Source organism: Sus scrofa, chromosome X (genome assembly GCF_054392235.1).
Source record: "Sus scrofa isolate SSC_HxYL_T2T_F1_AM1 chromosome X, Sscrofa_HxYL_maternal_Yorkshire_Landrace_v2.0, whole genome shotgun sequence".
Lineage (NCBI taxonomy): Eukaryota > Metazoa > Chordata > Mammalia > Artiodactyla > Suidae > Sus > Sus scrofa.
The window spans coordinates 134624151-134727224 of record NC_139401.1 but is presented as its reverse complement, the minus strand read 5'-3'; the positions used below and the strand labels follow the sequence as shown (position 1 = coordinate 134727224).

The 103074-nt window shown below is 60.9% G+C and overlaps 5 protein-coding genes, 3 long non-coding RNA genes and 1 other non-coding gene across 26 annotated transcripts in view; 4 read left to right on the top strand and 5 right to left on the bottom strand.

Annotated features, from left to right (window-relative positions):
* Positions 1-326: 326 nt before the first annotated feature.
* Positions 327-16838, bottom strand: ABCD1 (ATP binding cassette subfamily D member 1). Of its 3 annotated transcripts, none has more exons than XM_003135473.6 (10): positions 15533-16838; positions 12763-12943; positions 6907-7049; positions 6653-6821; positions 6152-6246; positions 3961-4106; positions 3662-3807; positions 1883-1967; positions 1531-1656; positions 327-1408 (listed from the first exon to the last, which is right to left on the bottom strand). In XM_003135473.6, exons 1-10 carry the CDS (start codon positions 16430-16432, stop codon positions 1201-1203), a joined length of 2199 nt encoding a protein of 732 aa, XP_003135521.4. In that variant the 5' UTR covers positions 16433-16838; the 3' UTR covers positions 327-1200. The 3 variants fall into 3 exon arrangements, 2 of the variants coding, with proteins under 2 accessions (XP_003135521.4, XP_084863620.1); XM_085007494.1 differs by lacking the exon at positions 15533-16838 and adding an exon at positions 14634-15224; XR_014835195.1 differs by lacking the exon at positions 3961-4106.
* A 428-nt stretch (positions 16839-17266) lies between these two features.
* BCAP31 (B cell receptor associated protein 31) lies at positions 17267-45120 on the top strand. Of its 4 annotated transcripts, none has more exons than XM_005674003.3 (8): positions 17267-17313; positions 18179-18314; positions 19957-20057; positions 24478-24625; positions 41879-42014; positions 42849-42972; positions 43632-43732; positions 44777-45120. In XM_005674003.3, the coding sequence occupies exons 2-8, from the start codon at positions 18223-18225 to the stop codon at positions 44813-44815; spliced, it is 741 nt and encodes a 246-aa protein (XP_005674060.1). In that variant the 5' UTR covers positions 17267-17313; positions 18179-18222; the 3' UTR covers positions 44816-45120. The 4 variants fall into 4 exon arrangements, with proteins under 4 accessions (XP_005674060.1, XP_005674061.1, XP_084863621.1 ...); XM_005674004.3 differs by having other exon boundaries at positions 17267-17435; XM_085007495.1 differs by lacking the exon at positions 17267-17313 and adding an exon at positions 17472-17518.
* LOC146394833 (U6 spliceosomal RNA) lies at positions 23089-23195 on the top strand. The gene has a single exon (XR_014835917.1). It is a non-coding gene; the product is annotated as a U6 spliceosomal RNA (small nuclear RNA).
* On the bottom strand, positions 31635-40433 carry LOC146394832 (uncharacterized). Of its 2 annotated transcripts, XR_014835197.1 has the most exons (3): positions 37955-40433; positions 33069-35152; positions 31635-32678 (listed from the first exon to the last, which is right to left on the bottom strand). It is a non-coding gene; the product is annotated as an uncharacterized LOC146394832 (long non-coding RNA). The 2 variants fall into 2 exon arrangements; XR_014835196.1 differs by lacking the exon at positions 33069-35152.
* A 4828-nt stretch (positions 45121-49948) lies between the features above and the next one.
* Positions 49949-66893, bottom strand: SLC6A8 (solute carrier family 6 member 8; the record flags this gene model as incomplete). Its single annotated transcript, NM_001177327.1, is given in 14 exon segments — positions 49949-50291; positions 50551-50721; positions 50811-50911; positions 51003-51105; positions 51185-51322; positions 51443-51555; positions 52151-52275; positions 52380-52483; positions 52571-52705; positions 53671-53803; positions 54185-54434; positions 55427-55558; positions 56928-57224; positions 66877-66893. Coding segments are annotated over 13 exon segments (1908 nt in total). The 3' UTR covers positions 49949-50150.
* Positions 66894-72181: 5288 nt separating this feature from the next.
* PNCK (pregnancy up-regulated nonubiquitous CaM kinase) lies at positions 72182-76359 on the top strand. Of its 8 annotated transcripts, none has more exon segments than NM_001195366.1 (12): positions 72182-72242; positions 73537-73606; positions 73810-73941; positions 74142-74216; positions 74304-74442; positions 74544-74667; positions 74844-74919; positions 75015-75127; positions 75217-75295; positions 75388-75475; positions 75622-75766; positions 76034-76359. In NM_001195366.1, coding segments are annotated over 10 exon segments (1032 nt in total). In that variant the 5' UTR covers positions 72182-72242; positions 73537-73538; the 3' UTR covers positions 75760-75766; positions 76034-76359.
* Positions 76360-87976: 11617 nt separating this feature from the next.
* DUSP9 (dual specificity phosphatase 9) lies at positions 87977-97384 on the bottom strand. 5 transcript variants are annotated; one of them, XM_085007428.1, is made up of 5 exons: positions 97205-97384; positions 91752-92159; positions 89492-89941; positions 89028-89344; positions 87977-88950 (listed from the first exon to the last, which is right to left on the bottom strand). In XM_085007428.1, exons 2-5 carry the CDS (start codon positions 92122-92124, stop codon positions 88744-88746), a joined length of 1347 nt encoding a protein of 448 aa, XP_084863554.1. In that variant the 5' UTR covers positions 92125-92159; positions 97205-97384; the 3' UTR covers positions 87977-88743. The 5 variants fall into 5 exon arrangements, with proteins under 5 accessions (XP_084863554.1, XP_084863553.1, XP_020935330.1 ...); XM_085007427.1 differs by lacking the exon at positions 97205-97384 and adding an exon at positions 92712-92884; XM_021079671.2 differs by having other exon boundaries at positions 88760-89344; positions 97205-97340.
* LOC146394830 (uncharacterized) overlaps positions 96387-103074 on the top strand; it is a 7093-nt gene continuing 405 nt past the window's right edge. The window contains exons 1-2 of the long non-coding RNA XR_014835180.1: positions 96387-96871; positions 98939-103074. The exon at positions 98939-103074 is cut by the window's right edge and continues 405 nt beyond it. This is a non-coding gene — a long non-coding RNA (uncharacterized LOC146394830). The remainder of the gene's footprint in view (positions 96872-98938) is intronic.
* Positions 97629-102519, bottom strand: LOC146394831 (uncharacterized). Its single transcript, XR_014835181.1, has 4 exons — positions 102384-102519; positions 101621-102295; positions 100520-100779; positions 97629-98277 (listed from the first exon to the last, which is right to left on the bottom strand). It is a non-coding gene; the product is annotated as an uncharacterized LOC146394831 (long non-coding RNA).

Genomic DNA, 103074 nt, shown 5'->3' with positions numbered 1-103074 from the left:
CCCTCCTCCCAGCAGGCCTAGAACCACCTGGCGCTGCTGCCCCTCGCCTGGCCAGCTCAGGACTCTTCCTGTCCGTAGCCCCCGACCAGCCCACTCGGCAGCTCCCCATGCAGGGACCAGACACCTGTCTCCGCTCCCCGCCCCAGCACTGTGTCAGGCTGGGTCCAGAGTCCTATTTGTGCTCAGATATGATGTTTGTGAGTCGTGCGGATCCCGTCGCATCTCTGGCCCAGGGCGGGGCTTGGGGTCCCCCTCCGCCAGGCAGATGGCTGCCCCTCCTGCCTCTCCCCCAGGCCCTGGCAGAGAAAGAGGCTGGGAGGCGGACCGCATGTTCCACGGAAGGCTTTTACTGAGGGACTGAGGGAGGCCCCCGACCCGAGCGAGGCCTGAGGGCCCGAAAGGCACAGCTGCGGGGTCTCTCTCTTGGGTGGGGGCTGGCTCTGCAGAGACAGCTCCCTTGCCGACCCCTCTTTGGCACTGAACTGGGCACAGTGGCGCCCGCACGCCCGGCAGCCCTGGCGTCCATCTCCCCCCTTGGCTGGCACGCCCCCACCCACCCCGTGTGGTTGGCAGTGTAGGTTGGTGGGGTGGCCAGGGGCTGACCGAGAGGTGGGCCCCCCGTTGAAGGACCACGGCCCAGGCCGCCTCCCCCGCTGGCAGGGTGCCCACATTGGCGATGGAGGTGGCTACAAACAGGAATCCAATAAATTAGCTTGTAGGAGAGAAGGCTAGGGACCCACAGGGTCAGGGGTTACATTCCTACCATCGCTCGCTGGAAAGTGCCCTCCAGAGGGCTCTTTGGGATGACAGGTGGGGAGCGGGGGCACAGACGAGGGGCCCCGTCTCATTGAGGGTCCCACCCGGCCAGTTTTATGGCAGGAAGGGCGCCCCATGGGACAGAAGCCTCGGTGGGCCACCTGGACAATGGCAGCGGAGGGACACACCGGCCCGTGATGTCTCCCAGGGACTGAAGGGGGAGTAAAGGGCCCTCAGCCGCAGGAGGGCACTGGCCCAGACCCATGGTGTGACCTGGGGTTCGCCTCTGATCCCGCTCCCCTCCCTGAGGAACAGGAAGGGGGGCAGGGCGCGCGTGCAGGGCGCGGGGGGGGGGGGCTGGGTGCGCAGGGGCGCCACTTCCTTCATGTGATCCGAGGGCTCGCGGTGGGGCGGGGGCCAAGGGCGAAGAGCCAAGGCCTTGGGTCAGGTGGCGGCACCGTGGGGGACACCCGGGCCTTGGCCCAGGATCTGGCAGAGCTCCTGGAGGCGCCGCTGCATCTTGGGGATGCCCGCCAGCTGCTGCTCCAGCCGCTGCTTCTCCTCGGTCAGGCTCAGGCGGGCGGCCGAGTCCAGCTTCTCGAACTTCCAGCCACCCTCCCCGTCGAACTGGAGCAAGTGTGTGTGGTACTTCCTGTGTCGGGAGAGGGGCCGGGAGGATGTTGGCCAGGAGACGCTCACCAGGCCGCCAGGACCCTCTGCCCCCTCCCCAGCGGCAAAGTCACGGGCGTGCGGGCAGGGAGGGAGGGCACCTACCACAGGGAGGGGCGGTGGGTGATGGAAAGCAGGGCGATGCCTGCATCCTTGGCCGCCTGGAAGATCTTGCCCTCCACATCGATGCTCACGGCGCTGGTACATTCATCCAGGAGGGCATACTTGGGCCTTGGGGGTGGGGGCCCAGCGGGCGAGGCTGTGAACCTTCCGTGGCCGATACCCCAGCCCGCGCCCAGCACGCACCCCGTGCGGAAGCCTGATGCCCGCGCTCAGCCCGTTCCTGGTGGCCCCGTCCCCGCTGCGCCCTGGGGCAGGGGAGAGCCGCCCAGTGGAGCTGCCCCCCGCGATCCCAGGGGACGCACATGCCGAGCAGGCACCGGGACCGCGCGCTCACCTGTGGTAGAACATCCGGGCCATGCCGACTCTCTGCTTCTCGCCCCCCGACAGCACGTCCTTCCAGTCACACACGGCCTCCCAACCTGGCAGGGGACGGGCTCTGGGTGTGGCTGTGGCACAGGTTCCAGCCCAGGCCAAGGAACTTCTGCCTGCTGTGCACTCGGCCCAAGTGTGCGCGTATGTGTGTGTCATGAAAAAAAAGGACCACATCCCCTGGCTCGCCTCGAGGTGAGGTTTAACCTGAATTAAGACTGAATTCCAGCCAACAGGACATAAGTGTGAGCGTTGCACCCCCAGCATATGGAAGTTCCCAGGCCAGGGATCAAATCCGAGCTGCATCTGTGACCTATGCCACAGCGACGGCAATGCCACATCCTTAATCCACTGTGCTGGGCTGGGGATTGAACCGGCCATGCCACAGAGACGAGCTGGATTGCTAACCCAGTGAGCCATGGCGGGAATTCCAGCTTTTGGAACTTTCTTTTTTTTTTTTTGGTCTTTTTGTCTTTTCTTGGGCCACACCCGCGGCATATGGAGGTTCCCAGGCTAGGGCTCTAATCGGAGCTGTAGCTGCCAAGCCTATGCCAGAGCCACAGCAATGCGGGATCCGAGCCACGTCTGCGACCTGCACCACAGCTCAGGGCAACGCAGATCCTTAACCCACCGAGCAAGGCCAGGGATCGAACCCACAACCTCGTGGTTCTTAGTCAGATTCATTAACCACTGCGCCACAACGGGAACTCCTGGAACTTTGTTTAAAAGATGGCATTCACGCTTTGTCGCCTCCGCCCCACTTCTTCCATCCTGTGGCCTGGGATGTGATACGAGGCCAGAGCAGCCACCTTGGACCTTGGGAACGGAGGCCACATACAGCCGAGTGGCCTGCCTACCTCAGGACTCCTTTCTCAGAGGAAGCTAAACTTGTACATGATTGGAGCCCCTGCTGGGGGTGCTTGTTTGGCACAGCCGACCTCAATGCTAACGGGACGCGTGGAGGCCAGGAGGAGGGGACGGTCCAGGGGGAAGCTCTCGTGTGTCACACCGGTGCTTAGCCTGAGGCTGGCCCCTGGCCCCTTCTGCAGGTGGAGGGGGAGGTCTTGCTCAAGGTCAGGCTGCCCCTCCGGGCAGAGGAGGAAGCGGAGCTCTGCTAGGAAAATCCCAACACGGCCCGTAGGGCTTCCTCGGGGCAATAAGGCCGCCCTCCCCTCTGCCCCTCTGGGCGCTGCGGACATTGAAAGTGCAAAGAAGCCCCAGGGCAACGCGTCCCCTGGCCACCGGCCTGTCCTCCCCTCCTGAGCCTCTTCCCAGGGGACACCCCCACCCCAGGCTCAAGCCGGACATGAGGGCAGGCGTCCCCTCCAGGCTGCCCTGTCACACCCGTGGTCTATTCTCTGTCTGAAATGTGTATCTGACCTGCCGTTTCCCTGCCTAAGGCCTTCCTGGGGCTTCCCTCCCTGCCAGGGAGACCCCAGCTCCCAGCCTGCAGCCTGGCCAGGGTACCCGGCCGGACGGCCCTGGCGGGCCTGGCTCCTTTCCCGCGTGTGCTCAGGCCACCTGGGGCCACCTGCCTCTATCAGTCCTCCAGGGGAGGCAGGGCTCTCCAGGGCGCACACACTTTGGACTCCTGAACGTTGGCTGGGGCGACCTTTACCTGCCGGGGGCCAAGAGGGCCACAGGGCGGGGGCGGCGGCAGGTTCCCCCGCTGAGCCTTGGGACAAAGGATGACGGATGGGCGGCTTGCTCCTGGCACAGACAGGTGACATGGCCCTTCCCCTACCTCCTTCCCTCTGCAGGATGTGGTTTAGGTGCACGATGTCCAGAATGGCTTCCAGGTGCTGCTCCGAGTAGCCCTTCCTTCGCATGTCCTCCACCGAGTCCGGGTAGATCACCTGGTCGCGCAAGGAGCCCACGGGCATGTAGGGCCTGTGGGGAGAGCTGCGTGTCCGCCGAGGGGAGGGAGGCCCGGCTGCCCTGCCGACGGTCGCGCCTGTCGCTCAGCCTGCACACAGGCACGCACACGCTCGGACGAGCGCGCCCCAGCGGCCGCCAAGTGGCCAGCGGCTCGCGGCCCCTCACCTCTGCGGGATGTAGAACATGCGCTCAGGCGGGGGCTTGTAGAGCACGCCGCCGTACGTGGGCCACAGGCCGCCCAGGATGCGGAACAGGGAGCTCTTGCCGCAGCCGTTGGGGCCCGTGATGAGCAGGTGCATGCCCTCCTCGACCTGCGGAGGCAGCCGCTGTGGGACCCGGGCCGGGGCCCTCCCCTCCCCCGTGGCCTCTCCTGCTCCGGGGGAGCTCCCTGCACCCCGGCAGCTCTCCGTGTGGAGGGGCACGTGCCGGCGGGGTGAGCTCCGCCATCCAGAGCCCTTGCCACAGGCCCGTTTCAGGCCCGGCTTGTCCCCGAGGGCCCCAGCACGCGCCGGAGGGCAGGGGGCAGCAGGGGGAGCGCCGGCCCTGCCACAGCTCGGGGAATGGGCACGTGGCCTGAAGGCCAAGGCCGCCTGCTGCCCAGCCGCCCCTCTTCAGCGGAAGCCCAGCACCAAGGGCCTCGGGACCCCCGCGGGGATGGGCTGCCGTGGGAGACGGCGGTCCTGAGCTGGCGGAGGGCAGGAGATCCAGCTGACCCGCTTCCCACCGCCACACGCGACCCAACAGCAACGCCAAGGGTCTTCCCGCCTGCGCTGGAGGCGCTGGAAGAGCCGAGAGCGTGGCTGATGCGAATGTCAGTGGCAGGGGTGGAACTGTGTCCCCTCAAAGTCACACGCCGGAGTCCTAACCCCCAGGACCTCAGAATGTGACCTTATTTGGAAAGACTCTTTGCAGATGTGATTACGTAAATCCAGATAAGCAGTGGGGCGGGCCCATACTCCAGCGTGGCTGGTGTCCTTATAAAACAGGGGCCATCTGGACACAGAGACACGCCCACAGGGGAAGCACCAGGTGAAGGGGAAGGAGAGACAGAGTGTCAGCAAAAGCCCAGGAGCTGGGAGAGGCCTGATCTGGCCTTCTGTTATTGGAGCCCCTCGCCCCACGGTCCTTCGCGAGACTATAAACCCTCCAGGCCGGGCCTGGGCCTCCCCCCGCCCCCTGAGAGCTGCCCAGCTCCGGCCCGCACCCTGGCCACCTGGCTGCTCCCCCTCGCCAATGTCTCCCAGCCCAGAACCAGCTCCACCCCTTCCTCGCCTCACTGTGCTCTCGCACCAGCCGCGCCCTTGTTCACCAGGTCCTCTGGTCTCTGCCTTCTGCCTTCCCCTAGGCCAGCCTGGAAACCATTCACCTTGGATGACCTGGCCATCAGCGGCACCCCCACCCCCCACCCCAAGGGTGACGGTCTATTTCCAGGGGTGATGTGGGGATGGAACCACGGGCCAGAGTCCAGCCTCCGGCTGGCTCTCAAGTCCCCTCTGAGCAGATCAAGCAAAGGAGCTCTAGGCACCGGCCCTTCCCGCTTACTGCCTGTCTGGCCGTGGCTCCCGCCACCCGGGCACCCCAGCCAGGCGCACAGGGCCCCTGCAGAGCCGGGCCCCGGCTCCTTGTCCCCGCCCTCTTCTTCTCCGTGCTGCCCACCTGCCCGCCCGCAGGCTCCTGGCTGAAGGTTCCCGTGACCTCTTTTCCCCCCAAGGACAGTGACCACCCTTCCCGTGGCCCTTGCTGGACCCCAGGCGGCCATCTAACTGGGGACCTTTGTAACCGTCTAGAACCCCCAGTTTACCTCTGGTTTACAGGGCCCAGCCTGGAGCTCGGGGAATACTGGTTGAACGAATCAATGACTCCTGCCCCCAGGTCTCCCCTTCCCTCCAAAGCCCTGGCAGGGGACAGGGGACACAGGACACAGGTGACTGGTCCATGTCAGCCCCCAGGGTGTCCTCTCCACAGACGCCCTGTGGCTCAGCGCTCTCCTGGGGGGCCGGGCCATGCCGGGCACACACCTGCCCCGGGGGCCTCTTGAAGCAGCGGGATGGGACCTCAGGCCCAGGCTGGTGACAGACAATCTCTTCCATCACAGGTGGAGTTGGACCAGAGTCCCTAGGGCCTAGGCTTGTCAGGGACAGGGGCGGGGCGCGCGCGGGCTGCTGGGTGACTCTTGTCCAATCGTGGTAACCGCCAGTCCCTTTCATCAGCTCTGACTCCAGTGCCCCAGACCCGACAGTCAGAGACACGCCGACCTTTCCCCTGGAGCTGAGTCCACCTGCCACGGGGACCTGGGGTCAACGGCTCGCGACAGCGGAGGCCCCGGCAGTGCTGGCGCTGGCCCCGCGGGACCTACCCGGATGTTGAGGCTGGCCACCACCACCTCCCCCGCGGGCGTGATGATGGGGATGTTCTCGCAGACGATCCCGTGCTCCACGTCCACCACTTGGCCTGGAGGGAGAGGCCGGGGGGACACAGGAGGCGCGGTCAGGGTGTGGCCAGGGGCTCCCCCCGCGCCAACGGCGCCCCCTGCGGGGCTCTGGGCCCGGAGGGGACATCCTCTGCCCTCTAGGAGCCGAGCGCGGAGCCCGCACCTACGGCCAGGACAGCACCGTCTGAAAGGCGGCTCTGATGTGTGCGCCCCCTCCAGCGCACCTCGGTGCCCGGGGGGCTCTGAGCTTGCTCGTGCGGTGCACACGGGGGGTGAGGGGCCCCTCTGCTCAGGGACCACGCCCCCCTTCTACAAAGAGACATCCTGGCCAGGAGCCACCGCTCTGGGAAGGAAGACTGCGGGAGCCCCAGCATGGCCCGGAAGCGCCCCCGCAGCCCCCCCGGGGGCATCGGCAGGCTCCCTTACCTCGGATCTGCAGCGGGCCCTCCACACGGACACCTGACCTCACCACGGCCCCCGAGCCTGCCTGAGCGTCCTCCGGCTCCCCGGGCCTCTTGAACCGGCAGTGCTGGACGTCCTCAAATACCTGGAACATCTCATGGACCCGGGCCGTGTAGCCGGCCAGCTCGGTCACCTGCAGGGAGGGTGACCCTGGCTGAGCCCCGGCAGCCGGGGGGCGGAGGGCGGCAGCTTGGGGGGGCGCGGCGGGCAGGGGTTACCTCCTTGTAGGACGACATGATGCGCTCGATGGCATCGGCGGCCGCCGTGAGCAGGTTGCGGGCGATGGTGAAGGCCTCCGTGCGCTCGCTCACCAGCTCTTCCTCCCGCATCTCCAAGGCCGCCTTCTTCGCCACCTCTGAGTCTGCAGAGCGCAGGCGAGGGGACAGGTGGGGACAGTGGAAGACCAGACCTGACCCACTAGGGGAGAGAGGAGTCTCTCCAGCAAATGGGGCTCGGACAACTGGGTATCGACACGCAAAACAGTGACCCCATGTCACACCACACACGAAAGCGAACACACAGCGGAGCCTGGGCCTGCACGGGAGAGCCAAGGCCGCACACCTCTCAGGAGAATGCAGGGGATAAGGTGTGGCTCCTTAAGCACCAGTAACAAAAGAAAAAACTCCGAGTTCCCACTGTGGCACGGGGGGTTAACAATCCGGCTTGTCTCTGTGGACGCACCGGATTCAATCCCTGGCCCGGGAACTTCCACATGCGGTGGGGGCGGCCAAAAAAGAAAAAAAAAGTAACCCCCCCCTTTTTTTGGTCTTTTTAGGGCTACACCCGCGGCACATGGAGGTTCCCAGGCTAGGGGTCGAATCAGAGCCGTAGCTGCCAGCCTACACCACGGCCGCAGTCACGCAGGATCCGAGCCACATCTGTGACCTACACCTCAGCTCACGGCCATGCTGGATCCTTCACCCACTGAGCGAGGCCAGAGATCGAATCTGGGCCCTCATGAATTCTAGTCAGATTTGTTCCCTCTGAGCCATGACAGGAACTCCCAAAAAAAGTGAAAACTTTTGAGCACCAAAGGAAATCATCCGGAAAGTGAAAGAAAGTCAACCTACAGACTGGCAGAAAATATCTGCAAATTATACAGACTACATAAAGAACTGTTTCAGTTCAATTATAAAGAGACAAAGAATCCAATTAAACAAAGGATCTGAATAAGCATTTCTCTTGTAAGACATGCAAATGGCCAATAAACACACGAAAAGATGATGATTAGTCATCAGGGGACCATAAAATCAAAACTGCAATGAGATCCCACCTTATACCCACTGGGATGACTATAATTAAAAAATTAGCAAAATGAGGAGCTCCCGTCGTGGCTCAGTGGAAACGAAGCCGACTAGCATCCCTGAGGACGCAGGATCGATCCCTGGCCTCGCTCAGTGGGTGAAGGATCCGGCGTTGCCTTGAGCTGTGGTGTAGGCCGCAGACGCGGCTCGGATCTGATGTTGCTGTGGCTGTGGTGTAGAGCAGCAGCCCTAGCCTGGGAACCTCCATATGCTGCAAGTATGGCCCTAAAAAGAGAAATAGAGATAAAAAAAAATTAAAGGAGTTCCCGTCGTGGCGCAGTGGTGAACGAATCCGACTAGGAACCATGAGGTTGCGGGTTCAGTCCCTGCCATTCCTCAGTGGGTGAACGATCCGGCGTTGCCGTGAGCTGTGGTGTAGGCTGCAGATGCGGCTCGGATCCCGAGTTGCTGTGGCTGTGGCGTAGGCCGGTGGCTACAGCTCCGATTTGACCCCTAGCCTGGGAACCTCCATATGCCACGGGAGCGGCCCAAGAAATGGCAAAAAGACAAAAAAAAAAAAAAGAAACAGTAACAAGTGGCGATGAGCACGTGCAGAGGTCGGAGCCCGGGCTGCTGCTGGTGTGGGGACAGACAGCGGTCCGCCGCTGTGGGAGACGGCATGGCAGTTCCTCCAAATGCCACCCAGAGAGTTACCGAGAGACCCAGCAATTCCACTCCTAGGTGGACATACATCCAAGAGAAGTGAACAGAGAGGTCCGGACCAAAAAAATGGTACGTGTGTGTCGCAGCGTCATTCATCAGTCAAAAGGTGCAAACGACCAAACGTCTACTGACGGATGGATGGACGGACCCCAAGTGGCGGGTCAGTACGCAAGATGGAACAGTACTCCGTGGAAGGAGCAATACAGCACGGGTCCTACAGGGTGGCGCGGCCTCAAAGACCCGACCCCCCCCCCCCCCCGCTGGGCAAACAACATTCTGGACGACTCTGCGACTACTGAAAACAGCTGAACGGAACCTGTTACAAGGCTGAACTGTACGTGGTGTGTGTCTGGCACCCCAATGGCAGCCCCTCCCAAGCCTCTCAAACACCAATATCCCCTTTCGGGCCTTCACTCTTTTTTTTTTTTTTTTTTTTTTTTTTTGTCTTTTTAGGGCCGCACCTGTGGCATGCAGTTGCCGGCCTACACCACAGCCCACGGCAAGGCAGGATCCTTAATCTACCGAGCGAGCCAGGGATCGAACCTGCAACCTCGTGGTTCCCAGTCAGATTTGCTAACCACTGAGCCATGACGGGAACTCCCGGGCCTGCAGTCTACCCCATTTTGCCCTCACCTCTCCCCTTAATGCCGTATTCTGTGCCATCCCCAAAGCCACTATCTCCCCCTAGGAGCCTCCTCCCGTCCTGACTTGCTTTGCAGTCAGTCCAGACCTGGTGGTCGCTCACTGCAATCCTCTCTTGTCAAGGCCTTGACTCCCTTGACCCTGGGATCCCCTGGAGGGGCAAGGCTTTCAAACAAGGAATGTTCTAGAAATGGTGATGGGAAGCAAAGGGGAGGCCTGACTATCCAGGGGCATATCTGGACCCGAGATCAGAGCCTCGGGGATATGATGGCGAGGGTGGGGTGGGAAGGGGCAGGAAGGCAGGGCAGGTGCCGTGCAGCGTGGACGGGGCCTGGGGGGCCGGAGCGCCAGAAATCCTGGGAACCGGGTGGGGCAGGGGAGTGGTGATTCAGACCTCTAGGGTCCTAGACCTTCCTTCCCACCGTGCCCCCCAGGCAGGGATGGTGGGAGCATGCGAATCCTCCTCTGGAGAGCTGGCAAGTGACCGCGCGCAAAGGGGCAGGGTCTGGGGGACCCTGGCAACAGCCAGCACCTCCCTGGAGACAGAATGGCCCTCTGCAGTTTTCCTGCGGAGGAACCCGAACCCTAAGGCAGAGCAGGACACACGACAGCAGTTTCCAGCCAAGCGCCCCTCCCCCAGCCCACAGGCCAGAAGGGCAAAGGCATCTCCATCTTCCCCCATTGCTAGGTGCCCCCCCACCTTCCCAGCAGTCTCAGCTTCCAGCTCCTGGGGACACAGCGGGGACAAAACAGACAAACGTCTGCCCTCCTTGAATTTAAAGTGGCAGAGCAGCAGCTGTTTCCGGCTTGGAAGAGCAGCAGGAAAGGGGAAGAGCAAAGGCTGGAGGGCACCTGTGAGCTGGAGCTCGGATGGAGGGAGGAGGGGGAGCCACGGGTGGCCAATGAAAGAGCGCTCCTGGCAGAGTGAGGAGGAGCAAAGGCCCTGAGGCAGAGCCTCAGTTTGGGGAAGGCCAGTAAGAGAAGTGGGGGCGCTTCACGTGCTCACAGGTAACACAGCCAAGGCCAGGAGGCTGGGGACAGGAGCTCGTGACCCTGAATCACCCACAAAGCCCAACACAGCAGAGGCTCCAAAAAGCCCGAGGCCTTGAGAGGAGGGAGAGGCCTTGGGGACTAGACTGGTTGCAGGCGCTTCCTCATAGAAACTGCAGGTTGGTTTCCTCATGGGCCCGTTTCCACCCAGGCCAGATGTGCTGACTGAGTCTGGCCTAAGTCAAGGCCTCCCTTTGCGTAGGGGCCCATTGGTGGAAAGCAACTGCTTCCTCTCATGAGATGCTTCCTCTTGGGGGTCACCCAGAGACGGACAGACAGCTGAGGGCACAGAAGCCCCAAGGCAGAAACACCAATAGGGAGAGAATCAGGCCCTCTTACTACTAAGTTGCAGAAAATATATAACACCTTTTAAATCGGAGGTCTGCTTGCAGCGAAACAAGGGACAGTGCCAGCAGCAAGAGGAGAAACAGCAGCCAGGTGCACCTGCGACATCCCCAGAGACAGAGAACACAGGGCAGCCTCTTTCACGTACTCAGGGCTCCAGGTGCAAGGAACCAAAGGTCTCCTCTGAGAAGGTGTAATTGTGTGTCTGAGACACAAATCAATGCTTTGAGTACTACCAAGAAACACTACCTCCCCGCCAAGGGGAGGCGTTAACGCGAAAAGGGCCTCCAACTGATGAGCGGCCTAAGCAAAAGCAAAGGCGAGCCGGGAATCAGGGCCTCCAGCCCGCCTCCTCGGGGTTCCAGCGGAAGTCTGGCAGCAAAACGCTCAAGGACCGTGAGCCACCGACCGACTGCACGGCCGGTAGTGGAAGATAAACCTGGCTTAGACCTCGATTTGGACGAGATCGGGCGCGTTCCGGGTGGTGGGGCCGCAGACTAGACCCTCGATTCGGACAACAGAAGAGCTGGATAGAGACCGTGGAATAAGCATGGTTAAAATGGTAGCCAGCAGAAGAGGAACAGGCAAAAAGCTGAGAAAATCAGACACTTACAAACACAGCTCGAGATTCCTATTTGAAAGAGAAAATTTCACTTTCGAATTTCTATCTCAAAGACAATCAAATAGAACTTTACACTGGAGCTCCCATCATGGCTCGGCAGTAACAAACCAGACCAATATCTGTGAAGATGCGGGTTCCATCCCTGGCCTCGCTCAGTGGGTTGAGGATCCAGAGTTCCTGTGAGCTGTGGTGTAGGTCGCAGATGCGGCTTGGATCTGGTATTGCTGTGGCTGTGGTGTAGGCCCGCAGCTGCAGCTCCAATTCCACCCCTAGCTGGGAACCTTCATATGCCCCGGGTACGGCCCTAAAAAGACACATACAAAAACAAAACAAAACAAAAAAGAGAGACTGTAGTCTTTGAAACTTTTTAAAAAATTCAAATTAGATGCAGCCAAAGACAAAACGAGCATGAGTTAGCAGGAAGACCCGAGGAAACCTCCCAGAATGCAGCACAAAGAGAGCCGAAGCACGCGCCTAGCGGGAGTTCCCGAAGGAAAGAGTAAAAAGAATGAGAAAGGCAATATTTGAAAAGATAGTGAAAAAAAGAGAAAAGATTGCAGCTGAAGACTGAACCCTCTAAACATTCAAAGGCTATACAACAAGCCTCAACCAGGATCAACAGAAACGCACAACACGCCGCCTGTGAAACCGCCCAATGCCAAAGACAAAGAAAAAGGCTGAAAATAACCAGGGAGGAGTTCCCACGGTGGCACAGCGGGATTGGCGACACTCTGCAGCACTGGGATGCAGGTTCAATCCCTGGCCCGACACAGTGGATTAAGGGTCTGGCATTGCCACAACTGTGGCTCGGATCTGATCTCTGGCCTGGGGACTCCATAAGCCATGGGGCGGCCGAAAAAGAAAACCATCAACCATCCATCGAAGGGACCAGGGGCTCCATGCAGACGCTGAGGGCAACGACGGCCATCGGCAGGCGGAAGGAGAAGGGCCGGCCGCCCCGATGCCTCGCCCACTAACCTTCGGCTGCGGGCGGAGTAAGAACCTCTGGAGGGTGTCTGTCTGAGAGGGTGGCAGCGGGCAGTGCGGAAGGGCTGGTGGGCAAAGAAAGCGGAAGCTCACAGCGTCTCAACACGCATCGCCCCCAGGAAGGAAAACCGCGGCAAAGCCAACTTGACCTCAGTGCCTCAGGCCGGCAATCCTGCAGGCAGAGGGTCCCAAGGGCCTGGAGGTGCCCCGGCCTCCCACCTCCCGGCTGCGCTCGGGCCGAGGGCAGGGCCCCCTGGGCCAGGGTGCGGGCGCCTGGTGAAGGGACGCCGGCTGTTCCCGAGCTGCAGGCCCGGGTTTGGCGGAGCGGGGCCGAAAAGCAGGAGATGCTGTCGAGGGACCTGGGCGGGGGCGGCGAGGGGCTCCGGCTGAGCCCTGGGCCCTCCCAAGCCTGCAGCCCTGGGCGCCCAGGTGGACGGCCCCGGCCCTGCAGCGGCTCTCACCTGACTCCGAGTAGCCCGTGGCGGTGATGATGGGCACGGCCACCATGAGCAGGCCCGAGGCGCTCCACACGTATTTCATGAGGAACTGCTCCAGCATGACGTACCACAGGCGCTCCAGCAGAATGAGGTTGATTTGCGAAGCCAGGTCCTGGTAGGAGTGCTGCAGCAGGGCCAGCTCCACCTGCGGAGGCGGGGGACAGAGGCCCCAGGCCTGCTGGTCAGCACCGGCCAGGTGAGAGCAAGCGTCCCCAAGCGCTGCGCACGCGTGCCATCTGATGGCTGCGACAACGATGAGAGCTGGGGGTCGCGACTGGGCTATGTCTATGGGGCACAGGTCTCAACCTGGGGGAGGGAGGGGCTTGACATCACAGCACTGGGGTACGGCGGCCCCACCTCCCTCGGCCTACTCTCGTCCCCTTTCCTCTAGCTTTGTCGTGGGGACGCTTGCCTCGCCCCTGTCTTTGCCCTGGACAGCTCCTCGCCACGGGCTGAGGGCAGCCACCCTGCCTGTTTCTTTGGGCAATAGCTGGGGCGGGGGGGTCCACCCTGAACCAAGCAAAAGGTAATCCTTGCCCACGGTTCCTCTGGTGAGAAACTTGCCCCGCATTCTCCCACAGGAACCACTCCCGCGCCAGCTCCTGCAGGCAGTGCCCTCCCCACCGGAGACAGCCCACCACCCAAGCCAGCTAGAGTCCTTGGGAAAGGGAGCGGGAGAGAGAGGGTTTCCCGTGGTGGCAGCAGCAGTTAGACAGGCGGGGACTGGAGTGCTTAGGAAGCATGGGTCTCTCGGTGCAGCCGGGGCAGCGCGCCCCAGCCCTGCCTTCCCTCGCCTGACTAATAGCTGCCCAGCCTGGCACGTCTCCTTTGCCACGTGGTTTCACAGCCAGCTCTCCATGTGATTCTCACCATGTCCCATCACCTGTGTGTTCTCATGTCCATTGTACGTGACTCGGAAGCCCAGACAGGCCAAGTGACCTGCCCCAGCTCACACAGCCTGGAAGTGGCAAGAGGCACGGAATTTGGACCACAGCGGCTGAGTCGTTAGGAGAATCAAGTTTTTGTAAATGATGCTTTGACTCGTTAAGAAAGGTTTACCTATTCTCAAGTCAATAAGAGGTTGCGCGCGCGTGCGCGCATGTGTGTGTACATGTGGCTAGGTAACAGCAGAAGAGCCGGCTGTCCACCCTAGCCTGTTGATCTGAGCCTGGGCCGGTGTCCACGGGGACATTAGCCAATAGGACTGCGGTGGGCCACGTGCCTGCAGAGTAGGGCCAACCAACCCACGCGCGAAGGCTGGGCACTCCACACTGCTTTCGGCCCTGGGGCAGAAGCCTAAACAGAAAGGCCGTGGACGTGTACCAGGCCCCTCCTGCCCTGGCCAGCGCCTCCTCCCTGTGAAACTGGCCCAGAGGAAGGCCTTCAGGGAGCCAGGGATCTCTTTTCTGCCCCTCCATCCAGGTCTGTGGCACAGCTCAGCTTTGCCTCAAGCCAATCTCCCGTTCCTCAAGTGAGCGCGCCTCCTCTGAGCACCCAGGCGGTCGGGGCTCATGCTGGGAGCTGGCAGGAGTGCCGGCTGGGGCTGACAATGTAGCTGCAGGGAACATGCCAAGTGCCTCGCCCAAGGCCACGGCTGCCTGCCAAGGCCCTGCAGCCTGGAGGACAGGAGAGGAGGAGAGGGGGTTGCGGCTGCAGACCAAGCGCATTTTCTCCTAATCTGGAGCCCAGCCCACGCGTGGGATGCCCCCGTCTGCTCGGGGATGAGCCTTTCTGAAAAATCAGGGCCAAACCCGCCTCTCTGCCGGATGCCATGCACAGCCAATGAGATTAGGTCTGGGGGCACAGGGTGCCTGACCCAAGGAGGACACACAGACCTTCTGGACGTGGATGCCGTTGCGCCCCTCCCCCAAGAAGCACTCGGAACCGAAACCAGAGTCTCAGAGAGCCTAGCCGGAGGCAGCCGCAACCCAGGCACGAGGAAGGGGAGGGGCAGAGGCGAGATAAAGGGAGCACTGGCCTGGAGTAACCTTTCCCAGGCCTGGGCTCCTGGCTCCCCCTGGCGGGTCCTGGCCCCGGCCCCAGCCCCAGCCTCAGCCTGGCTGCAAGGGGCTGGGACCTGGGCGGAAGGGCGGCCACACGGGGGGCAGGGTGGCTGCCGGCAAGCAGGAAGTGCGTCCTGCCGCGGTGGCCGCCTGGGCCCGGCATCCCTGGCCAGGGCTCTGGGGAGGCAGCCAGGCCCACAGCCAGGCGGGCCCTCGGGCTCAGGAGGGGGAAGCCTTGACCCGGGGCGCCGAGCTCCGCCACTGCTGCGGCCACCACGCTGGGTGCTGCTCGTTAACCTCCCGCTTGGGCTGAGTCATGCCCACAACGCCTGCCTGCCCGGCCAGCTCGGCCAGACGCTGGCCTTCAAAGGGCCTAGGGGCCCAGGAGGGGCCAGGCAGCAGGCCGCCTCCTACCAACCCTGCTCCCAGACGGCAGGAGCCTCCTCTCTGTTGGCTGCAGGCATGGGGCAAGCAGGGAGCGCTCAGTCTCAAACTGCTAAGGTCCACAGTCCCAGGGCCAGGACAAGCGAGCAGGAGAGGAAGCAGAAGTGGCCCGGGTCAGTCCCCACCCGGCCTTCCTGCTTCTCCAAGACTGCGCCGACCCGGGTTGCCCAAGACCCTGTCAGACCCCAGCCTCCGCTCCCTTGGCCCACCCACACCTCCAGCAGCGGGCTTTCCCGCCTCGGACCCCCAGCCACGCGCTTTCCAGTGCCCCGACCGACCGGCCCCACCTCGTGGCCCCCATAGAAGGCAATCTCCTCCGAGTTGGCCACCACTCGCGAGTGCATGTAGCGCAGCTCCCCCTTCCGCCGCGCCTCCTCTGCCACCAGCTCCCCAAACTTGGGTGAGAAGGCTCGGAGCACGTTGGCTGTGAGGAACACCACGAGGCCAGCGATGGCCGAGGGCCAGGCCGTGCCGGCCCCGCGGGAGCGGGCTGCTCGAAGCAGGGTGTAGGCGGTCACGGCCACGTCCAGGAGTGGCTTGGTCAGGTTGGAGTAGAGGTGGGCCACGGAGGCAGCGAAGGCCACCACGTCCTCCGTCAGGGACTGGTCCGGGTTGCGAAGGCGCCCGTCCATGTTGCTGACACGGTAGTAGGTCTGCTGGGAGAAGTAGAGGCTGTAGGCATGGGCCACCAGACGGCTGCGGAACGCCAGGGCCAGCTGGCCCTCCAGGTAGCGGATGGCACTGTTGACGAAGGTGGCAGGGAGTGCGATGAAGAGCCACTGCAGGAGCTGCCAGCCAAAGGCCCGGGGGTCCTTTCGCACGATGCAGCGGGCCAGCCGGCCGTCCAGGCGGGCCACATACACCGACAAGAAAGTCCGGCTCACCAAGGCGGCCGAGTGCAGCGCCAGCAGCCCCGTCTCCCGGCACAGGATCCTGGGGAAGAGCAGCCGCAGAAGCCACAAGAGTCGCTGCAGGAACACCCGGTTGACGCCGGCCTTGGCCGCTGTGGCCCCAGGGACCTCCTGCGCCGACTCCCGGACCGGCCCCTGGGGGCCCCTGGCCGGAGCCAGGCACTGCCGCACCAGGGGGTAGATTTTGTGGGCTCCGTAGGCCGTGAGGGCCAGGACCACAGCTGTGCGCTTCAGCGTGGTCACCCGCGAGGGCCGGGGAGTAGACAGCACCGTCATGTCACCTGGGCTGGGGCAGGGGCTGATGCCTGAGGCAGCAGAGGAAGCAGGTAGCTGGAAGGGTGGTGGCTCTGACCCCGGGCTCGTGGTCTAGGCAACAGGAAAGCTTGCAGTGGTCCCTGAGACTGTCGCTTTAGGCCACCCGGGTGGTGCTGGGGCCCCTGGTGCAGTGGGTTCAGGGCCCTCCAGGGTCGCGGCCTCTTCAGACAGCCGAGGTGGAGGAATTTGGCAGTCCCCTAGCCCCTGGGGTCAGAGCCTCCAGAGGTCTCAGGCAGAGAGGGCGTCTCTTCCTCTCCACCTCCTCCTCCTCCTCCCCCGGTGGCGCCCCTCCCCGGGGCACCAGACGCGTCCGTCCTCTCCACAGCCTGGCTGAGGCTACTGCGACTTCGCCACCCGTCCGGAATCCCCACCTACCCACCCACCCCTCCCCAGGGGCGAGCCGGGGGAAGGGGAGGAGGCCGAGGAGGGGCGGGAGGCGGAGCCCCGGCGCGGGGCGCCCCACCCCGTTCTCGCCCCACGGCTGGGCCCCGCCCCCGCCCCGGACCACAGAGACGTGGGACGACCGCGCGGGCTAGAGAAGCAACGCCGCGCCTTCCCGCCCAGGCCCCGCCCTGTTTCCCGACGCGCCCGAGGCGCCGCTTCTTCCCCAGTCCTGGGCGTCGGAGCCCAGGCTCGGGGGCGGGGCGGAAAGCGCCCGTGGGCGGGGCCACAGGCGCCTCGCGGCGTTTGGGGGGCGGGGCCAAGGCGCCTCGCGGCGTTTGGGGGCGGGGCGGGACCCGCAGGGCGCTTCCGGTTCCGGCTGCGGGGGAAGGGGCGGGGCCGGCGTGGTGGTGGGAGAGTTTGGGGGCGACGAGGCGTGCGTGGTGGCTGTGGAGAACTCGGTGAGGCGGCTTGCGCGCCCGGTCGGCTTCCGGGGCCGCTGCGGTCCCCCGTCTTCTCTGCGAGGGCGAGCGGCGGGCCGCGCGGCGAGGCCTCGGCTGCGGGGCCGAGGGCTGAGCCAGGAGTGCGGGGGCAGGGCCGGGGCGGCAGCGGGTGGAGCCGGGGGCGGGGGGCGACGGCCGAGTGCCGTCCGGAGGAGCCGCGGAGGTGGGGCTCGGGAGGGCGTGCCCGCTCGGGGCCCCGTCGGGGGTTGTCCGGAGCCGGCTGGGCGCCGGGGCTGCCGGGGGAGGCCCCTGTGGTTTCTGAGGAGATAGTTTTTCGAGAACTTTCTCCGGCAGGGGCTGTGAGATGCTTGGTGGAGAGCTGCCCTCGCTTTTGGCCCCGGCTCGCGTCCTCTAGGAGTCGCTCTTGCGGCCTTTCTGAGGCGCCCGGAGACCTTCCGCCCCTCGGAGGCCGGCGCGGTGGTCTCTCTCCCGCCCCGGAAGGTGCTGCCGCTTCTGTCGGCTCCGTGGCGAGGGCTGCGGACGGAAGGGCCTCCTGGGCTCCCCGGGGGCGGGGGCGCCTCGCCGCAGAGCTCCCCCCGGCGGGCCTTGCCGCCTGTCTGCTCGAGCTTCTCCTCAAAGCGCCTTCCCACTTGGACTGGCGCAAGGAGGCTCCTGGCTTCCACGGGGAAAGGGGGCAAGGAATCGTCCAGAAGGGGGGCCTGGCTGGCTCAGCGCGCTGGACTGCCGGGCCTCGGAGCAGCCCTGGCTGCGCGTCCTGCGGCCGAGCCGGGGCTTTAAAAGCTCGGGGGTGCTTCCAGGCGGGGTCTGGGCTGCAGTCGGCCCAGCTCTCACGCCGCCGCCTGTTTCTCCTGTGCTTTCTCAGGAAACCGGCGCGCCTCTCCCTGTTGGAAGGCTTCTAGCACCAGGATGAGTCTGCAGTGGACTGCAGTTGCCACCTTCCTCTATGCGGAGGTCTTCGCTGTGCTGCTTCTCTGCATTCCCTTCATTTCTCCCAAAAGGTACGGCCTGTTCCCGGCCAGCAAGTGGCAGGGGCCGACTGGGGCAGAGCTCCGAGCTTCGCGTGTGCAGAGCTCTCGGACCCTAGAACTGGGCCAGACGGGAACAGGTAAAACCTGTCTGCGGTGGGGGTGGCAGGGCTGTGTTCGTCACCAGCCTTCCCCACAGTCCTGTGCTCGCACATCCTACCCAGTTCCTTTCCTCTGCACCCTGCCATCTTTCTGGCCTTCAGAATGGTTGAGAGGGGAGAAGACCTACTTAGGCTTCTGGGTCTGACCCTCTTGCCGCCCCTTGGGTCCCCCCGGGTACAGGGGATGGCCCTGTGGGACCCGCAAGACTTTCGCACCCCGGGTCACGTTGCTGATGATTTGCTGACTTTTGTCCCCCTAACCACTCTCGCTGGCGTTGCCTGGTGGCCTCAGGGGCATTACTCAGCCCGTGAAGGCCGAAGCCATGTTTATTTTCAGCCAGCGTGGGACCTGTGAGACGTTAATTGAAGATTAACTTGAGTTCTATATACTATGGAAACACATTTGGGCTTAAGTTGGAAGGTTATGGGTATGGCTGAGTTTTCAGGCCTTTTTTTTTAAAAGCTGGTTTTTTTTGATGAAAAAAAAAGATACCCCTGAGGTGATAGAACGCAAACGGCAGTGCCTGAGGCATATTCTTGACAAAAGCCCGATCTGAATCACCTCTTAAAGTTCACAGGGAATGCGGTGGCCGAGGGAGGCCCCCTTGAAGTTGCGACCTGGGAAGCCCTGTAGGATAGACAGCCTGGTTTCTGCAGCAGTAGATTGGGAAAGAACAAAAGAGGGCGAGGGAAGGGGAGCTTATAGATGAGGGGAGATCTAAGATATTCATCGAGAGAACGCAGCATCAGGACCTTGTCCAGATTCAAACTAACCGGCAGTTAAAAGTAACTAGGACACTCGGACTTAAGGGTCCTGGCTCTGCAAGAGGGAGAGTCTTGTTGATTTTCTTGAGGTCTGGTGGCGGCGTTATGGTTAGTTATTGGTTTCAAAAGGCTCTTCTGTGATAAAGCGGTAGCTTGAAGTACTTGTGGACGGAAGTGAAGGGAGGAGGGGGCCTAGATGAATCAGGTTGGTCACGTGGGAAACAATTTAAAGAAATAATGTGTATGTGACGAGCGTTTTGATACTATGAAGGGGGAAGTTAAGTTTCCTTCCCCAGAGCTTATGGTGTTTAAGAGTGGATCTTGAGGAGTTCCCTCGTGGCTCAGTGGTTGATGAATCCAACTAGGAACCACGAGGTTGCGGATTCAATCCCTGGCCTCGCTCAGTGAGTCAAGGATCTGGCGTTGCCGTGAGCTGTGGCTGTGGCGTGGGTCGCAGACGCAGCTCGGATCCTGCGTTGCTGTGGCTCTGGCGTAGGCTGGCGGCTGCAGCTCTGATTGAACTCCTAGCCTGGGAACCTCCATATGCCGCGGGTGTGGCCCCAAAAAGACCCCAAAAAAAAGAGTGGATTTCGTGAAATGTCTGTACGTGGACGTGCTTTTTTTTTTTCCCCTCCTTTCCTTTTTTAACGCTCTTGGGTGCAAAACTGAGTTTTGCTTCTCTGGGCCCTGGCTCCCAAGTGTGTGTTTTTTCTCTTCAGGCCTTGTTAGCCTTTTTGTCTTCTTCACAGATGGCAGAAGATTTTCAAGTCCCGCCTTGTGGAGTTGGTAGTGACCTATGGCAACACCTTCTTTGTGGTTCTCATCGTCATCCTCGTGCTGCTGGTCATTGGTGAGTGAACTGTGGCCGAGGGCGGCTACCTGACCTAGACCCTTTGTTGGGGCCTCTGCCACAAAGCCCCGTGCCATGTCCCATGAATCGTGTACAGCTTTGGCTTCTCAGACAGCCCACTTAAGTGCCCCTGTCTTTTTTTTGGGGGACGAGGCTCCCTTCATCCATGAAGATACTGCTGGAAGGGCCTTCACTTTGACCAGCAGCCCTTGTGCACCCTGTGATGACCACCTCATGGCTTGGGCAGATCCGGGTCCTTCCAGAGCTGAAACCAAGAGAAGTTAACTGGCCTGAGCCGACCTTGGTCTAAGTAGCACTGCTATCCAGGCACTTAGCAGCATCTGTCTCTCTCTCAGTGCCCGAAACAGGTCTCGAATAGGGGGCCGAGTGACAAAGTGGACAGGGAGCCTAGCTGGGAAGGAAGCTGCTGTGCCCTGTGTAGGGGGAACCAAGAGGTCTGGTAGCAAATCTGGGGGGCAAACCTCAGACATCTTTGGATCTGGGTCAGACCCGAGGTTTTTTCCCAAGTCCTTCCAGCTTGGAAGTTCTATAAACTCTGCACTGAGGTACACACCGGCAGGGGCTTGAAAGATACATGGGGATGGGCCTGGGGCCAGGTGGTGGCATGATTGTTTAGAGACCGGAGGAACCGATGCAGTTGTCGTCTGGCTGTCGAGCGTGTGTTTTGCTGTGGCGAGTGATCGGTATGTCCCTCTGCTTGGACTCCAAAGTACTGGCTCAGGTCTGGCACAAACAGCGGTCCTTTCTCCAAGGTGCACTGCCTGCTCATCCTCTCTCCCGGAGTCCCCACCAGAAATGCGGCAATGGGTGGGAGACCAGGGGGCCGTGATACAGGGGAGCGTGACGGCCACACCCACTAGCTGCAGCATTAGGCATTTCTCATTTCTCATGTCTCTGGGCCTGATGGGATATGTTCAGGCAGGACTGCCTCTGAGCACGTGAGGTGCGGCCTATCCATTCTGAGCCATGGAGGGTGGGTACCAGCTGCCCACATACCTCGCTGTCCTTGAAATAACTTGGCAGATCCCCCAAGAGGCAGCTCTTTCCAATCAGGGTTCTCTCCCCGAACCTCAGGCCTCTGAGTCCAGAGAAGGTAAGGAAGATGCATGTCTTCCCCTGTGCATGAAAAGCCAGGCAGCCCAGTTTCAGAACTGAGTGTGTGTGGTTTTGCTTTTGGGTATGGTCATGGGGCTATAATTGGGGTGCGGAGGGACTGTGCCGGGGGTGTTCACTTGGGGCCTGGCCGCCTCTGCAAGCCGGACTCCGTGAGTTCTCCTAGTATGGCAGAGTGGGTGGGGGAGGCTCTCTGTAGAACCCAGGAGCTGGCAAAGGTGCCATTCTTGTTTTAGGGGGCGTTGGAGAATTGTTCGGAAGTTCTGGAGAGGCCTGCAGAGGCTTCTACCTACACGTTAAGTGTTAGCTAGCAGCAAATGTTAATGCTATAACCAGCTACAAGCTGCAGCCCTGGCTGGCCCCTGGCCTTCACTGGGAGGGGCTTGATAAGGGTCCAGGGTCAACTGCCCTGGGCCAAAGGCCTGAGATAGGGCAGCACATTGCTTTGTGACTTGATCCAACATCCCCATCCCCAGTCCGGCCAAGATGGTCCTTAAGGTGCCGGGGTTTGGGGATGTGGAAGACATATTTTTTTAAGAGCCGCTCTTGCAGCGTATGGAAGTTCCCAGGCTAGGGGTCGAATCAGAGCTGCAGCTGTCAGCCTACACCACAGCAATGCCAGATCCGAGCCACATCTACGACCTACACTGCAGCTTGTGGCAATGCTGGATCCTTAACCCATTTTGTGAGGCCAGGACCAAACCCATATCCTCGTGGATTCTAGTCCGGTTCTTAAGCTGCTGAGCTGCAGTGGAAACTCCAACGCATCTTTAAAAATCAACAAATCTAGAAAGTCCTTCATGATCTCATATCTCACAGGTAACTATCATTAAAAGTATGTGGTGGAGTTCCCGCTGTGGTGCAGTGGGTCAGTGATCCAGCTTGTTTCCGTGGAGGCACCGGTTTAATCCCTGGCCCAGGAGCTTCCATATGCCTGGGGGGTGGCCAAAAAAGGGGGGAAAATGTCTGTGGTATCTCTCTTTCCACAGGTATTTTCTATGCTGCTGTCTTTATTAAAATAGTAAATGCTGTTGAGGCTTGGATTCAGATCACAGTACACACTGCTTTGGATTGTACTTTTTCCACGTATCTAGACATTTTTAAATTGCAATTTCTTATTTATTTAGTTATTTATTTATTGTCTTTTGGCCATTTCTTGGACCGCTTCTGCGGCATATGGAGGTTCACGGGCTAGGGGTCTAATCGGAGCCGTAGCCACCAGCCTACGCGGGATCCGAGCCGCGTCTGCGACCTACACCACAGCTCATGGCAACGCCGGATCCTGAACCCACTGAGCCAGGGCAGGGATCGAACCCACAACCTCATGGTTCCTAGTCGGATTCGTTAACCCCTGCGCCACGACGGGAACTCCCCGAAGTGCAATCTCTTTTTAAAGATTGTGTGATATTTTGTCATAGACCTATGCCGGAACTTAATTTTTTCTTTATAGGCGGCGTATCTTTACACATCTATGCAAATTCTTCTGAAGGGAAAAGTCATAGAGGTGGAATTGATGAACTGAATGGTTTGAATGTTTAAAATTTTATGTCTCTGTTTGGCCTATTATAGCAACAATACCATAGACTGGGTGGCTTAAAAAACAGACATTTGGGGAGTTCCCATCGAGGCTCAGCGGAAACGAATCTGACTAGCATCCATGAGGATGTGGGTTTGATTCCTGGCCTCACTCGGTTAAGGATCTGGTGTTGCCGTGAGTGGTGGTATCGGTCACAGACGCGGCGCGGATCTGGTGTGGCTGTGGCTGTGTCTGGCAGCTACAGCTCCGATTCAAACCAGAAATCAGGAACCAGATGCTACTTTGCCCTCTCCCATGGGAGTCCATTTAAGAGCCCTCTGTAGGTGGATCATCACACACTGACCTAAAAAGATGTCTTAGGTGTTTGCTTAGGCAGCACACATCCTAAACTTGAAACAAGGCAGAGGTGATCAGTATCCCCCCCTGAGCGATGATGACGTGCACGTCATGAGGCGGTCCATGCTTTTTAGACTGTGGGAGGGTGTACAGAAGTAGAAATTATGTCTACGTGAAACGTGTGTAATGTTATAAATCGACATATGGCACTTGAAGGTAATCAGGGAGTGTTCGTCGTGACTCAGCAGTTAATGAACCCGACTAGTATCCCTTAGGATGCGGGTTCGATCCCTGGCCTCGCTCAGTGGGATAAGGATCTGGCATTGCCGTGAGCTGTGATATAGGTCGCAGACGCGGCTTGGATCTGGCGTTGCTGTGGCTCTGGTGTAGGCCGGCAGCTGCAGCTCCAGTTTGACCCTTAGCCTGGGAACCTCCACGTGCCCCGGGTGTGGCCCTAAAAAGACAAAAAAAAAAAAAAAAAGATATTTCAGAGTCGGGGGAAAAGCAGTAGATACGGGTCGGATTTATTTCTGTTCTGCAAAGTCATAGCTGTGAGCATGGGGGTAAGCCGGAGTGCTCTCCGGCCAGCAGCCGCTCTCTGGAGCGGAGGCTCTTCACCATTCCGCAGGTGTTTATGTGCTGCCTGTGTGTCTGGAACTATGTTAGGCCCTGGAGATCTAATAGAAAAGATTTTTGCTCTCTCGGTTGTGTGTAGTCTAATTTGGGGGAGACGGACACTAAGCCTGTAATTGGGATAATTTCTGAAGTGTGTATTACAAAGAAAAGAACACTGGGTGACAGGACTGGAAATGACTGCTTTAGTTGGAGGTGATCGTGTCATCCTTTCTCTGCCTCTCTGGTATGTTTGAATTTTTGGTGAGCGTGGATTTCTTTTGTAATTAGAATAAAAGTTTAAATAATAAAACCCATTAGAAAGCTTAGAAATGAAAACCCTTGCCTCTTTAGCTAGCGGGCGTCCTCCACAGCTAGACATCCTAGCTCTGCATCCTAGGCAGCTCGTGCCTCTGGAGCAGGCTTTTCCATAAACAGGACTGCCTTGGCTTATCAGTGCAGTCAGCCGCCCCAATTTGAGATAAACAGGAGCCAGGCACTGGGGGTGCCATGGGAAGTGGGAGCTGCCTCCGTTGGCAGCAGCATCTCGGGTTCCCTTAGCACCTTGACACGGAGAGCAAGCTCATGGCCTGGGTGGAAGGGATCCAGGAAGTGATATGAGAAAAGCTGGCGGGGAGGGCGGGTCCCAGGGCAGAGCTTCTGTCACGGCATCCCCCAGAGCGCGTGTGTAGAAGCGGGGCGGCAGGGGAGGCAGATTCTCTGCTGCCTGTCTCGCCTGGACAGCCCAGTCTAGCCCGAGTGGGAGCTAAATGCCCACGTGTCTTCTCTGCTCCGCCACAGATGCTCTTCGGGAGATTCGCAAGTACGACGATGTGACCGAGAAGGTGAACCTGCAGAACAATCCCGGGGCTGTGGAGCATTTCCACATGAAGCTCTTCCGGGCCCAGAGGAACCTCTACATCGCCGGCTTCTCCTTGCTGCTGTCCTTGTGAGTGGAGAGGGGCGAGGAGTGTGAAGGGACCGCTGGGCTGGCTTGTGACTTTCCCTCCTCAGTTTCTTGTCTCGAACTGGAGGCCCTGTCTACGGTCGGGGGATCCAGGTTGCCCAGAGGCCTCTGGTTTTTCTCCTGCCCTCCAGAGGCAGTGTGGAGGGTGGAAGAGGGCTGGCTGGAAGGTCGGGAGACCAAGTTCTGGCTCTGTTGTAATTCGCAGCCGTCTTTTGGGACAAACACATACCCATCTTGCTCTCTGGCCGAAGAGTGGGCAGAAATGGCACGAAGGGGCTGAGTCCCACCCTGTCCCCAGGGCCTTGCCAGATGAAAACCTGTTTGTCACGGGAGTGTGTGACCTCTTGGAGCCTGGGGGCTGGTTTGCTGCCTCCTGCTCACAGGAGTGCTGGTGGGGGTGCGGGAGGCTGGCTGTTCTCAAGTTGCTCACTGGCAGGGAATGAGACGCTGTGCTCAGGCCAAGGGCTTCTGGGGGTTCTTGCGAAGAGCTTGCCGTGATGTTGGTCAGAAGTGGGGTAAGCGGGAGTTCGCTGGTGGTCTAGTGGTTAGGATTTAAAAGGAAGAGAAGTAGTAGTAGCAGGATGAGTGTGTGGGTTCTTGGGCTGGGCTGTCTTATCTCTCAGTCACCTGGACAGCCTTCATCAGGCATTGCGATGACTGGGTTTCACTTTCAGAAAAAAGGCCGCTGCTCAGGTGAACCTGACCTCTGTGGGTCAGAGTCGGAAAGTGGTCGGGGGTGGGAGCTGGAAAGGGCTTTTCGAGGGGATACATTTAATCACAGGAGTGATCTACAAGCCTGTCGTCTTCCAGCTTCTGAGAGTTAGGAACCGAGAAGGCTGGGCCATGTTGGACACACAGCCAGAATTTTAGGGTTTCAGCAAGCTCCAAAAAAAGAAGTAAGATCTCGTGGTCTGAGATGGAAAGGGAAGCAGACCCGGAGGACTGAGGCTCAGAGCAGAATTCTGAGTCCAACTGCAAGTGAGCCAAGGGGTGGAGAGAGAACTGGCTGTGTCTGAGGAGGCCACAGAGGCTCTTGGGGGCGGGAGGGACTCCCAGGCAAGCTTAGATTTTTTCCGAAAGACAGAAGGGACGGGAAGAAAACTAGAGACAGCACCAGAAGAGCACGGGAAGCTTTCAGAAGAGCATCAGGGACGTAAATGCCTGCCTTGAGCTCTGGATGGTGAAGCACAGCAGGGCCCGGGGAGAAGCCAGTCCCTGTGCTGTTTGTGTGTGAAGTAAGGAGAGGGCGGGCAGAGGGTCAAGGGGGAAGGAAGTCCTGGGATGAGGGAACTGAAATCCCAGGCGGGCCAGGGGATGGCGGAGCACCCAGCTTCTCTTCTGTTTCCACTTGGACTGATGGAATTATGTCCAGAGGTTCTTGAGGTCATTTGCAGATGGAATTGTAATTCCTTGAGGAATCGCAGGCTAGGAGAGATTCTGGAAGACTCCAGACAGGCAAGCAGCCCAGTTTCCAAAGGAAGAGGGGAGTAGGTGAGGAAATTAATAACGAGTAGGAAGGTGCGGTCTGACTTTGATTTCACACTGTGTTCTAGAAAGTATAGCTTGGAGTTCTCGTCGAGGCTCAGTGGTTAACGAAGCCGGCTCAGTGGTTAACGAAGCCGACTGCTATCGGTGAGGATGCAAGTTCGATTCCTGGCCTCGCTCAGTGGGTTAAGGATCTGGCATTGCCGTGAGCTGCGGTGTAGGTCTCAGACTTGGCTCAGGTCCGGCATTGCTGTGGCTGTGGTGCAGGCCGGTGGCTACAGCTCTGATTTGACCCCTAGCGTGGGAACCTCCATGTGCCGCAGGTGTGGCCCTAAAAAGACAAAATAAGATAAAATAAAATAAATACATAGAAAGAATAGCTTGTATGCTTTTAGAGAGGAGAGAGGGATCATCAGAAACTACCATGGCGTTTTTTTTTGTTTGTTTGTTTTTTTGTTTTTTTTGGACAGTAAAGGTGGGAACCAGGAGACTCAAGGTCTCAGGGACCAAGAGCCCTGCCTCAAGAAACCACACTGCTTTTATTGTGCTCTTTAGATGCGATCAAGTGAGGAGGGGCTCTGGGTGTGGCGGATACAGGGTTTATTTACTATTTTATAAGTTCTTTTACTATTTTAAAAGGCACTTAGCTGGTAAAAGGTTAAGCTTTTACTCTGACCTTTAGGCACATAACAGTCTTTGTTCTTAAGCTTAAGTCATTTACCAGCCCTGTGACTGTTTTTCGAGCAGGAAGGAAACTACCGTGACTTGTTAAGGAGCAGGTTCTAGCAGTCTCATCCCTGCCTTTTGTCCATCTGGTGCCTATGGATCGTCAGCAGACGTTTTGCTTCGATTAGATTCTTGCAGGCCACATACTGAGGTGTGGGCAGGGTGTTGGCAAAATAGTGTTGGCCGGGCTCCTGTCTCTGTGAGCGGCTACTGCATGGATCAGCTCCATCCAAAGAGAGGTCTCAGCTGCTCGCGCTCCACCGCTGGTCTGCTCAGCGTTTCCCTGCTGAGGACGTCCATCGTGGTGCACAGGAGCAGGGGGCAAGGGAAGCTGGGAGGAGTTGAACATCAGGTAGAGTCGTTTCTGTTCGGGATCCATGGCCATCTAGATGGCTTCACCAGTGAGGCTGACTGGGATGAAACCTGAGTTTTTAACAGGGATACGTTTGCAACTGTGTGTGTGGGTTCATAAAAGGCCATGGAGACAGGGCAGGACAGGAACTCGCAGACTTGGGGTTGTGTCTTGTTGCAGCTCAGTAGGAGTTAGTGGCAGAGCTGTTGCCAAAGCTCGTGAGCTCTTTTTTTTTTTTTTTTTTTTTTTTTTTTTTGGTCTTTTTGCTATTTCTTTGGGCCGCTCCTTCGGCATATGGAGGTTCCCAGGCTAGGGGTCCAATCGGAGCTGTAGCCACCGGCCTACGCCAGAGCCACAGCAACGCGGGATCCGAGCCACATCTGCAACCTACACCACAGCTCACGGCAACGCCGGATCGTTAACCCACTGAACAAGGGCAGGGACCGAAGCCGCAACCTCATGGTTCCTAGTCGGATTCGTTAACCACTGTGCCACAACGGGAACTCCTCGTGAGCTCTTAGTGCCCTCCAGTGAAGGCAGGAGGCACCAGCCCTGCCGGGCCCCGTGTCAGCCAACGCTACCTGAAGGGTTGCGTTTGGGGCCCCACCTTTGGAGAGATGCTGGCAAACTTGAGATGGCAAACTCAGAAGTTGTCGCAGTGGTGGCAAATGGAGTGGTGTCTTTTCCCATGTGCTGTGGTCTCGAAGTCTTACTCTCGTGAATGCTCTGCTTTTGTGATCTCCTCCAGGGCAGGTCTTATTTGACCGGGCCAAGGGACAGCGGGTAGCCAGGCCTACCAGACAGTGAGTGTGCTCAGCTCAGTCCTCTGTGCGGCCCTGTGGGGCTCTGTGCTCCAGCCTAGTTCCTGCAGTTGATTTTAGAAATTGACTTAGAGTGTACATCAGCATCTAGTTCTGTGAGTGTTTGGCAGATGCAGAGTAGGGTAACGCCACACATCTGTGACCGCTCCATCTTAGCCGAAAGAGGCCTTGCTGTGCCCGCCACTCCCTCCCATGTCCCTGTCTAGTAGCTAATCAAAAAAAAAGTCTTTTCGTGTGACTTCTTAGGAAAACAGTGACCCCGAGGATCAGTGTGGATTCACCAGTTGCTCACATAGGATCTGTTTCTCGAATTTCCCAAGATGTCGTAGCCCTTTGTAGTCTAGGAGTCAGATCCTGTATGGTGGCTCTGGCCCTTGAGGAACTTCTCTCCTTGCATGACATTGGCCATAGAACTATTCTTGTCCAGACCTGACATCCACACGACTCATACTGCAGCCGGCAGGAAACACTATCATTTTTGTAATGCTGATTCTAAGTTACACCTGCTCACTGTAAAAATAAACAAAGCCCCCCTTCCCCAGCTTCAAATAATATAGAAATGGCTGGTGAGAGGGTGAGTGCCCTGGACTTTCAACCTCAGAGATAGCTGTATGTAATAACGGGGGTGTTTCTGAACTTGTAAAAATCCTATGCACTTATATAACTTTTCTCTTACGAGTGCTGTGGGGGTTTTTTGCTCTTGCCTTTTTTTAAAAAAAAAATTTTTTTTTCGTCTTTGTAGGGCCACACCTGCGACATTTGGAGGTTCCCAGGCTAGGCGTCTAGTTGGAGCTACAGCTGCCAGCCTACACCCACAGCCACAGCAACGCCAGATCCTTAACCCATTGAGCAAGGCCAGGGATCGAACCCGCAACCTCATGGTTCCTAATCAGATTCGTTTCCTCTGCGCCACGGCAGGAACTCCTCTTGCCTTTTTGGGCTTATTAGATATCTTGGCAGTTTTTCCAAATGACTTGTGCAGCCCACTCTTCTTTTTAATGGCTGTGCAGTGTTCTGTCACGTGCGCAGACCACTGCGTGTTTAATCCCCTGCTCACACATGTGTGAGCGGGTTTGACATTGTTGCTGTTAGAAAACCGCTTTGCACCGTGGGGCGTTTCTGGTCTGTCCTACACATGATGTTCCTTTCTCTCTCCCTTTTCTTTTTTGCTTTTTGGGGCCGCACCTGTGGCATATGGAGGTTCCCAGGCTAGGGGTTGAGGAGCTGCAGCCACTGGCCTACACCACAGCAACGCCAGATCCAAGTCCGGTCTGCACCCTACACCGCAGCTCATGGCAACGCTGGGTCCTGAACCCACTGAGGGAGGCCAGGGATCAAACCCGAGTTCTCATGGATCCTAGTCGGGTTTGTAACCCCTGAGGCATGACAGGAACTCTGCCTTTTCTTTTTTTAATCATTGGAAATGGATTGGTGGTGTCCTGGTCCCCCGGCAGCTTGCTGGGGCCAGCAGCCTCGGCCGGATCTGGGGGCCTGTCAGAAACGCAGACCCTGAAGTCTGTCCCTGGGGCTGGTGAGGCGGGTGTTTCTCTGAGCCCCCTGTGACCCCATAGTGCTGGGATGGCACTGCTCTGGCACATCTCCCCATGTGCACTGGCCTGGGGGCCAGAGGAGGAGGGCAGTGGTTCTGGCTGTGTGGTGGGCTACGCTACCTGAGATGGAATTCACCTGGGCCTGGACACGGTGAAGTGCATTTGTGTGTGTGTGTGTGTGTATTTATTTTTAACCATTTTAAAATAGTTGGTTTACAGCGTTGTGTTAGTTTCTGGTAGACAGCAGAGGGTCCGGTTGTATGTGGTCACATGCATTTAAACCACTTGGAGTAAGCACTCTTGCTCTCCTCACGCACCTGGTTGGTTCTTTGAGAAACCACGCTCCTTCTGCCCTGTACTTTTGGAAGCGCTTTCTTTTTTTCGGCTGCCCTGTGGCATATGGAGTTGCTTAGCCAGAGGTCAGATCTGAGCTGCAGTTGTGACCTACACCGCAGATGAGGGCAGTGTGGCATCCTTAACCCACTCTGCCGGGCCTGGGATTGCACCTGCTTTCTGGTGCTGCAGAGATGCCACCCATCCCGTAGTGCCGCAGCGGGAACTCCCAGAAGCGCTTTCTCTTTGGAGACTGCCTTCTCTCCTCTGTCAGCGCCGTGGGCTAATGCTGTGTGGGCTAGTGCCGTTGCTTACGTGCTCCTTTGAACTTTTGCATACGTTCTTTTACAGACAACCACTAGCTCACGTTAGCTGCGTACAAGCTTGTGCGAAAGAACAAGAGAGCTGTTTCTTTCTTAGTGCTCGGTCAAGTTTGGTTTCATGGAGCTTAGCTCAACAAAGCTTTGAGCGTTACTGTACATGAGTCAGTGCCGCTGCAGGATGGATGAGGTAGAGTAGTTGCGGGGAGACCACCCTCCATGGCAGTTACACAGGAGGAGTTCCTGGAACGTCATGGGGTGCAGATCAGCAGCACACACCTCCACACAGCCTAGGTGTCTGCTCTTAGGAGGGTGGGCAGCATAGGAAGAAGGATGAGGAATCAGAAGTCAGGCGACTGGAGTCCCCAGGCCAGTGCCGCCACTTCAGCATCTCTGTGGCTTTGGATAAGCAGCTCTGCCTCTGGCCCTGAATGTTTTCACCTGTTAAAGTAAGGGCTTCTCTTGAAGACTAAATAGCCATGTGGCTTTGCCTGTGTGTGTGTGTGTGTGTGTGTGTGTGTGTGTGTGTGTGTGTGTGTGTGTGTGTGTGTGTGTGTGTGTGTGTGTGTGTGTGTGTGTGTGTGTGTGTGTGTGTGTGTGTGTGTGTGTGTGTGTGTGTGTGTGTGTGTGTGTGTGTGTGTGTGTGTGTGTGTGTGTGTGTGTGTGAGAGAGAGAGAGCGCTGTTTGGATTCTGGTTCTGTTTGAAGTCAGTAAGGACTTTAATAACCCTTCATAATTCTATGGGCTTTTGTAAATGAAAAAGGGCAGCCCAAGAGAGATGGACTGGCCCGAGTTGGCATGGGTTCTAGGTGGCCAAAGCCTGAGCTCATGCCTAGTTCCGATTGCCTGATCAAATAAATGCCAGCTTGTTTGCGTTGCTTTGAACTGTTAGTGCCAGATCATTGGTTTGTAGCCCATCTTTGACTGACTGTAGACTGGATTGTGGGCTCTTGATTTCCTGGAGTAGTTATTACCTGGATTTTGGTAGGATGGTGTCTGGATCAAGTACACAATGTGTACCATCCTTGTTTGTCTTAGTTTAATGAGTCCAGTGACTTGTCTTAGTCTCTTATGTACATTTGAGGGTTATTAAGTCATCAGGTAGCATGCAGCCATTGGAGGAATTTGAGGCTTTAAACAAACACATGAGGGGGGTTTCCGTCATGGCTCAGTGGAAACGAATTTGACTAGGAACCATGAGGTTGCGGGTTCGATCCCTGGCCTTGCTCACTGGGTTAAGGATCTGGCGTTGCCATGAGCTGTGGTGTAGGTCGCAGACACGGCTCGGATCTGGCGTTACTGTGGCTCTGGCGTAGGCTGGCAGCAACAGCTCTGATTCGATCCCTAGCCTGGGAGCCTCCATATGCTGCTGGAGCGGCCCTAAAAAGCAAAACACACACGCACACGAGAAAATAAGTCTTCTCTTTAACCGCTATTGACACATGTCTTTCTAGACTTTTTCTACGCCTAATAGCAACTACCACTTGTTGTTGTTGTAGGCAAAAAAGCAGGGTCAGGTTGTAACTATCACGTGGGAACTTGGATCTTCCACCGAATTTGTCATGAACGTTGTTCCAGGACGACCCGTCTGTTTCCAGTGTTCTTAGGTGTCTAACCAGTTCCCCCCAGGTGAACATCAAGCCCATCTCCTCACTTTTCTGATAAATCACAAACAGGGAAAAGCCCTCTCTTCCATCTCTGCACACGTCTCCCTGGCAGGTGGGTACTGGCTCAGTTCCTGAACCCCAGTAGGCTGTTTGGGCAAGAGGCAGAATGGAGGGGTTCGAATGCCAGATTCAGAGTGTATCTGACCCCTGTGCAGGAGAGTGCCGAGTTTTTTCCAGCAGTGCCGCACCAGAGGCGGGTGTCCCCACGTGGGCCACAGCGTCTGGGATGGAGTAGAGGGGGGAGGGCCTGGAAGTAGGAGGACCAAGTCAGAGGTCACTGGATTGAGAGGTGCTGGTGGCCCGAGCCAGGCCTCAGCCGTAGGGGTGGCTAGAGGAGGATAGGTTCGAGGGGTGAGGGTAGAAAGGGGAGGAACTGGTGGGGACGCCATGCCTCTGAACCCGAGGTGGTGGCGGGTCTGCTCTGGGCGCCTGCAGAGTGGCCGCACCCAGAGGACCGCTGGCAGGCCTGGAACCAGGGCAGGGGTGGGGGGCGGGGCCCGGCAGTAGGTGCAGGGAGAGGCAGGGGCTTAGCGGGAGAGAGAGGCCGTGGATGGCGCTGCTTCCTCGTGGGGCTGCTGGGGTCAAGGGCAGGAGGGAGAAGCCATCATCACTGAAGAGGGAAGCCCAGCTTAAAGAATGCGTCCCATCCTTGAGTCGGCGGGGGCCGGGGGGCTGGGCCCGGGCTTTTCTCCGGCCTTTTGTCCTGACGTGGGGCAGTTCGCTGCCTTCCCAGGCCCTCACACTCCTTTCCCTGCCCCTTCTTGTCCCCCGCGGTCTGCTCCTGTGCGGAAAATACACAAACATCACATGGACCGTCTGAAGCGTGCGGCTCGGTGGTGCGTGCTCCTGCACACTGTGGCCCAGCCAGCCTCCAGCCGGCTTTTTCTCTTCCAAACTGAAACTCTGTCCCCATTGCCCACCCCCGGAGCCTCTCCCCCTGGGACGTGCTTCCTGCCGCCAGCCGTCCTCCCCCAGTGTGTGCCCCAGCCAAGTGACCTTTCTGCCACGTGTAACCGATCCTACCGCCCCTGCTTCCACAGTGCCTTCAGAGCACCTCTGGCATCAAGGCTCGAGCCCTCCGTGCGGCCCTCCGCAGGCTCTGCTTGGGGCTCCCTGAGTTGTGAACCAGCCCGTCGGGTCCCCTTCCTGGAGTATCCCCGTGGTCTCTTGCCTGCTGCTCCGGCCAAGACCTCCTCTTCCTGCTTCCTTGCGACCTTCATCCTCATCCTGCGGAGTGAGGCCCGTGCTGTGCTGCCAGCTGGCCTAGAGAGCTGGTCTCCCAGGGCCCTGGCAGCCTGTGGGGTACCTGCCGCCTGGGCACCTAGGCTCACCCCCTTCAGTCTGGTGGGCTCTGGGCCAGGGCCAGGCACATACAAAGGGCTGCCTTCACCTTAGGGACTGAGTGGAGTGTCCTGGGCAGACGGGGATGGCTTTAGGCCCGTGTCCAGGTTGAACTCAGCGAACAGCTGTGCCACGTTTTAGGTTGGAAGCCCGAGCGCTGACAGCAGGAACCCCATGGGGGACGGGGCAGGGACGACACATGTCTAGGCGCCCAGAGGACGTGAAGGCCCCTGGTCCCAGTACCACACTGTGGGCCTCTGGCTGTGACAGGGGTGTGGTGCTGGTCACCTTTCATGCAGACTGGGCAGGGGCAGGCTGTGTCTCGTGCATTATTGCTCCCCCGTTGCCTTAGCACCTGCTTGCTGCTTTGGGACCGCAGCAAGCCACTGTCCCTCTGGAGTGTTTGTGGGTGTGGCTGCGCAGCAGCTCCTGCTCTGCGGAGGTGCACATGCTGAGAGAGCCATGCTCTGTTTCCTCTGCCTTTGCTAGAATGTCACTGGTCAGGACCAAAGCAGTGGTCACCACCAAGACCCACGGAGGACTGCCCTTGTGCATGAGGCCCCTCGAGTGTAATGACCTGAACTTGGGTGACAGTTATCTTTTTTCTACATTGTTTCCCTTTTTTTATATACGGGTTTTAAAACACTAGTTTGCGCTACATCAGTAAGTCTACTTTTTTGTTGTATTCACTACTTTGTTGTATATTTTAGATTTGCACATACAAGTGACGTCATACAGTATTTAAGACATAACATTTCTAAGCAGTTAGCACAAAGGTAACAGGAAACCAGTTATCTCTTGTTTTCTGCCTACTCCTCTGGGGCGGGGTTGTGTCACCATAGTCCAGATGGAGCTGTGTGTGCTTTGCTGCTAAGTCCCCCTGCTTAGCAGCCAGTGACCTGGGGGCTGGGTTGTCTCCTGGAAGGTGACTGAGCTCTTTTAACCCACTGGTGGGGTGGAATCCATCTAGTGAGCCGGGCACTCTGCCCTCGGGTTGGCCCTTTGAGCAGCGTTTAGCCCTGCAGATGGTGCCCATGCGACTGCCAGTGTGCGTGCCAGTGGCAAGAGAAGACAGAGCCACCACGTGCATGAGCAGGCCATGTGAGCCTGGCAGGCGGGCGTGAACATCCGGCGCGGGCTCTGCCACCGCCCTGGTCATGGGCACTTTCTTCCCTCTGCCCAAGGGACTCTCAGCAGCCCACGGTGGCCCTGAGAGGCAGGCTGACGTGGTGAGAGTGGACTTTGGGATTGGCTGGCTTTGGATCCCGTGTGGCCTCGGGTCGCTCTCTGGAGCCTTTTCCCTTACCCGTGGAGTGGGGGCGGGGATGCCTCTTGCCCGCGCTTCACCTGAGGGTGGCAGTAACTCGGGTTGTATTCCCAGCTCGTGCCCGGTGTGTGGGGAGTGCTTCGTGGCCAGCTGGAAGCCGTCAGAGTGGTGACAGTTTTGTGGAGGTGTCCCCTCGTGTGGAGGGCCGTGCCGGGGCCAGGCAGGGAGGTGAGGGGAAGGCCAGGGTTAGCCTTCAGGGCTTAGCTTCCAGGCTGGGTGCGGGGAGGGGGCGGCAGAGCAGAGAGGTCGGGGGAAGGGCTGCCCCAGGGAGAGGCCACGCAGGAGCTGGAGCCCGGCAAGCCGAGGAATCCTCAGGGCCCTGGCCGTCCAGGTGGGTGATGCTACGGGGTTCTCGGCCCTACCTGTGCCCTGGAGTCACCCAGGGCCGGCTGCTCGCTTTGTCCACGCAGAAGACCCGTAGAGACAGAGCAGAGGAGCAGCCCCCCATGGGTGTCACTCGGCGTCAGTAGCGAGTGTCTCCCTGGCCAGTCTCGGGGTATCCGCCCCCTTCCCATTATCCTCTGGGTGGTTTTGAAGCCAATCCCAAATACCATGTCTGTCGGTAAACCAACATGTTGGTGTGTGCCCTTGAAAGAGAGAGACTTTGTTAAGAAATCGTAAGCACACAAACACTTTCCAAGAACCTAACGGTAACTCCTTAGCGACAAACTCAGTAGTGATTGTTCCCATTTCCCAGGTTACTTTGCGGGGGGTGTTTTAACTTTCTTCTTTTGTCTTTATTTTTTTGGCCATGCCTGCAGCATGTGGAAGTTCCCAGGCCAGGGATTGAACCGGAGCCACCGCAGCGACCCAGGCCGCTTCAGTGGCAACACTGGATCCTTAACTTGCTGTACCACAGTGGAGCTCCCTTGGCTCTTTTCTTTTTTTCCTCCCACTGTTTAAATCCTGTCTAGATAAGGTAACTAAGGGGCTTTTACCATCTGATGCTGGGGGCCAACCCCAAGCTAAAGTGCTTTAAGGAGAGGACCACTGTGCTCAGAAGGCCATGCAGAGGGATCCAGCTATCAGCTGCTGTCATTTTCTTGTCTTGTTGTCTTTTTAGGGCCACACCCAAGGCACATGGGAGTTCCCAGGCTAGGGGTCGAATCAGAGCTATAGCCGCAGGCCTACACCACAGCCACAGCCACACAGGATTTGGACCCAACTCATATCTGCCACCTCCACCACAGCTCACAGCAACGCCTGGATCCCTGACCCACTGAGTGAGGCCAGGGATCGAACCCACGTCCTCACAGATGCTAGTCAGGTTCATTAACCGCTGAGCACGACGGAAACTCCCTCAGCTGCCGTCATTTTCTAAGACCACAAATGGGGAAGAACCTTGTTGGCAAGTGCAGTCATTGCTAGTTCCCCCCTGAGCCCAGCTCACCCCAGCTGCAGCCGGTGTACTCTAGGTGCTGGGCCCAGGAGGGGGCTTGATAGAAGGGGAGCTGTGGTGAAGTGGGGGGAGTAGCCTACGAAGCCTCCGGGGAGGACTGTCAGACATGCGTCGGAATGAGCACAGGCTGCTTTTACAGGACAGGTTGTCTGCTCGGCTACTTGATTGGGGCAGAAGTAGTCTCTTCCTCATGCTCTAAAAGCAGGTGGTGAATGACCTTTTTGGGGGCAGGATGCCAAGCAGTAGGGGTTCATTCTTGCTGGTTCTACGGTCATCAAAAGCCTGACCTTCCAAGAGGGTCCCTTTCTCTGAAGGCGGAGGGTCAGGGCAGCGGGGAGCGGGGAGCCGGGCTGTAGATGGGAGGGACCGGTGGGCTCCTCTAGCCTGGCATTGGCCGACCAGCGGCCTGCAGCATGGACATGCCCTCGCTGTAAACAAGCGTGGCTGGTGTGACTGAGGAGCTGGATTTTTCGTTTAATGTCACTTGAATTCAGTTAAACGGAAAGGGCTGCTGGTGGCCTCTGCGTGGGACCACGTAGCTGACGCCACCTTTGCTTCGTTTGGTTCCCCGCCCTGGGCCAGGCGCGTCTCCTGGGCTCTGAGCCCCGCAGTAGCACATCGCCTGCCGGAGATGCTGCCTTGTCGCCTTGGGGCTGGAGCACTGTGCAGGGCACGTCGGGTCGACAGCTCCCTCCCTCCCACTCCCTTGAAGTGGCTACGAGGCCACCAGCATTTTTAGCGCCCTAGTGACGGCCTAGGTTGTCTGACCTTTTTCAGTTGTTCTCTGTCCCCCAGTTTATACAGAATCCCTGTGCTACCTGGTTTCAAGAAGGCAGCACAACAACCCTCCCCCCCGAAACACAGCTCTTTCACTGCTTCTCTTCAGCTCAAAGAGGGCTGCATGCCCCAGCCCCGTCTAGCTGGCTTCACTGTCGCCAGGGTAGGTAGGCAGGTGCCACCTGCGCTTAAGTTGGAATTGCTACAGGGCGTTGGCCTTTTCCCATTCTGGCCCCTCCCATTTTCTGCGACCTCTGTGAACTCGGGTTACTGGAAGGCTCTGTGCTGAGATGCACTCCTAAGACTTCCTGGGCAGTCCTCAGAAGATTCTCTCTGGATCCGTCTGAGAAAACCCTTCTTCCTCTTCTGCTGCCTCCTTATTTTTATGACTCGAGGCTCTTTCAGGTGAGGGTTTCCTGGGGTGGCTCCTGCCCCGTTACTACCGGTCTGCTTCGCCTGAAGCTTTTGCTGGGGCATCACTTGGCTTTTGGCTCCTTGCCAGGGTGGCCACCTCCCCAGGCCTCTCCAACCTGTTTTTGCCTGGACAGCTGGGGCGGGCTCACCTGCTGCCCTGCGGCGCGCTGCCTGAGGCTGCGCTGTCGTCAGCCTGGAGCATCAACAGGTGGCGCTGTGACATCAGCTTCCCGCTGGGCAGCCGGGCCAAGGGGAGTTGGCCCGCCTACCTGTCTTGTGGTGCGGTCCTGAGGGCCCAGTGACCCCAAGGGTGCTGCACCTGGGAGATGCCTGGTACGTGGTTAGTGAGCAGGCAGCACCTGGCGGTGGCGGGTTGCCACAGTCATAGACTCTTCCCCTGGGGACTTGGGAGGACCCCCTTCCCCCTTGCTCTCGCCCCACTTCCTGTTAAGTGCACGTCTGCCTCCCCCTGTTCGCCCACAGGAGGGAGACAGGATCCGGGTGAAGCGCGTATGAACCACGTCTTTGCTACTTGATACGCTTGGCTCTCTCCTGCCTTCTCTTGTTTACTCAACCTTTTATAAAAGCATGAGAGCCCCACTCAGCGTCCCAAAACATCCTACCAAGAAAGCCCAGTTGAAGTCAGGTATTTGGGGATGACATTTGTCCGCCAAGGACACATCTGGATTCTCTTAGGGTTCGTGTGCTGACTTCTCCCTCTGTCACTGGCTGCAGTTATCCCAGGGCCCCTCTGCCAGCCCTGTACCTTTGGGAAATCCCTTTGGCTTGTAGTTCTCACCTGTAGTCCAGAAACAGCTAGCTAAGAATAGTTGTCTGCAAAGCCGTCCTCGGGCAGTGGAGCGGAGAGCGATGGAGGAGAGCCAGCAGGAGAGGAAAGAGCGGTCCACCAGCCTTTGCTCCAGGCTGTCGAGACTTGGCAGTTCGGAAGCTCAGCACTTTGCCCCAGGTGCCCCGCTCTGCCCCGGGTCTGGGTCCTGGCGGAGACTCAGAGCATTGAGGGGACGGACCCAGAAAGGGCCCAGTGAGGTACCTGGAAGGGGTGGAGGCTCGAAGGGGGCACAGGGTAGCTGAATGGAGGGCAGGCCCAAGAGCATGGCGCCTAGTGTGGGGGAGGGCAGTAAGACGTTCTAGAAGTCCAGCTCCTGGGCAGGCTTGGTCGGCTGCGCTAGGGAGTGTTGCTCTTGGCTTAGCCCGGGGCCCCGCAGGGGCACCCTTTGGACTTGGGCCGGGGCACTGGGCTCTGCCCCCAGCTCTGGTGATGAGTGTTTTCCCAAGTGCCTTCTCAGCAGCACTGCAGTCACAAGCCTGGCTGGCTCATCAACACGGGTCTGACGTGGTGCCTTCCTACTGCTCTTTCCTGTCACTTGCTCGACTGACTGGCAAGCCGTGTGTCTGCCTGTGTCCCCCTTGGTGCGGCTGGGCCGAGGCAAGGCTGAGTCTGGGGAGAGTCAGGGCCTCAGACCCCCATTCTGCCCGGGCCTGAGGGGGAGCCTCGCACCTGTGGGCGGGGCAGGTCACCTGCAAGGCCCCTTTTCAGTGGGCCAGGTAAGGGCCATCTAGGGGTCCAAGGTGCAGTTCCTGGCCTGAAGGCATTTATAGCTGGGCAGCCAGATAAGGAGCAAGTGACCGAGCGATGGAGGCCGACCAGAGGACAATGCAGCCCGCTGAGAGCAGGCGCAGGGGCTGCCATGGGAACACCCAGAAGGGGCCCCGGGGAGGTTCACGAGAGGCTTTGTGGGGAGGGTGGTGACTGAGTCGGGTCTTGAGTCATCAGCACGGGTTCTCAAAGAGGAGGGAGAAGCCATGTCAGCCCGCCGGGCTGACATGCAGTGACACGGAGACCAGGCAGGCAAGGGCTGACGTGTTCCAAGAGCAGCCAGTGTTTTGGTGTTACTAGAGCAGGGGACCGTGTGGGCAGTGAGGGGACAGGAGCCAGCTCTCAGAGAGCTGTGGGCAGGTGGCGGAGGGATCGAAGCAGAGGGGCTTCGTGGTCAGGTTGTCTTGGAGGAAGGTCACTCTGCCCTTCCTCGGGGGCACGGATCACAAAGCTGTACGGTCCAGGGGAGGAGGTCTATTAGCAAGCGATGAAAGTCACCCAGGAAAGAAGCTACGGGGCGGCAGGGATGACTGGGGCCCCAGTTGGCGTGCAGACAGGAGAGCTTGGCTCGACCAGCGATGCCCTCAACCGCGGGCAGCGCGGTGCAGGGCCGGTTGGCCTGTCTCAGACGAGCTGAGTTGGACGCGTCTCGGGGCCTCCCAGGAGCCACCGGTTAGCAGGCAGCTGGGTGTCAGGGTCTGGCTGAGATAAATCCTATTGGGGTTGAGATTGACAGGCAGCGACGGTTGCTCGAGGCAGGGAGAGGAGAATTCCCAGGGGCTGAACTGTCAGCTGCGCCAGGTGCTACAGAGTGAGTGCCCGAGGACTCTAGGGTGCTCCTTGGATTGGGCAGTCAGGGCACCCATGGTCCTGCTGGTGGCATGGGCAGGGCAGGGCAGGGCCTGGGGTGGTGTGGAGGGAGGAAGGGAGGAGGGGCTGGGGCTGGCGGGAGGGAGGAATTACCCAGAATCTGGGGCTGGGTTGGAGGAACAGGTCTAACAGGAAGGAAGAGGACAGGGATGGAGAGAAAGACAGGTGGCGAGGCCAGGCACCTCCCCTGGAGGCTCCCACCCTGTGCTGAGGGCGGCCTAGACCCTAAAGGGTGGGGTTGGGGGGTGCTGAGCAGGCTGAGATTTTGGGAGGCCCCCTGAACCCTTCTTGTACTTGCTGCCCTTTGTTTGCCGGGGCTCTGGTTGGCAACTTGGATTCTCTGCAACTGGGGCTGGCCTGAGAGGGCACCGAGGAGAGCGGGGCCCCTTCTCCTCTGCCGTGGTCATCATTGCCGCTACCACCCTGGGCCCGGCCTCCCTGGGTAACTGGGGCGACAGCTGTGGTCACTCATAGTGCTGCTGGAGTCCGGCCCGCGTCAGCCGCCTCCCCAGCCTCGTTGGGGGCAGGGGGGGGGGTGTTGAAGGGGAAGCGGCACCTTTGGGCTCGCCTGCTCCTTGCTTGCTGGGCCCGCCAGGTGGCACACGTGCCCTCCCCCCACCCCAGTCGCCAGCTGGGAGGAGCCGCCTGCTCCACTTCGCCGGGATCCGCTCAGGGCTGCCTGAGAGCTCTGTGCCTGCGAGGCTGGGCTTTAGTCAGACTTGCCTTTTTTCCTGGGCTCCTCTGTTGACTGCCACCCTGCTGCTGTGACTCAGGCCTGTTGCTTCTCTCTGGCTCCTGGGCCACTCAGGAGCTCCCTCCACCGCGGAGGCTCCACCCGGCGGGGGGCAGGCTGGTGGGCAGTTGGGGCTGAGACAGGGAAACCTGAGCCCTGGGCCACGAGGTCCTGGTCTCTAATTTTAGAGAGCACATGTCACTGGAAACTCTCCTCTCCTGCCAGGACTCAGTAGCCTGGCCCTTCCCTTCCTGCAAGGGGCCCCTGGAGCCTCTCCCTTAACCAGGAAGTGTGATGGGTGCTTTGGGCTCCTTCCCGCCAGGGGCTCTGCCAGGGCCCAGCCAGGGAGAGCGGGGCGCCCCTTTTGCTCTCCTGTCCCTCCCTAGGCCCCCCGGCCCCTCGGAACAGCAGGCGTCCACGAGAGCCCTGCGAAGGCCAGAGGGCATGGCTGGGAGCAGGCGGCCTCAGCTGCTCTGTCTCCTCTGAGCAAGCCCTTGTGGGAACACCCTGGACACGCTGGGTCTTCCTCTCGTCCCCAGGGCCTCTGCCTGTCCCACGCCTCCTGGAGCTGTGGCTGGCCCGGCCTGTCCCAGGCATGTGGGGAGGTGTGCCTGCCCGCTTCTCCTGTCCTCTTCTCCTGCGAGTTGAGGCCTCGAGGCAAGGTGTCTGTCTGTCGGGAAATGGAGCAGCGCGTGCCCAGCTGCTGCCTGCTTGCTTCTCGAGGCTGGTCTGGGACTTGGTTCTTTGTGTTTTCGTCCCCCTCGCCCTGGCCACCTCACTGCGGCGATGCTATCTCACAGGTGTGCTCTGGGAAGGGGTGAGGAGAGGAGAGTCACCTCCATCTTTCTTGTCAGCCCGGGGAGCGGCTCCCTGGAAATTGTGAGCACGTCGCGGTTGCCAGCTCAGGCCTTGGGGTCAGACAGACAGGTTACATTTGCTTCTGGCTCTTGACCACTGGCTTCCGCCTCCCGAGCCTCTGAAGATGAGATGGGGCAGCAGTGGCGCCCGCCTCACGTCGTCTCGAGGATTCAGCTGGCCTGTTGGAAGCACACCCAACACTGGCTGCTCTTCTTTGCCAGGGCGAGGCCGGCCTTGCACTCAGGGAAGGGGTATCGTGGCTTCTTTAGCACGTCTGGGCCCTGCCCTGGAAAGCACTGGGTTCTAGACCTTTAGGCTGTCGGTAGACCTGGTCCCGAGCGTCCTGTCATGTTCCTGCCTCCTGTGCCTTTGGGGCTGGAGGAGAGCCCCAGGTCTGTGAACAGCCTTTGGGGGGGCGCTGTTAATCATTCTGGTGGCAGAGGACAGCTCCCGGCGCCATCTTTCCCATCGTGTTGCCAGATCCAGATGCCCGTAGCATTTTGCTTGGCTGCCCTGGCAACCCCAAGGGACAGGTCTAGGCCAGAGGCAGGTGTGGGGTGGGAGCAACCAAGAGAAGTTCACGCTAGCCTTTTTCTCCCTCTTCCTTTTGCTCATTTCTCCCTTCTTTTTGTAAACATTTCCAGCCTGCTTAGACGCCTGGTAACTCTCATCTCCCAGCAGGCCACGCTGCTGGCCTCCAATGAAGCCTTTAAAAAGCAGGCAGAGAGCGCTAGTGAAGCAGCCAAGAAGTACATGGAAGAGAACGACCAGCTGAAGAAGGTGGGTTTGGCCTTCCCTAACTGCCCGTCCCCCATGCGACATTCTTTATGGGCCACAGTGGCTACTGTTAGCCTCTCAGGCTGGGAAACGTGTGATACCGCTGTTGTTGGAAAAATGGAGGAGCTGGGTGAATGGGCGGAGGCGTCTGAGGGACTCAGAAAGGGGGCACCCTTGCTGCTCTCGCCTCTACCCACTGCATCCAGGCCAGACTCTTCCCTCGTAAAACTAATGACTCCTTAACGAGCTGCGCCCTGGGCTGTGAACATTGGGCAAGTTAGCACAGAAGAACACCAGAGAAGGATTGCTATCAGCCGGGGACGAGGCGGGGCAGTCCTAGAAGGCTTGTCGCAGGAGGTGAGGTGTGAGCCAAGCTGGGAAGGAGACGGATGGCCTTGGATTCGTAGGCAGGATAGACTTGGACGGGTAGGGGCGAGTTCAGGGCCCTTTGGCCGGAGGGAGCTGTGAAGCTTGGAGAGGGGCAGGGAGGGCAATGGTCAATTGGGGGCGACTGGCAGAAATCCCCAGATGACAGCGGATTGAGTCACTGGATGGACTGGTAAACTCCGAAGAGCTGCTGAGAAAGGAGGCAGGGCGTGTGGCCTCCGAGCTGCAGCAGGTGGCCCTGCTGGCCCTGGGCTTTGCCTGGTGGCTGGAAATAAGCAGTGGCCCAGTTCTGCGCTGACATTTCCGAAGGGGCAAGTGCCCAGGGCCGCTTGAGGAATCCCTGCGAGGCCAAGGCCGAAGACAGAGCTGGAGCCCCCCCCTCCCCTCCCCTCCCCTTCCTCCCCCCTCCGCCTCCCCCCCCAGTAACCCCGCCCTTGGCGCTCTTCCCAGGAAGCTGCTGTGGGCGGAGTCAAGTTAGATGGCGGCGACGCAGGAGGGAAGGTGGAGGAAGAGAACAGGAGCCTGAAGGCTGAGCTGAAGAGGCTGAAGGAAGAGCTGGCCGTCAGCAAGCAGAGTGAGCACTGTCCTCGGGTCACGCCCGGCCCCCAGAAGTCTGGAGCCTGTGCCAGTGGCTGCCGCACTTCTCATGCCGAAGTATCAATGAGAGACACGCAGGGGCCAGGAGCGGGGTGGAAACAAGCAGATGGCCCCTGCTCGGCCAGCCCCAGTGCAGCCGGGCTCAGCCCCAGCCGGTGGGGCTTAGTGGTTCCTCGGTGCAGGCAGGGTCCCCACCGGGGAGCCCCAGAGGCCACGTCCAGAGTGTCCCATGTAGCGCCCGGCGAGGAGTGGCGTTGTGCCCCGTCGCCAGGGGCCTGGCGGGGTGGGGAAGGAGAGCCTCAGTCAGAGGTGCCTCCTCCTCTGACCTGGGCATTTCCGCAGCGTTTGTCCCAGGCCGGCAGCTTCCCTGCGATCCCACCCCCTGCTGAGAGGCATGTCCGTTACAGGGGCTGGCGGGGATCCTCCATGTTTTCCCGCTTGCCACAGCCTTGTCGGCCAGCCCTCTGCCACTTTTGGAGGCTCTCAAGGCAGCTTTCTTGAGCAGAGTGGTCTCCCAGGCACCCTGGCTGGGGACAGATTGGGGGTGGCTGCACCTGCTCTCTCCAGCAAAGGTTCCTTTTCCCCTAATCCTAATCTTTGAACGTTCCTCCCTTTCACTGCTCGCATTGTCCACAGAGCTGGAGAAGGCTGAAAACGAGGCTCTGGCCATGCGGAAGCAGTCGGAGGGCCTCACCAAGGAGTACGACCGCCTGTTGGAGGAGCACACAAAGCTGCAGGTCAGCACGCCGCCGCCGCCTGCCCTGTTGGAACGGGACCCTGCCCCACCCCCCGAGCGGGCGCAGAGCTGGCTGCCCATTCTCTCTGCCTCGGGGCGGACCTGTCCCTGGGAGAGGCCTCGGCAGCGGGCTGGCTGCTTGCTCTCTCCCCCAGTCCCCCTTTTCCCTCTTGCTGCTGAGTCTGGTGCCAGTCTGGGTCCAACAGCCGGAACGCTTTCTTGAGCAGGAGGGCTTGTGGCCTGGTAGGGGGCAGCTGCTAACGAAGGTGGCCTTGGTAGCTGGGCCCTAGCCTCGTGCCCAGCATCAGTGCCCCCTTGAGCAAAGCTCCTTTCCTTGGGTACAGTTCTCGTCCCGCGTACACCGCAGGGGAAACGCCAGCCCCGGCTGCTGGCTTCCCGCTGTGGGGGCTGTGGGGGCTGTGGGGGCTCTGGGGTGAGGTGGGGCAGAGAGCTCCAGGCTGCGCTGCTGGTCACAGCCTCCACCTACACCGCCAGGCCCCTCAGACTACCTGCATCCGGAAGCTTGGGTGGCCTGGAAATGGGGCGTGAGGGCCCAGCAGATAGACACCCCTAGGTTCTGACAGCTCGCCTTGGTGCCTGGTGGCCCAAGTTTGGGCACCATGGAGGGCGGAGAGGAGCTGACAGCTTCAGCGCAGGGCAGGCTCCCCAGCAGGACCTGTGCAAGGTGTGCAGAGTCGGAAAGAGCCTGAACTGGGACTTGGAAGGGACTCAAATGCCGAGGTGCCCTGGGGACGAGGGTGCGGGCGAGGGAGGCCCAGGAGGTATTGCTGCGAGGGCGGGGCTCTAAGAAAAGAGTGACAGCGGAGGCTTCCAGCTGTGCCCCCTCCCACTGGAGTGGGGCCATTCCTACCCTGGCAGGCCGTGGGGTGCCGCTGAGGGTGGGGTCCCTCGCTCACCTGGCTACCTGGCATTTGGGGAAAGGCGCACCCTGCTGGGCCTCCCTGTAGGGTGGCGGGGCTGGAAGGCGAAGGGGAGGAGGGCACCCTGCCAACCCACTGCTTTGCAATTTCTGTCCCCTTTGCAGGCGGCGGTAGATGGCCCCACGGACAAGAAGGAGGAGTGAGGGCCCCTGTTCCCTGCCCGTGGCTGGCTGCTTCGCGAGAGCCCAGCCTCCCTCGGCACTTCGGCTCGCTCCCCTCCGCTGCTGTTTCCCCGCGCTGCTTGCAGTTCCACGCGCCCCCAGCATTCTGTAGGGGACCCAGTTCCCGTCCAGGATGAGCAGGGCTTGCTTTCCGCTGGATTGAGCCCCTTTGTGTTACGTGTTGCTGTTCGCGCCTCCAAGGCCCCCTTTCTCTGGTCCTGCAGGAAGGCAGATGGAGCAGGAAGAGTAGAGGTTTCTCGGGGCAATAAAGGTTGTTGTGATGTGTTCGTGGTGCGTGTGTGCTTGTGTGTGTGTGTGTGTGTGTGTGAGAGAGAGAGAGAGAGAGAGACTGGGGCCGCGAGGAGGCCGCCTTGTGCTCCCTCTCCCCACAGTGGCCGGGAGGCGGCGGCCGGCAGCTCTGACGGAGGACCCCCGCCCCAGTCTTGGCTCTGGAGGGCCGTGTTTTGTCCCCATTTGCTCTGACCCCAGAAGCGTCCCTCATCTCAGGCTAGGCACAGGCTCGCCCTTGGCCTCTCTGCCCCTCTGCCTCCTGCTCCCCTGCCAGGCCCCGCGTTACAGCTCCATGGGGCAGGTCTGTCCTTTCCCTCTCCCTGGGGGTTGGCCGCTGGGCCCGGGGGAGCTTGGGAGACCCGGTGAACCAGTGGCGCTTCCGGGTGGCAGGCTCGCCTGTCTCCTCTGGGTCCCGTTCATCACATTTAGGACAGATAGAACGTGGCAGAGCGCCACCAGTCACTCCCTGCCCCCCCCCCCCCCCGAAGGTTTTACAGGATGACCTCTGACTAATGCTGGCTAGGAGAGGAGACTCGCCCTTGGCAGTGACCTACGACTGGCCCAGGGCAGAGCTAGGCTGTGGAGAGGGCCTCCAGACGGGGTCAAGGCCGCCCCCCCACCCCCGCCGCCTGTAGCCTCTTAAACGTGTAGGTGCGCTCCCTGCTCACAGCCTCCCCCTGGGCGGCCCCCTAGACCGGCCTGGGTCGGGGGGCCTTGAGGACGGGGCCGGGGGCTGGGGACCAGGTTGGAGGTGTTCGTGTAGAGTTGGGGGGTTCCTGGGGATGGCGGTGGTGCTGACAGTCAGCTGTGCGTGCTGCCCCTCCTGCCAGCTGCAGGCTGAGGGCTCCCTTCGCCAGTGTCCTTTGCCCACGTTCTCACGAGGGGTGCCGCCCCTTTCTGGGCTGCCTACTGGGTGGTGTCTGCCGGTTGCTATGCTGAGGCTGAGGGCTAGTCCCACTTTTCCAGGAAGTGTTCCCCGACTACCTCGGCCTCCCCAAGCTCTCCCTTCCCTGAACCTCTGCGGGCCAAAGTCCAGACTGCCTGCAGGTTCTTCTCCGGCCAGCCCCGAGTCCCCCTGAACCCCGTCGGTGTCAGGCCTCGGCCTGGGCGGAGGGGAAAAAGCGGCCCCAGGCCACTTCTGGAACACCCTGTCTGGCCGGGGGCCGGAAGAGACAGCGGCAGAGGCTCAGCAGACTCTTGAAGGTGCAAAGCCTAGACTGGCAGGCCGCCTGCAGGAGCTGGCCCCCTCTGGCCCATCCTGAGGGCTGTTTTCCTCCAGCTGCGTCCGCTCTGAGTGGGACCGCGCCCCCACTGTCCCCCACAGCCTCCGCCGTCGTGCCCCTGGCTCTAGTGAGCCTGTGGCCTGCGCTGATCCTTCCCTTGCCCGTCTCTCCTGTTAGACTACAGGGCCCTGTGTCCTAAGCTCCTCCTGCAGGGACAGATGCCCAAGGAAACGGTGCCTGCCTACGGCTCTCAGGGCCCTGACCGAGCAGCGTGATCTCTCTTAAGTTCCTTTTTTTGTGAGGGTGATGTTTTCTGAGTCTTTGGTGGCCTCGTGGCAGGTGGCTTGGAGGACAGTTGACAAGAGGTGACGACCTGCGTCCAGGCATGGCTAAGGTCGGGGGGATGGAGATTGTTGAGCTGGTGGGAGCCCAGGGGGCAGTGGCGAGGGCCTGGGGGTGACAGCCGGCCAGGCTGCAGGGGAGTCAGGGGCTGTTGGTGGAGGAGTCTATAGCCAGCAGGGCGCCGGGTGAGGGCCGCCCCGTCTCGGGAGAGCCAGGCTGGCGGTTGGCGAGCCGCCAGCTCACGGGGTTCTTGGAGTTGTGGGTGTGGCGAGAGCAGAGGTTTGTAGAGTGAGAAATCTTTAAGAGAAGGGTGGGACGAGGGTTGGGATGCAAGAAAGGGTTGTCAGGCGTCACCAGTGCAGGGCTTGCAGCGACTGGGCCACAGCCGGGTAGGTGACTGTGCCAGCCCAGGCCCTAAAGGCCCAGGTCAAGTTGAGGTTGGGCCTGCTTGGCTGATGCTCCTTCTCAAGCTCTGCAGTGACCTGCCCCCGGCCAGGTTTTTGGTGGCCAGTGTGTGGACCCATATTGGCCCCGGCGGCATGGTTGAGGGCTAAAGCTCCTTGCTGCAGAGAGAGCCTGGCCTGGGAGGGTCGGGAGAAGAGCGTGCTCTCCCTTTACTTTGAAGGGCCACCCCTCCCTTCTGCCCAGGCTGGCATCCAGCGTGGGCGGCAGGCTCCCGACCTTGACCCCAGCCCAGGCCTGCCTCAGCTGATGACTAGGCTGGGCCCTGGCCACCCTCCGCATCCGTGCCTCGTCATGCCTTTCCTCCCATTACCTCTGGCTGCAGCGAGGACCTGAATGGGTTCACTTTCGCCAGTGCCGCCCCGCCCTCCCTTCGGTTGTGCTGACGCGAGGAACCTCAGACTTCAGCTTTAACCATTTCAGGACCACAGTTGGGTGGCATGCAGCACCTTCACCCCGGCGGGCAGCCCTCCCCGTCGCGCATCTGCAGAGCTGTTCCTCTTCCCCCTCCTCCATCCGCGGGCACCCACCCTTCTGCTTTCTGTCTGAATGTGACTGCTCTGGGGCCGTCCAGTGGAGTCCCAGAGTTCGTGTCTTGGTGATTGGCTTTTTCCACTGAACGTAATGTCTTTGGGGTCCATCCATGTTGTAGCAGGTGTCAGAATTTCCTTCCTTTTTAAGGCTGAGTACCATTCTATTGTGCGGCTGGATCACACTTTCTTCATCTGTTCTTCGGTCGGGGGATGCCTGGATCGCTTCCACCCTGCTCTTCATCCCACTCCAATCAGACTTTTGCCCTTACCCCGACCCCAGACCTCTGGGCTGGTCTCCGGGATCTCGTCACCAAACACAGCGAGTGAGCCTTCCGGGGCCTCGCCTCCCTGACCGGGGGCCGTGCCGGCTGGAGCCCATCGCCGCCTCCTCCCTGCCGCCAGGGGTGGGGGGTCCTCACAGGGGCTCCGCCACGGCCCCGCCGCTCCGCGCGTCCCTCCCAACCCTCCCCGCCTCTTCTCTGCCACCTGCGTCCTGGGCTCAGAGCCTGTGTGCCCTGGCTCCCTGTCCAGCTGCCCGTGGGCCCCCTTGGTGCCCTCACCCAGCCTCTGGCCTTGTGGGCCTATCTTTGTGTAATGAGAACTTCCAGAGTTCTGTTTCCAGTCCAGACTTCCCAGAACTGCAAACTCCTTGTCCTCCTGCCCCTCAGATGACACCTCCATCCATTCCAGACGTCCTCCTTGCCTCCCTGGTGCAGGGCCTGGCAACACCACCCTTCAGCCAGCACCCCAGCCGTCCGCAAGCCCATTCATTGGCTCTGCCTTGCAAGCAGGTCCCTGATGTGCAGACTGATTGTCTGCACTGCTAGTGCCCTGGTCCCATCCAGTGCCCTCAACCCTCCCCGGCTCCACAGGAGCTGCCTCCGCACCTCATTCCCGGCTGCCTCGTTCCTTGTAGCCCTGCCCCGCGGGGCTGTTGAGTGCAGCAGGGAAACCTGCCGTGGCCTGTTCCACTGTTATCCTTTCTCCCCACGCACGTCAGCCCTGTGGGGAACGAGCTTTCTGCCGGCTTCCTTCCTGCTGTTGCCAGTTCCCGGCATGGTGTGGGGCACAGAGACCCTCCGAACAAATCAAATGCTTGCCCCACCGTAGCAGCTGGAGGTGCTGCGCCCCCACCCCCAAACCCCAAGCCCAGACCAGCAGAGGTGGAGCAAGAGCCAGCTTTGGAAAATGACGTTTTTATTGCTATGTTTGCAGTGGCTTTTAGCACAGTAAGCGTCCCGTGGGACCCCCGCCCTCCCCGGGCCCCGCCCCTCCGCCGACGTGGGGTGTGGGGGAAGCCTTCCTAGGGCGCGCTGGCTGTCTCGGGATGGGATGGGACAGGACACACGTGGGTTAAGGGAAGCTGCTACTTGGAGGGCTTGAGACGCGGAAAGTGCATCGGCCTTTAGCTCGCAGGCGGGAACCACACCCAGGATCCCCTCCCAGGGGGGTGCCCACCTGGGATCCCTGCAGCAGTGGCGCCCAGCCCATGGGGCAGGGTGTGGGCGAGCCTGAGCTTGGCAGGGGACTTGTGCCGGGGGCGGGGAGGGAAGGGTGTGGGGACACCCACTGAGGCCCCCACGGTGCACTTCTCCACCCCGGCCCCGGGCCGGGACCGTACATGCACATCCACAGACTCGATTGCCTTGAAGCTTCTGTTAGATCTATAAATTCATACTCCTTGGCTAGGGCGGAGGTATAAGAGGGGCTGAAAGGGACGGGTGTGGCAAGGGACGCTGGGGTGTTTTCTCTTTAGAAATATACAAGCAGGAATCTGTCTCCTCAAGTTTTTATAAAATGTGCAAAATACAAGCCTCATTTGTCCACAGGCACAATTTACACCTGGTATTCACCTTTGCTAAGAGATACCTATATATACCCTACATACTCACGCACACATGCACTCGTACACAAGCGCACACAATTGATATTGGTGGCAATTGGCGCAGGAACCAGAAGGCTCCATTGCTGGCTGGCTCTCTAAGCTTCTAGAGTAGGGACGGGGAGAAATACTAGCCTTGGCTCTGCTGCCCTCCCTCGCCTTCCCCCTCCACTCTCCGGTCCTCCTGTCCCAAGCTGTCACTGCTGCCTCTGGGGTGAGGGGCCACCCAAGGGTGGCACTGGGCAGAGCCTAGAGAGGGGGGCAGGGCGCAGTGGGGTCTGGTGAGACGTGACCATAGCAGGCACTAGAGGGCGGGCGCCAGGGCCTGGGAAGCTGTGCGCACCAGCTTGGTTAAGGGCGGTGGGGGAGGCATCTATTTTTGGTGGGTTGTGATATTTTTGGCGTTTTATTAAAAATGGAAAAAGTTATTTTAGTTATAAGCACTCTGGTGCTTCCTCCCCTCCCCCCACCCCAGGCAGACCCCGTGTCAGGGAAAGGCAAGCCCCCTGGAGGGGTGGGGGGGCTGAAGCAGGGGCTGCTATGGCTACAAGAGGGTGAGCTGGTGATGTGAGCCGGGGTGCCTGTCACATGACGCTCTCCACCACCACCACCTTGCTGCTCTCGGACACTGGGGTCAGGGTGGTCAGGCCCCTGACATCCGAGTCCTGAGCTCTGTATTCCAAGTGGTGGAGGCCCCAGATAGGCTGCGTCAGGTGCTGCCAGCGCTGCAGGAGAGAGGGACACATTGAGTCCCCGGGAGGGGCACCTGCGAGTCCTTCCCGCCGCCAACGCAGAACCTGCCCCCCTCCCGGGACACTGACCAGGCCCCTGCACGAGGGAAACGGGGCGGCTAGGGACAGCTCTCTCCCCCTGCCACCCGAGGGCCACCCTTCCTTCCATCGACCCCCGGGCACAATGGTCTGTCCTGGACTCCGGAGATCAGTCTGGACCCCACAGCAGGGGACAGGAGGCATGGGAGCTGACCTCAGCCACGGTCCCCTTGGCCCTGAGGAGGCAGCCCAGGAGGTGGAGGGGCACACACAGCATGGAGGAGAGCGCGAAGCCCCAGCCCACGGCTTCGCCCCACCACGGGTACACGTAGGTGTTGTTGTAGACGAGCGGCTCGTAGTACACGACGTTGAAGATGAAGATGCCCTGCGAGGGAGGAGCCTTGCGGTCAGCTGGCAGCAGCCGCCACGGGCCCTTGGTGCCCCTTGCCCGGCCTGGCCTCCCCGGACCCTTACCATGCACACCAGCGGGGTGAAGAAAGACCAGCACCATTTCATCCAGGGGCAGGGTCGGTACCCGATCATGCAGGCCACGTCGTCCATGAAGCGGTCGGCCCCTGGGGGACGGGAGCCGAGAGGACCGGAGCTGGAGACCCAGCACCCCTGGGCTGTGCTGCGCCCCTGGCTCGCCCCTTGGCCCAGACCTACCGTACACCCAGGCGACCACCACGCACTCCCAGAAGGCCTGCCAGAGCAGGGTCGTGCCGCTGGCCGAGTAGTAGTCGAACAGCTGGAAGACATACATCCCACCCTGGGGACGGAGCCAGGTCAGGGAAGGTGGCCGTCGGCAGCCTGAGGCCAGGGGCAACCCTCGGCGCACCCCTACTCACATCGGTCACCATGGAGAGGTCGATGACAAAGCAGAGGGCGCAGCAGAGGGCCACGGAGACCTCCCTCTGGAAACGGAAGTAGTAGGAGGCCGGGAGGAGGTCCAGCAGGCCGGTGATGAAGCCTTCCACACCTACGAACTGTGGCCGGGCCGCTCAGGCTGTGCCCCCGCGCCCCCCACCCCCACCCCTCGCCTCCCACCCTCCCGCCGCCCAGCGCCCCCCAGCGCCCGGCACCCCCTGTCCTGTCCCCTCGCAAACCTGGCTGTCGAGGCCGAGCAGCAGCAGCATGAAGAAGAACAGGGCAGCCCAGAGCGGGGCCACAGGCATCAGTGTGACAGCCCTGGGGTAGGCGATGAAAGCCAGACCAGGCCCTGGGGGGGAAGGGGCAGGATGTGGACACCTGTAGCTCCCCAGCCACATCCCAGCCCCCACTCCCCACCTGCCCCACGGTACCCGAGGCGTGGACGCCAGCAGGGCACCCTGTGGCCAAGGACCTTCCCACTGGCATCAGGGGGCTGCCGGGCCACGCAAGTCCCTGTGCCACACCGCGGGCTGGATGGAAGGTTCCCGCAGGCCCCTGGTAGACTTCCACCCCTAAGAATGGGGTGTCTGGCTCAGCCTTCCGGCCCTGGGTGCCAGCAGCTATTGTGGTCACAGGTCACCACTGACCTCGCAGAGGCCCTCCTGTCCCCGTGCCGACACTCTGGCGGGTGAGGCTATAGCCGGGGACCCCTGGATACAGACGGGCGGGGGCCCCAAGGCTCCACGTGGCCCAGCCCCCAGGGCTCCAGCCCTGAGCGGGCGGAACAGCTGTGCCTCACAGCTGCTTAGCCAGGCCCACTTCTGGCCCAGAGTGATGTGACAAATTGAGTTTGAGTTCTCATTCCTCTCCTCGAGTGGTGTTTGTGTACACGGTACGTCGGGCAGCAGCTGCTCGAGGCCGGGCTGCGGCTCGGAGGTCTTTACCTGACTCGGCCACCTTGGAGATGTGCACGCCCTGCTCTGTGGCCATGAAGCCCAGGATGGAGAAGACCACGAAGCCAGCAAAGAAGCTGGTCCCGCTGTTGATGAGCGCGAGGATGATGGCATCCCTGGGAGCAGAGGGGGCCGTGCGGGTTGCTCAGGCTGCCTGCTGCCCACAGGCGGGCAGGGCAGCGCAGCGCAGGGCAGGGGGGGGCGGGACAGTGGTACCTACTTGTAGCAGTTGTTGTTGAAGCGGTTGTAGCTGCCCAGGGCCGTGAGGGCCCCCAGGCCAATGGCGTAAGAAAAGAAAATCTGGGTGCCGGCATCTATCCACACCTGCAGCCGGGCCGGAAGAGCGTCGTTGAGGAGCCCTGCCCCCGCCGGGCGGCCTGCCCCCGCCGGGCCCCCCCCGCCCCACCTCACCTGAGGGGACGCCAGCTTCGACCAGTCGGGCTTGAGATAGTAGATGATGCCGTCCAAGGCGCCGGGCAGCAGCACTCCACGCACCAGCAGTACAACGAGGACCACGTAGGGGAATGTAGCGGTGAAATACACGATCTGGGGGAGCCGGGCTGCTCAGAGGGGCCCCGCTGCACCCACCTCCCGCCTGCCCCCAGCCGGAGCGGGACTGCTGGGAAGGCCCCGGTCCCCCACGGTGCGTTCGGAGACAAGGAGGCAGGCCAGCCAGCAGCCCCCTCTTCTGCTCAGAGCCGCGGCTCCTCCCACAAGAAGCTGGGTGCTCGGCTGGGGCACCGGCAGCCACCCCCCCACCCCCCCACCCCCGGGCAGCAAGCACAGGTCGTCGGCCGCAGAGGTGGGGAGGGTCAGGGCCCTCCCCCGGCGGGAGTGGGGCAGCAGTCGGTGCTGCACGTGCCTCCCGGGCCCCTGACTCCAGCTCATCCTCGGCCGGGGACAGAAGTGAGACCGCAGCCAAGGCCTCCCTCCAGGCCCAGCAGGGCACCAGCTCAGCCCACCGCTGCTGCTCCGGGGACCTCGCTGGGAACGAGCCCACCCTCTAGAGCCCTGGCCGGCCCGCATGGCCCCCGGCACACTGTCTATCAAGGGTCTCTCTCGTTGCCTCCCCAACCTGTCAGGGAGCCCCCGAGGGAGGCATGTGTCCAGCCTCCCCGCTGGGTCCCCCAGGCCACACAGGCAGGTGAGAGCCGGGTACAGACCTGGTCTTCCAAGACCAGCAACAGAATAGACTCAGAGGAGAGGAGGGCGGAAAGGCGGGACAGGGAGGCCCCACCCAGGCTGGGGGTGGGGGGGGCGGGGGGAGGAAGCAGTCCGGCCTCGCCCCCTCCTCCCTCTAGGGGGGGGAAGGCGCCAGCCTAATTTGGAGGGTGGGGCAGACTATCCAGCCATGAGGTGGGGATGGAGAGGCTGGGATAGAAGGCCCTGCTCCCTCCTGGGCTTTGGCCGGGGGCCAGTCACCTCCTGCTGCAACAGTCGTTCCTGGCAGACACCCCTACCCCCCAGGCAACGCTGCCCCCCAGCCCTGCTGTGACCTGCCCCCGCCGTACCTTTCCTGTTGACTTGACCCCCTTCCAGACACAGAAGTAGACCAGCACCCAGCAGGCCAGCAGACACAGGGTCACCTCCCAGTTGAGGGCCCCTGGCACCTCGAGCCCCCCGGAGAGCCGCAAGACTTTGTTCCTGGGGGAGGGCGAGCCCGTGAGGTCGGCGTCGGCAGAGGCTGGGAGGGTCCCGGGGGTGCCCCCGCCCCGCAGCCCTTGGGTCCAGCAGGTCCCCTGGGGGGCACCTAGCCGGCCAGGCCCCTGCCCGCAGGGTGGTCGTTCGTGAGCCTGGAGCCCAGGACCCCTGCTGGCCCCGGCCTGCGTCACCACCGGCAGCGGCCAACCACCCCCCCACCCGCCCAGGCTGGCAGACACAGCCGGCTCCGCATCGCCGGCCTCACCCCCAGGGCTGGGCCCTGGCACGTGCACACATGCACGCACACACGCGCGCACGCGCACACGCAGCCGTGTGGGAGACCCGCGGGGCGGGCCGGGCCTGGCCCAGAAGCGCCTGACTCACTCCCAGAACTCGATGACAGGGGACCGGCGGTCAGCAAGCTGGTCACATGTGAGGTTGGCCAGGCTGGCATTGGCACAGTCTTCGTGGCGGAAGATCTCCACACAGTCGGGAGTGTTCCAGGTATGGCCACACGTGGCCCAGGGCAGCGTGGTGGTGAAGGACTTCACCAGGTAGTAGAAGCCCCAGGCCAGCACCATGATGTAGTAGGTGTTGCAGTAGAAGACGATGACCATGGAGGCGTAGCCCAGGCCTGGGGAGGACGGGGTCGAGTAGGCGCTCCAGCTCCCCCCCTCCGCCGCCCCCCCCCCCCCCGCCCCACCGCACCATGCGCTGCGGGATCCCCGCCTGGCCCCAACGGCCTGTTCCCCGCACCCCCCCGCCAGCCAGATCCTCCTCAGACGTGCTCCAGAGACCTCTCCGAGGCCCTCTGGACGCTCCCTGGTGCAAGGGCCCCAACCCTAGGCTTCACCCAACGGTCTGGCGCCAAAAACCAGCCCCTGCTCCTCGCCCGTCCTGCATGCTTCGCCTCCTGAGTCCTCCAAGCCCCAAGGCAGAGCCCCCACATCCTGCCCCGTAAGAGTCACGCCTCTTGCTTCCCTAGCTGCACACACCTGTCCCCTTCTCTCGGGTCCCACTGCCACCATGATGGTTGAAGGAAGGCCAAGCCTCCACCTGCCCCCCCAGCGGCCTCCAGTACTCAGCAGCTGGGGGTTTTCTGGGGACCTGGGGTGTGGTGTGGGAGACAGTCACCCTCTCAGCGGGCAACCCGGGCCACTCACGGCACCCTCTGTGCCCCAGCCTCCTCAAGGATGCTAACAGGACCTACCTCCTTGGGCCTGGAGATGACGCGGGAACGCTGCCCCCACACAGCAGGGGCTCGGAGCTAACCTTTGCCATCCGTCCTTCCCTTCAGACCCTGGACTTCGCTGGCTCCCATCCAAGCTCCTGCGGCTGACCCTCAGGCTTCTCCCTTCAGCCCCAGGGAGCCCGTGCGCTCGGCAGGGCCTGGCCTGAGCCGGCGTTCTCACCCCGGCCCATCCCCCACTCTAGTCTCCACCCCCCCAAGGCCGCGGGCAGGCGGGCGGGCAGGCGGGCAGGCAGGCGGGCAGGCGGGCGGGCGGTCTGCAGTCTTCCAGCCTCGCCCCCAAGGCTTGGGGGGGCATTCCCAGGCCTGGTGCTCAGGCTGGCACCAGCTTTGCCCCAGCAGTGGGAAAGGGAGCGGGGCCGTCCGGGGCTGCTCACCTTTGAACAGGGGGCAGATGTTCCAGACGTTGATGCTGCCGGCCTTCATGAACTGGCCCAGCGAGATCTCCAAGAAGAAAATGGGGATCCCTCCAACCAGGGCGATCAGGATGTAGGGAATGAGGAACACACCTGGGGGAGGAAGCGCGAGGTGGGCGCTTGACGCCTTAGCCAGGAGGGGACTTGAGCCGAGCTCCCTCCCGGCCAGGCTGCACAGGCCAGGCCAGCTTTCGGAAGCCACGGGAGGCAGGCGGAGCCTCAGCTTCAGGGCCCCATCATGCCCTCCCACTGAGTTGGAGTCAGAGCGTGTGGTGGCCACTGACTGGGGTGGGGTGGGGAGCGATGGCAACCCCCGGGGGCCCTTAAAGCCCTCCTTCCTGGGCTGGGGGTCCCCTGCAAGGCTTCTGCCCCGAGTCACCCAGGGTGACCTAACCAAGGGGCACTTATGGACACAAGTCATCTGAGGAAGGAACTGCGAGGGTACGGGCACAGGTGTCTGCTGAGGCAGGCGCTCGGGCCGGCTGGGGGTGTGAGGCGGGGGGGGGGGGCCGAGGAGAGGGAGCTGGGCGCCAAAGCCCGCTGCCCACTGCACCCTCCTCTCCAGCCCCTGGCTTAGCACTCCCCGCAACTCAGCGGCTGGGCTTGGCTGCCGCTTGCTCAGCTTCTGGTCTCAGCATCCTAGGGTGACCTTGGGCAAAGGCCTCTGCTCTGGGCCTCAGTTTCCCAGCCATCACCTGGTCACCGCGGCTTCCCACCAACCCTGGTGCCGCTCCGCAGTCACAGGACACACGCGTGCCCATCGCTGTTGCTAAGCGGGGCTGGGGCGCGCGGGCATGGGGCGCGCATGCAGTGTGTCCAGCAGCGGCGCCAGGCGGCCCAGGCTGCAGGCTTCCCAAGCCTGGCTCAGGCACCCAGTGTTCCAGGCCCTGGCTAGAGGGGAGGGAGGGGAGGGGAGGGGAGGGGAGGGAGGGGAGACCGGGGAAGAGTGGAGGGAAGGGAGGGAAGGGGAGGGAGGGGAAAGCGAGGGGAGGGACAGAGTGGCCCATTGTGTGTGTGTGTGTCCGTGTGTGCACACGTGGGGGGCCCACACAATGTGCCACTTGTGTGCCCGACCGGCGGGGGCAGCCAGGGCTCCTCACCTCTGGGAGCCCCCCCCACCCCCACCTCCCGCCCCCCGCCCGGGGGGGAGGCCTCGCCTTGCCACCTCCGCGGCCAATCACTTCGGGGCCGGCGAGGGCCGGAGTCTGGGGGGGCGGCTCGGCGGCGCTGGCCGGCCCCCTCCCCCCCCACGCTGCCAGGCACATGACCGGCCAGGGGGGTGGAGGCCGCCCGGCTGGGCCACCGAGCCGGGGAGCGGCGAGGACCGGCGAGGGGCGGCCCCCGGTGGCCGGCCGGCCGGGGGGACCTCCCCACCCCTTGGACTTCGCCCGGGCGCCCCGGCGAGGCGGGCGGCGGGCGGCGGGCGGCGGGCGGCGGGCGGGGGAGGGGCCCTGGCGCTCACCTCCGCCGTTCTTGTAGCACAGGTAGGGGAAGCGCCACACGTTGCCCAGGCCCACCGCGAAGCCCACGCACGACATGATGAAGTCCATCTGGCGCGTCCAGGTCTCGCGCGGCGGCACGGCCAGGCGGCCTCCGGGAGCCCCCAGGCCCGCGGGGCCGTCGCCCTTGGTCGGGGCCCCGTCGGGCCCGGGCACGATCAGGGGGCCCTTCTTCTCGTCGCCGGACACGCTGTAGATGCCGTTCTCGGCGCTCTTCTTCGCCATGGTGCGGGCGGGCGGGCGGGCGGGAGGGCGGCGGGGGCGCCGGCGGCACGGGGGGGGGCCCCGAAGGTGCGGGCCCGCCGGGGGCCGGGGGCGGCCGGGCCGAGGGTCGGGGCGGCGGGCGGGCGGCGGGCGGGGTGCGGGACGGCGAGGGCGGCGCGGTCAGAAGCAGTCCACGAAGCACTTGAAAGTGAGCCTGAAGAATCTCATGTGTGTCGGGGGCCCGGGGGCGCGCGGGCGGCGGCGGGGCCCGGCCGAGCGGCGGCGGCGGCTCCCGAGGCTCCTGCCCGCAGCTCCCGCGGCGGCGGCGGCGGCGGCGGCTCGGCCGGCTCGAGGCTCAGCCTAGCGGGGCGCGGGCGGCATCCGGAGCCCACTGTCTGCAAGCGGCGGCCGGAGCAGGGGCCTGCGGCCCGCGCCCCCCGCCCCGGCCCGGGCCCGAGCGGCTGCCTGGCTCGCCCGCGGCTCCCGCGGCTCCCGCGGCTCCCGCGGCTCCCGCGGCTCCGGCGGCGGCGGCGGCGGCCTGGGCGCGCTCGCCCCTCCTTCCCGGCGGCGGCGGCTCCAGCCGCTCTCGGGGCCGCAGCGGGCTCAGCGACTCACCACTGCGCTCCGATCGTGCCTCTCCTCCCCGAGCCGACCGGCTGCCGCTTAAGAACCGACTCCGGGATGATGTCACTGTCGCCCCACCCCCACGACCGGGCTGGTCCCCCTCCCCCTCCTCCGTCCCTCCCTCCCGCCCGCCCTCCCCGTCACTCCGCCCACCTCCTCCCGCCCTCCTCCCGAGGAGGAGACGCCGTTCCAGCGGGAAGCTGGCTGGCTGTTACCTGGGGCGCCGGCCAGCACCTCCTCTCCAGGGGCCGAGCCGCCCCTGACCCCAGATTCACCTGGGCCCGCCCCGGCCCGCGGCGACCCTCCTGCCCGCCCCTCCGCGTTCCAGGCCGGCCACTGCCCCCGCCGCCTTATCGGCATTCTTGCCCCCGCCTCCTCCTCCGTGGAGCCTGGGCGATCTCTGGCCCTTCTCTGACTCCCAGCTGCGGGCCAGGTCACCGTTGGGGCCCAAGGCCCACGGCTTCCCGGCCCCCCTGCTCCAGAGGGAGTGCCGGTGCTTGGGTCTCCGGAAGGGCTCGAGCCCGGAAAGGCTGGGCTCGCGGGGGCGGGGCTGCGCCCAGGTGTGCTGCGGGGCTTTGCCGAGAGCCCGTCTCCTGCCATTCATTCGGCGCTCCCCGAGGGACACAGCCCTGGTAGCTGGAGGTCAGGGTCTCAGCGCCCGCAGTGACAGGTCTCCCAAGCAGGCGGAGGGGAGCCTGCCTGGCTGAGGGACCAGGCTACGCTTCCGCACCCAAGTGGAGGGCGGTAGGGACCCCTGCCGCCCATCGCCCCTGCCCGACCTGGAGGAGACTCCGGCAGGAGTAGGGCAAGGCTGCCCCCTGGTGCCTGGTGGGAGCACAGACCCTCCCCCAAAGGCCTCAGCTGGGAGCCCCCCCCTCCCCCCCCTGCCCTTGTCCCTCCCCAGGGACCTGAGGGCCTCCCCAGCAAGAGCAAGGTTGTTCGGCTGCTTCCCCATCAGCAGCGGAGCAGCCGGTGTGGAATTTTCCAGGGCCAAGGCCGGCCGTAGGATGGGGAAGGAGAGGGTCATTGTCCCGGCGGGAGCCGTGAGGTGTGCCCACCCCTGCCCCCAGTCCCACGCTGCAGTCCCCAGATGGCTCATCCCGTTAAGCTAAACCCTCAGCCAGCCGGTGGCTTTAGGAAGAAAAGCAGTTCCGGCCCGAGCCAGCTCGAGCCTGCTAGGTGAGGGAGGGGCAGCCTCTCCACCCAGGCTTGCTGGAGGAGGGGCCTGGGCGAGAACTTCACGGACCCTCGAGGTGGCGGGGTCCCACTGCCCATGGGAAGACCCTATCTTGAGCCTTCTCTGGCCCAGCCTAAGAGCAAAGCTGGTTGAGAGACAAAGAGACGATTGAGGAGTATGTGACCCAGAGACGGCCCCGGGAAGCGGGCCGCCCGCAGAGCGGGGGACCGAGGGGGAGGGGGCCAGGCCGGCGAAACTCAGGCGCCCCCAGTGCGCGGTGGAGAGAGGAAAGAGGATCCGGCGGCGGAGAAGGGGCAGGGGCGCTGGCAGGCGAGGGGCGACGCCTGCAAAGAGAGGACGAGGAGCTGGGTGGGGGCTGCTTTGGTGGCGCCTCGAGCAGAGGCGGACAGCGCCAGGAGACGCTCTTGGGGCCGTGGGGATGAGGCCGGGCGGGAGCCTCTTTCCAGAATGTGAGATCCTGGTGAGGAGAGAAGGCAGGGTCCGGAGAGGGATGCGGCGAGCTGACAGCACGTTCGGAGGCGCGCCCAGGGTGAATCCTGCAAGGCAGAGGGGGCCTGCGAAGGAGGGCAGGGAGGGGAGGGGACCTGTTCCAAGGCCAGTGGCAGGACCTAGAGGGGGCTGCCACCTGCGGCTGCCATTGTCTCTGTGGGGTCACAGGCTGCTGGGAGGGAGGTGCCTGGGCTGGAGGGGCCGCCGCCGCCAGACACTGGGAGCAGGGGCCTCTGCGTCTGGGGGGTGCGAGAGGCCCCCAGGCCAGACTCACGGGGCCACACCCTGGCTCCCTCCCCGCCTCCAGTCTTCCCCCAAGTGGATAATGACCCCACCACCCCCACTCCCAGCCTTCCTGGACCCCACAGTGGCCTCCTCCTTGTGGCCTGTGCCCCGAAGGCTTTTCTCAGCAGCGCAAATCTGGCCATTCCCTCCCCCGCTGCTCTTGGCTCCGAAGTGTGCTAGGTTGGGCACAAGCTGGCCCGCGGGCTCCCCAGCTGCCCTCCCTGCGCCTGGCCCCACTGTCCTTGCCCCACTGCGTGGCTCTTGTTGGCCCACCTCCCTTTGATCCTGTGGGACGCGGCTTGGCTGCCCCCGCCCCATCCCCGGAGGCTAAGGAGGGAGGCTTGGGAGCCCTTGACCCCTGTGCGCACCCGCACAGCCTCCTGTGTCCAGCCGGGGCCAGCTGGGCTCCGGAGATGCACGAAGTTCACGGCCCCTCCTCGCCTCTGGCCAGGACGATCAGGCAGGCAGTTACTCTGCCCACATGGGAGCTGGCCTCTGCTTGGTCGACCCGAGTGGCCTGAGCGAACAAAGGAAGGCAGGGGGCTTCCAGCCCTCGGCGGGTGCTCAGGGCTTTGCCAAGGCGTCTTCGCAGCTGCTGGGGCTCAGGGCCTGGAGGCCGGGAGGCCGGGAGGCCGGGTCCTGGTACTGACGGCCCTGCGAGGAGCCTGGTTCCCAGGCACGTGCAAGAGGGGCTGAGAAGCCTGGTTAGGCGGGGGCTGGAGCGGGAGCTGAGGAGGAAGGGGACGGGGGAGGGGGAGCTGGAAGGGCAGGGGCGGGGAGGGCGAGCCACACGCCTCCCATTGTCCAGGGAGGCCTGGGAACCGGGGATGGGATTCGGACCCAGGGCCTGCAGCTGCTGGGGCTGCGGCGCCCACTGCGTCTCGAGCGGCCTTGGACTTCGGAGTGGCCTGGGTGGGAGGTCACCCCGCCCTGGGGAGACGGGTCACGCCAAGAGGACCTTGTGGCTGCGGAGGGTGTGGGGCAGGGTGGGGAGGGCCCAGGGAGCTTTGCAGTTGGAATGAGCTGGGAACAAAGGGAGGGCTGGAGTCCACCTTGATGGGCTTTGTGCTTCCAGCCACTGGGAGGGGAGAAGGGCTGCAGGCAGGGCAACCTGAGGGGCCCGGGGCCTGCGGAGGAGGAGGAGGAGGAGCCACCGAGGCCGCCCAGCTTGCCCACCAGCTGTGCTCATCCACACTGACTGACCCCCGCAGCAGGACTGTTTAAATTCGTTGTTAGGATTTTTTGGTTTGTTTTTGTCTTTTGAGGGCTGCAGCCGGCGGCATTTGAAAGTTCCCAGGTTAGGGGTCTTTAACCCTGTGAGCGAGGCCAGGGATCGAACCTGCCTCCTCATGGATACTAGTCGAGTTTATATTACCACTGACTGAGCCACAACGGGAACTCCCCTCGAGTTATGCTGTATTTTTTAAAATATTTATTTCTTTATTTGGCTGTTGAGGGCCACACCCGCAGCATATGGAGGTTTCCAGGCTAGGGGTCGAATCAGATCTACCGCTGCCGGCCCATACCACAGCCACCCCAATGCGGGATCCGAGCCGCATCTGCGACCTACACCACAGCTCACGGCCACGCCAGATCCTTAAACCACTGAGCGAGGCCAGGGATCAAACCTGCATCCTCATGGATCCTAGTTGGATTGGTTTCCACTGCGCCATGACGGGAACTCCCCCTTGTTATGTTTTAAACAAATTTTTTATATCAGAATAGCTTTAGATACACAGACAAATGGAAGAGACAGCAGTGAGAGTTCCCACACTCCCCATTGTTACAATAATCAACCACTATTAGACATTGTCACCAACGAAAGTCCAGAGTCTTATTCAGTTTTCTGTGGCTTGCCCCTGACATCTTTTTTTTTTTTTTGCTTTTTGCTTTTTAGGGCCGTACCCGTGGCGTATGGAAGTTCCCAGGCTAGGGGTCCAGTCGAAGCTACAGCTGCCAGCCTTCGCCAGAGCCACCGCAACGCCAGACCCGAGCCCCATCTGTGACCTACACCACAGCTCACGGCAACCCCAGATCTTTAGCCAGGATCCCACACTGCGTGGGTGTCAGGCTTTCCTGGGCTCCTCTGGGCTGGGACTGCCCTCTCAGATCCTCCCCGTTTTTCAGGACCTGGAGGGGGTCCTGGAGGGTCCCTCGGGGTTTTTCTGGTGCTTCTGTCGTGAGGAGACCGGGGCGATGGTTATTGAGACGCCACGCTTTCCACGTGTCTGCCATGGTCCACGTCGACCTTGTCACTTTGAAATTAATCTTCCCCCTTTCCATCCTGTCCTCTTGGGAACAGAATCTCTGGGCGGGGCCCAGGCTTGAGCGTGGTTCTGCTCCTGAGACGGGGTGGGGGGCAGGGGGCAGGGCACAACCCTTAAGGAATGATCCAGCCCTTGAGAAAAACAGGCGACGACGCAAACTGGTGAGAACCATTGGGCCCAAGGTGGTGGAAGGCTGGACTTCCAGTGGGCCTCGGGCCTCGCGAGATGCTTATTGTAATACAAGAGCTAAATGCCACGCCCACAGGCCCCGGGACGGTTCCAAAGCTGACCACAAAAGGCCCAAAAGTGGGTGATGGCTCAATTCTTGGAAATCTCCACCCTTCTTCAACATAGTTGGAATAATCCTCCCACTTGTTAACCTCTGAAATTACCCAGCCCAGAAAAAACTACCCACCCAGAGGTCCCTGGTGGTGCAGTGGGTTAGGGGTCCAGGCTTCTCACTGCAGCGGCTGGGATCGCTGCTGTGGTGTGGGTTCATCCCTGGCCTGGGAACTTCCACGTGTCACGGGTGCGGCCAAACACGCCCCCAGACGAACCACCCCACGTTTCGGGGCCGCTCTTACCCTGCGAGACGGGCTGCGTTCTGCCCGTGGAACGCATCTCTCGGTCAACCTGTCCGCACCTCACTCTCGAATTCTTTCCTTGGAAAAGCCAAGTCCCCGCCCTTGGCGACCCAGCCCAGGACATGAGCATCCTCCTGAGCCTCATTTTCCTGCAACGGCTTTTCGGGTGACCATGAAGAGCAGACTCGACCTGCCTATTGGGCTATGACTCCCCTCTGCAGGGGGATGGCTGGGACTCCCAAGCCACTAGATTCAAACAGCCCCTTAGGTGGCAGCTAACACTGGCTGCGGGATCTGGCAGGGACCAGTTCTGTGGCCATGAAGAAGCCCACGGAGGCGTTCCCGCCGTGGCGCAACAGGCTCGGTGGTATCTCTGGGGCCCTGGGACACAGGTTCAATCCCCGGCCCCGCACAGTGGGTTAAGGATCTGGTGTTGCTGCAGTTGAGCCTGTGGCTCAGGTCTGATCCCTGTCCAAGGCTTTTCTCTCCCCGATCTTCGATCTTTCTCATTCACCCATCCTATTCTTTGGACTCGAGACAAGCCACTGAGACGACCACCCAGACATCCAAATTAAGACCATGGCAAATAATTGCTGACTTGACCGGGTGAGTTTCCTTCTGATGCTCTCGGTCTTGGTCCCGTTCCCGGAGCCCAAACTGGAGGACTCGGTAAGTCTCTAGATTTGCAGCCTGTTCCTTCCCAAGTGCTTTTTTTTTTTTTTTTTTTTGGCCATGTCCATAGCATGCAGTAGTTCCTGGGCTAGGGATCGAACCCCAAGCACAGCAGTGACAATACCAGATCCTTAACACGCTGAGCCACCAGGGAACTCCACGAAGCGCTCTTATTGCACCCTTGAGCAGAAGTTAGGGGAGCGCTTCCTCCCCCCCAGCAAGTGTCACAGCTGTGCACCTTCCCAGTCCCACTCAGACTTACTCCTTATTTCACCCCCTCATTGACCATGGCACCGAGACGGGATTTCTGCTTCCTGTTAAGGGTCCCATCTCGAGGAAATTCTTTGTGGGCCCTTCCCTTGCAGGCTCTCAGATGCCATCAGCTGCCACAGCCACAGCAACGCGGGTTCAAGCCACATCTGTACCCTACACCACCGCTCACGGCAACGCCAGATCCTTAAGCCACTGAGCGAGGCCAAGGATCAAACCCGCGTCCTCCTGGATCCTAGTCCGATTCGTCACCGCTGAGCTATAGCGGGAACTCCCTGGATTTCTTTTCTGACCTTCTCGCCTGAATTCTTGTGCTGTCTATTGATCTTAGAGCCTCCTTGCCGGCCTTGCCAGCGGGTCAGGTGTTGCCTCTTCCTCCGGTGAATGGTAGCCATGCCCTGGGGGAGCCTTTGCCTGGTACTATCACTGCCCCGTGGCCTCCAGCCCCACCCCGGCTCTGTTTATTTGTCAGCAGCATAAAGGGAATCCGACTACTTGACTCGGCCCAGGGCCCCTCCCTCCATCCCTCTCCGTCCCTCTCCGGAGGACTTAGCCCTTGGACTCCAGTACTCCCACCAGTACTCTGTCTTCTCCCACTGGCTCATGTTGCTCTGCCAAGGGGCCTCCTTGGGGTCCCTGAGGCAGCGTTGCCTTTGCCCAGCAGACCCTCCCTCCCGGCTGGATGGCCACAAGCCCAGGTCTCCATGCTTAATTAAACACCTTTCCCGCCAAGTCCCCGGAGTCAGGGCGTATCTCAGCTATGCTCCCCCAAGGGGGTACACCCATTCCAGCCCCGGGCAGCACACGCCCTTCTTAACTTGTGTCATGTCAGGGGCACTGGGAGAACACAGGACAAACATCTACCGTCTGTGCCAGGATCCATCAGACCCCTGTCTTGTCACGACATCCTGACCAAAAAGCCTCCCCAAAGACTCATCACTAAGATGCATACTCGCTGTGCACTGGGGAAAATTTCAACCAGATGGTTTTAGAAAAAAGGTTTTTTTTGGTTTGTTTTTTGTTTTTTGCAATGCTCCATGGCCCCAATACAAACTATGGGACCAAGCGATCTGGCCCAAAAATGGGTCACTGGGTTCCAACACCATCTTGCAGCTGGACCTACTTTGTAAGGGGGAGAATAAATGGGGAGAAAGCCCATACGCCCAGATGCTCAGGACCCTATTCCAAGACCCAGGCCTGAAGAACTCCTGCCGGCCATGCCTGGCTCACACCCCTTCAAAGTGCCTTCTCCCCCCACAGGAGCCCATGTTTCAGAGGACGCCGCGTCAGCCCGCCTCCCCAGGTGCACAATCGGGAGCTCACCTCCACCGATTCTGAGGGGGGCCAGTTCCAGACCATCGGCCCCTAACACCTCATCTGGGCAGCTGGAGACCCCAGACCCCCATGAGTCAGCTCATGGCCTTGACCTGTGGCCTATTCAACACTAGAACTTAGGGACAGTAGCGAAACGCACAATAACTTCCTAGTGAAGGAAGGCTGGATCAGAGCCAATGTCTTGCCGAGCAAGGATCTGTTTTAAATGCAGCCAGGAGGGCCACTGGAAAGAAAAATGTCCCTTGTGTGGGAAAAGTCCCCCAGGACCCTGCCTGAGATGCAAACGCGAGGGCCACTGGAAGCGAGACGGTCCCCCAGTCCCGAAGGGGCTCAGGGCTCACAAGCCAGTGGTGGCCCAGGGGACAGCAGACTGGTGGGACCCTCCACCCGGGACCCTCCCTGGATCACAAGGGACACCTAGTCACTTCTCCGAAGGAGCTTCAGGTAACCCTTGACGTGGCCGGTTGCAGGTTTGATCCCTGGCCTCACTGAGTGGGTTAAGGATCCCACGCTGCGGTGGCTGTGGTGTAGGCCGGCGGCTCCAGCTCTGACTGGACCCCTAGCCTGGGAACCTCCATATGCCGGGGTGTGGCTCTAAAAAGACAAAAAGACACCCCCAAAAAGTAATAAAATAAGACCGTAGGTTCAAGTCCCAACCTGGGTTTAGGCTGGGTTCGAGTCCCGGCACGTGGGTTCGAGTCCCAATCTGTGTTCTGGCTATAGGTTCAGGCCGTTAATGCTGTCAGTTTCACAAGGATTCAGTGCCCTCTGTCACGGGACTCGACCCCCTCCCCCGCCCCACCTACCCCTCCTAGGCCTTCCCTCCTCCTTCACAGGGTCCCAGGAGGATGGAGACCGCCCCCACCCCCATGTGACTGTCGACCTTGGAGCCCTGCGGGGGACACGGGAGCGGCCCAGGCCCCCGTCTGCACCTTTTCCCGGAATGCGGAGCAGAGATTAACCGCCTACAAGTGATAGGGATGGAGTAGGCGCAGGTGCCCGTAGAAGTCCCGATAAAGGGCCATATTTAAAGAGGGAAACTTAGGGGACAGTGGGAGACCACCGCAAAGCTACCAAATTGCTCGAGAAAACCATCAGCGCCAGGCAGGCTTGCACCCTTAGTGGAGCCCTGAGAACTGCCTCTGGTCGTGGGGGGGGGGGGGGGTGCGGGGAATGGGATGAGGCCTGCATTCAGATTCAGACCAAGGGCCCGGGGTTTGAGGAGCAGCGTCTGCGGATTTGAACACGCAGCTTACCGGATACCAAGGAGGGGCTGCTACTCCCAGCAAGGAAGAGGCTCCCTTGGAGGATAAAACTGTACCCCCCCACCTCCCCCCCAGATCCTCGGGGCAGAGCTTCCGCGCCTGCCCGCTTGCATCTCTCACAGGCGTCCTATCCTAATACAGCTATTTCTTGCCTCTCCCTTTGTGTCTTGCTGAATTCCTCCTTCACGGAGACATGAAAAACCCGAACCTCAGTGAGTCCAGACACAGGGTGAGTGATTCTCATTTAAAGCCGTGGGTTAAGGAGTTCCCGGAGTAGCTCAGTGGTTAACCAACTTGACTGGGAACCGTGAGGTTGCAGGTTTGATCCCTGGCCTCACTGAGTGGGTTAAGGATCCCACGCTGCGGTGGCTGTGGTGTAGGCCGGCGGCTCCAGCTCTGACTGGACCCCTAGCCTGGGAACCTCCATATGCCGGGGTGTGGCTCTAAAAAGACAAAAAGACACCCCCAAAAAGTAATAAAATAAGACCGTAGGTTCAAGTCCCAACCTGGGTTTAGGCTGGGTTCGAGTCCCGGCACGTGGGTTCGAGTCCCAATCTGTGTTCTGGCTATAGGTTCAGGCCGTTAATGCTGTCAGTTTCACAAGGATTCAGTGCCCTCTGTCACGGGACTTGACCCCCTCCCCCGCCCCACCTACCCCTCCTAGGCCTTCCCTCCTCCTTCTCTGGCATTCCTGCCACAGCCTTTATGAGCTCACCACTGCCTGGAGCTCAGGCTGCGCCCCTCGGATGCCTTAACCAGGCCTCGCTCCTTCCTCCCTCGGCGAACCTAACAGTAGCAGTAGACAGGCTCTTCTCTTTTCCTTTTTTTTTTTTTTTTTTTTTTTTTTTGCTTTTTAGGGCTGTGCCCGTGGCATACGGAGGTTCCCAGGCTAGGGGTGGAATTGGAGCCGTAGCCACCGGCCTACACCACAGCCACAGCAATGTGGAATCCGAGCTGCATCTGCGACCTACACCACAGCTCACAGCCACGCCGGATCCTGAACCCACTGAGCGAGGCCAGGGATCGAACCCGTGTCCTCATGGTTCCTAGTCGGGTTGGTTTCCACCGAGCTACAATGGGAACTCCCTCTTTTCTTTGTCTTTTCGGCTAGAGCAACAACATGTGGAAGTTCCTGGGCCAGGGATGGAACTCCTGCCACAGCAGCGACCAGTGACAATGCTGGATCATTAACCCGCTGAGCCACCAGGGAACTCTGGGAGTTGTTTTTTTTTTTTTTTTTTTTGTCTTTTTGGGGCCACACCCACAGCATATGGAGGTTCCCAGGCTAGGGGGCTCATCGGAGTTGTAGCCTCCAGCCTACACCACAGCTGTGGTCATGTGGGATCTGAGCCGCGTCTGCGAACCTACACCACAGCTCACGGCAATGCTGGATCCTTAACACATTGAGCGAGGCCAGGGATTGAACCCACAACCTCATGGTTCCTAGTCGGATTCGTTAACCAGTGCGCCACGACAGGAACTCTGGGAAATTATTTTTCTTATTGGATACAGGGCTGCCTACTCTGTGCTGACTGATTTCCCTGCAGCTTGTCCTCTCAGGCCTGTATGATTGTTTTTTTTCGCTTTTTAGGTCTGCATCCAGAGCATGTGGAGGTCCCCAGGCTAGGAGTCAAATCGGAGCTGTAGCTGCCGGCCTCCACCACAGCCACAGCCACAGCCACGCGGGATCTGAGCTGCTTCTGCGACCTACACCCCAGCTCATGGCAACACCGGATCCTTAATCCAAGGAGCGAGGTCAGGGTTCAAACCCACATCCTCATGGATCCTAGTCGGGTTCCTTACTGCTGAGCCACAACAGGAACTCCCTCTCAGTCCTGCGTGACCACGAGGGTGGATTCGCCCCCACCCACACCCACCCCACCAGCTGCTTGTTAGGAAATATTTCGCTTGCACCTTGTTGGGAAGGGACATTGGAGACAATTGTCCAGCTTGGAGCCCTAGGGAGAAGGCTGCCTCAGTCCCAGGCCAGAGGGGTCTCCTCTCCACCGTGTTGTTTCTCGGGTGAAGCCGGATGTCTGGACACCAAGGGCCCTGGCAGAGCGACAAGTGTCAAGCCACCTTTAGAAATGGGACCACGTGAGGCTGCAGCCCAGCTCTTCAGACCAAAGGCCCAGCTGAGGGCCATACTTAGAGACTCTCTTAAACCCGAGGAGGGTCCCCAGAGGCGTCGATAAATAAATCACCAAGATGGGAATTCAGGGCGCCAAGGGAGACTAGTCTTTATGGGATCGGAGGTGCGGCTCCAGAAATCAGCCAAAGCCCCCCTACCCTTTCATCACTCCCCAAACCTCTCCCACTTAGCTGCAGAGGCTTCTAAGTACTGAGGAAAAACGTTTTCATTTCTGGCCTTAAGGTGCAACGTCCGCCTAGAAGGAACTTGCGGTTATCCTTATCTTCATGCCTTTGAGATGCAGACGTTGCGATCTTCTCCGGGAGCCCCTGTCTTTGCCCTCTCCTTAAAATGCCAATTGCAACAAAGAGGGTAGGTAACTTGGAACTCGACTTGTCCAGGACAAATAGAAATCCGAAACGGATTATTCCATCGCTTCCTCTTGCTTATCTGCACCTTCCCCTCCAGCCAGGGAAAACCCTGGTTCCCGGCCTCAGCCTCCCGTTTTACTTGACGAAGCGCAGCTCTCTTCCCCATCTTCCTCCTTCCCCAGCAGGGGGGCACCTGTTGTCTACGTTTTGGATACATGTAGATTCTTTGGGTCACACTCTGCATGCCTTCCTGGGCTCCCCCAACCTCCTCAAAGAGGATTTTAAACGTTGCTGTGTTCCGGTTCCCTCTTTCCGTTGCACAGTTCTCTGCAGAGTGTCACGTATCCACCATGACGTCAGCACCGTGTTTTCATGGCCCTGAACAGCTCCTGGGCTTCCCCTGGTCACACACACCCGCCTCTCTCAAACCCTGGCAGTATTTACGGTGTCTATTCTTTTGCTTTTTCTGCCATGTCGTATAGATGGAATCATACAGCAGGCAGCCTTTTTCAGGCTGGCTTCTTTTACGTAGCAATGTGCATTTAAGCTGCATCCCTTGCTGGAGGTGGCTCGCAGCGCTTTCCTCTTCCTGGGCTGGAGGGACCACGGTGTGCTGATCCATTCGCCTAGTGAAGGGTATCTTGGTCGCTTCCAGCTTTTGCCAGTGATTTTTTTCCTCTTTGTGATGATTGTTCTTCTTTTCCATCATAGCTGGTTTACAGTTGGTTTCTTTTTTTTGATAATGATTTTAACTTTTTCCATTATATGAATAAAGCTGCCGTGAACATTCGGGTACTGGTTTTTCTTTCTTTCCTTTGTTCTTTTGGGCTGAGCCCATGGCATGTGGAAGTTCCCTGGCCAGGGATGGAACCCACACCACAGCAGCGACCCGAGCCCCAGCAGTGACAATGCCGGATCCTTAACCTGCTGCGCCACCAGGGAACTCCTGTCCTGGTTTTTCAGTGGACCTAATTTTTCAACTCCTTTGGGTAAAGTGCCAGAGTACAGTTTGTATGGTAAAAGTATGTTTAGTTTTGTAATAAACCATCAAACTGGAGTTCCTGCTGTGGCACAGCAGGATCGGTGGCATCTCTGCTGTGCCAGGACGTGGGTTTGATACCTGGCCCTGGCACAGAGGGTTAAAGGATCTGGCATTGCTGCTGCGGTGTAGGTTGCAACTGTGGCTCAGATCCGATCCCTGGTCTGGGAAGTCCATATGCCAAGGTGCCAAAAAAAAATAATAATTAATTAATTTAAAAAAAGGAAAAAAGAAAAGCAACCACCAAACTGTTTTTCAAAGTGCTGGACCGTGTTGCACTCCCTCCAGCAGTCAGCGAGGATTCCTGTGGCTCCACGTTGTGGTGACAACATCTGGTACAGTTTGTGTTTCAGATGTGGGCCGTTCTCATAGGCAGGTCGTGGTCCCGCATCCTTGTTTTCTTTTTTTTTCTTTTTTACAGCCGCACCCTCGGCACATGGAAATTCCCAGGCGACGGGTGGAATCGTGGCCTACGCCACGGCCATGGCGACACTGGATCCGAGCCGCATCTGGTCCCAGATCAGATCCATGTTCTGCAGAGCTTTCCCCCCAGCCCATGGCTTGTCCTCACATTCTCAGCAACAGTGTTGGCCATAGAGCAAACATGTCACATTTTAGTACAGTCCAATTTATCATTTTGTCTTTCAAGGATCAGGCTTTTCATATTGCATCCAAAAATTCATCACCAAGCCCAAGTTTAAGAGAGATTTTTCTCCAGTATTTTCTAGAAGGTTGGCATTTTACATCTAGGTCCGTGAACCACTTTGAGGTAATTTTTCTGTAAGGGGTCCCCTGAAAGGATTTTGCAGAGGTCTTTCTCCGCTGCCACCGAACATGCACACACCACGCACTCACGTGTGTTTTCAAGCTGACCTCTGCAAGACTGCAACAGATGTTTAACCAGTCCTGATGGATGTCATTTCTGGTGTATTGTAAATACTGATTTAAAACAAAAACTGTGGAGTTCTCTTCGTGGCTCAGCAGTTACGGAACCCAACGAGGATCCCTGAGGATGCGGGTTTGATCCCGGGCCTCCCTCAGTGGGTTAAAGATCTGGTGTTGCCATGAGCTGTGCTGTAGGTCGCAGATGCGGTTCGGATCCACTGTTCCTGTGGCTGTGGTGTACGCTGCCAGCTATAGCTCTGATTCGACCCCTAGCCTGGGAGCCTTTCGTATGCCATGGGTGTGGCCCTAAAAAGCAAAAAAAAAAAAAAAAAAGAAAGAAAGAATCAAACACAAAAGAACCCCAAACTGTGATAGCACTTTCGGCGCTTCCACGTGTGATTCTGAGCCACAGGCTCACTTTGGAAGCGAGGGCTTGTCTTCTGTTATTACTCACGCAGGTGCTTCTCCACAGCACAGAGCACATTTCTTGCTGTGACCTGTGACCTCCGGCTGGTGGATTAGACATGAGGACGCATACTTATTCATTTATTTGCTTCTTAGGACCGCACCTACGGCGTACGGACGTTCCCAGGCTAGGGGCTGAACGGGAAGTGCCGGCCTACACCACAGCCACAGCAATGCTAGCTAGATCCGAGCAAGGCCAGGGATCGAATCCACATCCTCATGGATATCGGTTGCGTTCGTAACCCACTGAGCCACAACGGGCACTCCTGGACGTGTACTCATTAAACAAGCAAGTAAGATGGGACTTCGGTTTGCGTGCCAGCCCCCCCGTGAAGACAGATGCAGGGGAACACTGCTGGAGCCCGAGACTCCATGGAGCCCCTGTGACACTAGTCTGTGCGGATGTGCTCCTTTTCCTGGTGGGCCCCGGACCCCCGGGAGCAGTGTCAGAACCCAGATGAGACTGGGTGGGAGGAATCCTCTAATTGCTGGGTTGAATTCAGTCACCCAGCACTTCTTTCCTGAGTGATTCTCCTTGGCCGAGTCAGCAGAGACACCTTCTAGGAGGAAGAGAAGCCAACGAGAAGATGACGTTGCAGAGGCATGCTCTTAAGATGGGTGGGAGGGCGGGGAGGGGTGGCGGCAGCTGAAGCCTGTTTGAGGAGGTGACCTTTGAACTGAGACCTGCGGAGTGAGGGAGCAAGCCCAGCAGATAACTGAGTGAAGGGTATTCCAGGCAGAGGTAGAGGCCCTGGGGCAAGTGCACGTACGGAGTGATCGAGGGCCAGTTGAGAAGCCAGTGTGGGAGTTTCCTTGCCGCCCTGTGTGTTAAGGATCCAGCGTCGTCACTGCTGTGGCTTGAGTCACTGCTGAGGCATGGGTGCGATCCCTGGCCACGTGCCGTGAGCACCGCCGATAACTAACTAAATAAATAAGTAAATAAATACTCAGGGAAAAGTCTCATTTTTTTTTTTTTTTTAAAAAGGGAAGCCAGTGTGGCTGGAGCTGGCTAGAGCTGCTTGAGCAAGGGGGAGAGTGGGTGGAAAGGGGCGGGAGCAGTGAGTGGGAGCCCTTAGCCCCCGGGAGGACTCATGCTTGGGTGTGGAGTGACACTGTGGGAGGGTTTGGAGCCCAGAGGTGACGAGAGCTGAACACAAGGAGCGCTCTGGCTCCTCCGTGGGAAAGGAACTTCAGGTAGGGGAGGTTAGGGTGGGGTCGGAGGGCAGGGGAGCGGGGCAGGAGGCTGCAGCAGTGTGCTCATGGGGGCTCAGACGAGGCGGCAGAAGTGGCAGTGGCAGCGCTGGGGCGAGGGAAGGAGGCCGTTTCAGACCAGATGGCCTGGACAGCCTGTCCCCGGAGAGGACATTAGAGCAGAAACGCAAAGGCGCGCCGAGAGCCATGTCAACAAGTGGGTGAGGAGACCGCTGGAGGAGGACACCGGTGGTGCAAAGGCCCTGGGGTCGGCCCAGTCAGGCCACCCGAGTGCCGCAGCCCGCAGGAACCCGCATGAGTGACCAAGGAGGGAGGCGAGGCGCCGGGCGCCGGTCGATTGCCTTACAAGGCGCCCTGCAGCGCCGCGGCCGGCCGCGCTCGGCCACCGCGCGCTCGGCTGCCGGCGGGCGGCGGGGGCGCGCGCGGCGGGGGCGCGCGCGGCGGGGGCGCGCGCGGCGGGGGCGGGGCCGCCAGGCGCGGGCGGGGGGCTCGGCGCGGTGGTCACGGCGCCAGGCGACGCTGCGGCTTCGCTTTGGCTCCAGGTCCGCACCCGGCGCTCCGGGGCGCGGGCGCGCGCGGGCGGGGGCGTGCGGGGTCCCGGGCCACGGCCGCCGCAGCCCCCGCGCACACCTGTCACGCCCGGCGCGCCCCCGGCCAGCACGCGCGCGGCCCACGCAGCTCGGGACGCGGGAGGCCCAGGCTGCGGAGTCCCTCCCGCCGCGAGGCGCCGAGGGCCCGGGTGCGCCTGGGCGGCCGCGTGGGTGGCCGTGGCAGGCGGCTGTGCGCGGGGTCTCGCAGGTGCATCTCGGGCGGGTTAGTGGGCTGGGGGGCGCGTGCCTGTGGGCGCTGGGCCGTGGGTGGCAGGTCTAGGCCTGGGGGCGGCGGAAGGGGGGGCGCCTCTGGGTGCTGTGGATGGGGCGGGCCTGGGGGGGCCGGGCGGTGGAGGGGGCATGGAGCCTTCTAGAAGGCGGCCCGTCTCGGCTGACTCGGTTGTGGGGGGGCGTCGTGGGGGGGAGGGGGTCGCCGGATCGCAGCCGTGCCTCTGGGAAGGGGAGGCGTGTACGCGGCGGCCCCGCTGGGAGGCGTCCACCTGGGAGTGCGGGACCTGGACGGTGGGGGAGGGGCGAGCTCCCGGGCTGGGGGAGGGCTGTCCGGGACCTGTGTCCCTGAGGGGGGCTGTCGCTGAGGGGGGCGGAGGCACTGCGGGGTCTGGGCCGGGGGCCGGGGCTGCCCCTCGCCCAGGGAGCCTCCCTCCAGCTCTTCCCCCCCCCCCCAGACATGCTGCTGCTCAAGAAACAGACGGAGGACATCAGCAGCGTCTACGAGATCCGGGAGAAGCTCGGCTCGTGAGTGTGTGTGGGCGTGAATGTGAGTGCGTGTGTGAATGTGAGTGTGTGAATGGGGGGGACGGCGTGGGGCCTGGACGGCCTCCCCATCGCCTTCAGCTAGGGGGGGCCCCTCCCCCCCTCTGCTCTCCCTCCCCCCCTCTGCTCTCCCTCCCCCTCTCCTCGCCTCTCCCCCTCCCTCCCTGCCTCCCCCTCCGTCGCAGGGGCGCTTTCTCAGAGGTGGTGCTGGCGCAGGAGCGGGGCTCTTCGCACCTTGTCGCCCTCAAGTGCATCCCCAAGAAGGCCCTTCGAGGCAAGGAGGCCCTGGTGGAGAACGAGATCGCGGTGCTCCGCAGGTGTGCTCCGAGGCGGCGGCGGGGAGCGCCCTGCCTCCGCGGTGTCCCCGGGAAGGCCTGGCCTGGGGCTCTGCCTTGCGGGGGCGGCCTGTGCCAGGGAAGGGGCCCGGGGTGGGAGGGAAAGAAGAGGGCGAAGGGCTTCCCTGGGGGTCCCGAGGGGGCAGGGCCAGCCCGTAAGGGGCTTTGTCTTGCCCCTGCAGGGTCAGCCACCCCAACATCGTGGCTCTGGAGGATGTCCACGAGAGCCCTTCCCACCTCTACCTGGCCATGGAGCTGTGAGGAGGGGAGATCGGGCTGGGCGGGGGGCTGGGTGACGGGCTGGGGCCCAGGGCCTGGGCCAGCTGAGCCCCCGCTCCCCCCAGGGTGACCGGGGGCGAGCTGTTTGATCGCATCATGGAGCGCGGCTCCTACACAGAGAAGGACGCCAGCCACCTGGTGGGCCAGGTCCTCGGCGCTGTCTCCTACCTGCACAGCCTGGGCATCGTGCACCGAGACCTCAAGGTGCCTGCCCGCCTGGGCCTTGCCCCGCGTCCCTGTGCACCACGGGCCCGGGGGCACCGGAGGGCTGACCTAGTGCTCTCTCCGGTTCTGTTATGTCACAGCCTGAAAACCTCCTCTATGCCACGCCCTTCGAGGACTCCAAGATCATGGTCTCTGACTTTGGCCTCTCCAAAATCCAGGCTGGCAACATGCTGGGCACCGCCTGTGGGACCCCGGGATACGTGGGTAAGCGAGGGGGGTGCCCCGAGGCTCTCTGGGGCGGGGGCCTGGGCGACCCCGTGGGAGCTGCGACGCCAGGGCCAGGGCGGGCGGTGGGCCTCCCCTGGGGTGGACGAGACTGAGCCGGGCGGCACTGAAGGCGTGGTGCGCGGGTCCGCATCTGTCTGTCTCTGCCCCCCCAGCCCCGGAGCTCTTGGAGCAGAAACCCTACGGGAAGGCCGTAGACGTGTGGGCCCTGGGTGTCATCTCCTACATCCTGTGAGTGACCACCGGAAAGGCTCTTCTCCCGCCTGCCTGCCCCCTGCTGGGTTGGGGAGGTTTGGACAGCTGGGTGATTCATCTGTGGGTGCCAGGCTGTGTGGGTACCCCCCCTTCTACGACGAGAGCGATCCTGAGCTCTTCAGCCAGATCCTGAGGGCCAGCTACGAGTTCGACTCTCCCTTTTGGGATGACATCTCCGAATCAGGTGAACTGGAGGGTGGCCCCGAGCTCAGGGAAGGGGGAGTGACGAGGAGCCGCGGGGACAGGGTGGGCTGACCTGGCCTCCCGCTCCAGCCAAAGACTTCATCCGGCACCTTCTGGAGCGAGACCCCCAGAAGAGGTTCACCTGCCAGCAGGCCTTACAGCATCTCTGGTGAGCCGGACCCCTGCTGAGCTGTCCCGAGACCGGAAGGACCGCATCCTCAGAGGCCCCCCACCCCCCACTGACCCTCGGCCTCCCCCTAGGATCTCCGGGGACGCGGCCTTTGACAAGGACATCTTGGGCTCAGTCAGTGAGCAGATCCAGAAAAATTTCGCCCGAAACCACTGGAAGGTCGGTGCGGGGGAGGGACCCGTGGACCTGGCTCAAGGCTGCCCCCCGCGGGGCTGTCCCATTCCTCAGCCTCAGGGGGAATGGTCCGTGCTGACCTCGAGGTCTTGGGACCAGCGCCGTGGCCTGACATCGCTCTCCTCCTGCAGCGAGCATTCAATGCCACCTCCTTCCTGCGCCACATCCGCAAGCTGGGGCAGAGCCCAGAGGGTGAGGAGGCCTCGGGGCGGAGGATGGCCAGCCACAGCCACCCCGGCCTCCAGACTGGCCAGCTCTCTAAGTGGTGACACCCAGGTGCGTGGGGGTGGGCCCTGCCCCCCCTGGAGCTGGCGCCTCAGTGAGCTGAGAGGGTGGCAGGCCCGCTTGGAGGGCTGGGAGCAGAGGGCGCAGACGAGAGGAGCCTGGGTTCCTGGAGGAGCTGGTGTGAGCCCGGGAGGGGGGAGGCCCCGTGTCAAGACCCAGTGGGTACCACTGTTGAGAGCCTTGGCTGGAGCCGGGGGCGCCGGCCAGGCCGGGGCGCCTGCTGACCGTCCCCCTTCTCTGTGCTTCTCCCCCGCCCAGGCAGATGCTGAGGCCGACGGCATCGACCCCCACTCCCTTCCAATGGACCCTTCAGTTCCCCCCTCTCCCCCTGCCCACGGGGCTGGCCTCTGCGCACGAGTTTGAGTCCTGTGGGCGGGGTGCATGGCGCGTGGGGTGGGGGGGGCATGTCCACAGGGGCTCCTTTCCCCTGTCGCTGCCACATCCCTTCTAGAAGCCAAGAGGCCCCAGGGGCTGTCCTTGCTGCGTGCTGTTCTGTGCTTCGCTGACTGTGAGTGGTGCTGCTTGTGTCGTGGCCCCCCAGCCCTCTCCGGTTTCCCCCAGATCAATAAAGACAGACAGAGCAATGGGCGGCGGCGGTGCACTGGCAGGAGGGCTGATGGGTCGGGGCGAGGGTGGGGAGGGAACGCAGGAGGCAGGCCCGCTACCCACCACGTGACCTTGCCCATCGCCACCCAAACCTTTGCTCCCTCTGATCCACCGATCATGGCACACAGGCTCCGGGTCGTCCAAGAACTTCCTGTGCCCACTTCCCAAAGTGCCAGCCAGAGGCGGACAGAGCGTTGCCAGCGCACGCTTTCTTGGGCAGAAGGGCGCTCGCCGGAAGCCCAGTATCAGAGGGCGGAGGAGGAGCGCCCCTCCGCCAGGAGAGCGCGCCGCTGGGCCCTCGACCCTGTGTTGTGTCCTGGCTTTGGAACCCATGGGCCCCCAGGCCCCACGAACCCAGGCTGGGTGGTGGCTTCGGGTGTGAAGAGTGGTGGCCCGTCTTGCGGCCCGCACAGCCCCTGCCCCTTGCAGCCTCATTCTGGATGGAGCGGGGCTCCGGAGCCCCGCTGGGCCCCAAGCCTCTCCTAGCGGAGGCCTTTCTCCTGCGCCGCTGGAAGGCTCCCAGGGCCTCTCCTCGGCCCTTAGAGTTGTGGGCGAGCTGACCGCCCTTTCCCGCACCGGGACCCGAGGGGAGGCGGTGAGGCCCAGAGCAGGGCTGGCCGGGGTCTCAGGGTGGGGCTGTAGCAGGGGCCTGGCTGTCCCTGAGGAAGGTAGGTGCGCTCCCCGTGCCTCCGGGTAACGGCGCAGCCCGGGCTGGGCACGCCCGCCTGCTGCTTCCCAGGCCTGCAGGTCCCTCTCTGCTTTCTCCTCCCCTGCATCCTCTCTCCCGCTCCTGCTCCTGAGCCCAGGGCAGGGCCCCAGGTGGTAGGTAGCTTCCTTTTCTGTCCCCACAGCCACTCCTAGGCCGTTCTTCGCTCCAGGCTTTGAGGGGGGGGGGTCACACGATGCAGTCCTACCACGCCTGCTCCCCTTCCTCTGCCCACAGTCCAGGGGACCGCGGGCTGCCATCATCTTGGCTGGGTCTCCTAGCTTGGTCTCTTCACCTCCGATGGCCTGTCCTGCCTCCCATTAGTCTCCAACTTGGGGCATTGTCATCTGCCTGCCCCCTCGGATGTCCCCTTCGATGGTTCTCTGCCCGGCTTTTCAGTTCACTCTGGTCCTCCACCGCAGCTACTTGTTTTCGGTTCATTGTCAGAACCAATGGTCAGAATCGATTGGGCCTCTGCTCTGTGCCGGGCCCAGTGGGCAAGGTGCCTGCCCGCCTGCAGGAGGCCGTGTGGTGGCGGGGTGGGCTCACGCTGACGAAGGGGAATGATCTGCGCGGGGAGAGGTCTGCAGCTTGCTGCTCCCGGAGCCCTGAGCAGGAGCACCAGAGCCAGCCTTCCAGAAGGAATCGCGCTCCTCTGGGGATCGCCTGCGCTTCCAGCTCCGGCTGCCTCCGGAGTAGAGGCCCGGGCTCCCGCTGCCCTCACATGGCGTGCAGTTTGACCTCCGGCCAGCAGGGGGCGCCATGGTCACATTTTCCCACGTCCATCAGCCACCTTTTCATCATTCAGCACCTGGGCCAGCTGCTCAAAAGCGTGTCCTCCATCAGCCCCCCACCCCATCCTGCCCCAGGGAAGGTCTCACCTGGGGGAGGGAAGACGGGGCCCCTTGGGTCAGGCAGAGGTGGCACCCTTCCTGTAGCCCTCTGAGTCCTTCCAGCTGAGGGGGCAGTTCGCGCGAGGAAAGCTTTGGGTCATCTGGGCGGTGGGATGCCCTGCGCAGCCTGGGAGGGTGAGCGCGTTTCAGGCTCCCGGAGCAGCAGGTGCTCAGGCACGGAGACTGGTGGCAGCAGGGACCGGCCAGACTGGAGCCTGGTGAGCAGCTGGAGAGGTGGGGATGGAGGGCGCTCTTGTCAGTCTGCGGAGGCCCTTGTGGGCATCACGACGAAGCTCTGTCTGGTTCTGGGCCGCTCAGGGTGGGTCACATGCCTGTCTTGGAGCAAACCTGTGAGTGGCAGGGACTTGGGGGGTCACCCAGGATGGGGAGGCGGTGTGGGGGGGGGTGTCAGGGATGGCTTGGGGGTGGGGAATGGAGAGGAGGCCCAGGGTGGCCCACGCCTTCTGGGTGGACCGTGGACCTGTGCACCAAGAGGGGTTCAGCTGGGCTGGCTTGGGGGAGAGGGAACACGACTGGCTTCGGACCAGCTGGAGGTGCCTGAAGGCGCACGGAAGTAGAGTAACAGAAGCTTCTCATCCGCCTCTGATTAAAAGGCTTAGCTCAGTGGCGAGTCTTTATTGAGCACTTACTGTGCGCCGGGCACTGTTTCGGAGAACTTGGCATGCGTCAGCGCCTGTCCTTATCATTGTCCCCGCTTTCCACATGAGGAGTCGGAGGCAGAGAGGCCAGGGAACTGAGCCAAGGCCACCGGCCAAGGCCACCCCGCCTTGGCGCTGTCTCCTGGCTGCCTCTGCAAGTGAGGAGGGCTCGTGGGGAAGGTGAAGGTCGTGTGGGGACTCGAGAAGACGGGGCAGTTCTTTATCCTTCTTGTGGAATCTGTCAGTGCAGGAGGCAGAAAGAGCGCCCGGGCGGGGGCACTACCCTGGCTTTGACTTAGAGGCTTGCAGGAGGTTTTAGGGCCTTTAATTAACATCCTCTGTGCCTCTATTTCTTTTTCTTCTTCTTTTTTGTTTTTTCCAGGGCTGCACCCGCGGCATATGGAGGTTCCCAGGCTAGGGGGTCTAATCGGAGCCACTCCTGCGACCTACACCACAGCTCATGGCAACGCCGGATCCTTAACCCATGGAGTGAGGCCAGGGATCGAACCCGCATCCTCATGGATCCTAGTCGGATTCGTCGACCGCTGGGCCACGACAGGAAGTCCTGTGCCTCTATTTCATTTAACTATTTCCCTGTGAAATGGGAGCCTGGGAGGTAGGGTGCAGGGTCTGGGCCCTAGAAAGATCCCTCTGGGGTTCCGTGTGGGACCAACCGCTGGGAAGTGGGGCGGGGCTGATGGCAGGGACACAGGTCTGCGGGCCATGGTGGGTGGCAGAAGACAGACTGGAAGCATGGAGGCGGTCGTAGTGGACGGAGCAGGGGGACCGAGGGAGTCAGAGAAGCAGGCCTATTCGTGAGATGACACGACCATGCCAGGCCCCTGCCGTGACGCTGGGGGGCACGAGGCAGCCGTGTTCTCCACCCACGTCCTGCTTTGTCTCCTCACGTGGGCAAGACGTGAAGTGTGGAGTGTTTGGGAAAAAAACGAATGACCAGGTTTGGTTGGTTGGGGGCGGTTGTGAAACGTGGTCAGAGATTGGCTGGTAGGAAGGACAGTAACGAGATCGCATTTTTGCTTTAAGGAGTTTTCCAGGAGTTCCGGCTGTGGCGCACTGGGATAATGAGCTGATTTGTCTCTGTGGATCCCTGGCCCGGTGCAGTAGGTTAAGGATCCACTGTTGCAGCAGCAGTGGTGTAGGCCGCAAATGTGGCTCTGATTCCGTCCCTGGCCCGGGAACTTCCATATGAGGTGGGTGCGGCCAAAAAGCAAAAAAAAAAAAAAAAAAAAAAAAAGGGAGGAGTTCCCAGTGCAGTGCAGTGGAAATGAATCCAACGGGTATCCATGAGGACGCAGGTTCGATCCCTGGCCTCACTCAGTGGGCTAGGGACCCGGCGTTGCCGTGAGCTGTGGTGTAGGTCGCAGATGCAGCTTGGATCCCGCGTTGCTGTGGCTGTGGTGTAGGCCGGCGGCTGCAGCTCCAATTCGACCCCTAGCCTGGGAACTGTCGTATGCCGTGGGTGCGGCCCTGAAAAAAATGCTTCGGGTTTGTGGGTTTTTTTTTGTCTTTTTAGGGCTGCACCTGCAGCATAGGGAGGTTCCCAGGCTAGAGGTCGAATTGGAGCTGCAGCTGCCGGCCTACACCACAGCTACAGCCACACAGGATCCGAGCTGTGTCTGCAACCTACACCCCAGCTCACGGCAATGCTGGATCCTTAACCCACAGAGCGAGGCCAGGGATCGAACCCACATCCTCATGGATACTAAGTGGGTTCATTACTGCTAAGCCACAGCGATAACTCCCTTTATGTATTTTTAAGTTAGGTTATTCAGTGCAGATGAGTTTAGAGCTTGTGTGTATTTCAGGTAAGTTGAATATTTGATCGCAGTGGAGCGACAGGCACTAATCCGAGCAATGCTTTTCCCTTGCAGTGTTCGTACATCGCAACTATGTCTTTCTTTTGGTGAATATTTTCCTGGTATGTTTCGTTCAATTCTTTCCCCTTCAAACGTAAGCTTTTATTTTTTTATTATTACTGAGGTATAATTCACATATCATAAAATTCAGCCCTTATGATGCACAATCTAGTGGTTATTTTGGGATACAGATGGTCCCTGACTTATAATAGTTTGATGTATGATTTTTTGGCTTTTGTGATGGTACGAAAGCCATATGCGTTCAGTAGAACCTGTGCTTCAAATCTTGAATTTTGCTCTCTCCCTGGGCTAGTGATGCGGTGTCCAATCCTTTCTCGTGATTCTGGGCAGTGACAGCCACCACGGCTCCCACTCAGCCTTGTGTTAGATGATTTAGTCAGTCGTAGCCTAATACGAGTGTTTGGAGCATGTTTAAGGTAGGCTAGGCTAAGCTGTGATGTTTGCTGGGTTAGGTGCATTAAATGCATTTTCGACTTAGAGTATTTTTTTTTTTTTTTTTTTTTTTTTTTTTGCTTTTTTAGGGCTGCATATGGAGGTTCCCAGGCTAGGGGTTGATTTGGAGCTACGGCTGCCAGCCTACACCACAGCCACAGCAATGTGGGATCTGAGCCGCGTCTTCGACCTACACCGCCGCTTGTGGCAACAGCGGATCCTTAACCCACGGAGTGAGGCCAGGGATCAAACCTGAAATCTCGTGGTTCCTCATCAGATTCGTTTCTGCCGTGCCACAATGGGAACTCCCGACTGAGGGTATTTTCAACTTATGATGGGTTTATGGATATGCAGCCCCATTGTAAGTTGAGGAAGATCTGTATTTATTTATTTATTTATTTGTCTTTTTTTTGCTATTTCTTTGGGCCACTCCCACAGCATATGGAGGTTCCCAGGCTAGGGGTCGAATCGGAGCTGTAGCCACCGGCCTCCACCACAGGCACAGCAAGCCACGTCTGTGACCTACACCACAGCTCACGGCAACGCCGGATCGTTAACCCACTGAGCGAGGGCAGGGACCGAACCCGAAACCTCATGGTTCCTAGTCGGATTCGTTAACCACTGCGCCACGACGGGAACTCCGGAAGATCTGTATTTACAGTTCACATCATCACGATCTAAATCGAGAACATTTTCATCACTCCAGAAGAAAATGCTGTACCCATCAGTGCTAACTCCCCCTCTCCCCAGCCCCTGTCTCTCTGGATTTGCCTTTTTTTTTTTTTTTTTTTGGATGCACCCGAAGCACGTGGAAGTTCCTGGGCTAGGGATCAAACCACACCACAGCAACCCAAGCGCTGCAGTGACAACACCGGATTCTTTTTTGTTTGTTTGTTTTGCTTTTTAGGGCCACACCCGAGGCACATGCATGTTTATTCCCAGGCTAGGGGTCCGATCAGAGCTACAGCTGCCAGCCACAGCCACGGCAATGCCACATCCTTAACCCACTGAGTGAGGCCAGGGATGGAACCCACAGCCTCCTGGATACTAGTCGGATTCGTTTCTGCTGAGCCACAATGAGAACTCCAGTACTGGATTCTTAACCTGCTGCACCACAACGGAATGCCTCGTGGATAATTTTTTTTTTCTTTTTTCTTTTTAGGGCCTCACCTGAAGCATATGGAAGTTCCCAAGCTAGGGGTTGAATTGGAGCTCCAGCTGCCAGCCTACACCACAGCCGCAGCAACGCCAGACCCAAGTGTCGCCTGCGACCTATATCACAGCTCACAGCAATGCCAGATCCTTAACCCATTGAGCGAGGCCAGGGATCGAACCCGAGTCCTCATGGATACTAGTCGGGCTTGTGGCTGCTGAGCCACAATGGGAACTCCTCCTTATGGGTAATTTCTCATGACATCTTCTTCTTCTTCTTTTTTTTTTTTTTGCTATTTCTTTGGGCCGCTCCGGCGGCATATGGAGGGTCCCAGGCTAGGGGTCGAATCGGAGCTGCAGTCTCCAGCCTACGCCAGAGCCACAGCAACGCAGGATCCGAGCCACGTCTGTGACCTACACCCCAGCTCATGGCAACGCCAGATCGCTAACCCACTGAGCAAGGGCAGGGACCGAACCCGCAACCTCATGGTTCCTAGTTGGATTCGTTAACCACTGCGCCACGATGGGAACTCCTCGTGACATCTTCAATATACGCTTTAGTACTTTCAGAAAAATGTTCATTTTGGTTATTGAAGTCTTCAAATCCATTATTTCCATTTAGTTATCTTTTCATACTTTCTTGTTTTCTTTTTAGGCTGTACCTGCGGCATAGGGAGGTTCCCAGGCTAGGGGCTGAATTGGAGCTCTAGCTGCCGGCCTGCACCACAGCCACAGCAGCTCGGAATCTGAGACATGTCGGCAACCTGTGCCGCAGCTTTTGGCAACGCCGGATCATTAACCCACTGAGCGAGGCCAGGGATGAACCTATATCCTCATGCACACTAGTCAGGTTCTTAACCCACTGAGCCACAACGGGACTCCCTCATAATTTCTTTATTAAGAATCTCTATTTGTTTATTCATTCTTTTTATACTTTCCTTTAACTCCTTAAGCATGGTTTTCTTTAGTACTTTGAACATATTTATAATACGTGCTTTGAAGTTTTTATCTGCTGAAATCAATGAATAAACAAATCAAACATTTTATTTTTTTATTATTTATTTATTTATTTAGTCTTTTTGCTTTTTCTAGGGCCGCTTCCGCAGCATCTGGAGGTTCCCAGGCTAGGGGTCGAATCGGAGCTGTAGCCACCGGCCTACACCAGAGCCACAGCCACACGGGATCCGAGCCGCGTCTGCGACCTACACCCCAGCTCACGGACACGCCGGATCCTGAACCCACTGAGCAAGGCCAGGGACCGAACCCACAACCTCATGGTTCCTCGTCGGATTCGTTAACCCCTGCGCCACGACGGGAACTCCCAAATCAAACATTTTAGATAATATTTTCCAGAAACTCTGGATTCTAATATCCGCTTTCCCCCAGAGGTGGTTTCTTTTGTTGTGCGTGTGTGTTTTAACTCATTTCTTTGTTGTGTAACCTTTCCAGTCTAAGTCTGTGAAATTTGTCCCCCACTGCAGTATGCAGTCACTAGAGCCTCTGCTGCGTTAAAAAAAAAAAAAAAAAAAAAAAAAAGAGCTTAGCCTAGTTTAAAATTTAAGCTTGTTTTCAGGCCTTGCCCGGGTTTTCTTTCCACTGACCCTTTTGCGTCTCCTACATACAGGTGCCTGGCCTCAAGGGAGTCCAGGAGAGCCTGAACAGCTCGGGAGCTCTCCATTGTCCAGCCAGTCAGAAGTATGCTTGCCCCAGCCACGTTCACAACCTCCCTGGTGATCTGCCCCTGAGGAGTCCCTTGCAAAGACGATGCCCCTGGGTATGGCTGTGGGCCATGTGACAGCAAGCTAGGAGGGATGAGAGCAGCCCTAGGCCGAAGGCCACAGAGTCCCAGCTTCCCAGCTTATTAGACACCTTGGGTTGATTCTAGATCACAAAGGTTTTTGTCAATTTTGTCCAGCTTTGTAGTTGTTCTTTTTGAGGTGGGGACATTATTTGTTGATATCCTCATTGGGCCATAGCTGGAAGCCCTGACCTTCCAATCTTTCTTTTTTTTGTTCTATTACTTAGATATACCACTTATAAATATCCTGCGGCTGGATTTTTAAAAATCTTGTCTTGGAGTTCCGTTGTGGCCCAGCGGTGGTGAACCCGACTAGTATCCAAGAGGATTCTGGTTCGATCCCTGGCCTTGCTCAGTAGGTTAAGGATCCAGCCGTGCCATGAGCTGTGGTGTAGGTCGCAGATTTGTCTCGGATTCTGCGTTGCTGTGGCTGTGGTGTAGGCTGGCAGCTGCAGCTCCGATTGGACCCCTAGCCTGGGAACTTCCATGTGCCATAAAAAAAATTCTTATCTTTAACAGGAGACTTTAGCGTATTCACTTTGCTTAGTGATGTTCGGAGTAAATTTTTTTTTTTTTCTTTTTAGGGCTGCAGCTGCAGCATATGGAGATTCCCAGGCTAGGGGTCCAATCAGAGCTGGAGCCGCCGGCCTACACCACAGCCCCAGCAACGCGGGATCCGTGCCGCGTCTGTGACCTACAGCATGGCTCATGGCAACGCTGGATCCTTAACTCACTGAGTGAGGCCAGGGATCCAACCTGCAACCTCACGGTTCCTAGTCGGATTCGTTTCCGCCGTGTCACGACAGGAACTCTGTTTGTTTGTTTGTTTTAGTGCCTGGACCTTCTGGCTGAGGTAGAAGAATCGTACAAATGTAACCTGTAATGATAAAAATGGGCCACTCAGAACAGAGCCAGGGCAGTTCCAGTCTTTGACCTGGAGAGAATCGACACCTCTTCTTAGATCCATCAGCGAAGAGAGGACACAGGGCAAACCACTGCTCCCCAGGCCGGAGAGACGCACAGGTGGCTACAGAGCAGGAAGCCGCGAGGGGGTACACGGGGCGGGGCTAGGGAAAGCCGCATGGTAACTGAGGATGTGCGGGAGGCGAGTGTGGACGAGCCAGGGAGTTAAAGGCCCCCACACTTTTGTGGGGTTTACCTGCAGCAGCCCCACCAGGTTCGCACAGTGAAGACGGGAGGAAAAGCTCATGCTTCCGGCCGGGGGAGGGGGAAAGGAGGCATTTTGAAATACTCCAGAGCATTCCTTTCTGAACAAAGCTCGCCCTCAAGACAAGCTCTCCTAGCAGAGCCTGATCTGCTGGGGTTTTATCCGAGTCTAAGAGACTTAGGGGAAGGGAGCTAGCCAGCTTCAGCCCCCTTGACTCATCCTCTCCCACCTTGGAGAGGGGACTGAGAACCACCTGTGAGGGTCACGCCCCAGAGGCACAGGGTCACCAAAAGACTGCGACTGGAGTTCCTGTCGTGGCTCAGCGCTTCATGAACCTCACTAGTACCCTCGAGGATGCCGGTTCGATCCCTGGCCTCGCTCAGTGGGTTAAGGATCCGGCATTGCTGTGAGCTGTGGGGAAGGTTGCAGATGCGGCTTGGATCCTGTGTTGCTGTGCTGTGGTGTAGGCTGGTGGCTATGGCCTCTGATTTGACCCTTAGCCTGGGAATCTCCATATGCCTCGGGCGCAGCCCTAAACAAAGGCAAATGGCAAAAAAAAAAAAAAAAAAAAAATCCAACTGCAGCAGTTCAGGTCACTTCAGAGGCGCAAGTTTGACCCCTGGCCTGAGAACGTCCATGTGCCACAGGTGCGGCCACAAAAAAACATTAGAAAAAAATACAACCAAAAGACTGGGACCTAATTGTTGGAAGAAAGAACACTTCCCTCCACCCACACCTCACCACCTGTAAGTAAAGGCCCCCTTGCTGCAGCTCTTTTACCCAGTATACCGTGTCTAGCTTTCAGCAAAAAACTACAAGGCATACTAAATGGCAAAAAAAAAAAAAAAAAAATCACAGTTTGAAGAGACGGAGAAAGTGTCAGAACCAGAGTCAGATATGGCAGGGATGTTGGAATTATCAGATTAGCAATTTAAAATACTATGGTTAAGGAGTTCCCTGGTGGCTCAGTGGGTTAAGGACCTGGCATTGTCTCTGCTGTGGTGTGGGTTCAATCAGTGGCCCAGAAACTTTTGCATGCTGTGGTTATGGCCAAAAACAACAACAACAAAAAAAGACTGATTAATATGCTAAGGGCTCTAATGGAAAAGAAGACAGCATGCAAAAACACGGCCACACTTAGCTGCACGGGAGGATGGGAAATACAGTTTCTAGCTGGAAATTCACATTCCATACTAACCTTTGGGGATTTTACCTCGAAAAGGAGAAGGGTCGGGAGTCCAAGATAGATTTCACTGATCTAAAATCGAGGTGTCAGCGGGGCAGTGGGTATTCCTTGAGGAGCCTGGAGGAAAGAGGCAGTTTTCTGGCCTTTTCCACCTTCTAGAGGCCACCCACATTCTTTGGATGGGGGTCCTTTCGTCTTTGTTCAAAGCCACTAGTGTAGCATCTTCTGGTCTCTCTGGCTCTGACTCCTGTTTGCATCATCACGTCTCCTGCCTCCCTCTTTCCAGGATAAAGACACCTACAATGGCATCTAGGGCCCACCTGGACAATCCTTGACTGAATTGCATCTGCAAGCCCCTTTCGCCTTTCCTGTTTACATCGTCACAGAGTTCCAGGATTAGAATGAGACCATCTGTGGCGGCGGGGGGGCGGGGGGGGAAATATTCTGCCGCGCACACTTTTGAATGGAGAGCACTGCCCTTCTAGAGTCCTGGCTTCATGCGGGGGCCCGGGCGTTGTCTCCCAGTTCCTGTGGGTGGCCTCTGGAAAGCCACGAGAAGAGGGTGCCCAAGAAGGCAGGGACAGCCTCCAGCTCCTGGTTGTGGGACAGGCGCAAGCCCCAGAGCTGGCTCACTCCTCTAGTCTCAGGTATCTTCATGTTTCTGACCATAGAGGGTTTTTATTTTTCTTTCTTTCTTTTTAGAGCCGCACCCGCGGCACATGGAAGTTCCCAAGCTAGGGGCTGAACCGGACCTGCAGCTGCCGGTCTACACCGCAGCCACAGACATGTTCTCTTATTTTCCCACCAGCTCAGCCACTCACTCAAACATGTTTTTCGACTTTATCCTACATTCTGGAGGGTGGGGACTTGCTCACAAAGTCTCCACTTGTTTTAGCCACCCTCCAGCTTCCCCGTCGCTTCCTGCCGCGTCTCTGTCATCGGGCATCATGGCTTTATTTATCTATTTATTGGCTGCGCCTGCGGCATGTGCAAGTTCCCAGGCCAGGGACGGAACCCATGCCACAGCAGTGACCCAAGCTGCCGCAGCAACAGGGCCAGATCCCTCACCCACTGTGCCACCAGAGAAGTCCTGGGCATTGTGGCTTTGGAAGGACGGCTCCAGCTCCAGTGAGTGGAAGGCACTGGATGAGTCCCAAGCTGAGGCCGGGAGGCCAGGGAGGAGCGAGTCCCAGCTGTCCCTTCAGGTGGCCTCAGGGCCTCCTCAGGCTCTCCCTGCCCCCAGCCCAGGCCTCTGCAGTCCAAATTCCACACTGTGTCGGGCAGAGGGACAGCCTCCGGCGGGAGCCTTCCGTCATCCCCCAGCTCAGGTCCTCCCGGGGCTCGGGTTGGACTCTGCACTGAGCCTCAGGGCTCAGCTGCCAACCCCCGAGGCCGCTTCTGGGCCCCTGCTCTCGCTGCCGCACCAGATGCCAGGTGTCATCGACTGCTTCCTTGGGTCTGTTGGGTGTCTTCCCTCCCGCCTTCCCTGCTGCGTCCCTGCCCCGAGCTGTGTGCAGCACAAAGTCGGAGCTCCACGGGCTGTGAGTGAACGGGCGACTCAGAGGTTGGGCCGACAGGCAGTGTGGACTCCAGATGGGAAACGATGTGGAGCCCCCGACCGGCCCAGCACCCCCCCTTCCTAGGCCTCCCTCCCCACCCGTCCCCCAGGCTCTCCACGGTGCTCAGGAAGCAGCTTCCCTCCGTTCAGGATCTTACAGAGACCATTTATTTAGGAACAATTAGAGCAACCGGGGTGTGGGTTCCCAAGGGTGACACGGCTCTGCTGAAGGGACTGCTGGCCCTGGGCTGGGTCCGTGAACAGGCTAGCATGCGTGTGTGTGTGTTCGCACACGTGCACACACACACACACACACGCCTGCACGCACACACCGCCCATGAGGGATGTGTGCCGCGATGAATGACCATGTGTGTGCACCGCTTTGGGCCCCTTCCCCGCCCCCCAAAGCGACCACGGCTGTGGAACCCACAGCAGCAAAATCTAGGCCTTTTACTCCCCTCCCCCACCCCAGCTCTCGCTTTGAGACCCCATCTCCTCTGGCGGCAGTTTGACCACCCTCAGTCACAAAGAGCCCCAGTGATCCTGTCAAGACATCTGGGGGAAGAGGAAAAAAAGCATCTTTTCAAATGTCAAGTGGATAAACAGTCAGGGCGCCAGATGTGCGGCCGGGAACCCGCCCAGCGGCTCCCGGGCCGGCGCCCTCCCCACTAGCACTGCCCAGCAAGGAGCCACCCAGAAAGGGGCTGTCCCCGCGGCCGCTGGGCGGCCCCTGCGCCCAGAGGCCCAAGGTCTCCGGCTGTGCTGCTGGTGGTGGGGCACCCACCCCTCCCCGTAAGCGGGCCTCTGGGAGCAGGGACGGGAGTGGGAGCAGGTCCCTGCGGCACAGGAGGGGGCCGGAACCGGCACCCACGCCCTTCCCGAAGGAGGAGACCACAAAGAGAAAAGTAACAGTCACAGAAGAGGCAGGTTCCGGAGCGGGGTTCCGCCCAAAAGCGGCGCGGGTCGGGCCGGTGGCCCCAGGCCCGGCGCATAGGCACGTTTAATAGGGTGTTTCTCTCCCCACGACCAGCCTTGAGGGGCTCCCGCTCCTGCCTTGTCCCACGGCCCCCGCATGAGGTATTGCGCTCCCCCCACCCCCACCCCCCCAGGCGGCGCCCCCTCCTGCCCCCTCCCCAGCGCGCGGGTGGCTCGGAGCCCCCGCTGGGGGGGCGGCCCGGGGGGGCGCCCTAGGTGGCGTCCAGCTCGAAGACGCCGTCGCTGGTAGGGGTGGTGAAGAAGGAGGGCGGGTCGGACGCCGCCGACTCCTGCCCCCCGCTGCCCCGCGCCCGGGCGCGCCGCTCCTCCAGCCGCAGGCTGCGCTCGAAGTCCAGCAGCTGCCCCATGAAGTTGAAGTTGGGCGAGATGTTGGACTTCTTGCGCTTGACCAGGTCGTAGGCGTCGTTGAGTGAGAGGTGGAGCTTCTGCATGAGGTAGGCCACGGTGACGGTGACGGAGCGGCTGACGCCCGCCAGGCAGTGAACAAGCACCCCGCAGTTCTGGGACAAGGCCTCGTCTGGGGGGGGCGGGGGGGGGGCAGAGCGCGGCCGTGAGGCGCGGGCGCGGGCGGCCTCCCGGAGGGCCCCTCGAGGCCGTCGGGGGCCCGAGGGCGGAGGAGCCCCGAGAGCGAGGGCCAGAGGGAAGGCGCGGGCGGGGGACTCACCGATGAAGGCGATGGCCTCAGGAAAGAACTGGGACAGGTTCTGGCTCCAGTGGTCCGAGATGGGGATCTGCTTGTAGTGAAAGTCACCATTCTTCTCGAAGAGGTTCGGGAGGTTGGGGGTGACGTTGAGGATGTAGCGGATGCCGAGCTTGGCCAAGCTCTCCACATTGGCTGAATCCCGGGCACTGCCCAGGTACAGGTTGGGCAGGATCTGGACGGGGAAGGACGGCAGCAGCCCTGCTGGGGGGGGCGTGGCGCCCTCCGAATCCAGGCCGCAGCTCATGGAGTCGCGGTCGGGCTCAGATTCCCCATCGGAGCAGTCGGAGCCCAGACACAGGCCACCCAGCCCCACCACGGGGCTGGGCACCGGGGCTGCACTGGGGCCCCCACGGCTGTTGAGGCTGGTCTCACACAGGTGAGGGCATTCGGCCTGGAATCTGCTGAAGCCACCTAGGAGGGGACAAGGGGAGGGTCCTATGGACCTGGCCTCCTGGGCAGCCAAGTGTTCTGGCTGAGGAGAGGAAAGCGAGCCCGGACCATCTCAGTGCCCCAAGGGGCTCGCAGCCGTCTCCAAAGAGAACCTGCAGGCCAGCGGCCTGACCTACCCTGCTGTCCCGGGTGGTGCGCTAGGGACAGCCCAGCCATGCTGGCTCAGGACCAGCGCCCACCGCCGCTGCAAGATGCCAGGCCCAGGCAGGGCACCCCAAGAGGCTATAACAACCCCGGGGGCCGAGCCAAGGCAGGCAGGAAGGCTCCATGGAGTTTAGATGTCCTGAGAGCCTTGGGGAGGACAGCAGCCATCAGTTAAAGAAGAGGAAACGGTCGGATGTGAGTTCTCTGCCTGGGTGTCTCCCGATCCAGCCTGACCAGGGAGCACTCGAGGGCAGAGACCAGGTGACAGCCATGTCTGTGCTGCCTCCAGGGATGAAGCTGGGGCCCCAAGAGGCAGAAGGCCTGGGAGAGTGTAGCACTCCGCCTGCATGGCCCCAAAGTCCCAAGAGGCGCACACCTCCACCTGCAAATAACTACGATTTCCTCGGGTGCGGGGGGGGGGGGGGGGGCTGGAAACGCAGTGTTTTCTGTATTTCTATATCCTGGTGCACTCAGAATGGAGCAAGTGACGACGGTTCAACGAACCTCCTTGGGGCGGGGCGGGGCGGGGGGGGCAGCTGGCTCTGCAGGTTCATGGGCATCCTGTTGCTACCCTGGATCTCTGGGGGTGTTTGGCTTGGCAAGGAGCCAGTGTGCCTGCATCAGCCCACCTCCCCTCCACCCCCAAGCCCTGCCAAGACTATAGGGGGGCCAGGTCTCTGCCTCTTCTTGCCTTCACTGCCTCTCTCCCTCTCTCCCCGCCTCTGCCCTCTCCAGACCCTTTGCAGAGTGGGATTTGTCCCAGCGCCTGCCTCCCTTGCCCATGGCTGAGCAGCTGGGGGAGGTGGGGATAGGGCTCGGAGCCCACACTGGGTCCTCTATTCCTTTTTTTTGGGGGGGGGTCTTTTTAGGGCCGCACCTGCAGCAAGTGGAGATTCCCAGGCCAGGGGTCCAATCGGAGCTGTAGCTGCCGGTCTACACCACAGCCCCAGCAACGCGGGATCCGTGCCGTGTGTGTGGCCTGCACCCCAGCTCACGGCAATGCCGGATCCTTAACCCACTGAGCGAGGCCAGGGATCGAACCCGCGTCCTCACGGATACTAGTTGGGTTTGTTACCGCTGAGCCACAACGGGAACTCCCTTTTATTTTCCTTTTTTTAAACCCACTGAGTGAGGCCAGGGGTTGAGCCCGCACCCTCATGGATATTATTCAGATTCTTAACCAGCTGAGCCACAAGGGGAACTCCTTTTTTTTTTTTTTCTTTTTTTCAGCTGCACCCGAGGCATATGGAATCCCGGGGCCAGGGAATCTGAGCAACAGCTGCAGCAATACCATATCCTTAGCCACTGTGACGGCTGGGGATGGATCCAGTGCCTCCACAGAGACAAGCCAGATTGTGAACCCACTGTGCCGCAGCGGGACCTCCGTGGATCCTCTATTCTGGAGGCCGGCCCGATTCGCCCCATCTTCCAGGCTCAGAAACGGGGGCTCCCAAGAGTGAAGGACTTCCCCAAGGTTACGGTCAGGGTCCCACCTCCACTTTAGACAAAATGAGGCCAGACTCGCCCAAGGTCAAAGGAATTATGAATGCCCTCAGAAGGCATAATGCTTCCCCTGGGCCAGGGTCCTCCCCAGGCTGGTGCCCGCCGGGCCACCACCCGCACCTACCCTGCAGGTAGTACGCCAGGTAGCCTTCCTCTCGCAGCTTCTGGAGCAGGGTCCCCAGCACTGACTCGGCCTCCCATTCCTCGGCTTCGGCCTCTGCCTCCCCGCGCCTGTGCCGGCCCCCGCCCTGGTCGTACAGGAGCACTGGGGCGGGCGGGGGCGGCTGCAGCGGGGGCCCGGGCAGCAGCGAGCGAACCGACAGGCTCCCCCGCCGCAGGCGGCGCAGGAGCAGCGCGGGCAAGGCCACGCTCAGCGCCCCGCCGATGCGCGCCGACTCGTACAGCTCCCGGCTGCGGCAGTCCAGGAGCAGCAGCCGCGGCCGCGGGGGCGACAGCTCCCGGCGCAGCCACAGGCAGGAGCGGCCCAGACCCTCCATGGGCTCCCGGCTCCCGGCAGATCGGGTCTCAGGAGCTGCAGAGAGAGGGAAGGAGCTCGACGTGAGCCCGTGTCCTTCGCGCCCGGCCGCGAAGGGCCGCGGGCCCAGGGGCCAAGACGTGAAGCCAACCCCGTGTCCCCAAAACGGGAGGCTGGGGTCCCCCGGGGACACCCTTCTACCGCCCAATCCTCCTCTGGCGCGCCCCTAGACAAATACCCGCGCTGCTCCTCGGTCCCGCAGAAGAGGGCAGCTGGGCGTCCAACGGCCCCTTCCAGAGCCAGAGCCAAGCGCCGTGTCCCGTCCTGGCTCCTCCTGGGGGGCCCAAGGCCACAGCCACCTTCCCCCACATCCCCTTTCCGCATCTCTCACTCCGCCTGCCCGCCGCGCCCGCACGCACTCTCTCCACTTTCTGGCTTCCAACTTTGGGGGCGGGTGTGAGCGCACGCTCGCCTGAGGGGGGCGAGGCCGAGAGCCCCCCGTGGCCAGGCAGCCTGGGGAACAGAGGTGGTGCCGAGGGGGGGGCTGGACCTCGGCTGGACCTCTCGGAGCTGCCTCCCCCAACCCGCAGGAAACAAAAGGAGAGAGACCTGGAGCGTGATCCGGCGGCGAGCGGCCGTGCATGGACGTCCCAGCCACGGCCACCGCAGGATGTGGGGCACTGGCCCCGGGCAGGGTGTCCTCGGGCCCGGCCACTGGGAAGAGGGCGGGCCGGCGGAGCAGGCGCGCACGTGGAGGCCGAGTCCACCACCGCCGGCACACTGGCCGCTTCCTGGCAGCAGGACCCAGCTTCCACCTTGGAAGCCGCTGCCTTTGGACGTGGAGTTGCCGTTTAGAGGGGCGGGGCGGCGGGGGCGGGCTCAGGGGGGCCAGCGAGCCAACGAGTGCCAGTGAAAGCAGTTGAGTGGGCCCTGCAAGTGGCGCGCTGAGCCGGGGCTTCCACCGAAGCGGGACAGGGCCAGGGCAGAGGCCAAGGGCAGGTCAGGGGCCCAGCAGGGGACCAGCTGCAGCTCCCCCGGCCGGCGCCAGTCAGGCCCCTGGAGGAAGGGGGAGGGGTAAGGACAAGGGCCCAGCGCCCCTGCCCCAGAGGCTGCCTCCAGCTCTACTCATCTGGGGGGACCCGGGACTATCCTGAGCCCTGACTGGCCTTGAGTGGCCCTGTCTACATAACAGGCTCATCAGAGCCACCACCTTGGGCTACCAGGGGAGGCCCCTGAAATCACGGAGGGGAGGAGGAAGCAGCACCCAAAACCCCTGCTGCTCAGGCCCACAGCTCTGCTCTTCCCGCGCTATGGATCCTGGCAGCCGCCCCAGCTTCTGGCTTTGCCTCCTTTCTCGGCAAGAGCCGCGTACTTTCGACTTCAATGTCTCCCGCCCCTGTGCTGTCCCCTCTCCCCCCTGCCCTGGCACAGGGCATCCTCACAGCTTCCAAGGCCCTTGCCCTACCTCCCGGCTGCCTCGCACCTCCTCGGCACCGTCCCGCGCAGCTTATCCACTCAGCGAAGGCCGGGGGGCCTCCAAGCCTTCCATGGACACAGGAGGATCAACAGACGGGACACACTGGCCCCTGCTCGCCCGGCACGCCCCAGCTAGCGGCTAGCGGGACAGGCCGGCAATAAACGGGGAGACCGAACAAGATAATACGGGGCATGATAAGGGCTGAGACAATGAAATAAGGTGGGGGAGCTTTCTGAAAAGTCTGGCTCTGTGTCCCTTCTCTGCTTAAAACCCATCTAAAGCAAATAGCAGGGCCGAAGGAAAATGTGCAGCAGATAAGATAAAGCTCATACAAGTTAATCAAAAGGTTAAGGCTCCAATAGATAAATGGCCAAGGGACCAGAAGAGACCGCGTGGGCGGGGAGATGGGACCCAGGGAGAGCACCGCAGGCGAGTGAATGACAAACACAGGCTAACACCTCCCACCTGCTACACTGGGAACGGGGTCTCAAAATGAGAACACCCAGTGCTGGCAAGGATGCTGTGAAATCGGCCTGCCACTCGATTGCTGGTTTCTAGAGGGTTCTCTGCTGGTATGGCCCTTTTGGAAATTAATCCGGTGACATGCATCCAAAGCTAAGAAGAAATGCCAGCCACACCCTCTGGCCACTTTGGGAAATCTACCCCAAAGAACTCAGTAAAAGAAGGCAGAGCGATGCACACAAGACCTGGAACTAGGGAGTGAAGTGTGCAAAGCCACTTTAGGAGGGCTCAGTCCAAACGCTCACTCCTCGCTGGGACCACAAAGTCCGATGAGACCACTTGGGAGGTAACGCAGGTTGCAGAGAGCCAGGGCGCCTCCGAGGGGCCTCTAGCGGCCCCCTGCCTCCCATCAGTCCCGGTGTCTGGGACCGCCTGCAGCCAGGCGCCTCAGGCAGCTGGGCTGTGCCCCTATTCCCTCCAGCCTCAGCCTCCCCCCCCCCACCTGCAGCCTGTCCCAATACTCTTCCTTCCTCACCCCTCCAGGCACCTTCCTGGGGCAGGCTTCTCTCTCCCTCCTCTGTGCTCCAGACCGCAGTGCCCAGGTGGGGGCACTTCCTTTCTCTTACATCCCAGCTCCCAGAGGCAGAGCTGGGCTGCCACCTGCCCACTGGCCTGCTGCAGCTGCGGGCAGGAGCCCAGGGGTGGGCAGGGGCTGAAGGCACCAAGGGGCCCGTCAGTGTGCCAGCCTAGGGCACCTGGCTCGGCAGTGCTGTGGGGAGTGGGGGTGGCAGCCCCCGCCAGGGCCCTCTCCAGGGGGCTTAGTGTGGTGGGAGAGAAGGGTCGTGGACCCCTGGAGAGCTGGGAGCTCCTGAGGTGCCCAAGCGTGCTTCCTGGAGAGGGCTCCCTGGGGGAGGTGACCAGAGCCAGGCTGGGAAGTTAGGAGGAGGAGGGAGGCCACTTCTGCAGTGGCGAGGGGAGGGGAAGCTAGGCTCCAAGGGAGCCCTCCCCCGCGCCTCGCTCCAGACCCCTGCTGGCCAGCCCTCCCGCGGGGACAGAGCGTTCAGGAGGGGGGATTCAATCTCGAAAGTGAGCGCTGGCTGCCCGGCGCCAGCAGCGCCCGCTGCGCCAGCAGCAGGACAAACTGGAACCTGTTGCCACCTCCGCACTGCAGGGCTGAGCGCAGCCAAGCCCCCCTCCCCCGACCCGCGCCCCGCCCGCACTCGGGCCCCCCGCAGCGCCCGCTCTGGGCGCCCGCCCCGCCCTGCACCCGCTCCCCGAGCGAGCGAGCGAGCGAGCGTGCCGGGCAGGGGGAGGCGGCGCCGCGCGCCTGAGCCTCGCCAGGCCCCCTCCGGCGGGCGGAGCCAGGCCGCGCGCTTCCCGTAGGGTGGGCGCTGCGCCCGCCGCCCCAGCTCCGGCCGAGCGCCCCCGGCCTCCGCCCGGCCCAGCCAGTGCCCCTTGGAGGCCGAGGAAACGCTGCTGCCGCCCACAGGCCTCGCGCGCGCCGCGTGCGCCTTCTGGTCCCCAGAGCCTCCGGAGAGCGGCGCCCCCCCCCCCCCCAAATACGCGGTTCCCGCCGGGCCGGGTGGCAGGATTTCGGCTGTCGCGGCCCGGTCACATGGCCAGGAGCACAACTCCCAGCGACAGCGTCCCTGCCAAATCCAGTGTCTTTTCCACCACATCCACTTTCCGCCGGGGATGGTTTTCTGCTTTTCTGGGTCGGTCTCCTCGCGGGCCTGGGAGGTCCTCCAAGGCAGGAGCGGGTGTGCGCCCGGCCCCCGGCCGGCCACAGCCCTCGTGAAGGGCCTGGCGCGCGGCGCTCACGGAAGAAATGCTCGTTAACAAAGAAGGCATGAATGAATGAAACCAATTGTTGCATGAGGGAGCCCAGGAGGGTGCTGCTCCTGCTTTTTCTCGCAGAGGGTCACAGACTCTCGCCCGCCTCGACACGCACAAGCACACGTGGGCACACGGCTCTCCCCCCACGGCACAGGCAGACAGGCACGCACACAGCGCTCTGACTCTTGTCCCCAGGAAACCCACCTACTACGTGTGCACCCAGCAATTGGGGCTCCTGTGGTCTCATCTGGGCCACCTCCATTTCCGTGCCTGCCTCTCCCTTCCTCTTCCTCACCCCCCACCCCGACATCTAAGTAGGGTACCTTGCACCCAAGTGCCTTCCTTAGCTCTTAGGGAAGAGGCCAAGCCCGTCCCTGGGGAGACTCAGAGTCTGTTTAGGGAGGCACCTGGGGGGGGGGGAGGCTCAGGATGGTGAGCTGCTGCTGCTCAAGGCCAGCCAGAGGCACCTGGCAGAGATGCCACCAAATGCTGCAGCCTCTGGAGCCCTCCTGCCAGGTGTTGGGGGGGCTGGGAGGGCCTCGGGGATGTGCTGGGGGATGCTGAGGGCTCTTTGCCATGGGGGCGGGGCAGGGTGCTGAAGAGCTTGAGTCCAGCAGGTGTGCATACATGTTGGGGTGTATGGGAGCGCGTGCTGGGGATGCTAGAGGTGTGTGCCTAGGAGTGGGGGGTGTTGGCCTCTGGTGTGGAGGTTCGTGGTGGGGCTTCGTTCAGGGGTGGGTGGATTGCAGTGTCTCTGGGCTGGGAACGTGGGTGGGGTGTCTGTAACGAGCATATGGGGAGTTGGAGATGGAGCGGGCACGGCGAGGGGAGCTATGTTAGCGCCGTTATCGCAGGGATGTGCTGGGCGTGTGTGTATGTGTGTGTGTGTGTGTGTGTGTGTGTGAACGCGCGCGCGCTCGCGCGCCTGGGTGTGTACCGAGGCGTGGCAGCGTCTGGGATGGGTGCTGGCCCGAGTTGAGGACAGTAGTGGATGGTGAGTTAGCCGCTGCTGGCGTGTGCGCTGCAGGGACCTGGGTCTGTGGTGCACGGTTTGTGCACGCGCCTGTAAGTGTCAAGGGGTGTGCGTGGCCATGGACACGGGAGGCGCACGGGCGGGATGCAGAGGGTGTGCGGTGGTAGGACCGAGTGGGTCTCGTAGGGACGCGTGCCCGGGTCGCACAGGGGCGCGTGCGGTCGGCCCCGTGGGGCGGGCGTTGGCAAGACTTTGGGGGTGCAGGGCGGAGGAGCGCACGTCGGGGGGCGGCCAGGCAGGGTGGGGGTGGGGTGGGTGCCCGGGCGCCGCGTGCTCCCGCTCACCTCCGCTCACCTCCGTTCCGCTCGGCTTCCTGCGCCGGCTCCTAGCGTCGCGGCCGGGAAGTTTCCGAAGCCCGGGCGGCGGGAAGCGCCACCGCCGCTGCCGCCCAGCGCCACCGGAGCCTCGGGCGGCGGCCTCGCCTGGAGCCGAGGGGCCGCCGCCGCCGCCGCTGCGGAGGGAAACTCCAAATCCCGCCTCCGCCGCCGCCTCCTCCCCTCCCGTCGCCGTCTTCTCCGCCCCCTGCCCAGGAGGGGCATGTCGCCGGCGGCGCGCGGGGAGGGAGTGGGGAGGGGCCGCGGCCTGCCCGGCGTCTCCCTCCACCGCCCCCGCCCGCCTTCCTCCCACCTGCCAGCTTTGCCCGCTCGGCCCGCCGCGGCCCCTCTCTGGGATGACCCCCGCCGCCCCCGACCCCGATGGCCCCGCCGCGTAGCCCCCCTCCCCGGAACTTGGGGCGCAGGAGTGGGGAGGAGGCCCTGACCTAGGTTGGCCCTGGCTGGGAGAGGGGTGCACCTAAGAGTCTAGCGCAAGAGAGACGGGGAGCGGCCCATCGAGGACCAGGCACAGCCGGGCTCCCAGAGCCACCGCCCGCTGCCACAGGGGCGAGGGCGAAGGTCCAGCTGACAGCACTGCAAGTGCCCCGAGCCAGCGGGTCCCCTGTGCCGACTTCTCCCACTCTCGCCTATCAGATCCTGGCTAGGAGTAATAGCATTTGGGCCTCAGTGCCTGGAAGGGGCGGAGCCAGGACGTTGGGGGTGGGGCTGGGAGGGGGGTGTTGGCTTTCCCCTGCGTGGACGGCCGTGGGCATCCCCACCGAGGACCTCTTTTTGTCCCTATCCCCCTCTGGGAGTCCGGCGAGACTGTCGCCATGCTCTAACCAGGGAAACCGAGGCAGTGCTTTTCTGGTGGTCACACAACAGCGTAGTGACAAAGGCGGAGTGGGCTCAGGGCTGGGCCCACGTGGAGGAGGAGGCAGGCAGTGCGGGGATGCCAGCCGCTCCTCGCTCCTCGGATGAGGGGCAGCCAAGGGAGGCCTGGCCGCCTGGCTGGTGTCTGCGGCAGCCTTGAATTCCCCTGAGTCATCACCCCTGGAAAGAGAGGAGAGGGCAGCTCTGTTTCCCCAGGCGTGCTGCGCTGTTGGTCCAATCCCGGGCGTGGGAGCCCCGCGGGGCGAGGCCCTGCCGCCACCAGCCCGGCATGCCCACCCTGCCCTCTGCCCCCTTCCGGCCTCAGCAGATGCGCGCCTTTACAACCCTCTCCCTGCTCAAACCCCTGGGCCTTTCTGGGCTGCACCCACCTCCCGGCAGGTGCATCCGACGGGCAGGCCCAAGGTGCCCTGGGCAGGGCCAAGCTTTCACCTCCCCTTCGGCATCAGAGCCCCAGGGTCCAAAACGCCACCACACGGGCGAGCAAAGGAAACTGTGTGGGTCCTGCCCCTTGACTCCCTGCTTCTCGGACAGTCTACACGGCTCGCTGTCCTGGAGTCAGGGGGCCTCTGCTAAGAAAGCAACATGCCCTAAAAGCTGTGCGGCTCGGCAGTAGGGCCATTTATCTGTCCAAACGTGAAAGTACACGGAAACCAAAAGAAGATGGGGCTGGCCCCCCCAGGGAGCCTCCCATTTGAGGGAGACATATGGCAGCCACGTCCAGGGCCCTGGGCACTCAGCTGCCCGCCCTGCAAAGGCTCCGTGAGCTGACTCACAGAGGAGTGTCTGGAAAGGTTGGATAACCCCCCATCCTGCGCTTTAGTGACTCAGGGCCCAACGGCTGGAGGAGGAACATTTGGATTGAAAGATGCGGCCCCCACCCCCGCGAAGCTCCTACCCCAGCCCTCCCACAGCGCCTCCGCTCTCCAGGCAACAAGTCGCCCCCGGCGCTGGAAGAGGAGAAAACCACCCAAACGCCAGGCCAGTCTCAGGAGCTCTGAAGGCGCAGGCCCGCTCCGCCTCCGGAAATGGGGCCGCCCTCCCACCCCCGGGGGCTCGTCTTGGCTCGCCAGGCTTGGCCTGCGCCCTGTCGAGGAATAACATGGAGAACCTTCTCGAAGAGAACTTGAGGGAGAGGCCAACTGTGTTGGAATCGAGGTGGTTCTGAAGGCACAGCTGGGCCTCTGTCCCCGAAGCAGCCGAGCCCACGCGCTCAGGTTCTGTCTGCCCCTCGGACTGCAGTGACCAGGCATCTCCAACCCTCTCCTCCGTGGCCCTGTCCCCTCTCCCACCAGAACCCCCTGCCCCCAGGCACTTGGCAGGGCAGAAAGCTCGGAGGCGCGAGGGGTGCCAGGGTGGACCTTTTTCAGGTCCCTATCCCGGGTCCCCTTATGGGCAGTGGGAGCTTTTGAGGAGGGGCCCATGCCACTCGGTGCTTGCGTGGTGACCCGGCTCTCCTCTGGACTGCCAGCCTTTGGGTGCGCGTGCACGCGGTGGCTCCATTTCTGGGCAACCATGCGGTCCCATCGAGAGAACAATATCTGCCGCTGAAGCCATTTGCTCACATGACAACCGCCCCCCCCCGCCCCCCCGCGCGCCTCGGCCCCTCCACCGGGAACAGGCGTCGCTCGGCCCCTCCCCCACCCGAGGCGCTGAAGCCGCATCTTCTAGATGCATCGCCTCTCGCTACCAGTTGCCAGGCCTTCGGGGGCACATTTCAGACCCTGTTCCGGAGAACCCCACCTGCCTGCGGCGGCCCCTGGCAGGACCATGTCTGCGCGTTTTCAGCCAAATGGCCCCGTGGGTGCTCTCGGATGGGCACTGGCAGCCCAGGTGAAAGGGTGAGGGGGGCCGGGCGGGAACAGGAGGGAGCTGCGAGGAGGGGGTGGCCGAGCGCCAGCCTGCGTGAAGCCATTGATTTCCGAGGGGCCAGGACCTCGGGAGCCATTCACACCCCCACTCTGGGTGGGCTCCGGTTCAGGTTCCATAATCTGGTTATCAACCCCCTCCGGCCAGCGGCCCGGGCTCCCTCTCCTTGTCTCATCCTCCCGAGAAGCAGCGCGCGTGTCTGATAGAATCCTTTTACCAGGAGCGCGCCAGACAACTACGCCCGTTGTCTGGACAGGCAAAGGGAGGCGAGAGGGAAGGGGAGGAGAGAGAGGGCTGAGGGGGGCCAGGGGAGAGGGAAGCCCCCCAGGGAGGAAAAACAGGCCAGGAGATCGGGCTGCCTGTGCCCAGGCGGGCCGGGTCAGGGCTGCACCTCTCCTCTGGCACTGGGGCTTTCTGCCCTCTGGTCCGGGCAGGGGGCGTCTGCGCAGGCCCAGCTCTGGGCCGTTCAGTGACTGGGATGAGGGAAGGCAGGAGGGAGCCAGGACCCGGGGCAGTGACTTGCCCATGGCCCTACCATGTTGCTGGTGCAGCTGCAGCCAGGAGCCGGGGCAGCAGAGCAGGTGCTGTGGGTGGGCGCTTCGGGCCCAGGCCTCAGGAGGGTCAGCGCTGGGCCAGCTCCCAAAGCCACTTGGCCACGGGGAGGGAAACGCGGGTGGGGCCCAGCCGTGTCAAGTCACGCGGCCAGCTTGCCGCCCTTTGAAGTACTAGGGTCGTCGAAGTTTCCAGCTCACAGATCGCAAAGTTTGGGAGCCGGCCATCCTTGCTTGCAGGACCCTTGAAGAATGAGAGCGGTGGCTCTGGGTCACCGAGCCTTTCACATGAAGAAAGCGAGGCCCAAAGAGGTGAGGCCAAGGACCCCGGCCAGGCTGAAGCCTCCACAGAGGGCACTGCCTCTGCTGCCCGGGCTCGGGTCTGGTCGGGGTCATTCTCTCTTGAGGGCTGGGGACAGCAGGAGGGGGGCCAGCGGTCCAGCCAGAGCAAGGAAGGATGACACCCTGGTTGCGGAGGGGCCTGGAGGGCGGTCCGCACGGTCCTTCTATTCTGTCGCCATCCAGGGAGTCACCCCTGTCCTCCCCTTCCCCAGCCCTTGCTGTCCTCTCCCCACTTTCCTGCAGGATATTTCTGCCAACTCTGTGGGGAGTTTTCCCATCTAAATTTAGAGAGTAGCTATTACCCCGCAGTACCTGCTTCCCGCAGAGCGGAGAGCAGCCCCGGGGGGCGGGAGGCAGCGAGAAGACGGAGCGGGGGCTGGACCCAGTGGTGGGGGAGCAAAAGGATCCATCTCCTTCTTTAAAAAATTTTTTTAAAATTTTTTTGGTCTTTTTAGGGCCGCACCTGCGGCATAGGGAGGTTCCTAGGCTAGGGGTCAAATCGGAGCCGCAGCCGCCGGCCTACACCACAGCCGCAGCCACGCCAGATCCTTAGCCCAGTGAGCGAGGCCAGGGATCGAACCTGAGTCCTCATGGATTCTCATCAGATTCGTTTCCACTGAGCCACAACAGGAACTCTAGATCAGTCTCCTTCTGCACCAGGAGGCGAGAACCAGCGAGGCACCCCCCACCCCCGCTGCCCCAGGGGCACCTTGGTCAGGAAGGGGCCAGCCAAAGTCCCTCACCTGAAGCTGGTGTCTCCACAGCAGGCCGTGAGGGGTCCGTGAGTTCCTGGCAAGGGTCCTCACTGCCCTGCCTGCGGATGACATGGTAACAGTCCTCAGAGGCGTCTGCCCCCGTCACCGTGTGCCTGGGCAGTGTGGCGGAGCCTGGCTTGGTACCCAGCAGGTGAGCCATCAGCACCTGCCAGCCAGCTTCCCCTCCCCTTCCCTCACCAGCGCCATTTCATCATCACAGAGAGAAAAGGCAGGGCCCGTGGGGGCCCCGGAGGGTCTTGGCTCAGCCTGAGCCACTCCGGGGTCCTGTTTGTCTCTGCTGTCACCCAGCTGGAGCAGGGGCCGGAGACTGGCTTTTTCTAGCAGTGCCAGCCTCTCTTCGCTGCACCCTCACTCTGGGGACATCCGTTGGGGCTGGCATGGCCGGGATCCGTGAGCGTAACGCAGAGCCCAAGTTGTCAACCTGCAAGGCTTGGCTCTTGGCACCTGCCACTGGAGACCTGGCCAGAGGCTCAGGGACTGGGACCTCAGCCTCCTCACGGCACCCCTGGCCTGAGCGGCCTGTTCTCCGCAGCCGTGGACGAATCTTCCGAATCATCCGTCACCAAGGCCCACGTGCAGACTTCCTGTGATGGAAGTGACGTTCTCATTCTTGGCGTGATAGGGGTCAGAAGAGTGCAGAAGCTGTCTTCGGGAAGGGGCACGTGGGGTGTTAGCAGAGCCGTCTCCTCAGCCGTGCCCCCCCCCGCCCCGCCGCCGTGGCTCCTGTCACCTTGTCCTCTCCCCACGCCGCCAGGCCTTGTCCTTCAGCACCGGCCTGGCCTCCGCTGTCACAGTCCTTCCTTCACGTTCCTGCCTTTGGAGAGCAGACACCTCCGAGCACGCTGCCACCGCCACCTCCCGGAGCCCCCACCACCTCATCCGCCTTTTTGTCAAACTCCAGGGCCTTCGAGGCTCTTCCCCTTGGCCACCCCGCCCCTCACTCCCTGCTTTTGGGTCCACTCCTGGGGCCTTGGGGCTGGGCTCCCGGCCTCTGGCCCCCCTCGAGACGGCCCATTCGAACCCCTGCTTCCCAGTGTGTCTCTGGTGACCCTGGGCCCACCTCCACATGGGACCTGCCTGCCCATGACCCTCAGCAGCCACTCCTCAGCTCCATCCATCTCCCTCCGCGTGGCTGCCTGGGCCGCACCCATTCCCAAGCACCTTCCGGCCAGTCAGGTGACAGCTCCTGGACTTCCTGCCCTTCCTGGGTCAGAGCCACTGGCGGCTGTGGTCCCAGCGCCCTGGCGTCCAGGCTCAGAAGAGGTGGGGTCTTCTTCGGTCCTGAGTCGGCCCGGGCTCCCATCCCCCAGCCACTGCCCAGATGCCGCCTGCCCAGATGGCCTCTTGTCTCGAGTGTCCTCAACTCTGGGCCCGTTCTGCCACCTGCCACCTGTCACCTGGATGACCCACAGGGGACTCGC

Excerpts from the sequence above, each read along its gene's own strand:
- BCAP31 (XM_005674003.3), top strand. The coding sequence starts at position 18,223 with ATGAGTCTGCAGTGGACTGCAGTTGCCACCTTCCTCTATGCGGAGGTC. Across the intron at positions 20,058-24,477 it reads CCTCGTGCTGCTGGTCATTG|ATGCTCTTCGGGAGATTCGC; the intron begins GTGAGTGAACTG and ends GCTCCGCCACAG. Across the intron at positions 24,626-41,878 it reads TTCTCCTTGCTGCTGTCCTT|CCTGCTTAGACGCCTGGTAA; the intron begins GTGAGTGGAGAG and ends AAACATTTCCAG.
- ABCD1 (XM_003135473.6), bottom strand. The coding sequence starts at position 16,432 with ATGACGGTGCTGTCTACTCCCCGGCCCTCGCGGGTGACCACGCTGAAG. Across the intron at positions 12,944-15,532 it reads CCTTCTATGGGGGCCACGAG|GTGGAGCTGGCCCTGCTGCA; the intron begins GTGGGGCCGGTC and ends CCGCCTCCGCAG. Across the intron at positions 1,657-1,882 it reads GCCCGGATGTTCTACCACAG|GCCCAAGTATGCCCTCCTGG; the intron begins GTGAGCGCGCGG and ends CCCACCCCCAAG.
- PNCK (XM_085006161.1), top strand. The coding sequence starts at position 73,539 with ATGCTGCTGCTCAAGAAACAGACGGAGGACATCAGCAGCGTCTACGAG. Across the intron at positions 73,942-74,141 it reads GAGATCGCGGTGCTCCGCAG|GGTCAGCCACCCCAACATCG; the intron begins GTGTGCTCCGAG and ends TTGCCCCTGCAG. Across the intron at positions 74,920-75,014 it reads GGTGTCATCTCCTACATCCT|GCTGTGTGGGTACCCCCCCT; the intron begins GTGAGTGACCAC and ends TGTGGGTGCCAG.
- DUSP9 (XM_085007427.1), bottom strand. The coding sequence starts at position 92,745 with ATGCACGGCCGCTCGCCGCCGGATCACGCTCCAG. Across the intron at positions 92,160-92,711 it reads GCCGCCGGATCACGCTCCAG|CTCCTGAGACCCGATCTGCC; the intron begins GTCTCTCTCCTT and ends CTCTCTCTGCAG. Across the intron at positions 89,942-91,751 it reads CCTGGCGTACTACCTGCAGG|GTGGCTTCAGCAGATTCCAG; the intron begins GTAGGTGCGGGT and ends GTCCCCTCCTAG.